The following is a 102,022-nucleotide window of genomic DNA, read 5'->3' on the forward strand; positions in this document are numbered from 1 at the left end:
AAATGCTGCTTTTTCTGAGGTCAAGTTAACGAGTTTGTTTGACGTCCATGTTGTTTCACGCTAACACCGTTCTCAATATCACAATGAAGAATTCCCGAGGGTGACAAATTATAAAATGTTCACGTATGTGAAAGAGAGACAGCAATGAGTATGCGTAGGCATGTTTAGATGTCAATAAATCTCCTTTTGTGTATGCAACTGACAATTCAGAAAACAATTAACAAAACTAACCATGGAAGGCACTGAATACCGGTAAATTGTCAAGTAGCCATGTAGGGAATATGTTCGGACATATCCAGACTGACACGTCCAGGTCAGTTTGACAGTTTGAACATTGATCTACTTTGTGCGAGCATGAACCTTTTCAACCAACATTTCTGACTTGAACAAGTCTTAACGACAATGTAAATAGTGTTCGTGGTTCAATAGCGATGTACATCATCTTGCATCAATAACGCGCAACCCGTACCTAAATATTGACAGTAGCGGATGACCTCGCTTAGGTGAACACTACCAAGCTGACTGTCGTTCATTTCCCGATGAACGGCAGTATGTCACGTGATTACGTTGTCAATCGAGCGGAGGCATACAGAACTGCTTAAGGGTGATTCATCAATATCTAAAAATAACATTACAAATCATTTGGGAAAACTGAGAGTCACATCGAGTCAGGCTATGAATGATGCAGGCTTTGAGGCCAGACAGATCATATATATGAAATGAAGCGTCCATTCTAATCTATAACAGAGAATGTTCGATTTACCCAAAGAAATCATTGAGCTCCACACCCTGTCGTGTATTGCTTCGGGACATCCAGCCACTCCGCCTCTGGCGGCAATTGGGTATGACTCAAACACACTCCAAAAGTTCACAGAACGTTAATAGCAATCCATTTTCAGCATCAGCTGGGTCTGGATTTCTTTCCAAAGCTAACTTTACTGGGTGCAACTTTTATTCCCAGCTAATGGCATTGCGGTAGTCGCCATTTTCTGCCGTTTATAAAAGCAAGGGATGTCACTCCAACTTGAATGTTTGGAACGGATGACGTCACGACGTCACGACTCGCCCCGTTGATATAGTTCGCTTTAAATAATTAAATTTTGATGTTTAATGGGTTATTTGGTTATGATTTATGTATCTATCAATATAAGGATTGAAGCTGTATTTGTTGACGTGTCTCACCTGAGCAAATTCCATGATGCGCGAAGCATGATGCGTGAGGCACTGTCTTCATCAGCAAATGAACGTCAACGAACACAACCTCAATCCTTAAATACACAATGTGCTGTTTTAAGCCTGCATGGATCTCGGCATTTGTGGAGTCAAACATGAGGTCCAACATCAGGGCTACAGGGCAACTTGACTTGATTGCAGTGATGTTGCCAGCAACGATTGGATATTGAGAAGTGCTGAGCTAGAAATCAGCTCACTCTATCTGTTCCTGTCTTCGAGACTGATTCGTCCATCACATATTTATGTTTATTTGTTCATGTTTTTTTAAATTGCCGTAATTTGTTGAAGCTGATCTTGCCGCTTCTTCCCGACAACTCCAAAGAGACAAAAATGTCAACTATTATTTCACATCATTTACATCTTGACCCTGGAGTGAAAAAATCACAGGATCACATAGTCTCTTTTTAACTCAGAGTCCCGGGGACAATCTAATGCTTTGAGATATGCCTAATTCCCTTCGGTTATTAATAACTCTATCTGTTCTCAACAATTAGCAATGAACGAGTAATTGCTAATTGAGTTGTGTTTACTGTTTTTACTAATGTCCAAGAAATATCACAGTGGGGGACAACAGAAATGAGATGTGAGCCTTTTCACATATATTCGTTCCTTGGTGCAAAACGCTAAAATCAACTAATAGTCGGGTAGCCCATAGTGCTTGAAGCGCATTTGAGGGAAATCAACCCGGACCTTCGGCCTGGCGTACGTGCGCTTCAAGCACCATGGTCTACCCGACTATTAGTTGATTTTAGCGTTTTGCACAAAGGATTGATACAATGTATATGTGAATAGGCTCACACCTAATTAATGAAGTAACATTTAAAAATAGTCATGTCCACTGCTTACTTTCTTCATGTAAACGTGACGATGAATGCTCAATGCGCAGTCATGCAAATATCAATATCGTTTTCAGAAATGCATTTACATTATTGCCTTTCAGAACTATTAAGAGTCTTATTCAACCAGAAAAATATTTATCTACATTAACATCAAGAACCCTTCGACGTCCTTTTATTCAGTTGTATTTTTACATCTCGTAGGAATGTAATTCTAACTTGAATATCTTTCAGCTGGCGTTTTGGATGAAACAAGTTGTTTCTCTGTCCGTGTCAGTTGGGATCTCATGTTTGGTCTGAATGGTCTTGAAAGACATGAAGGGCAATGGGATTCTACCAGTGCTGAGGTGTTCTTAGTCTACATCTCAAAGAAAGGATATCAACTGTATGACCTGGAGCTTGGCAACGGTATGCAGTAAAATAGTAACTTTAACCATCTGAAATGAATTTCAGCAGTGTATGGCAATGAAAGGGTTGTTATCACCACTGTCAACTGAGTTTTGTTAATTTGTATGTTTATTTGTTTTTAATGCTGCACTCAGCAATATCCCAACTGTATGACGGCGTCTGTAAATAATCGTCAGTCCAGTGACCTATATCAAGAGCATCGATCTACGCAACTGGGATCCGATGACAAGTATCAACAAAGTCAGCGACCCTGATCTCACAGGTTCAACATAACAGTCACCGGCCAGGAGCTGAGTTTAGACTTTGAGTGACTGCAGAAGCTGCTTAGAGACCGTTCACACGTCAACAACACTCTCATTGTTGGGCCTGATATCAACAGCATCACAGCCAACGACACACTCGCCTGTTTGGAACAGGTACGTAATTATGATTGTTCCTCACTGCCCATGTATGTAATATCTCGTGTTAGAGTCACAAAGTATTTTCAACCTTTGTAGTTGCAAAGAAGTGAATTTGGCTTAACACCCCTTTTAGCAGCATTCCAGTTATATCACGGCGTGTCAGCTTAATGTGGGAGGAAAGCCCGAAGTGATGCAGGTCTCAGACGTTTACCACTTCGGTGAAACCCACGAGCACGGGTATGGTGCTGACAGACCTAGAAACATAATCGGGGCGAACCGGGATTCGAACCATAGGTTTCTGGCGTGCCCAAGGGACGTGCCCCCATCTGAAACAGTCAAACTTAAACTAACCGGATCAGGGAGAAGGCGACTGTGTAAAATGACAACGTCAGTAACCGCCAGAGCAACTGGGCCCTGTACTATAAGCAAGCAATGGTTATAAGGAGTTGTTAACATCATTCTTACATATTACACGTGTATGCAAGACGGTAACCAGATCCTCATAATTATCATAGTTAATTGACACTTCTCTTTCATAATAAATATTACATGGCCTTATATTCCTATGGATAATATAACTATAATTAATAATTACATTATTGTATAACACACGCTTGACATTGCTGCACAAAAGCAAGGTAGCAACCTGTTTTGTGACACTATCTCATGTTCTTATTAAGAACAGGAATAGGCGGTCGGGTAGCCTAGTGGTTAAAGCGTTCGCTCGTCACGCCAAAGACCTTGGTTCGATTCCCGATATGGGTACAATGTGTGAAGCCCATTTCTGATGACCCCCGCCATGATATTGCTGGAATATTGCTTAACGCGGCGTAAAACCATACTCACTCACTCACTCACTAGAACAGGAATAATCTTTCCAGTGGTACATTGTGTATAAAAGCAATTTGGATCCGTGCATGAACTGATAATAGTTGATATATGTAACTGTAGTTGTAGCTCGTTTCCAGGTGGCTTGATAAACTTGGAATCTCGGCCAGATATAGAATTAAAGGGGTGATGCGACAGGTGCTCCTCGAGGGCCCGAATAGGCTTATAATTATAAGCTCCTCATGGTCCACGATATATATACATGTATATTAAATGTCAACAAAGCGTTTTCGCAATCAAAATACATGTAGCGCGGGAAGTCCCTACGGTGACTGGTCAAATTGTTCCATACGTACAACTATCCGGCAATAGCAGTCACCTGTACCAAAGTGCTACGCTTATTGTTCTTATAATTTTGAATATATACAGTGAAAGCTGTAACTAAAATGACACGATATTGGAATTTCTTCCGGCCATTGCATCAAATTCTCTTTTTATACGTACATGTACGTTGTTTCATCTTCTAAATAATAATATTCTTTGACTTAACTGATCTGAACTAGAACGTATATCTAGTACACCACGTTTGGGAAGATTTCCACGGCGATCGATGACTAAGTGAGATCGTTTATCGCCTGACTAACGCCGTTAGAATTTGGCACAGTTGTCTAATTTTGGTATGTTAACATGTGCTTTTCATGTCTGTTTGAAGGTGTGCTATTAAGAAACAATACGTTTTTTAATTTTTTAATTTTTAAAATCTTTATTCACATTTCAAATAAAATACAATGTGCAACATTTCAACAATTATACATAATTCAAAATCCACTCCCTTTATTTCAAACTTTCAAAGCAAATTGCAAATATAGACAATCATAAAATATGTTATCATGTTATATTCCTAGGATTAAACAAGTTTGTGCAAGGAAGACCAGAACTAAAAGAAAGCTGTATAATTGCAATTTAAGAATGCAATTAATTTGGTCATATTGTACTATCTAATAATTTTACCTTAAATTTATTTCAACTTTAGCTGAAAACCCTTTTCGTGATTTTTAAAACACAATACATTTGATAAGTAATATAACTACATTGAGAGAGTTGTCTCCCTTCCACTGATGTCGTTAACCAGTTGAGAACAAGCTCCCACGTCTGAGCAACATATTTACAATCATAAAATCAAAAACGCTAATGTACATACAGTTGAGTACGGGAATGGAATCTTTTACAGTGAGAAAGCTGTCAAATTGGATCCAAGATTGCACAGCCTTTTTTAAATATTTTAGCCACACATATCGTTCTCGAATGGTTCAATAAATAACATAAATAGTAACTGCACACAATATATAGATAACAGATTTCTGAATGACAAAAGGTTTTCATTGTAAATGTAAAAAAGGTGTTGATAATTTAAATAGTTTTCAATATACTTTTATTTACCCTGCTTGATCTAAATTATCAATTATTTCGATCAATACATTGTGATCTACATTCGTATTAAGTAATATTTGATTTTTTTGTTTCCTTACTAAAAAATATAATATGTATAAAATATATCTTGTCTGAGAGAGCGAGTCAGTGAGTATGGTGTTACGCCACTTTTAGCAATATTCCAGCAATATCATGGCTGGTGACACTAGTCTGAGAGCAAGATGAATCGATTCTTGAGTTTATTTAAAGGGGTTTCTTAACAATTCTGAATTATATTTGTTCCCTCCATATGATGTAGTTAAGCTTGGCCAAAAGTGAAAAAAGGGAAAGATATTATTACTGAAAACCACTTGTGAACGATTTTGCTAGTTCTATTTTCATAGTTCACTACTAAAAACCTATTACATGTATATATTCTGCTTTTCCTTTTATGACAAATAACTCCATTAGTTCATTGATCTATGATCATTATCTATTTCAAATACAATTCTCATTTATAAAAAGATATATGAACAAAAAAGTGTTATTTCATGGATTGGCCATACAAGTATCTATTGCGCAAAGTAGGCAGCCAAGTGGTAAATATAAGATGAGGCGAGAATGTGTTTCCTGGTGGTCTTTGTGAAACACATTTTTTTAGCACATGAAGAGTATATACATTGAACAATACAATACAAAACAACACAATGTAATGCAGTACAATACAATACAAATCGAGGTAATTCCTATTTTCGTTATTTTGTCTTTCACGTATCCTAGATATTGATAATAATTGTACTGTAAGAACAACAACAATTATTTCTTTCTGTGTAAGTTTCTGGAGAAATTCATGTTTTCTTAAATAAGATATAAATATCAACAGCACATCATAACACACGAAGTATGAATAAGCGGCTTGCATGGTGCGTGTGTGCGCCCGAGTTAGGGCCAGTCACCGATTTTGCCTACGTTTGCGTTTGCGAATACGGTCTGCGACTGCGATTTAGAGTATCAAGTGATATTATGTCATGTTAAACTCACTGACAGCGCCAATGTGATTGTGTTTTGGGGACTGGTTTACATTTTCTTCTACGTTGTGATTTATTTATTTATTTAATCAATCCTGTTTGATCGTACGGTAGAATAAGCTTGTTCATTGCTAGTAAAGAATAAATTATGTCGGATATTTGGTTATCAATTTGAGTATTGTTCGGGTTATATAGCCCTATTTACTTTTTGTCCTTTGAAAATGTTGGATGTCAATTTCCCCGAGTTATCACAAATGAAAGAGCACCGACACTGAAACTGATTAAAGGTAATCTTTGAAACACTCAGCGTATGAAACAATCACGACCACTTCCGTCAATTTCTTTTACGTTAAAACACTTAACTTTCATCGGGACTTCTTATCGGTAAATTAACAACGTGGACAAGTTCCAATGAATGTGTACTTTGACATAAAAATCCAATGCCTATTATAGATAGGATATGTACTTTAAATGATATGATTATTTTGCCAATTGATGTCAGACAAGGGCGCTTGGCCAGTTGACGGCCAAGCTCAATGAGGGTGAAAGTGATGTGTCACAATAAGGCACTGAGCGGTATACAAAGCCAGCGGACGGCCGTGCTAAATGAGGGTGAAAGTGATGTGTCACAATACGGCACCGAGCGGTATACAAAGCCAGCGGACGGCCCAGCTAAATGAGGGTGAAAGTGATGTGTCACAATAGGGCACCGAGCGGTATACAAAGCCAGCGGACGGCCCAGCTAAATGAGGGTTAAAGTGATGTGTCACAATACGGCACTGAGCGGTATACAAAGCCAGCGGACGGCCCAGCTCAATGAGGGTGAAAGTGATATGTCACAATACGGCACCGAGCGGTATACAAAGCCAGCGGACGGCCCAGCTAAATGAGGATTAAAGTGATGTGTCACAATACGGCACTGAGCGGTATACAAAGCCAGCGGACGGCCCAGCTCAATGAGGGTGAAAGTGATATGTCACAATACGGCACCGAGCGGTATACAAAGCCAGCGGACGGCCCAGCTAAATGAGGATTAAAGTGATGTGTCACAATACGGCACCAAGCGGTATACAAAGCCAGCGGACGGCCCAGCTAAATGAGGGTTAAAGTGATGTGTCACCTGCCGTATTTTGTACATTTCCATCGGCTCCTGCCATAACTGACACATGAAGCCATTCTCTCGATCCACTCACTGATGCTCTATCGACTCGTGTGACGTCTGTGGGTTTTTCATATTTACATGAACCCCGGTAACATATCAAAACATCATTTCCATTCGCTCCTCGATGCTCATGAAGAGGTACGTAAGCAGTGCACGACCTTTTGTCACCCACACATAATGTTCCAAGAAGCAGTGTGGCCCCATTGTTATTCTGTACATTCACAATAGCTCCAGCCCTCAGTAACATATCAACCCACTTTTGAGAACCACTCTTTAATCCAGAGTGGTGTGTCGCTTGTGTTTGTTGCGTAAGTTAACAACAGCTCCGATATTCAATAACATAATAAATCTCTATCGATCTACGCATTGCTGCTCCATGGAGTCGTGTGGCTCCCTTGTTATTCTCTACATACACATCAGCTCAAACCGTCAGTAACAGGTCAACACACTCTTTCCATCGGGACATTGATGCGCCATGAAGTGGTGTGTTGCCTGTGTTATTCCGTACATTCACACCAGCTCCAGGCTCCAGTAATATATCAACAAACACTTACGATCCATGCATTGATACTCCATGTGGTGGCGTGTCGACCGTACTATTCTCTACGTTTACACCAGCTCCAGCCTTCAGTAACAGATCAACACACTCTTTCGTAGACGCATTGATCCTCCATAAAGTGGTGTGTTGCCTGGTGTATTATGTACATTCACTTCAGCTCCAACCTTAAGTAACACATCAATCCGTTCTTTCGATCCACGCATTGATCCTCCATAAAGCTATGTGTCGCCTGTGTTATTTTCTACATTCACAGCAGCTCCAGCCTTCAGTAACAGATCAACACACACTTTCGTTAATAGAATTGCTACGCCATGAAGTGGTGTGTTGCCAGTGTTGTTTTGTAATTGGACATCAGCTCTAGCCTTCAGTAAGAGATCAACACATTCTCTCGATCCAGATTTTGATGTTTTATGGAGTGGTGTGTCGCCAGTGCTATACTGTACTTTTACATCAGCTCCAGTCCTCAGTAACAGATCAACACACTCTTTCGATCAATGCATTGATGCTGCATGGAGTGGTGTGTCTCCTGTTTCGTTTTGTACTTTTACAAAAGCGCCGGCCTTCAGTAACATATCAACACACTTTTGAGATCCACACCTCATGCGTTATGAAGTGGTGTGTCGCCTGATCTATTCGGTACCTGTATATCAGCCCCAGCCTTCAGTAACAGGTCAACACACTCTTTCGATCCACACATTGATGCTCTATGGAGTGTCGCGAGTTCTATGTTATCCCCGACATTCACGCCAGCCTTCTGTAGCAGGTCAAAACGCTCTTCCCATCCACACCCTGATGCGTTATGGAGTGGACTGTAGCCTGAGTTGTTTTGTACTTTTACATCAGCCCCAGCCTTCAGTAACAGATCAACACACTTTCGAGATCCACACCCTGATGCTTCATGAAGTGGAGTGTCGCCTGTCTCGTTTTGTACTTTTACATCAGCCCCAGCCTTCAGTAACAGGTCAACACACTTTTGAAATCCATACCTGGATGCGTTATGAAGTGGTGTGTCGCCTGATCTATTCTGTACCTGTATATCAGCCCCAACCTTCAGTAACAGTTCAACACACTCTTTCGATCCATACATTGATGCTCTATGATGTGTCGTGAGTCCTATGTTATCCCCGACATTCACGCCAGCCTTCTCTAACAGGTCAAAACGCTCTTCCCATCCAGTACCTGATGCGTTATGGAGTGGAGTGTCGCCTGTCTCGTTTTGTACTTTAACATCAGCTCCAGCCTTCAGTAACATATCAACACACTTTTGAGATCCAAACATTGATGCGTTATGAAGTGGTGTGTCGCCTGATCTATTCTGTACCTGTGCATCAGCTCCAGTCTTCAGTAAGAGTTCAACACACTCTTTCGATCCATACATTGATGCTAAATGGAGTGAAGTGTAGCCTGAGTTGTTTTGTACTTTTACATCAGCCCCAGCCTTCAGTAACAGTTCAACACACTTTTGAGATCCACACCTGGATGCTTCAAGAAGTGGAGTGTTGCCTGTCTCGTTTTGTACTTTTACATCAGCCCCAGCCTTCAGTAACAGGTCAACACACTTTTGAAATCCATACCTGGATGCGTTATGAAGTGGTGTGTCGCCTGATCTATTCTGTACCTGTATATCAGCCCCAACCTTCAGTAACAGTTCAACACACTCTTTCGATCCATACATTGATGCTCTATGATATGTCGCGAGTCCTATGTTATCCCCGACAATCACGCCAGCTTTCTGTAGCAGGTGAAAACGCTCTTCCCATCCACTACCTGATGCGTTATGGAGTGGAGTGTCGCCTGTCTCGTTTTGTACTTTCACATCAGCTCCAGCCTTCAGTAACATATCAACACACTTTTGAGATCCAAACATTGATGCGTTATGAAGTGGTGTGTCGCCTGATCTATTCTGTACCTGTGCATCAGCTCCAGTCTTCAGTAAGAGTTCAACACACTCTTTCGATCCATACATTGATGCTAAATGGAGTGAAGTGTAGCCTGAGTTGTTTTGTACTTTTACATCAGCCCCAGCCTTCAGTAACAGTTCAACACACTTTTGAGATCCACACCTGGATGCTTCAAGAAGTGGAGTGTCGCCTCTCTCGTTTTGTACTTTTACATCAGCTCCAGCCGTCAGTAATATATCAACACACTTTTGAGATCCACACATTAATGCGTTTTGAAGTGGTGTGTCGCCTGATCTATTCTGTACCTGAATATCAGCCCCAGCCTTCAGTAACAGTTCAACACACTTTTTCGATCCATACATTGATGCTAAATGGAGTGCTGTGCAGCCTGAGTTGTTTTGTACTTTTACATCCGTTCCAGCCTTCAGTAACATATCAACACACTTTTGATATCCATACATGGATGCTAAATGGAGTGGTGTGTCGCCTGATCTATTCTGTACCTGTATATCAGCCCCAGCCTTCAGTAACAGTTCAACACACTCTTTCGGTCCATACATTGATGCTCTATGGAGTGTCGCGCGTCCTATGTCATCCCCGACATTCACGCCAGCCTTCTGTAACAGGTCAAAACGCTCTTCCCATCCACTACCTGATGCGTTATGAAGTGGAGTGTCGCCTGTCTCGTTTTGTACTTTCACATCAGCTCCAGCCTTCAGTAATATATCAACACACTTTTGAGATCCAAACATTGATGCGTTATGAAGTGGTGTGTCGCCTGATCTATTCTGTACCTGTACATCAGCCCCAGCCTTCAGTAACAGTTCAACACACTCTTTCGATCCATACATTGATACTCTATGATGTGTCGCGCGTCCTATCTTATCCCCAACATTCACGCCATCCTTCTGTAACAGGTACAAACACTCTTTCATTCCACGCCCTGATGCGTTATGAAGTGGAGTGTCGCCTGTCTCGTTTTGTACTTTCACATCAGCTCCAGCCTTCAGTAATATATCAACACACTTTTGAGATCCAAACATTGATGCGTTATGAAGTGGTGTGTCGCCTGATCTATTCTGTACCTGTACATCAGCCCCAGCCTTCAGTAACAGTTCAACACACTCTTTCGATCCATGGATTGATGCTCCATGAAGTGAAGTGTAGCCTGAGTTGTTTTGTACTTTTACATCAGCCCCAGCCTTCAGTAACAGTTCAACACACTCTTTCGATCCATACATTGATGCTAAATGGAGTGCTGTGTTGCCTGAGTTATTTTGTACTTTTACATCAGTTCCAGCCTTCAGTAACATATCAACACACTTTTGAGATCCATACCTGGATGCGTTATGAAGTGGTGTGTCGCCTGACCTATTCTGTACCTGTATATAAGCCCCAGCCTTCAGTAACAGTTCAACACACTCTTTCGATCCATACATTGATGCTCTATTGAGTGTCGCCTGTTCTATGTTACCCCCTACATTCACGCCAGCCTTCTGTAGCAGGTCAAAACGCTCTTCCCATCCACTATCTGATGCGTTATGAAGTGGAGTGTCGCCTGTCTTGTTTTGTACTTTCACATCAGCTCCAGCCTTCAGTAATATATCAACACACTTTTGAGATCCAAACATTGATGCGTTATGAAGTGGTGTGTCGCCTGATCTATTCTGTACCTGTATATCAGCCCCAGCCTTCAGTAACAGTTCAACACACTCTTTCGATCCATACATTGATGCTAAATGGAGTGCTGTGCAGCCTGAGTTGTTCTGTACTTTTACATCAGCCCCAGCCTTCAGTAACAGTTCAACACACTTTTGAGATCCACACCTGGATGCTTCATGAAGGAGAGTGTCGCCTGTCTCGTTTTGTACTTTTACATCAGTTCCAGCCTTCAGTAACATATCAACACACTTTTGAGATCCATACCTGGATGCTAAATGGAGTGGTGTGTCGCCTGATTTATTCTGTACCTGTATATCAGCCCCAGCCTTCAGTAACAGTTCAACACACTCTTTCGATCCATACATTGATGCTCTATTGAGTGTCGCGAGTCCTATCTTATCCCCAACATTCACGCCAGCCCTCTGTAGCAGGTGAAAACGCTCTTCCCATCCACACCCTGATGCGTTATGAAGTGGAGTGTCGCCTCTCTCGTTTTGTACTTTCACATCAGCTCCAGCCTTCAGTAATATATCAACACACTTTTGAGATCCAAACATTGATGCGTTATGAAGTGGTGTGTCGCCTGATCTATTCTGTACCTGTATATCAGCCCCAGCCTTCAGTAACAGTTCAACACACTCTTTCGATCCATACATTGATGCTAAATGGAGTGCTGTGCAGCCTGAGTTGTTTTGTACTTTTACATCAGCCCCAGCCTTCAGTAACAGTTCAACACACTTTTGAGATCCACACCTGGATGCTTCATGAAGTGGGGTGTTGCCTGTCTCGTTTTGTACTTTTACATCAGCTCCAGCATTCAGTAACACGTCAACACACTTTTGAGATTCAACCGTTGATGCGTTATGAAGTGGTGTGTCGCCTGTTCTATTCTGTACCTGTATATCAGCCCCAGCCTTCAGTAACAGTTCAACACACTCTTTCGATCCATACATTGATACTCTATGGAGTGTCGCGCGTCCTATCTTATCCCCAACATTCACGCCAGCCTTCTCTAACAGGCCAAAACGCTCTATCATTCCACGCCCTGAAGCGTTATGAAGTGGAGTGTCGCCTGTCTCGTTTTGTACTTTCACATCAGCTCCGGCCTCCAGTAATAGATCAACACACTTTTGAGATCCAAACATTGATGCGTTATGAAGTGGTGTGTCGCCTGATCTATTCTGTACCTGTATATCAGCCCCAGCCTTCAGTAACAGTTCAACACACTCTTTCGATCCATGGATTGATGCTCCATGAAGTGAAGTGTAGCCTGAGTTGTTTTGTACTTTTACATCAGCCCCAGCCTTCAGTAACAGTTCAACACACTCTTTCGATCCATACATTGATGCTAAATGGAGTGCTGTGTTGCCTGAGTTGTTTTGTACTTTTACATCAGTTCCATACTTCAGTAATATATCAACACACTTTTGAGATCCAAACTTTGATGCGTTATGAAGTGGTATGTCGCCTGATCTATTCTGTACCTGTACATCAGCCCCAGCCTTCAGTAACAGTTCAACACACTCTTTCGATCCATACATTGATGCTCTATATAGTGTCGCGCGTCCTATGTTATCCCCGACATTCACGCCAGCCTTCTGTAGCAGGTCAGAACGCTCTTCCCATCCACACCCTGATGCGTTATGAAGTGGAGTGTCGCCTGTCTCGTTTTGTACTTTCACATCAGCTCCAGCTTTCAGTAACATATCAACACATTTTTTAGATGCAAACATTGATGCGTTATGAAGTGGTGTGTCGCCTGTTCTATTCTGTACCTGTACATCAGCCCCAGCCTTCAGTAACAGTTTAACACACTCTTCCGATCCACACATTGATGCGTTATGAAGTGGTGTGTTTCCTGAGTTGTTTTGTACTTTTACATCAGCCCCAGCCTTCAGTAACATATCAACACACTTTTGAGATCCACACATTGATGCGTTATGAAGTGGTGTGTCGCCTGTTCTATTCTGTACCTGTATATCAGCCCCAGCCTTCAGAAACAGTTCAACACACTCTTTCGATCCATACATTGATCCTCTATGGAGTGTCGCGCGTCCTATGTTACCCCCAGCATTCACGCAAGCCGTGTGTAGCAGGTCAAAACGCTCTTCCCATCCACACCATGATGCGTTATGAAGTGGAGTGTCGCCTCTCTCGTTTTGTACTTTCACATCAGCTCCAGCCTTCAGTAATATATCAACAAACTTTTGAGATCCAAACATTGATGCGTTATGAAGTGGTGTGTCGCCTGATCTATTCTGTACCTGTATATCAGCCCCAGCCTTCAGTAACAGTTCAACACACTCTTTCGATCCATACAATGATACTCTATGGAGTGTCGCGCGTCCTATCTTATCCCCAACATTCACGCCAGCCTTCTGTAACAGGTCAAAACGTTCTTTCATTCCACGCCCTGATGCGTTATGAAGTGGAGTGTCGCCTGTCTGGTTTTGTACTTTAACATCAGCTCCAGTCTTCAGTAACATATCAACACATTTTTGAGATCCAAACATTGATGCGTTATGAAGTGGTGTGTCGCCTGTTCTATTCTGTACCTGTACATCAGCCCCAGCCTTCAGTAACAGTTTAACACACTCTTTCGATCCATAGATTGATGCTTCATGAAGTGGAGTGTAACCTGAGTTGTTTTGTGCTTTAACATCAGCCCCAGCCTTCAGTAACATATCAACACACTTTTGAGATCCACACATTGATGCGTTATGAAGTGGTGTGTCGACTGATCTATTCTGTACCTGTATATCAGCCTCAGCCTTCAGTAACAGTTCAACACACTCTTCCGATCCACACATTGATGCGTTATGAAGTGGTGTGTTTCCTGTGTTATCCTCTACATTTACTCTCGCTGCAGCTGTCGGGGTGTCTCTTGACTTGATATCTGAATTATTGTCAGCTTTCTGCTTTCTGAAACCTTCAGCCGATTGACCAACTTCTTTTTGGTCTTCTTCGTGAGACGTATAAAGCTGTTCAAGTAAATATAGAAGAACCTCTTGGCTTCCTCCCTTGCACGCTGAGTGCAGTGTAGTATTTCCATTTGGAGCCACCATGCTGACATTTGCTCCTTTCCCCGTCAAAATTCTCACGACATCCAACTTTCCACTTTCACATGCTGCATGAAGAGGGAGTTGTCCACCCGTCGATATCATATTGACTGTGGCTCCTTTATCAAACAGCATCTCAACAACATCCAGATTCCCACTTGTACATGAAGCACACACTTCATCGCCACTAAGTTCTGCTCCTGCCACAAGTAAAGTCTTAACAATGTTCGCATGTCCATGTTTACATGCTTCATACAGAGGCCTGAAATCGATATCATGACCAGCAACATTTGCTCCTCCGTCCAGCAAAACTTTTACTATTCCCTCAATGCCGCAAGCACATGTCAAACCCAGAGACAAATCCTTAAATTTACTATCAACATCAGCTCTATCCAGCACCAGTTTTACAATTTCTTCCTCGCCATTGAGACAAGCCGCAAGTAGAGGAGACGTATAACAGTTATCCACATAACCTAGTGCTCCTCTATCCAGTAACAGTTTCACTACGCCCTTGTGACCAGACCGACACGCTAGAAAAAGTGAAGTTTCTTCCATCTGATCTGTTACATCAATATCAACACCCTTGTCAATCACATACTCCACAGCTGACACAAGACCATGTTCACACAGGTAATGCAGCACAGTTGTGTCATTTCTGTCAGATGCATTCAGATCAGGAAGAAGGCGAAGTATCTGGTGTACAAAGTTACAATCTCCAGTCTCAGCTGCTATCATCAGCGGGGTCTGTTCACATTCGCCGTAGGTCGCATTGATGTCCAGTTTTACATGTTGTGTCAGATATGTCAGCACATTACCTGCAGCATGTTTGCACGCACCGTATAATATCTCATCTATCTCTGTCTGATGCAGTGTAATGTTTCCCTTCTCCAGTATGTATTTCACCATGGTTGAAGATTTGTTGCTTGGAAGCAACTCCAAACAGGATTCTTGTGTTTCTTTATCAGTGTTCCTCAGAAATGTATATATAGATATCTGATATTGTTCTTTCAGTATGTTCATCATTTTATCAATGAAATCTGGATCACAACAGATTTGGTGTGAGATTACATATGCCAAGTTGCCCTGCTGAATCTCCAAGGCAAATCTCTGCACCAAGTTGTCAATGCAGAAAAGTGGGATTTCTGCAACCAAACCTTGGTTTTCAACAGTCCCATGTCTAAGTCGCTGGTTGATGAATGAGAGACTACAATTCTCAATGACAAATACTGGATCTTTTTCAGTCAGAAGAAATGCAACACTGTCATAGATTGATGGATGGTCAAACATGTATGTACCATCTTCCAGCTTCAGATATGACCCAACAAGCTCATTGGCAGATGATACACAGTCATGCATCTTGTATTTGTCTTTATACAATTCAGACTGGGACACTTTACCATTTCCTTGGATCATTGCCTTCAGGAGTTGATACTTTGATTTATTGTTTATTAATTTCTGCAAAGTTTGGTTTAGAAATTCAAGAGGACTCGTGAAAAACTCCTCTGCTGATACCTTGGCATTCTGTTTAAAGGCTGTGGCAAAAAGTTTACAGACATGTGGAAACCCATGTGGACACGCGATGTGGCTTAATTTAAAAATGACTTTTTTCTCAATGTCAACACCTTCCATTCGAAAAACTGATATCAAAATATTAAGTTTTTCTTCATGATGTCTGGTTGGTGAGAGTTCGACTAGATGTTTACTGCTTGTAACATATTCCCTCACTCTTCCAAGGTCTTGTAAAGAGGATTTTAGTACATAATCACGTCCTACAAGAATAAATAAAGATTGTTTCTTTCGATTTTGCTCTGGATTGATGTCAGTTAACTTATTTAAAGTTTCATTTAGCTCCAAGTCAGGCTTATCAAGAATGGGACGAAGAGAGGGTCTCCATTTGGTCCACTCTGCAACGTCAAATTCCAGATCACCAAATATATCATCCAACATAATCACTGGGTTGGTACAGGTCCTGGTGACCTCATTGAATTCCTCTGGGGACACAACTTGGAATACTTGTCTCCCTTGGCTGTGCAGATCTCCGAGGGCCATGTAGGCCACTGTAGACTTCCCCTCTCCTGGTCTGCCCTTTATTGTCACCCATCTTGCTCCTCTGTCAATCTTCTCCATCACCTTCTGTAGTGCCTGTGTTTTAACCATACCTTGGGTCCACCTCTGTATCCTTAATTCTGTTCGTTCTGAAAAACCGCAAAACATATTCGAACTTACAAATCTGATAATCTTTTCAACCCTGCTATCCACTAAAATACTTTCCAAACTTGCTGTACTATGTGATAAGTTATTATCTGATCAAACAACTGATCAACGTATCATGTATAAGTGAATGAGCTACGAATCAGTGGTTAAATCGCAAATGTGAATCTGAGATTCATTCTCATCTATTATTGAAATGTAAATATGTAAAACAATTTTGGAAATAACAAAAGCTTTTCTTTGAGACAAAACGTGTTGACTTGATGTTACTTTTCATATCTACAATAATTGTTTTTAAATTATCTATTTTCCTGACATGTTATGTATATTTTTAAGATTGAAAGAGTAATGACTCAGAATCATGGAAATATTACATGTTTGATAAATGGAAACTTTTCAAATGAATTTGCTGTATATTGTGCAGCCGTTATATTGCAGCGTCTATTGGTCTGTTATCCCTAACTATTGCTTCACTATACTTTCACCATGTTAATGCTTCACGCTTGACGACTAGATTGTATCCATCATTATTTTCAAGGCTAATGTCTGATGGCTATGCTATTTCTCTCATCATGTAATTCGTGCTCATGCTTGATGACTATAATTGGGAGGAGTTGTTATCCTCTGGAACTCACTCCTGATCTTCTGTACTGTAGTCAGCAGTTTCTCCTCGTCCTCCTGGGGACAGGGCTGAGATTTGCCGATGTTCTGCGTTCCACCGAAGGTCACATTTCTGGCCCCCTTCATCGTCACATCTCCAAACTGCTGTTTGACTTGAAGAACGTTAACCTGAATGGCTGTAATGTACAAAATTCTTTGTTAACTCGACCCTCATGAAGAGCCAACACCATTTACACATCGTAAATTACAGAATCCTTTACTCGCTTGTTGTTCAGATATAAGGAGACGAACAACAAATGAAGATGGAAATTTGCTCAATTTTATGATATTAATTAAACCGATTCATTGATCAACACAAACAGACACGCAAAAATACAAAGATACGAGCCTAAATAAGAGCAATAATCTTCAACGCAATGTTAACCCCCAATTCATGACACCTCACGTAATCATATAAGGCACCAACCATCTAATATTCGAGATGTGTTTTTCATAACATCCCACTGCACAGTGAATGATATCAGTTTTTGTGAAAAACCTGGGCACATACTATTTGTTCAGCATCCACGGGAAGAGATTATTTTCTTAACTCGATTGTCAAATACCCCAAAAGATATAATGGGCATTGAAAGCAAGTGAAAATTATGTCTTCTTCATTTCATGTCAAACTGAATCACACCAGTTCAAGACAGATATTCTTACTTGAAGGAGCACCAGATGATGTTGGTACCCAGGATGTGTCCATTTCTTGTGTTTGAGATTGTGAAGTCATCAATGACATGACGGGTTCTTGGCAGACAGATGTGCCTTGTTCGGCAATACGACGTGTCAGAGTAGTCACTGCTGTTGGAAACAAAGCATAAAACAACCATTTTAGAGGCTATTACTCTTGTGTTACTATCGGTATATTAGACATAGTTGAAATTCGATATGTATTCACTGACGCATGAAGGTAATGGTGACACTGGCGTCATGAAGATAATACTGGAAAATCACATGGCCTTTTGTACCATGATATTGGCCTTTAGACATACTGGCTAAGTATGTATTACAAGAACAAAACATATAAAATGTCTTTTAAAATGTCCAAAACTAGTTGTTCTCATTCCTTACCATCATTGATATTACGAGAGTGCTTGTGCTGGCTAGACTGAAACATACCTGTAGAAACAGCTGCTGCTCCCAATGTTAGACTCCTATCTTCCTCGTTTTCCTCATCATTTTCACTCTCTTCTTCCTCCACAGTGTCTGCTGTTTGAGCGTCCTCTGTTGCAACATCACCTAATGCTGACAAGGTGTTTCGGGTGGCTGTTGAGCATGGAACACTGTGGTGCCATTTACCCATTCTTTCTTTCGTCTTTTTATTGGATATTTGTTTTCCTTTCAACTTCTTTTCTCCCCTGGCATCGTGTTTCATTCTCTTGATCCCTTGATGCAAAGTCCTCATTCTCTTTGAAGTGTCAGGTCTACCCTCTTTCCTCAATACAGCCACTCTATTTATTGCCTTTTTTTCCTTTCTTGCTGACATTTCATCAGACTTAGTATGTTGTTTTAAACTCATTATTTCGGCTATTTCATGTTGCAGTTCCAGTTTTCTCTCAGTGATGCGTAAGCTCCTTCTTTTCCCACTTCTCACCTGATATACATTCCTTGTTTTCTTTGGGTGGGTAGACCCTTTACTTCGAGTCTGCACTTTCTCATTTCCACGTTCTATCTTATATCTTCCTTTCCTCAATGTGGCCAAGGCCTTGTCTCTGGTTCCAATATCCCTTTTGCATTCACTTACTGGTGCATCTGTCCTTACCTTGAGTTGGGTTTTGGTTTCAACCTGGGCTCTTTTTAAACCTTTCTTTGGCCACTTTCTTGTCATGTTTGAACCTTTATCTTTTTTCTCCACCTGCATTTGCCTGCTACCAGCACCTATTTCTACTTGTGACCTTTGTCGCTTTCCCTGTGATAATTCCATACTTCCAATTTCCACCTTCACTCTCTCCTTGGTTTCGCACTCTGTCTCACCCACCCTTCTTTTCTTCGCCCTGGTCAACCCTTTACTTCTAGTTTCCACATCCACTCTCTCCTTGGTTTCACCCTCTGTCTCACCCATCCTTCTTTTATTTGCCCCGGTCAACCCTTTACTTCTAGTTTCCACCTCTACTCTCTCCTTGGTTTCACCCTCTATCTCACCCATCCTTCTTTTCTTTGCCCTGGTCAACCCTTTACTTCTAGTTTCCACCTCTACTCTCTCCTTGGTTTCACCCTCTGTCTCACCCATCCTTCTTTTCTTTGCCCCGGTAAACCCTTTACTTCTAGTTTCCACATCCACTCTCTCCTTGGTTTCACCCTCTGTCTCACCCTTCCTTCTTTTCTTTGCCCCGGTCAACCCTTTACTTCTAGTTTCCACCTGCACGCTCCCTTTGGCTTCATTCTGCATGATATCCGCCCTTCCCTTCACCTGCCTCAACCCTCTACATCGGTTGTCCACCTTCTCTCTGTGCTTTGCTTCATATTCTGTCTCATCCGTCCTTCTACTCTCAACCTGGGTCAACCTTTTACTTCTTGTCTGCATGTGCCCCGTGTCCTCATTATCACATACTGTGACATCCATCCTTCCGTGTTCTACGACCGCTGCTCACCATTATCAATCATTGTTCAGATACTGTTATTTCTAGTGCGTGTCTTTTTGGTTATCATCAGCAATAACACAAGTGCCCTGCTGCTGATATTGTGTCTTTGCTCATCATTCAAAGTTGAATAACGATACCTGCCCAAATGACAGAAAACAATATAGTTATGCATCTAATCACACCACTGCATTGTGCATCAAATCAAGCGTCTTCATATGTACATACAATGGTAGTGAATGAACGATTATGCCTCAGCATGTTTATGAATTTTGATTGTAGTGACGTGACTATCGATGTAGGGGAGTGTAAATGATGTACGCGCTATATAGCTTCTCCAAGATGAAAGGGAAATTTTCATGGAAGGGTCAGTGTAATGTAAGCATACACCCATGTTTGATGGGGATGTATTTGATACCGATGTCATAGGCGAAAGTACTTACATTAGTGAGTGAGTCAGTTAGGTTTAACGCCGCTTTTAACATTATGTGTATGTGTGTGGGGGTGGGTGTATGTGTATAGTGTAAAGGGGAGGTGTTTCATTGGTGCACGGTGAGAATAGTATAGGGTGGAATGTTTCATGTAGTGTATTGTGTACAGAGGAAGGTGGGCTCTGTGGTGTGCCGGGACAAGAGGCGTTCAGGGCGAAATAGGTCTCGGTGTGTAAAGGGTGTAGAGGGTATATAGTCTGTGAGGTTTGTAGGGGAAAGAAAGAACAAGGGGAAGATGGATCATGGGATCTATTATAGTTGGAATCATACAATTGACACTGTGTGGTGTGTAAGAGAGAGAGTATAAGGATGGAGGTGGTTCATAGTTTGTATTGGCATTGTTTGTAGATGGCCTGTAGGCTGTGTGGTGTGTAAGAGAGAGAGTGTATAAGGATGGAGGTGGTTCATAGTTTGTATTGGCATTGTGTGTAGATGGCCTGTAGGCTGTGTGGTGTGTAAGGGATATAGTGTACAAGGGAGGTGATGGCTCATGGTGTGTATTGTTTGTAGATGGTCTGTAGGCTGTGTGATGTTTATGGAAGAGAGTGTATCAGGAAGGTGATGGTTCATAATTTGTATTGTGTGTAGACGGTATGTAGGCTGTGTGATGTTTATGGAAGAGAGTGTATGAGGATCGAGGTGGATCATAGTTTGTATTGTCTGCAGATGGTCCGTAGGCTGTGTGATGTGTAAGGGAGAGAGTGTACAAGGGAGGTGATGGTTCATGGTGTGTATTCTGTTTAGAGGGTATATGTAGGCTGTGTGGTGTGTAAGAGAGAGATTTATAAGGGTGGTGGTGGTTCATGGTGTGTATTGTTTGTAGAGGATATGTAGCTGTGTGATGTGTAAGAGGGAGAGTGGTGGTTCATAGTTTGTATTGGTATTGTGTGTAGATGGTCTGTAGGATGTGTGGTGTGTAAGAGAGAGAGAATGTATAAGGATGGTGGTTGTTAATTGTGTGTATTCAGTGCAGATAGTCAGTAGGCTGTGTGGTGTGTAAGGGAGGGGGGGTATAAGGATGGTTGTGGTTGATGGTTTGCATTGTGTGTAGATGGTCTGTAGACTGTGTGGGTGGTGTGTAACGAGGACAGTGGATAAGGGCCCTGGTCATTCAAGCTGTTTTATGAGCAGATGGCCTATAGGCTGTGAGGTGTATACGGATGGTAGTGGTTCATATTATATATTGTGTGTGGATGGTTCGTAGACTGTGTGGTGTGTAAGGGAAAGTTTCCATGAGTGTGATTGTGCTGCTTCGCGGTGTCTATTGTGTGTAGAGTTTTGTGTACGCTGTGTGATGTTTATGTAAGAGAGTGTATCAGGAAGGTGATGGTTCATGGTGTGTATTGTGTGTAGATGGTCTGTAGGCTGTCTGATGTTAAAGGGAGAGAGTGTATACGGATGGAGGTTGTTCATGATGTGTATTGTGTGCAGAGGATATGTAGGTAGTGTGGTGTGTAAATGAGAGAGGGTATAAGGGAGATGGTGGCTCATGGTGTCTATTGTGTGTAGATGGTCTGTACGCTGCCTGGTGTGTAAAGGGTAGGGTTTATAGGGATGGAGGTTGTTCACAGTATCCCCTTGTGTGTAGGGGATATATAGGCTGTGTGGTATGTAAGAGAGAGAGAGTGTTTACGGGAGGTGGTGGTTCATGGTGTGTATTGTGTGTAGATGCTCTGTAGGCTATGTGGTGTGTAAGGGGTAGACTGTATAAAGATGGAGGTTGTTCACAGTTTGTATTTTGTGTATAGGATACATAGGCTGTGTGGTGTATAAGACTGTGTATACGTAAGGTGGTGGTTCATTATGTGTATTCTGTGTAGGTGTCTGTAGGTTGTATGGTGTGTAACAGAGAGAGTGTAGAAGGATTGAGAAGATTCATGGTGTGTATTGTGTGTAGGTGTCTGTAGGTTGTATGGTGTGTAAGAGAGAGAGTGTAGAAGGATGGAGATGTTTCATGGTGTGTATTGTGTGTTGGTGTCTGTAGGTTGTATGGTGTGTAAGAGAGAGAGTGTAGAAGGATGGAGGTGGTTCATGGTGTGTATTGTGTGTTGGTGTCTGTAGGTTGTATGGTGTGTAAGAGAGAGAGTGTAGAAGGATGGAGGTGGTTCATGGTGTGTATTGTGTGTAGGTGTCTGTAGGTTGTATGGTGTGTAACAGATAGAGTGTAGAAGGATGGAGAAGATTCATGGTGTGTATTGTGTGTAGGTGTCTGTAGGTTGTATGGTGTGTAAGAGAGAGACATGGTGGTACATGGTGTGTATTGTGTAGAGACCATATATAGGAAGTAGGGTGTGTGGTGAGTGAGGGAGAGAATGTATAAGGATGATGGTTGTTTATTGTGTGTATTGTGTGTGGATGGTCTGTAGGCTGCGTGGTATGTAAGGGAGAGAGTTTACAAGGATGGCTATGGTTCAGTGTTTTCATTATGTGTAGATGGTCTGTAGGCTGTGAGGTATGTAAGGTGGAGAGTGTATCAAAATTGTGGTGCTTCATAGTTTGTATTGTGTGTGGATCGTTTGTAGGCTGTGTGGTGTGTGCGGTAGATAGTGTATAAGGATGATTGTGGTTCATGTAGTGTATTGTATACAGAGGATATGTTTGCTGTGTGGTGTGTAAGGAGAAGTATGTATAAGGGTGGTGGTTGTTCAAGGTGTTTTGTATGTAGAGCTTTTGTAGGTTGTGTGGTTTGCAAGGGAGAGAGAGTGTAAGGATCGTGGTCGCTCATGGGTGCATTGTAGAGCATATATGTTGTGTGTAATGGAGAGAGAATATAAGGGTGGTCGTGGTGGTGTTTCATGGGGTGTTTTGGGTGTAGATGGTCTGAAGGCTGTGTGGTGTGTAAGTGGGAGAGTCCATGAGGACGGGGTGGTTCATGGTGTATATGGTATGTAGATGGTGTGTAGGGTGTATGTTGTGGTGGTGGTGGTCTTTCATTGGGTGTTTTGGGTGTAGATGGTCTGAAAGCTGTGTGGTGTGTAAGTGGGAGAGTACATAAGGACGGGGTGGTTCATGGTGTATATGGTATGTAGATGGTGTGAAGGGTGTATGTTGTGGTGGTATTTCATTGGGTGTTTTGGGTGTAGATGGTCTGTAGGCTGTGTGGTGTGTAAGTGGGAGAGTGCATGATGATGTGGTAGTTCATGGTATATGTAGTATGTGGATTGTGTGTAGGGTGTATATTGTGGTGGTGGTTCATTGGGTGTTTTGGGTGTAGATGATACGAAGGTTGTGTGGTGTGTAAGTCGGAGAGTGCATGAGGATGGTGTGGTTCATGGTGTATATGGTATGTAGATGGTGTGTAGGGTGTATGTTGTTGTGGTGGTGGTTCATTGAGGTGTTTTGGGTGGAGATGATCTGAAAGCTGTGTGGTGTGTAAGTGGGAGAGTGCATAAGGACTGGGTGGTTGATGGTGTATATGGTATGTAGATGGTATGTAGGGTGTATGTTGTGGTGGCGGTGGTTCATTGGGTGTTTTCGGTGTACATGGTCTGAAGGCTGTGTGGTGTGTAAGTGGGAGAGTACAAAACGACGGGGTGGTCATGGTGTATATTGTATTTAGATGGTGTGTAGGATGTATATTGTGGTGGTGGTTAATTGGGTGTTTTGGGTGTAGATGGTCCGAAGGCTGTGTGGGGTGTAAGTGGGAGAGTGCATAAGGACGGGGTGGTTCATGGTATATATGGTATGTAGATGGTGTGTAGGGTGTATATTGTAGTGGTGGTTCATTGGGTGTTTTGGGTGTAGATGATCTGAAGGTTGAGTGGTGTGTAAGTGGGAGAGTGCATAAGGACTTGGTGGTTTATTGTGTATATGGCATGTAGATGGTGTGTAGGGTGTATGTTGTGGTGGCGGTGGTTCAATGGTTGTTTTCGGTGTAGATGGTATGAAGGCTGTGTGGTATGTAAGTGGGAGAGTACATAGGGACGGGGTGGTCATGGTGTATATAGTATGTAGATGGTGTGTGGGGCGTATGTTGTGGTGGTGGTGGTTCATTTGGGTGTTTTGGGTGTAGATGGTCTGAAGGCTGTGTGGTGTGTAAGTGGGAGAGCGCATAAGGACGGGGTGGTTTATGGTGTACATGGCATGTAGATGGTGTGTAGGGTGTATATTGTGGTGGTGTTTCATTGGGTGTTTTGGGTGTAGATGATCTGAAGGTTAAGTGGTGTGTAAGTGGGAGAGTGGATGATGATGGGGTGGTTCATGGTGTATATGGTATGTATATGGTGTGTAGGGTGTATGTTGTGGTGGTGGTTCATTGAGGTGTTTTGGGTGTAGATGATCTGAAAGCTGTGTGGTGTGTAAGTGGGAGAGTGCATAAGGACGGGGTGGTTCAAGGTATATATGGTATGTAGATGGTGTGTGAGGTGTATGTTGTGGTGGTGGTTTATTGGGTAATTTGGGTGTTGATGGTCTGAAGGCTGTGTGCTGTGTAAGTGGGAGAGTGCATAAGGACGGGGTTGTTCATGGTATATATGTTATGTAGATGGTGTGTAGGGTGTATATTGTGGTGGTGGTTCATTGGGTGTTTTGGGTATAGATGATCTGAAGGTTGTGTGGTGTGTAAGTGGGAGAGTGCATAAGGACTGGGTGGTTCATGGTGTATATGGTATGTAGATGGTGTGTAGGGTGTATGTTGTGGTGGTGCTTCATTGGGCGTTTTGGGTGTAGATGATCTGAAGGTTGAGTGGTGTGTAAGTAGGAGAGTGCATAAGGACTGGGTGGATTATGGTGTATATGGTATGTAGATGGTGTGTAGGGTGTATGTTGTGGTGGTGTTTCATGGGGTGTTTTGGGTGTAGATGGTCTGAAAGCTGTGTGGTGTGTAAGTGGGAGAGTGCATAAGGACTGGGTGGGTCATGATGTATATGTGGTATGTAGATGGTGTGTAGGGTGTATGTTGTGGTGGTGATGGTTTATTGACGTGTTTTGGGTGTAGATGATCTGAAAGCTATGTGGTGTGTAAGTGGGAGAGTGGATGATGATGTGGTGGTTCATGGTATATATGGTATGTGGATGGTGTGTAGGGTGTATATTGTTGTGGTGGTTCATTGGGTGTTTTGAGTGTAGATGATCTGAAGTTTGTGTGGTGTGTAAGTGGGAGAGTGTATGAGGATGGGGTGGTTCATGGGGTGTTTTGCTTGTAAATGGTCTGAAAGCTGTGTGGTGTGTAAGTGGGAGAGTGCCTAAGGACTGGGTGGTTCATGGTGTATATGGTATGTAGATGGTGTGTAGGGTGTATTTTGTGGTGGTGATGGTTCATTGAGGTGTTTAGGGTGTAGATGATCTGAAAGGGTATGTGGTGTGTAAGTGGGAGAGTACATAAGGACGAGGTGGTCATGGTGTATATAGTATGTAGATGGTATGGGGTGTATGTTGTGGTGGTGGTTTCTTGTGTGTTTTGGGTGTAGATGATCTGAAGGTTGTGTGCTGTGTAAGTGGGAGAGTGCATAAGGACGGGGTGGTTCATGATGTATATGGTATGTAGATGGTGAGTAGGGTTTTTGTTGTGGTGGTGGTTCATTGGGTGTTTTGGGTGTAGCTGATCAGACGGCTGTGTGGTGTGTTAGTGGGAGAGTGCATAAGGACTAGGTGGTTCATGGTGTATATGGTATGTACATGGCGTGTACGGTGTATGTTGTGGTGGTGGTTCATTGGTTCTTTTTTGGGTGTAGATGGTCTGAAGACTGTGTGGTGTATAAGTGGGAGAGTGGATAAGGATGGGGTGGTTCATGGTGTATACGGTATGTAGATGGTGTGTAGGGTGTATGTTGTGGTGGTGTTTCATGGGGTGTTTTGGGTGTGGATGGTCTGAAGGCTGTTTTGTGTAAGTGGGAGAGTGCATAAGGATGGGGTGGTTCATGGTGTATATGGTATGTAAATGGTGTGTAGGGTGTATGTTGTGGTGGTGGTGGTTCATTGAGGTGTTTTGGGTGTAGATGATCTGACAGCTGCGTGGTGTGTAAGTGGGAGATTGCATAAGGACTGGGTGGTTCAAGGTGTATATGGTATGTAGATGGTGTGTAGAGTGTATGTTGTGGTGGTGGTGGTTCATTGTGTGTTTTGGGTGTAGATGGTCTGAAGGCTGTGTGCTATGTAAGTGGGAGAGTGCAAAAGGACGGGGTGGTCATGGTGTATATAGCATGTAGATGGTGTGTGGGGTGTATGTTGTGGTGGTGCTTTATTGGGTGATTTGGGTGTAGATGGTCTGAAGGCTGTGTGGTGTGTAAGTTGGAGAGTGCATGCATAAGGATGGAGTGGTTCATGATGTATATGGTTTGTAGATGGTGTGTAGGTTGTATGTTGTGGTGGTGGTTCATTGGGGTGTTTTGGGTGTAGATGGTCTGAAGGCTGTGTGGTGTGTAAGTGGGAGAGTGCACAAGAATGGGGTGGTTCATGGTGGATATGGTATGTAGATGGGGTGTAGGGTGTATGTTGTGGTGGTGGTTCATTGGGTTTTTTGGGTGTAGATGATCTGAAGGTTAAGTGGTGTGTAAGTGGGAGAGTGCATGATGATGTCGTGGTTCATGGTATATATGGTATGTAGATGGTGTGTAGGGTGTATATTGTGGTGGTGTTTCACTGGGTGTTTTGGGTGTAGATGATGTGAAAGTTGTGTGGTGTGTAAGTGGCAGAATGCATGAGGATGGGGTGGTTCATGGTGTATATGGTATGTAGATGTTGTGTAGGGTGTATGTTGTGGTGGTGTTTCATAGGATGTTTTGTGTGTAGGTGATCTGAAAGCTGTGTAGTGTGTAAGTGGGAGAGTGCATAAGGACTGGGTGGTTCATGGTGTATATGGTATGTAGATGGTGTGTAGGGTGTATGGTGTGCTTGTGGTGGTTCATTGGGTCTTTTTGGTGTAGATGGTCTGAAGGCTGTGTGGTGTGTAAGTGGGAGAGTACATAAGGACGGGGTGGTCATGGTGTATATGGTATGTAGATGGTGTGTAGGGTGTATGTTGTGGTGGTGGTTCATTGGGTGTTTAGGGTGTAGATGATCTGAAGGTTAAGTGGTGTGTAAGTGGGAGAGTGCATGATGATGGGGTGGTTCATGGTGTATATGGTATGTAGATGGTGTGTAGTGTGTATGTTGTGGTGGTGTTTCATGGGGTGTTTTGGGTGTAGATGATCTGATAGCTGTGTGGTGTGTAAGTGGGAGAGTGTATAAGGACTGGGTGGTTCATGGTGTATATGGTATGTAGATGGTGTGTAGGGTGTATGTTGTGGTGGTGGTTCATTGAGGTGTTTTGGGTGTAGATGATCTGAAAGCTGTGTGGTGTGTAAGTGGGAGAGTGCATGAGGATGTGGTGGTTCATGGTATATATGGTATGTGGATGGTGTGTAGGGTGTACATTCTTGTGGTGGTTCATTGGGTGTTTTGAGTGTAGATGATCTGAAGTTTGTGTGGTGTGTAAGTGGGAGAGTGCATAAGGACTGGCTGGTTCATGGTGTATATGGTATGTAGATGGTGTGTAGGGTGTATGTTGTGGTGGTGGTTCATTGGGTGTTTTGGGTGTAAATCGTCTGAAAGCTGTGTGGTGTGTAAGTGGGAGAGTGCATAAGGACTGGGTGGTTCATGGTGTATATGGTATGTAGATGGTGTGTAGGGTGTATGTTGTGGTGGTGATGGTTCATTGAGGTGTTTAGGGTGTAGATGATCTGAAAGCTATGTGGTGTGTAAGTTCGAGATCACATAAGGACGGGGTGGTCATGGTGTATATAGTATGTAGATGGTATGGGGTGTATGTTGTGGTGGTGGTTTGTTGTGTGTTTTGGGTGTAGATGGTCTGAAGGCTGTGTGCTGTGTAAGTGGGAGAGTGCATAAGGACTGGGTGGTTCATGATGTATATGATATGTAGATGGTGTGTAGGGTTTATATTGTGGTGGTGGTTCATTGGGTGTTTTGGGTGTAGATGATCTGAAGGATGTGTGGTGTGTAAGTGGGAGAGTGCATGAGGATGGGGTGGTTCATGGTGTATATGGTATGTAGATGGTGTGTAGGGTGTATGTTGTGGTGGTTGTTCATTGGGTGTTTTGGGTGTAGCTGGTCAGACGGCTGTGTGGTGTGTTAGTGGGAGAGTGCATAAGGACTAGGTGGTTCATGGTGTATATGGTATGTACATGGTGTGTACGGTGTATGTTGTGGTGGTGGTTCATTGGTTGTTTTTTTGGGTGTAGATGGTCTGAAGGCTGTGTGGTGTATAAGTGGGAGAGTTCATAAGGATGGGGTGGTTCATGGTGTATACGGTATGTAGATTGTGTGTAGGGTGAATCTTGTGGTGGTGTTTCAAGGGGTAGTTTTGAGTGTAGATGATCTGAAGACTGTGTGGTATGTAAGTGGGAGAGTGCATAAGGATGGGGTGGTTCATGGTACATATGGTATGTAGATGGTGTGTAGGGTGTATGTTGTGGTGGTGGTTCATTGGGTGTTTTGGGTGCAGATGATCTGAAGGTTGTGTGGTGTGTAAGTGGGAGAGTGGATGATGATGTGGTGGTTCATGGTATATATATGGTGTGTAGGGTGTATATATATTGTGGTGGTGGTTCATTAGGTGTTTTGGGTATAGATGATCTGAAGGTTGTGTGGTTTGTTAGTGGGAGAGTGCATAAGGACTCGGTGGTTCATGGTGGATATGGTATGTAGATGGTGTGTAGCGTGTATGTTGTGGTGGTGGTGGTTCATTGAGGTGTTTTGGGTGTAGATGATCTGAAAGCTGCGTGGTGTGTAAGTGGGAGAGTACATATGGACAGGGTGGTCCTGGTGTATATAGCATGTACATGGTGTGTAGGGTGTATGTTGTGGTGGTGGTTTATTGGGTGATTTGGGTGTAGATGGTCTGAAGGCTGTGTGCTGTGTAAGTGGGAGAGTGCATAAGGATGGGGTGGTTCATGGTGTATATGGTATGTAAATGGTGTGTAGGGTGTATGTTGTGGTGGTGGTGGTTCATTGAGGTGTTTTGGGTGTAGATGATCTGAAAGCTGTGTGGTATGTAAGTGGGAGAGTATATAAGGACGGGGTGGTCATGGTGCATATAGCATGTAGATGGTGTGTGGGGTGTATGTTGAGGTGGTGGTTTATTGGGTGATTTGGGTGTAGATGGTCTGAAGGCTGTGTGCTGTGTAAGTGGGAGAGTGCAAAAGGACGGGGTGGTTCATGGTGTATATGGTATGTAGATGGTGTGTAGGGTGTGTGTTGTGGTGGTGTTTCATGGGTTTTTTTAGGTGTAGATGGTCTGAAGGCTGTGTGGTGTGTAAGTGGGAGAGTGCATGCATAAGGATGGAGTGGTTCATGATGTATATGGTTTGTAGATGGTGTGTAGGGTGTATGTTGTGGTGGTGGTTCATTGGGGTGTTTTGGGTGTAGATGATCTGAAAGCTGTGTGGTGTGTAAGTGGGAGAGTGGATAAGAATGGGATGGTTCATGGTGGATATGGTATGTAGATGGGGTGTAGGGTGTATGTTGTGGTGATGGTTCATTGGGTTTTTTGGGTGTAGATGATCTGAAGGTTGTGTGGTGTGTAAGTGGGAGAGTGCATGATGATGTGGTGGTTCATGGTATATATGGTATGTAGATGGTGTGTAGGGTGTATGTTGTGGTGGTGTTTCATGGGGTGTTTTGGGTGTAGATGATCTGAAAGCTGCGTGGTGTGTAAGTGGGAGAGTGCAAAAGGACGGAGTGGTTCATGGTGTATATGGTTTGTAGATGGTGTGTAGGGTGTATGTTGTGGTGGTGGTTCATTGGGGTGTTTTGGGTGTAGATGGTCTGAAGGCTGTGTGGTGTGTAAGTGGGAGAGTGCATAGGAATGGGGTGGTTCATGGTGGATATGGTATGTAGATCGGGTGTAGGGTGTATGTTGTGGTGGTGGTTCATTGGGTTTTTTGGGTGTAGATGATCTGAAGGTTGTGTGGTGTGTAAGTGGGAGAGTACATAAGGACTGGGTGGTTCATGGTGTATATGGTATGTAGATGGTGTGTAGGGTGTATGTTGTGGTGGTGGTTCATTGGGGTGTTTTGGGTGTAGATGGTCTGAATGCTGTGTGGTGTGTAAGTGGGAGAGTGCATAAGAATGGGGTGGTTCATGGTGGATATGATATGTAGATCGGGTGTAGGGTGGATGTTGTGGTGGTGTTTCACTGGGTGTTTTGGGTGTAGATGATCTGAAGGTTGTGTGGTGTGTAAGTGGGAGAGTGCATGAGGATGGGGTGGTTCATGGTGTATATGGTATGTAGATGGTGTGTAGGGGGTATGTTGTGGTGGTGTTTCATGGGGTGTTTTTGGTGTAGATGATCTATAAGCTGTGTGGTGTCTAAGTGGGAGAGTGCATAAGGACTGGGTGGTTCATGATGTATATGGTATGTAGATGGTGTGTAGGGTGTATGTTGTGGTGGTGGTTCATTGGGTGTTTTGGGTGTAGATGGTCTGAAAGCTGTGTGGTGTGTAAGTGGGAGAGTGCATAAGGATGGGGTGGTTCATGGTGTATATGGTATGTAGATGTTGTGTAGGGTGTATGTTGTAGTGGTGGTTCATTGGGTATTTTCGGTGTAGATGATCTGAAGGCTGTGTGGTGTCTAAGTAGGAGAGTGCATACGGATGGGGTGGTTCATGGTGTATATGGTTTGTAGAAGGTGTGAAGGGTGTATATTGTGGCTGTGGTTCATTGGGTGTTTTGGGTGTAGATGGTCTGAAAACTGTGTGGTGTGTAAGTGGGAAAGTGCAAAAGGATGGGGTGGTTCATGGTGTATATGGTATGTAGATGGTGTGTAGGGTGTATGTTGTGGTGGTGGTTCATTGTGTGTTTTGGGTGTAGATGATCTGAAGGTTGTGTGGTGTGTAAGTGGGAGAGTTCATAAGGATGGGGTGGTTCATGGTGTATATGGTTTGTAGATGGTGTGTAGGGTGTATGTTGTGGTGGTGATTCATTGGGTGTTTTGGGTGTAGATGGTCTGAAAGCTGTGTGGAGTGTAAGTGGGAGAGTGCATAAGGATGGGGTGGTTCATGGTGTATATGGTATGTAGATGTTGTGTAGGGTGTATGTTGTGGTGGTGGTTCATTGGGTGTTTTGGGTGTAGATGATCTGAAGGCTGTGTGGTGTCTAAGTAGGAGAGTGCATACGGATGGGGTGGTTCATGGTGTATATGAAATGTAGATGGTGTGTAGGGTGTATGTTGTGGTGGTATGTCATTGGGTGATTTGGGTGTAGATGGTCTGAAGGCTGTGTGGTGTGTAAGTGGGAGAGTGCAAAAGGACGGGGTGGTTCATTGTGTATATGGTATGTAGATGGTGTGTAGGGTGTATATTGTGGTGGTGGTTCATTGGGTGTTTTGGGTGTAGATGATCTGAAGGTTGTGTGGTGTGTAAGTGGGAGAGTTCCTAAGGATGGGGTGGTTCATGGTGTATATGGTATGTAGATGGTGTGTAGGGTGTATGTTGTGGTGGTGGATCATTGGGTGTTTTGGGTGTAGATGATCTGAAGGTTCTGTGGTGTGTAAGTGGGAGAGTTCCTAAGGTCTGGGTAGTTCATGGTGTATATGGCATGTAGATGGTGTGTAGGGTGTATGTTGTTGTGGTGTTTCAAGGTTTTTTTGGGGGTTGAGATGGTCTGAAGGCTGTGTGGTGTGTAAATGGGAGAATGCATGCATAATGATGGAGTGGTTCATGATGTATATGATTTATAGATGGTGTATAGGGTGTATGTTGTGGTGGTGGTTCATTGGGGTGTTTTGGGTGTAGATGGTCCGAAGGTTGTGTGGTGTGTAAGTGGGAGAGTGCATAAGAATTTGGTGGTTCATGGTGTATATGGTATGTAGATGGGGTGTAGGGTGTATGTTGTGGTGATGGTTCATTGGGTTTTTTGGGTGTAGATGATCTGATGTTTGTGTGGTGTGTAAGTGGGAGAGTGCATGATGATGTGGTGGTTCATGGTATATATGGTATGTAGATGGCGTGTAGGATGTATATTGTGGTGGTGTTTCATGGGGTGTTTTGGGTGTAGATGATCTAAAGGTTGTGTGGTGCGTAAGTGGGAGAGTGCATGAGGATGGGGTGGTTCATGGTGTATATGGTATGTAGATGGTGTGTAGGGTGTATGGTGTGGTGGTGGTGGTTCATTGGGTGTTTTGGGTGTAGATGGTCTGAAGGTTGTGTGGTGTGTAAGTGGGAGAGTACATAAGGACGGGGTGGTCATGGTGTATATGGTATGTAGATGGTGTGTAGGGTGTATGTTGTGGTGGTGGTTTATTGGGTTTTTTGGGTGTAGATGGTCTGAAGGCTTTGTGCCGTGCTAGTGGGAGAGTGCATAAGGATGGGGTGGTTCATGGTGTATATAGTGTGTAGATGGTGTGTAGGGTGTATGTTGTGGTGATGGTTCATTGGGTGTTTTGGGTTTATATGGTCTGAAAGCTGTGTGGTGTGTAAGTGGGAGAGTGCATAAGGATGGAGTGGTTCATGGTGTATATGGAATGTAGATGGTGTGTAGGGTGTATGTTGTGGTGATATTTCATTGGGTGATTTGGGTGTAGATGGTCTGAAGGCTGTGTGGTGTGTAAGTGGGAGAGTGCAAAAGGACGGGGTGGCTCATGGTGTATATGGTATGTAGATGGTGTGTAGGGTGTATGTTGTGGTGGTGGTTCATTGGGTGTTTTGGGTGTAGATGAACTGAAGGTTGTGTGGTGTGTAAGTGGGAGAGTTCCTAAGGACTGGGTGGTTCATGGTGTATATGGCATGTAGATGGTGTGTAGGGTGTATGTTGTTTTGGTGTTTCATGGGTTTTTTTAGGTTTAGATGGTCTGAAGGCTCTGTGGTGTGTAAGTGGGAGAGTGCATGCATATGGATGGAGTGGTTCATGATGTATATGGTTTGTAGATGGTGTGTAGGGTGTATGTTGTGGTGGTGGTTCATTGGGGTGTTTTGGGTGTAGATGGTCTGAAGGCTGTGTGGTGTGTAAGTGGGAGAGTGCATAAGAATGGGGTGGTTCATGGTGGATATGGTACGTAGATGGGGTGTAGGGTGTATGTTGTGGTGGTGGTTCATTGGGTTTTTTGGGTGTGGATGATCTGAAGTTTGTGTGGTGTGTAAGTGGGAGAGTGCATGATGATGTGTTGGTTCATGGTATATATGGTATGTAGATGGTGTGTAGGGTGTATATTGTGGTGGTGTTTCACTGGGTGTTTTGGGTGTAGATGGTCTGAAGGCTGTGTGCTGTGTAAGTGGGAGAGTGCATAAGGACGGGGTGGTTGATGATGTATATGGTATGTAGATGGTGTGTACGGTTTATATTGTGGTGGTGGTTCATTGGGTGTTTTGGGTGAAGATGATCTGAAGGTTGTGTTGTGTGTAAGTGGGAGAGTGCATGAGGATGGGGTGGTTCATGGTGTATATGGTATGTAGATGGTGTGTACGGTGTATGTTGTGGTGGTTGTTCATTGCGTGTTTTGGGTGTAGCTGGTCAGACGGCTGTGTGGTGTGTTAGTGGGAGAGTGCAAAAGGACTGGGTGGTTCATGGTGTATATGGTATGTACATGGCGTGTAGGGTGTATGTTGTGGTGGTGGTTCATTGGGTGTTTTTTTGGGTGTAGATGGTCTGAAGACTGTGTGGTGTAAAAGTAGGAGAGTGCATAAGGATGGGGTGGTTCATGGTGTATATGGTATGTAGATGGTGTGTAGGGTGTATGTAGTGGTGGTGTTTCATGGGGTGTTTTGAGTGAAGATGACCTGAAGACTGTGGGCTGTGTAAGTGGGAGAGTGCATAAGGACAGGGTGGTTCATGGTGTATATGGTATGTAGATGGTGTGTACGGTTTATATTGTGGTGGTGATTCATTGGGTGTTTTGGGTGAAGATGATCTGAAGCTTGTGTGGTGTGTAAGTGGGAGAGTGTATGAGGATGGGGTGGTTCATGGTGTATATGGTATGTAGATGGTGTGCAGGGTGTATGTTGTGGTGATGTTTCATGGGGTGTTTTGAGTGTAGATGATCTGAAGACTGTGTGGTGTGTAAGTTGGAGAGTGCATAAGGACTGGGTGGTTCATAGTATATATTGTATGTAGATGGTGTGTAGGGTGTATGTTGTGGTGGTGGTTCATTGGGTGTTTTGGGTGTAGATGATCTGAAGGTTGTGTGGTGTGTAAGTGGGAGAGTGCATAAGGATGGGGTGGTTCATGGTATATATGGTATTTAGATGGTGTGTAGGGTGTATGTTGTGGTGGTGGTTCATTGGGTTTTTTGGGTGTAGATGATCTGAAGGTTGTGTGGTGTGTATGTGGGAGAGTGCATAAGGACTGGGTGGTTCATGGTGTATATGGTATGTAGATGGTGTGTAGGGTGTATGTTGTGGTGGTGGTGGTGGTGGTTAATTGAGGTGTTTTGGGTGTAGATGATCTGAAAGCTGCGTGGTGGGGTGTAAGTGTGAGAGTACATAAAGAAGGGGTGGTCCTGGTGTATATAGTATGTACATGGTGTGTAGGGTGTATGTTGTGGTGGTGTTTTATTGGGTGATTTGGGTGTAGATGGTCTGAAGGCTGTGTGCTGTGTAAGTGGGAGAGTGCATAAGGATGGGGTGGTTCATGGTGTATATGGTATGTAGATGGTGTGTAGGGTGTATGTTGTGGTGGTGGTTTATTGGGTGTTTTGGGTGTAGATGGTCTGAAGGCTGTGTTTTGTGTAAGTGGGAGAGTGCATAAGGATGGGGTGGTTCATGGTGTATATGGTATGTAGATGGTGTGTAGGGTGTCTGTTGTGGTGGTGGTTCATTGGGGTGTTTTGGGTGTCGATGGTCTGAAAGCTGCGTGGTGCTTAAGTAGAAGATTGCATAAGGACTGGGTGGTTCATGGTGTATATGGTATGTAGATGGTGTGTAGTGTGTATGTTGTGGTGGTGGTGGTTCATTGGGTGTTTTGGGTGTAGATGGTCAGAAGGCTGTGTGGTATGTAAGTGGGAGAGTACATAAGGACGGGGTGGTCATGGTGTATATAGCATGTAGATGGTGTGTGGGGTGTATATTGTGGTGGTGGTTTATTGGGTGATTTGGGTGTAGATGGTCTGAAGGCTGTGTGCTGTGTAAGTGGGAGAGTGCAAAAGGACGGGGTGGTTCATGGTGTATATGGTATGTAGATGGTGTGTGGGGTGTATATTGTGGTGGTGTTTCATGGGGTTTTTTAGGTGTAGATGGTCTGAAGGTTGTGTGGTGTGTAAGTGGGAGAGTGCATGAGGATGGGGTGGTTCATGGTGTATATGGTATGTAGATGGTGTCTAGGGTGTATGTTGTTGTGTTGTTTCATGGGGTGTTTTGGGTGAAGATGATCTGAAAGCTGTGTGGTGTGTAAGTGGGAGAGTGCATAAGGATGGGGTGGTTCATGGTGTATATGGTATGTAGATGGTGTGCAGGGTGTATGGTGTGGTGGTGGTGGTTCATTGGGTGTTTTGGGTGTAGATGGTCTGAAGGCTGTGTGGTGTGTAAGTGGGAGAGTACATAAGGACAGGGTGGTCATGGTGTATATGGTATGTAGATGGTGTGTAGGATGTATGTTGTGGTGGTGGTTTATTGGGTGATTTGGGTGTAGATGGTCTGAAGGCTGTGTGCTGTGGTAGTGTGAGAGTGCATAAGGACGGGGTGGTTCATGGTGTATATGGTATGTAGATGGTGTGTAGGGTGTATGTTGTGGTGGTGGTTCATTGGGTGTTTTGGGTGTAGATGGTCTGAAATCTGTGTGGTGTGTAAGTGGGAGAGTGCATAAGGATGGGGTGGTTCATGGTGTATATGGTATATAGATGTTGTGTAGGGTGTATGTTGTGGTGGTGGTTCATTGGGTGTTTTGGGTGTAGATGATCTGAAGGCTGTGTGGTGTCTAAGTAGGAGAGTGCATGAGGATGGGATGGTTCATGGTGTATATGGAATGTAGATGGTGTGTAGGGTGTATGTTGTGGTGGTTTTTCATTTGGTGATTTGGGTGTAGATGGTCTGAAGGCTGTGTGGTGTGTAAGGGGGAGAGTACATAAGGACAGGGTGGTCATGTTGTATATGGTATGTAGATGGTGAGGTAGGTTGTATGTTGTGGTGGTGGTTTATTGGGTGATTTGGGTGTAGATGGTCTGAAGGCTGTGTGCTGTGTTAGTGGGAGAGTGCATAAGGACGGGGTGGTTCATGGTGTATATGGTATGTAGATGGTGTGTAGGGTGTATGTTGTGGTGGTGGTTCATTGGGGTGTTTTGGGTGTCGATGGTCTGAAAGCTGCGTGGTGCTTAAGTAGGAGATTGCATAAGGACTGGGTGGTTCATGGTGTATATGGTATGTAGATGGTGTGTAGTGTGTATGTTGTGGTGGTGGTGGTTCATTGGGTGTTTTGGGTGTAGATGGTCAGAAGGCTGTGTGGTATGTAAGTGGGAGAGTACATAAGGACGGGGTGGTCATGGTGTATATAGCATGTAGATGGTGTGTGGGGTGTATATTGTGGTGGTGGTTTATTGGGTGATTTGGGTGTAGATGGTCTGAAGGCTGTGTGCTGTGTAAGTGGGAGAGTGCAAAAGGACGGGGTGGTTCATGGTGTATATGGTATGTAGATGGTGTGTAGGGTGTATATTGTGGTGGTGTTTCATGGGGTTTTTTAGGTATAGATGGTCTGAAGGTTGTGTGGTGTGTAAGTGGGAGAGTGCATGAGGATGGGGTGGTTCATGGTGTATATGGTATGTAGATGGTGTCTAGGGTGTATGTTGTTGTGTTGTTTCATGGGGTGTTTTGGGTGAAGATGATCTGAAAGCTGTGTGGTGTGTAAGTGGGAGAGTGCATAAGGATGGGGTGGTTCATGGTGTATATGGTATGTAGATGGTGTGCAGGGTGTATGGTGTGGTGGTGGTGGTTCATTGGGTGTTTTGGGTGTAGATGGTCTGAAGGCTGTGTGGTGTGTAAGTGGGAGAGTACATAAGGACAGGGTGGTCATGGTGTATATGGTATGTAGATGGTGTGTAGGATGTATGTTGTGGTGGTGGTTTATTGGGTGATTGGGTGTAGATGGTCTGAAGGCTGTGTGCTGTGGTAGTGTGAGAGTGCATAAGGATGGGGTGGTTCATGGTGTATATGGTATGTAGATGGTGTGTAGGGTGTATGTTGTGGTGGTGGTTCATTGGGTGTTTTGGGTGTAGATGGTCTGAAATCTGTGTGGTGTGTAAGTGGGAGAGTGCATAAGGATGGGGTGGTTCATGGTGTATATGGTATGTAGATGTTGTGTAGGGTGTATGTTGTGGTGGTGGTTCATTGGGTGTTTTGGGTGTAGATGATCTGAAGGCTGTGTGGTGTGTAAGTGGGAGAGTGCATACGGATGGGATGGTTCATGGTGTATATGGAATGTAGATGGTGTGTAGGGTGTATGTTGTGGTGGTTTTTCATTGGGTGATTTGGGTGTAGATGGTCTGAAGGCTGTGTGGTGTGTAAGTGGGAGAGTACATAAGGACAGGGTGGTCATGGTGTATATGGTATGTAGATGGTGTGTAGGGTGTTATGTTGTGGTGGTGGTTTATTGGGTGATTTGTGTGTAGATGGTCTGAAATCTGTGTGGTGTGTAAGTGGGAGAGTGCATAAGGATGGGGTGGTTCATGGTGTATATGGTATGTAGATGTTGTGTAGGGTGTATGTTGTGGTGGTGGTTCATTGGGTGTTTTGGGTGTAGATGATCTGAAGGTTGTGTGGTGTCTAAGTAGGAGAGTGCATACTGATGGGATGGTTCATGGTGTATATGGAATGTAGATGGTGTGTAGGGTGTATGTTGTGGTAGTTTTTCATTGGGTGATTTGGGTGTAGATGGTCTGAAGGCTGTGTGGTGTGTAAGTGGGAGAGTACATAAGGACAGGGTGGTCATGGTGTATATGGTATGTAGATGGTGTGAAGGGTGTATGTTGTGGTGGTGGTTTATTGGGTGATTTGGGTGTAGATGGTCTGAAGGCTTTGTGCTGTGTTAGTGGGAGAGTGCATAAGGATGGGGTTGTTCATGGTGTATATGGTATGTAGATGGTGTGTAGGGTGTATGTTGTGGTGGTGGTTCATTGGGTGTTTTGGGTGTAGATGGTCTGAAATCTGTGTGGTGTGTAAGTGGGAGAGTGCATAAGGATGGTGTGGTTCATGGTGTATATGGTATGTAGATGTTGTGTAGGGTGTATGTTGTGGTGGTGGTTCATTGGGTCTTTTGGGTGTAGATGATCTGAAGGCTGTGTGGTGTCTAAGTAGGAGAGTGCATACGGATGGGATGGTTCATGGTGTATATGGAATGTAGATGGTGTGTAGGGTGTATGTTGTGGTGGTTTTTCATTGGGTGATTTGGGTGTAGATGGTCTGAAGGCTGTGTGGTGCGTAAGTGGGAGAGTGCAAAAGGACGGAGTGGTTCATGGTGTATATGGTTTGTAGATGGTGTGTAGGGTGTATGTTGTGGTGGTGGTTCATTTGGGTGTTTTGGGTGTAGATGGTCCGAAGGCTGTGTGGTGTGTAAGTGGGAGAGTGCATAAGAATTGGGTGGTCTATGGTGTAAATGGTACGTAGATTGGGTGTAGGGTGTATGTTGTGGTGATGGTTCATTGGATTTTTTGGGTGTAGATGATCTGAAGGTTGTGTGGTGTGTAAGTGGGGGAGTGCATGATGATGTGGTGGTTCATCGTATATATGGTATGTAGATGGTGTGTAGGATGTATATTGTGGTGGTGTTTCATGGGGTGTTTTGGGTGTAGATGGTCTGAAGGCTGTGTGGTGTGTAAGTGGGAGAGTGCATAAGAATGGGGTGGTTCATGGTGGATATGGTATGTAGATGGTGTGTAGGGTGTATGTTGTGGTGGTGGTTCATTGAGTTTTTTGGGTGTAGATGATCTGAAGGTTGTGTCGTGTGTAAGTGGGAGAGTGCATGATGATGTGGTGGTTTATGGTATATACGGTTTGTAGATGGTGTGTAGGGTGTATATTGTGGTGGTGTTTCATGGGGTGTTTTGGGTGTAGATGATCTGAAGGTTGTGTGGTGTGTAAGTGGGAGAGTGCATGAGGATGGGGTGGTTCATGGTGTATATGGTATGTAGATGGTGTGTAGGGTGTATGTTGTGGTGGTTTTTCATTGGGTGTTTTGGGTGTAGATGGTCTGAAATCTGTGTGGTGTGTAAGTGGGAGAGTGCATAAGGATGGGGTGGTTCATGGTGTATATGGTATGTAGATGTTGTGTAGGGTGTATGTTGTGGTGGTGGTTCATTGGGTGTTTTGGGTGTAGATGATCTGAAGGCTGTGTGGTGTGTAAGTGGGAGAGTGCATACGGATGGGATGGTTCATGGTGTATATGGAATGTAGATGGTGTGTAGGGTGTATGTTGTGGTGGTTTTTCATTGGGTGATTTGGGTGTAGATGGTCTGAAGGCTGTGTGGTGTGTAAGTGGGAGAGTACATAAGGACAGGGTGGTCATGGTGTATATGGTATGTAGATGGTGTGTAGGGTGTTATGTTGTGGTGGTGGTTTATTGGGTGATTTGTGTGTAGATGGTCTGAAATCTGTGTGGTGTGTAAGTGGGAGAGTGCATAAGGATGGGGTGGTTCATGGTGTATATGGTATGTAGATGTTGTGTAGGGTGTATGTTGTGGTGGTGGTTCATTGGGTGTTTTGGGTGTAGATGATCTGAAGGTTGTGTGGTGTCTAAGTAGGAGAGTGCATACTGATGGGATGGTTCATGGTGTATATGGAATGTAGATGGTGTGTAGGGTGTATGTTGTGGTAGTTTTTCATTGGGTGATTTGGGTGTAGATGGTCTGAAGGCTGTGTGGTGTGTAAGTGGGAGAGTACATAAGGACAGGGTGGTCATGGTGTATATGGTATGTAGATGGTGTGAAGGGTGTATGTTGTGGTGGTGGTTTATTGGGTGATTTGGGTGTAGATTGTCTGAAGGCTTTGTGCTGTGTTAGTGGGAGAGTGCATAAGGATGGGGTTGTTCATGGTGTATATGGTATGTAGATGGTGTGTAGGGTGTATGTTGTGGTGGTGGTTCATTGGGTGTTTTGGGTGTAGATGGTCTGAAATCTGTGTGGTGTGTAAGTGGGAGAGTGCATAAGGATGGTGTGGTTCATGGTGTATATGGTATGTAGATGTTGTGTAGGGTGTATGTTGTGGTGGTGGTTCATTGGGTCTTTTGGGTGTAGATGATCTGAAGGCTGTGTGGTGTCTAAGTAGGAGAGTGCATACGGATGGGATGGTTCATGGTGTATATGGAATGTAGATGGTGTGTAGGGTGTATGTTGTGGTGGTTTTTCATTGGGTGATTTGGGTGTAGATGGTCTGAAGGCTGTGTGGTGCGTAAGTGGGAGAGTGCAAAAGGACGGAGTGGTTCATGGTGTATATGGTTTGTAGATGGTGTGTAGGGTGTATGTTGTGGTGGTGGTTCATTTGGGTGTTTTGGGTGTAGATGGTCCGAAGGCTGTGTGGTGTGTAAGTGGGAGAGTGCATAAGAATTGGGTGGTCTATGGTGTAAATGGTACGTAGATTGGGTGTAGGGTGTATGTTGTGGTGATGGTTCATTGGATTTTTTGGGTGTAGATGATCTGAAGGTTGTGTGGTGTGTAAGTGGGGGAGTGCATGATGATGTGGTGGTTCATCGTATATATGGTATGTAGATGGTGTGTAGGATGTATATTGTGGTGGTGTTTCATGGGGTGTTTTGGGTGTAGATGGTCTGAAGGCTGTGTGGTGTGTAAGTGGGAGAGTGCATAAGAATGGGGTGGTTCATGGTGGATATGGTATGTAGATGGTGTGTAGGGTGTATGTTGTGGTGGTGGTTCATTGAGTTTTTTGGGTGTAGATGATCTGAAGGTTGTGTCGTGTGTAAGTGGGAGAGTGCATGATGATGTGGTGGTTTATGGTATATACGGTTTGTAGATGGTGTGTAGGGTGTATATTGTGGTGGTGTTTCATGGGGTGTTTTGGGTGTAGATGATCTGAAGGTTGTGTGGTGTGTAAGTGGGAGAGTGCATGAGGATGGGGTGGTTCATGGTGTATATGGTATGTAGATGGTGTGTAGGGTGTATGTTGTTGTGGTGTTTCATTGGGTGTTTTGGGTGTAGATGATCTGAAAACTGTGTGGTGTGTAAGTGGGAGAGTGCATAAGGACGGGGTGGTTCATTGTGTATATGGTATGAAGATGGTGTGTAGGGTGTATGGTGTGGTGGTGGTGGTTCATTGGGTGTTTTGGGTGTAGATGGTCTGAAGGCTGTGTGGTGTGTAAGTGGGAGAGTACATAAGGACAGGGTGGTTTATGGTGTATATGGTATGTAGATGGTGTGTAGGGTGTATGTTGTGGTGGTTGTTTATTGGATGATTTGGGTGTAGATGGTCTGAAGGCTGTGTGCTGTGTTAATGTGAGAGTGCATAAGGATGGGGTGGTTCATGGTGTATATGGTATGTAGATGGTGTGTAGGGTGTATGTTGTGGTGGTTTTTCATTGGGTGATTTGGGTGTAGATGGTCTGAAGGCTGTGTGGTGTGTAAGTGGGAGAGTACATAAGGACAGGGTGGTCATGGTGTATATGGTATGTAGATGGTGTGTAGGGTGTTATGTTGTGGTGGTGGTTTATTGGGTGATTTGTGTGTAGATGGTCTGAAATCTGTGTGGTGTGTAAGTGGGAGAGTGCATAAGGATGGGGTGGTTCATGGTGTATATGGTATGTAGATGTTGTGTAGGGTGTATGTTGTGGTGGTGGTTCATTGGGTGTTTTGGGTGTAGATGATCTGAAGGTTGTGTGGTGTCTAAGTAGGAGAGTGCATACTGATGGGATGGTTCATGGTGTATATGGAATGTAGATGGTGTGTAGGGTGTATGTTGTGGTAGTTTTTCATTGGGTGATTTGGGTGTAGATGGTCTGAAGGCTGTGTGGTGTGTAAGTGGGAGAGTACATAAGGACAGGGTGGTCATGGTGTATATGGTATGTAGATGGTGTGAAGGGTGTATGTTGTGGTGGTGGTTTATTGGGTGATTTGGGTGTAGATGGTCTGAAGGCTTTGTGCTGTGTTAGTGGGAGAGTGCATAAGGATGGGGTTGTTCATGGTGTATATGGTATGTAGATGGTGTGTAGGGTGTATGTTGTGGTGGTGGTTCATTGGGTGTTTTGGGTGTAGATGGTCTGAAATCTGTGTGGTGTGTAAGTGGGAGAGTGCATAAGGATGGTGTGGTTCATGGTGTATATGGTATGTAGATGTTGTGTAGGGTGTATGTTGTGGTGGTGGTTCATTGGGTCTTTTGGGTGTAGATGATCTGAAGGCTGTGTGGTGTCTAAGTAGGAGAGTGCATACGGATGGGATGGTTCATGGTGTATATGGAATGTAGATGGTGTGTAGGGTGTATGTTGTGGTGGTTTTTCATTGGGTGATTTGGGTGTAGATGGTCTGAAGGCTGTGTGGTGCGTAAGTGGGAGAGTGCAAAAGGACGGAGTGGTTCATGGTGTATATGGTTTGTAGATGGTGTGTAGGGTGTATGTTGTGGTGGTGGTTCATTTGGGTGTTTTGGGTGTAGATGGTCCGAAGGCTGTGTGGTGTGTAAGTGGGAGAGTGCATAAGAATTGGGTGGTCTATGGTGTAAATGGTACGTAGATTGGGTGTAGGGTGTATGTTGTGGTGATGGTTCATTGGATTTTTTGGGTGTAGATGATCTGAAGGTTGTGTGGTGTGTAAGTGGGGGAGTGCATGATGATGTGGTGGTTCATCGTATATATGGTATGTAGATGGTGTGTAGGATGTATATTGTGGTGGTGTTTCATGGGGTGTTTTGGGTGTAGATGGTCTGAAGGCTGTGTGGTGTGTAAGTGGGAGAGTGCATAAGAATGGGGTGGTTCATGGTGGATATGGTATGTAGATGGTGTGTAGGGTGTATGTTGTGGTGGTGGTTCATTGAGTTTTTTGGGTGTAGATGATCTGAAGGTTGTGTCGTGTGTAAGTGGGAGAGTGCATGATGATGTGGTGGTTTATGGTATATACGGTTTGTAGATGGTGTGTAGGGTGTATATTGTGGTGGTGTTTCATGGGGTGTTTTGGGTGTAGATGATCTGAAGGTTGTGTGGTGTGTAAGTGGGAGAGTGCATGAGGATGGGGTGGTTCATGGTGTATATGGTATGTAGATGGTGTGTAGGGTGTATGTTGTTGTGGTGTTTCATTGGGTGTTTTGGGTGTAGATGATCTGAAAACTGTGTGGTGTGTAAGTGGGAGAGTGCATAAGGACGGGGTGGTTCATTGTGTATATGGTATGAAGATGGTGTGTAGGGTGTATGGTGTGGTGGTGGTGGTTCATTGGGTGTTTTGGGTGTAGATGGTCTGAAGGCTGTGTGGTGTGTAAGTGGGAGAGTACATAAGGACAGGGTGGTTTATGGTGTATATGGTATGTAGATGGTGTGTAGGGTGTATGTTGTGGTGGTTGTTTATTGGATGATTTGGGTGTAGATGGTCTGAAGGCTGTGTGCTGTGTTAATGTGAGAGTGCATAAGGATGGGGTGGTTCATGGTGTATATGGTATGTAGATGGTGTGTAGGGTGTATGTTGTGGTGGTGGTTCATTGGGTGTTTTGGGTGTAGATGGTCTGAAACTGTGTGGTGTGTCATTGGGAGAGTGCATAAGGATGGGGTGGTTCATGGTGTATATGGTATGTAGATGTTGTGTAGGGTGTATGTTGTGGTGGTGGTTCATTGGGTGTTTTGGGTGTAGATGATCTGAAGGCTGTGTGGTGTCTAAGTAGGAGAGTGCATACGGATGGGATGGTTCATGGTGTATATGGAATGTAGATGGTGTGTAGGGTGTATGTTGTGGTGGTTTTTCATTGGGTGATTTGGGTGTAGATGATCTGAAGGCTGTGTGGTGTGAAAGTGGGATAGTACAAAAGGACAGGGAGGTCATGGTGTATATGGTATGTAGATGGTGTGTAGGGTGTATGTTGTGGTGGTGATTTATTGGATGATTTGGGTGTAGATGGTCTGATATCTGTGTGGTGTGTAAGTGGGAGAGTGCTTAAGGATGGGGTGGTTCATGGTGTATATGATATGTAGATGGTGTGCAGGGTGTATGTTGTGGTGGTGGTTTATTGGGTGATTTGGGTGTAGATGGTCTGAAGGCTTTGTGCTGTGTTAGTGGGAGAGTGCATAAGGATGGGGTGGTTCATCGTATATATGGTATGTAGATGGTGTGTAGGATGTATATTGTGGTGGTGTTTCATGGGGTGTTTTGGGTGTAGATGATCTGAAGGTTGTGTAGTGTGTAAGTGGGAGAGTGCATGAGGATGGGGTGGTTCATGGTGTATATGGTATGTAGATGGTGTGTAGGGTGTATGTTGTTGTGGTGTTTCATGGGGTGTTTTGGGTGTAGATGATCTGAAAGCTGTGTGGTGTGTAAGTGGGAGAGTGCATAAGGACGGGGTGGTTCATGGTGTATATGGTATGTAGATGGTGTGTAGGGTGTATGGTGTGGTGGTGGTGGTTCATTGGGTGTTTTGGGTGTAGAAGGTCTGAAGGCTGTGTGGTGTGTAAGTGGGAGTGTACATAAGGACAGGGTGGTCATGGTGTATATGGTATGTAGATGGTGTGTAGGGTGTATGTTGTGGTGGTGGTTTATTGGGTGATTTGGGTGTAGATGGTCTGAAGGCTGTGTGGTGTCTAAGAAGGAGAGTGCATACGGATGGGATGGTTCATGGAGTATATGGAATGTAGATGGTGTGTAGGGTGTATGTTGTGGTGGTTTTTTTCATTGGGTGATTTGGGTGTAGATGGTCTGAAGGCTGTGTGGTGTGTAAGTGGGAGAGTACATAAGGACAGGGTGGTCATGGTGTATATGGTATGTAGATGGTGTGTAGGGTGTATGTTGTGGTGGTGGTTTATTGGGTGATTTGGGTGTAGATGGTCTGAAAGCTGTGTGCTGTGTTAGTGGGAGAGTGCATAAGGATGGGGTGGTTCATGGTGTATATGGTATGTAGATGGTGTGTAGGGTGTATGTTGTGGTGGTGGTTCATTGGGTGTTTTGGGTGTAGATGGTCTGAAATCTGTGTGGTGTATAAGTGGGAGAGTGCATAAGGATGGGGTGGTTCATGGTGTATATGGTATGTAGATGTTGTGTAGGGTGTATGTTGTGGTGGTGGTTCATTGGGTGTTTTGGGTGTAGATGGTCTGAAGGCTGTGTGGTGTGTAAGTGGGAGAGTACATAAGGACAGGGTGGTCATGGTGTATATGGTATGTAGATGGTGTGTAGGGTGTATGTTGTGGTGGTGGTTTATTGGGTGATTTGGGTGTAGATGGTCTGAAGGCTTTGTGCTGTGTTAGTGGGAGAGTGCATGAGGATGGGGTGGTTCATCGTATATATGGTATGTAAATGGTGTGTAGGATGTATATTGTGGTGGTGTTTCATGGGGTGTTTTGGGTGTAGATGATCTGAAGGTTGTGTGGTGTGTAAGTGGGAGAGTGCATGAGGATGGGGTGGTTCATGGTGTATATGGTATGTAGATGGTATGTAGGGTGTATGTTGTTGTGGCGTTTCATGGGGTGTTTTGGGTGTAGATGATCTGAAAGCTGTGTGGTGTGTAAGTGGGAGAGTGCATAAGGACGGGGTGGTTCATGGTGTATATGGTATGTAGATGGTGTGTAGGGTGTATGGTGTGGTGGTGGTGGTTCATTGGGTGTTTTGGGTGTAGATGGTCTGAAGGCTGTGTGGTGTGTAAGTGGGAGTGTACATAAGGACAGGGTGGTCATGGTGTATATGGTATGTAGATGGTGTGTAGGGTGTATGTTGTGGTGGTGGTTTATTGGGTGATTTGGGTGTAGATGGTCTGAAGGCTGTGTGGTGTCTAAGAAGGAGAGTGCATACGGATGGGATGGTTCATGGTGTATATGGAATGTAGATGGTGTGTAGGGTGTATGTTGTGGTGGTTTTTTTCATTGGGTGATTTGGGTGTAGATGGTCTGAAGGCTGTGTGGTGTGTAAGTGGGAGAGTACATAAGGACAGGGTGGTCATGGTGTATATGGTATGTAGATGGTGTGTAGGGTGTATGTTGTGGTGGTGGTTTATTGGGTGATTTGGGTGTAGATGGTCTGAAAGCTGTGTGCTGTGTTAGTGGGAGAGTGCATAAGGATGGGGTGGTTCATGGTGTATATGGTATGTAGATGGTGTGTAGGGTGTATGTTGTGGTGGTGGTTCATTGGGTGTTTTGGGTGTAGATGGTCTGAAATCTGTGTGGTGTGTAAGTGGGAGAGTGCATAAGGATGGGGTGGTTCATGGTGTATGTGGTATGTAGATGTTGTGTAGGGTGTATGTTGTGGTGGTGGTTCATTTGGTGTTTTGGGTGTAGATGATCTGAAGGCTGTGTGGTGTCTAAGTAGGAGAGTGCATACGGATGGGATGGTTCATGGTGTATATGGAATGTAGATGGTGTGTAGGGTGTATGTTCTGGTGGTTTTTCATTGGGTGATTTGGGTGTAGATGGTCTGAAGGCTGTGTGGTGTGAAAGTGGGAGAGTACATAAGGACAGGGTGGTCATGGTGTATATGGTATGTAGATGGTGTGTAGGGTGTATGTTGTGGTGGTGGTTTATTGGGTGATTTGGGTGTAGATGGTCTGAAGGCTGTGTGCTGTGTTAGTGGGAGAGTGCATAAGGATGGGGTGGTTCATGGTGTATATGGTATGTAGATGGTGTGTAGGGTGTATGTTGTGGTGGTGGTTCATTGGGTGTTTTGGGTGTAGATGGTCTGAAATCTGTGTGGTGTGTAAGTGGGAGAGTGCATAAGGATGGGGTGGTTCATGGTGTATATGGTATGTAGATGTTGTGTAGGGTGTATGTTGTGGTGGTGGTTCATTTTTGTGTTTTGGGTGTAGATGATCTGAAGGCTGTGTGGTGTCAAAGTAGGAGAGTGCATACGGATGGGATGGTTAAATGGTGTATATGGAATGTAGATGGTGTGTAGGGTGTATGTTGTGGTGGTTTTTCATTGGGTGTTTTGGGTGTAGATGGTCTGAAGGCTGTGTGGTGTGTAAGTGGGAGAGTACATAAGGACAGGGTGGTCATGGTGTATATGGTATGTAGATGGTGTGTAGGGTGTATGTTGTGGTGGTGGTTTATTGGGTGATTTGGGTGTAGATGGTCTGAAGGCTTTGTGCTGTGTTAGTGGGAGAGTGCATAAGGATGGGGTGGTTCATGGTGTATATGGTATGTAGATGTTGTGTAGGGTGTATATTGTGGTAGAGGTTCATTGGGTGTTTTGGGTGTAGATGGTCTGAAGGCTGTGTGGTGTGTAAGTGGGAATGTACATAAGGACAGGGTGGTCATGGTGTATATGGTATGTAGATGGTGTGTAGGGTGTATGTTGTGGTGGTGGTTTATTGGGTGATTTGGGTGTAGATGGTCTGAAGGCTGTGTGGTGTCTAAGAAGGAGAGTGCATACGGATGGGATGGTTCATGGTGTATATGGAATGTAGATGGTGTGTAGGGTGTATGTTGTGGTGGTTTTTTTCATTGGGTGATTTGGGTGTAGATGGTCTGAAGCCTGTGTGGTGTGTAAGTGGGAGAGTACATAAGGACAGGGTGGTCATGGTGTATATGGTATGTAGATGGTGTGTAGGGTGTATGTTGTGGTGGTGGTTTATTGGGTGATTTGGGTGTAGATGGTCTGAAAGCTGTGTGCTGTGTTAGTGGGAGAGTGCATAAGGATGGGGTGGTTCATGGTGTATATGGTATGTAGATGGTGTGTAGGGTGTATGTTGTGGTGGTGGTTCATTGGGTGTTTTGGGTGTAGATGGTCTGAAATCTGTGTGGTGTGTAAGTGGGAGAGTGCATAAGGATGGGGTGGTTCATGGTGTATATGGTATGTAGATGTTGTGTAGGGTGTATGTTGTGGTGGTGGTTCATTGGGTGTTTTGGGTGTAGATGATCTGAAGGCTGTGTGGTGTCTAAGTAGGAGAGTGCATACGGATGGGATGGTTCATGGTGTATATGGAATGTAGATGGTGTGTAGGGTGTATGTTGTGGTGGTTTTTCATTGGGTGATTTGGGTGTAGATGGTCTGAAGGCTGTGTGGTTTGAAAGTGGGAGAGTACATAAGGACAGGGTGGTCATGGTGTATATGGTATGTAGATGGTGTGTAGGGTGTATGTTGTGGTGGTGGTTTATTGGGTGATTTGGGTGTAGATGGTCTGAAGGCTGTGTGCTGTGTAAGTGGGAGAGTGCATAAGGATGGGGTGGTTCATGGTGTATATGGTATGTAGATGGTGTGTAGGGTGTATGTTGTGGTGGTGGTTTATTGGGTGATTTGGGTGTAGATGGTCTGAAGGCTGTGTGCTGTGTTAGTGGGAGAGTGCATAAGGATGGGGTGGTTCATGGTGTATATGGTATGTAGATGGTGTGTAGGGTGTATGTTGTGGTGGTGGTGGTTCATTGGGTGTTTTGGGCATAGATGGTCTGAAATCTGTGTGGTGTGTAAGTGGGAGAGTGCATAAGGATGGGGTGGTTCATGGTGTATATGGTATGTAGATGTTGTGTAGGGTGTATGTTGTGGTGGTGGTTCATTTTTGTGTTTTGGGTGTAGATGATCTGAAGGCTGTGTGGTGTGTAAGTAGGAGAGTGCATACGGATGGGATGGTTCATGGTGTATATGGAATGTAGATGGTGTGTAGGGTGTATATTGTGGTGGTTTTTCATTGGGTGATTTGGGTGTAGATGGTCTGAAGGCTGTGTGGTGTGTAAGTGGGAGAGTACATAAGGACAGGGTGGTCATGGTGTATATGGTATGTAGATGGTGTGTAGGGTGTATGTTGTGGTGGTGGTTTATTGGGTGATTTGGGTGTAGATGGTCTGAAGGCTGTGTGCTGTGTTAGTGGGAGAGTGCATAAGGATGGGGTGGTTCATGGTGTATATGGTATGTAGATGGTGTGTAGGGTGTATGTTGTGGTGGTGGTGGTTCATTGGGTGTTTTGGGCGTAGATGGTCTGAAATCTGTGTGGTGTGTAAGTGGGAGAGTGCATAAGGATGGGGTGGTTCATGGTGTATATGGTATGTAGATGTTGTGTAGGGTGTATGTTGTGGTGGTGGTTCATTGGGTGTTTTGGGTGTAGATGATCTGAAATCTGTGTGGTGTCTAAGTAGGAGAGTGCATACGGATGGGATGGTTCATGGTGTATATGGAATGTAGATGGTGTGTAGGGTGTATGTTGTGGTGGTTTTTCATTGGGTGATTTGGGTGTAGATGGTCTGAAGGCTGTGTGGTGTGGAAGTGGGAGAGTACATAAGGACACGGAGGTCATGGTGTATATGGTATGTAGATGGTGTGTAGGGTGTATGTTGTGGTGGTGGTTTATTGGGTGATTTGGGTGTAGATGGTCTGAAGGCTGTGTGCTGTGTTAGTGAGAGAGTGCATAAGGATGGGGTGGTTCATGGTGTATATGGTATGTAGATGGTGTGTAGGGTGTATGTTGTGGTGGTGGTTCATTGGGTGTTTTGGGTGTAGATGATCTGAAATCTGTGTGGTGTGTAAGTGGGAGAGTGCATAAGGATGGGGTGGTTCATGGTGTATATGGTATGTAGATATTGTGTAGGGTGTATGTTGTGGTGGTGGTTCATTGGGTGTTTTGGGTGTAGATGATCTGAAGGCTGTGTGGTGTCTAAGTAGGAGAGTGCATACGGATGGGATGGTTCATGGTGTATATGGAATGTAGATGGTGTGTAGGGTGTATGTTGTGGTGGTTTTTCATTGGGTGATTTGGGTGTAGATGGTCTGAAGGCTGTGTGGTGTGTAAGTGGGAGAGTACATAAGGACAGGGTGGTCATGGTGTCTATGGTATGTAGATGGTGTGTAGGGTGTATGTTGTGGTGGTGGTTTATTGGGTGATTTGGGTGTAGATGGTCTGAAGGCTGTGTGCTGTGTTAGTGAGAGAGTGCATAAGTATGGGGTGGTTCATGGTGTATATGGTATGTAGATGGTGTGTAGGGTGTATGTTGTGGTGGTGGTTCATTGGGTGTTTTGGGTGTAGATGGTCTGAAATCTGTGTGGTGTGTAAGTGGGAGAGTGCATAAGGATGGGGTGGTTCATGGTGTATATGGTATGTAGATGTTGTGTAGGGTGTATGTTGTGGTGGTGGTTCATTGGGTGTTTTGGGTGTAGATGATCTGAAGGCTGTGTGGTGTCTAAGTAGGAGAGTGCATACGGATGGGATGGTTCATGGTGTATATGGAATGTAGATGGTGTGTAGGGTGTATGTTGTGGTGGTTTTTCATTGGGTGATTTGGGTGTAGATGGTCTGAAGGCTGTGTGGTGTGTAAGTGGGAGAGTACATAAGGACAGGGTGGTCATGGTGTATATGGTATGTAGATGGTGTGTAGGGTGTGTGTTGTGGTGGTGGTTTATTGGGTGATTTGGGTGTAGATGGTCTGAAGGCTGTGTGCTGTGTTAGTGGGAGAGTGCATAAGGATGGGGTGGTTCATGGTGTATATGGTATGTAGATGTTGTGTAGGGTGTATATTGTGGTGGTGGTTCATTGGGTGTTTTGGGTGTAGATGATCTGAAATCTGTGTGGTGTGTAAGTGGGAGAGTGCATAAGGATGGGGTGGTTCATGGTGTATATGGTATGTAGATGTTGTGTAGGGTGTATGTTGTGGTGGTGGTTCATTTGGTGTTTTGGGTGTAGATGATCTGAAGGCTGTGTGGTGTCTAAGTAGGAGAGTGCATACGGATGGGATGGTTCATGGTGTATATGGAATGTAGATGGTGTGTAGGGTGTATGTTGTGGTGGTTTTTCATTGGGTGATTTGGGTGTAGATGGTCTGAAGGCTGTGTGGTGTGTAAGTGGGAGACTCCATAAGGATGGGGTGGTTCATGGTGTATATGGTATGTAGATGGTGTGTAGGGTGTATGGTGTGGTGGTGGTGGTTCATTGGGTGTTTTGGGTGTAGATGGTCTGAAGGCTGTGTGGTGTGTAAGTGGGAGAGTACATAAGGACAGGGTGGTCATGGTGTATATGGTATGTAGATGGTGTGTAGGGTGTATGTTGTGGTGGTGGTTTATTCGGTGATTTGGGTGTAGATGGTCTGAAGGCTGTGTGCTGTGTTAGTGGGAGAGTGCATAAGGATGGGGTGGTTCATGGTGTATATGGTATGTAGATGGTGTGTAGGGTGTATGTTGTGGTGGTGGTTCATTGGGTGTTTTGGGTGTAGATGATCTGAAATCTGTGTGGTGTGTAAGTGGGAGAGTGCATAAGGATGGGGTGGTTCATGGTGTATATGGCATGTAGATGTTGTGTAGGGTGTATGTTGTGGTGGTGGTTCATTGGGTGTTTTGGGTGTAGATGATCTGAAGGCTGTGTGGTGTCTAAGTAGGAGAGTGCATACGGATGGGATGGTTCATGGTGTATATGGAATGTAGATGGTGTGTAGGGTGTATGTTGTGGTGGTTTTTCATTGGGTGATGTGGGTGTAGATGGTCTGAAGGCTGTGTGGTGTGTAAGTGGGAGAGTACATAAGGACAGGGTGGTCATGGTGTCTATGGTATGTAGATGGTGTGTAGGGTGTATGTTGTGGTGGTGGTTTATTGGGTGATTTGGGTGTAGATGGTCTGAAGGCTGTGTGCTGTGTTAGTGGGAGAGTGCATAAGGATGGGGTGGTTCATGGTGTATATGGTATGTAGATGGTGTGTAGGGTGTATGTTGTGGTGGTGGTTCATTGGGTGTTTTGGGTGTAGATGGTCTGAAATCTGTGTGGTGTGTAAGTGGGAGAGTGCATAAGGATGGGGTGGTTCATGGTGTATATGGTATGTAGATGTTGTGTAGGGTGTATGTTGTGGTGGTGGTTCATTGGGTGTTTTGGGTGTAGATGATCTGAAGGCTGTGTGGTGTCTAAGTAGGAGAGTGCATAAGGATGGGATGGTTCATGGTGTATATGGAATGTAGATGGTGTGTAGGGTGTATGTTGTGGTGGTTTTTCATTGGGTGATTTGGGTGTAGATGGTCTGAAGGCTGTGTGGTGTGTAAGTGGGAGACTGCATAAGGATGGGGTGGTTCATGGTGTATATGGTATGTAGATGGTGTGTAGGGTGTATGTTGTGGTGGTGGTGGTTCATTGGGTGTTTTGGGTGTAGATGGTCTGAAGGCTGTGTGGTGTGTAAGTGGGAGAGTACATAAGGACAGGGTGGTCATGGTGTATATGGTATGTAGATGGTGTGTAGGGTGTATGTTGTGGTGGTGGTTTATTGGGTGATTTGGGTGTAGATGGTCTGAAGGCTGTGTGCTGTGTTAGTGGGAGAGTGCATAAGGATGGGGTGGTTCATGGTGTATATGGTATGTAGATGGTGTGTAGGGTGTATGTTGTGGTGGTGGTTCATTGGGTGTTTTGGGTGTAGATGGTCTGAAATCTGTGTGGTGTGTAAGTGGGAGAGTGCATAAGGATGGGGTGGTTCATGGTGTATATGGTATGTAGATGTTGTGTAGGGTGTATGTTGTGGTGGTGGTTCATTGGGTGTTTTGGGTGTAGATGATCTGAAGGCTGTGTGGTGTGTAAGTAGGAGAGTGCATACGGATGGGATGGTTCATGGTGTATATGGAATGTAGATGGTGTGTAGGGTGTATGTTGTGGTGGTTTTTCATTGGGTGATTTGGGTGTAGATGGTCTGAAGGCTGTGTGGTGTGTAAGTGGGAGAGTACATAAGGGCAGGGTGGTCATGGTGTATATGGTATGTAGATGGTGTGTAGGGTGTATGTTGTGGTGGTGGTTTATTGGGTGATTTGGGTGTAGATGGTCTGAAGGCTGTGTGCTGTGTTAGTGGGAGAGTGCATAAGGATGGGGTGGTTCATGGTGTATATGGTATGTAGATGGTGTGTAGGGTGTATGTTGTGGTGGTGGTTCATTGGGTGTTTTGGGTGTAGATGGTCTGAAATCTGTGTGGTGTGTAAGTGGGAGAGTGCATAAGGATGGGGTGGTTCATGGTGTATATGGTATGTAGATGTTGTGTAGGGTGTATGTTGTGGTGGTGGTTCATTTGGTGTTTTGGGTGTAGATGATCTGAAGGCTGTGTGGTGTCTAAGTAGGAGAGTGCATACGGATGGGATGGTTCATAGTGTATATGGAATGTAGATGGTGTGTAGGGTGTATGTTGTGGTGGTTTTTCATTGGGTGATTTGGGTGTAGATGGTCTGAAGGCTGTGTGGTGTGTAAGTGGGAGAGTACATAAGGGCAGGGTGGTCATGGTGTATATGGTATGTAGATGGTGTGTAGGGTGTATGTTGTGGTGGTGGTTTATTGGGTGATTTGGGTGTAGATGGTCTGAAGGCTGTGTGGTGTGTTAGTGGGAGAGTGCATAAGGATGGGGTGGTTCATGGTGTATATGGTATGTAGATGGTGTGTAGGGTGTATGTTGTGGTGGTGGTTCATTGGGTGTTTTGGGTGTAGATGGTCTGAAATCTGTGTGGTGTGTAAGTGGGAGAGTGCATAAGGATGGGGTGGTTCATGGTGTATATGGTATGTAGATGTTGTGTAGGGTGTATGTTGTGGTGGTGGTTCATTTGGTGTTTTGGGTGTAGATGATCTGAAGGCTGTGTGGTGTCTAAGTAGGAGAGTGCATACGGATGGGATGGTTCATAGTGTATATGGAATGTAGATGGTGTGTAGGGTGTATGTTGTGGTGGTTTTTCATTGGGTGATTTGGGTGTAGATGGTCTGAAGGCTGTGTGGTGTGTAAGTGGGAGAGTACATAAGGACAGGGTGGTCATGGTGTATATGGTATGTAGATGGTGTGTAGGGTGTATGTTGTGGTGGTGGTTCATTGGGTGATTTGGGTGTAGATTGTCTGAAGGCTGTGTGCTGTGTTAGTGGGAGAGTGCATAAGGATGGGGTGGTTCATGGTGTACATGGTATGTAGATGGTGTGTAGGGTGTATGTTGTGGTGGTGGTTCATTGGGTGTTTTGGGTGTAGATGGTCTGAAATCTGTGTGGTGTGTAAGTGGGAGAGTGCATAAGGATGGGGTGGTTCATGGTGTATATGGTATGTAGATGTTGTGTAGGGTGTATGTTGTGGTGGTGGTTCATTGGGTGTTTTGGGTGTAGATGATCTGAAGGCTGTGTGGTGTCTAAGTAGGAGAGTGCATACGGATGGGATGGTTCATGGTGTATATGGAATGTAGATGGTGTGTAGGGTGTATGTTGTGGTGGTTTTTCATTGGGTGATTTGGGTGTAGATGGTCTGAAGGCTGTGTGGTGTGTAAGTGGGAGAGTACATAAGGACAGGGTGGTCATGGTGTATATGGTATGTAGATGGTGTGTAGGGTGTATGTTGTGGTGGTGGTTCATTGGGTGATTTGGGTGTAGATGGTCTGAAGGCTGCGTGCTGTGTTATTAGGAGAGTGCATAAAGATGGGGTGGTTCATGGTGTATATGGTATGTAGATGGTGTGTAGGGTGTATGTTGTGGTGGTGGTTCATTGGGTGTTTTGGGTGTAGATGGTCTGAAATCTGTGTGGTGTGTAAGTGGGAGAGTGCATAAGGATGGGGTGGTTCATGGTGTATATGGTATGTAGATGGTGTGTAGGGTGTATGTTGTGGTGGTTTTTCATTGGGTGATTTGGGTGTAGATGGTCTGAAGGCTGTGTGGTGTGTAAGTGGGAGAGTGCAAAAGGACGGAGTGGTTCATGGTGTATATGGTTTGTAGATGGTGTGTAGGGTGTATGTTGTGGTGGTGGTTCATTGGGGTGTTTTGGGTGTAGATGGTCCGAAGGCTGTGTGGTGTGTAAGTGGGAGAGTGCATAAGAATTGGGTGGTCTATGGTGTATATGGTATGTAGATTGGGTGTAGGGTGTATGTTGTGGTGATGGTTTATTGGGTGATTTGGGTGTAGATGGTCTGAAGGCTGTGTGCTGTGGTAGTGTGAGAGTGCATAAGGATGGGGTGGTTCATGGTGTATATGGTATGTAGATGGTGTGTAGGGTGTATGTTGTGGTGGTGGTTCATTGGGTGTTTTGGGTGTAGATGGTCTGAAATCTGTGTGGTGTGTAAGTGGGAGAGTGCATAAGGATGGGGTGGTTCATGGTGTATATGGTATGTAGATGTTGTGTAGGGTGTATGTTGTGGTGGTGGTTCATTGGGTGTTTTGGGTGTAGATGATCTGAAGGCTGTGTGGTGTCTAAGTAGGAGAGTGCATACGGATGGGATGGTTCATGGTGTATATGGAATGTAGATGGTGTGTAGGGTGTATGTTGTGGTGGTTTTTCATTGGGTGATTTGGGTGTAGATGGTCTGAAGGCTGTGTGGTGTGTAAGTGGGAGAGTACATAAGGACAGGGTGGTCATGGTGTATATGGTATGTAGATGGTGTGTAGGGTGTATGTTGTGGTGGTGGTTTATTGGGTGATTTGGGTGTAGATGGTCTGAAGGCTGCGTGCTGTGTTATTAGGAGAGTGCATAAAGATGGGGTGGTTCATGGTGTATATGGTATGTAGATGGTGTGTAGGGTGTATGTTGTGGTGGTGGTTCATTGGGTGTTTTGGGTGTAGATGGTCTGAAATCTGTGTGGTGTGTAAGTGGGAGAGTGCATAAGGATGGGGTGGTTCATGGTGTATATGGTATGTAGATGGTGTGTAGGGTGTATGTTGTGGTGGTTTTTCATTGGGTGATTTGGGTGTAGATGGTCTGAAGGCTGTGTGGTGTGTAAGTGGGAGAGTGCAAAAGGACGGAGTGGTTCATGGTGTATATGGTTTGTAGATGGTGTGTAGGGTGTATGTTGTGGTGGTGGTTCATTGGGATGTTTTGGGTGTAGATGGTCCGAAGGCTGTGTGGTGTGTAAGTGGGAGAGTGCATAAGAATTGGGTGGTCTATGGTGTATATGGTATGTAGATTGGGTGTAGGGTGTATGTTGTGGTGATGGTTTATTGGGTGATTTGGGTGTAGATGGTCTGAAGGCTGCGTGCTGTGTTAGTGGGAGAGTGCATAAGGATGGGGTGGTTCATGGTGTATATGGTATGTAGATGTTGTGTAGGGTGTATGTTGTGGTGGTGGTTCATTGGGTGTTTTGGGTGTAGATGGTCTGAAGGCTGTGTGGTGTGTAAGTGGGAGAGTGCATAAGAATGGGGTGGTTCATGGTGGATATGGTATGTAGATGGGGTGTAGGGTGTATGTTGTGGTGGTTTTTCATTGGGTGATTTGGGTGTAGATGGTCTGAAGGCTGTGTGGTGCGTAAGTGGGAGAGTGCAAAAGGACGGAGTGGTTCATGGTGTATATGGTTTGTAGATGGTATGTAGGGTGTATGTTGTGGTGGTGGTTCATTGGGGTGTTTTGGGTGTAGATGGTCCGAAGGCTGTGTGGTGTGTAAGTGGGAGAGTGCATAAGAATTGGGTGGTCTATGGTGTATATGGTATGTAGATTGGGTGTAGGGTGTATGTTGTGGTGATGGTTCATTGGATTTTTTGGGTGTAGATGATCTGAAGGTTGTGTGGTGTGTAAGTGGGGGAGTGCATGATGATGTGGTGGTTCATCGTATATATGGTATGTAGATGGTGTGTAGGATGTATATTGTGGTGGTGTTTCATGGGGTGTTTTGGGTGTAGATGGTCTGAAGGCTGTGTGGTGTGTAAGTGGGAGAGTGCATAAGAATGGGGTGGTTCATGGTGGATATGGTATGTAGATGGGGTGTAGGGTGTATGTTGTGGTGGTGGTTCATTGTGTGTTTTGGGTGTAGATGGTCTGAAATCTGTGTGGTGTGTAAGTGGGAGAGTGCATAAGGATGGGGTGGTTCAAGGTGTATATGGTATGTAGATGTTGTGTAGGGTGTATGTTGTGGTGGTGGTTCATTGGGTGTTTTGGGTGTAGATGATCTGAAGGCTGTGTGGTGTCTAAGTAGGAGAGTGCATACGGATGGGATGGTTCATGGTGTATATGGAATGTAGATGGTGTGTAGGGTGTATGTTATGGTGGTTTTTCATTGGGTGATTTGGGTGTAGATGGTCTGAAGGCTGTGTGGTGTGTAAGCGGGAGAGTACATAAGGACAGGGTGGTCATGGTGTATATGGTATGTAGATGGTGTGTAGGGTGTATGGTGTGGTGGTGGTGGTTCATTGGGTGTCTGGGTGTAGATGGTCTGAAGGCTGTGTGGTGTGTAAGTGGGAGAGTACATAAGGACAGGGTGGTCATGGTGTATATGGTATGTAGATGGTGTGTAGGGTGTATGTTGTGGTGGTTTTTCATTGGGTGATTTGGGTGTAGATGGTCTGAAGGCTGTGTGGTGTGTAAGTGGGAGGGTACATAAGGACAGGGTGGTCATGGTGTATATGGTATGTAGATGGTGTGTAGGGTGTATGTTGTGGTGGTGGTTTATTCGGTGATTTGGGTGTAGATGGTCTGAAGGCTGTGTGCTGTGTTAGTGGGAGAGTGCATAAGGATGGGGTGGTTCATGGTGTATATGGTATGTAGATGGTGTGTAGGGTGTATGTTGTGGTGGTGGTTCATTGGGTGTTTTGGGTGTAGATGGTCTGAAATCTGTGTGGTGTGTAAGTGGGAGGGTACATAAGGACAGGGTGGTCATGGTGTATATGGTATGTAGATGGTGTGTAGGGTGTATGTTGTGGTGGTGGTTTATTGGGTGATTTGGGTGTAGATGGTCTGAAGGCTGTGTGCTGTGTTAGTGGGAGAGTGCATAAGGATGGGGTGGTTCATGGTGTATATGGTATGTAGATGGTGTGTAGGGTGTATGTTGTGGTGGTGGTTCATTGGGTGTTTTGGGTGTAGATGGTCTGAAATCTGTGTGGTGTGTAAGTGGGAGAGTGCATAAGGATGGGGTGGTTCATGGTGTATATGGTATGTAGATGTTGTGTAGGGTGTATGTTGTGGTGGTGGTTCATTGGGTGATTTGGGTGTAGATGATCTGAAGGCTGTGTGGTGTGTAAGTAGGAGAGTGTATACGGATGGGATGGTTCAAGGTGTATATGGAATGTAGATGGTGTGTAGGGTGTATGTTGTGGTGGTTTTTCATTGGGGTGTTTTGGGTGTAGATGGTCCGAAGGCTGTATGTTGTGTAAGTGGGAGAGTGCATAAGAATTGGGTGGTCTATGGTGTATATGGTACGTAGATTGGGGGTAGGGTGTATGTTGTGGTGATGGTTCATTGGATTTTTGGGGTGTAGATGATCTGAAGGTTGTGTGGTGTGTAAGTGGGGGAGTGCATGATGATGTGGTGGTTCATCGTATATATGGTATGTAGATGGTGTGTAGGATGTATATTGTGGTGGTGTTTCATGGGGTGTTTTGGGTGTAAATGATCTGTAGGTTGTGTGGTGTGTAAGTGGGAGAGTGCATGAGGATGGGGTGGTTCATGGTGTATATGGTATGTAGATGGGGTGTAGGGTGTATGTTGTGGTGGTGTTTCATGGGGTGTTTTGGGTGTAGATGATCTGAAAGCTGTGTGGTGTGTAAGTGGAAGAGTGCATAAGGACTGGGTGGTTCATGGTGTATATGGTATGTAGATGGTGTGTAGGGTGTATGTTGTGGTGGTGGTTTATTGGGTGATTTGGGTGTAGATGGTCTGAAGGCTTTGTGCTGTGTTAGTGGGAGAGTGCATAAGGATGGGGTGGTTCATGGTGTATATGGTATGTAGATGTTGTGTAGGGTGTATGTTTTGGTGGTGGTTCATTGGGTGTTTTGGGTGTAGATGATCTGAAGGCTGTGTGGTGTGTAAGTGGGAGGGTGCAAAAGGATGGGATGGTTCATGGTGTACATGGAATGTAGATGGTATGTAGGGTGTATGTTGTGGTGGTATTTCATTGGGTGTTTTTGGTGTAGATGGTCTCAAGGCTTTGTGCTGTGTAAGTGGGAGAGTGCATAAGGATGGGGTGGTTCATGGTGTATATGGTATGTAGATGTTGTGTAGGGTGTATGTTGTGGTGGTGGTTCATTGGGTGTTTTGGGTGTAGATGATCTGAGGGCTGGGTGGTGTGTAAGTGGGAGAGTGCATAAGGACTGGGTGGTTCATGGTGTATATGGTATGTATATGGTGTGTAGGGTGTATGTTGTGGTGGTGGTTCATTTGGGTGTTTTGGGTGTAGATGGTCTGAAGGCTGTGTGGTATATAAGTGGGAGAGTACATAAGGACTGGGTGGTCATGGTGTATATAGTATGTAGATGGTGTGTGGGGTGTATGTTTTGGTGGTGGTTCATTGGGTGTTTTGGGTGTAGATGATCTGAAGGCTGTGTGGTGTGTAAGTGGGAGGGTGCAAAAGGATGGGATGGTTCATGGTGTACATGGAATGTAGATGGTATGTAGGGTGTATGTTGTGGTGGTATTTCATTGGGTGTTTTTGGTGTAGATGGTCTCAAGGCTTTGTGCTGTGTTAGTGGGAGAGTGCATAAGGATGGGGTGGTTCATGGTGTATATGGTATGTAGATGTTGTGTAGGGTGTATGTTGTGGTGGTGGTTTATTGGGTGATTTGGGTGTAGATGGTCTGAAAGCTGTGTGCTGTGTAAGTGGGAGAGTGCATTACGATGGGGTGGTACATGGTGTATATGGAATGTAGGTGGTGTGTAGGGTGTATGTTGTGGTGGTATTTCATTGGGTGTTTTTGGTGTAGATGGTCTGAAGGCTGTGTGGTGTGTAAGTGGAAGAGTGCATAAGGACTGGGTGGTTCATGGTGTATATGGTATGTAGATGGTGTGTAGGGTGTATGTTGTGGTGGTGGTTTATTGGGTGATTTGGGTGTAGATGGTCTGAAGGCTTTGTGCTGTGTTAGTGGGAGAGTGCATAAGGATGGGGTGGTTCATGGTGTATATGGTATGTAGATGTTGTGTAGGGTGTATGTTTTGGTGGTGGTTCATTGGGTGTTTTGGGTGTAGATGATCTGAAGGCTGTGTGGTGTGTAAGTGGGAGGGTGCAAAAGGATGGGATGGTTCATGGTGTACATGGAATGTAGATGGTATGTAGGGTGTATGTTGTGGTGGTATTTCATTGGGTGTTTTTGGTGTAGATGGTCTCAAGGCTTTGTGCTGTGTTAGTGGGAGAGTGCATAAGGATGGGGTGGTTCATGGTGTATATGGTATGTAGATGTTGTGTAGGGTGTATGTTGTGGTGGTGGTTCATTGGGTGTTTTGGGTGTAGATGATCTGAGGGCTGGGTGGTGTGTAAGTGGGAGAGTGCATAAGGACTGGGTGGTTCATGGTGTATATGGTATGTATATGGTGTGTAGGGTGTATGTTGTGGTGGTGGTTCATTTGGGTGTTTTGGGTGTAGATGGTCTGAAGGCTGTGTGGTATATAAGTGGGAGAGTACATAAGGACTGGGTGGTCATGGTGTATATAGTATGTAGATGGTGTGTGGGGTGTATGTTGTGGTGGTGGTTTATTGGGTGATTTGGGTGTAGATGGTCTGAAAGCTGTGTACTGTGTAAGTGGGAGAGTGCATTACGATGGGGTGGTACATGGTGTATATGGTATGTAGGTTGTGTGTAGGGTGTATGTTGTGGTGGTGGTTCATTGAGGTGTTTTGGGTGTAGATGGTCTGAAGGCTGTGTGCTGTGTAAGTGAGAGAGTGCATAAGAATTGGATGGTTCATGGTGGATATGGTATGTATATTGGGTGTAGGGTGTATGTTGTGGTGGTGGTTTATTGGGTGATTTGGGTGTAGATGATCTGAAGGCTGTGTGGTGTGTAAGTAGGAGAGTGCATGCATAAGAATGGGGTGGTTCATGATGTATATGGTATGTAGATGGTGTGTAGGGTGTATGTTGTGGTGGTGGTTCATTGGTGTGTTTTGGGTGTAGATGATCTGAAGGTTGTGTGGTGTGTAAGTGGGAGAGTGCATAAGAAGGGGGTGGTTCATGGTGGATATGGTATGTAGATGGGGTGTAGGGTGTATGTTGTGGTGGTGGTTCATTGGGTTTTTTGGGTGTAGATGATCTGAAGGTTGTGTGGTGTGTAAATGGGAGAGTGCATGATGATGGGGTGGTTCATGGTATATATGGTATGTAGATGGTGTGTAGGGTGCATATTGTGGTTGTGGTTCATTGGGTGTATTGGGTGTAGATGATCTGAAGGTTGTGTGGTGTGTAAGTGGGAGAGTGCATGAGGATGGGGTGGTTCATGGTGTATATGGTATGTAGATGATGTGTAGGGTGTATGTTGTGGTGGTGGTGGTTCATTGGGTGTTTTTGGTATAGATGATCTGAAGGATGTGTGGTATATATGTGGGAGAGTACATAAAGACGGGGTGGTCATGGTGTATATAGTATGTAGATGGTGTGTGGGGTGTATGTTGTGGTGGTGGTTTATTGGGTGATTTGGGTGTAGATGGTCTGAAGGCTGTGTGGTGTGTAAGTGGGAGAGTGCATAAGGATGGGGTGGTTCATGGTATGTAGATGGTGTGTAGGGTGTACGTTGTGGTGGTGGTTCATTGGGTGTTTTGGGTGTAGATGATCTGAAGGCTGAGTGGTGTGTAAGTGGGAGAGTGCATAAGGATGGGGTGGTTCATGGTGTAAATGGTATGTAGATGGTGTTTAGGGTGTATGTTGTGGTGGTGTTTCATTGGGTGTTTTGGGTGTAGGTGGTCTCAAGGCTGTTGTGTGTAAGTGGGAGAGTGCATAAGATCTGGGTGGTTCATGGTGTATATGGTATGTATATGGTGTGTAGGGTGTATGTTGTGGTGGTGGTTCATTTGGGTGTTTTGGGTGTAGATGGTCTGAAGGCTGTGTGGTATATAAGTGGGAGAGTACATAAGGACTGGGTGGTCATGGTGTATATAGTATGTGGATGGTGTGTGGGGTGTATGTTGTGGTGGTGGTTTATTGGGTGATTTGGGTGTAGATGGTCTGAAAGCTGTGTGCTGTGTAAGTGGGAGAGTGCATTACGATGGGGTGGTACATGGTGTATATGGAATGTAGGTGGTGTGTAGGGTGTATGTTGTGGTGGTATTTCATTGGGTGTTTTTGGTGTAGATGGTCTGAAGGCTGTGTGGTGTGTAAGTGGGAAAGTGCATAAGGTCTGGGTGGTTCATGGTGTATATGGTATGTAGGTGGTGTGTAGGGTGTATGTTGTGGTGGTGGTTCATTGAGGTGTTTTGGGTGTAGATGGTCTGAAGTCTGTGTGGTGTTTAAGTGGGAGAGTGCATAAGAATGGGGTGGTTCATGGTGGATATGGTATGTAGATGGGGTGTAGGGTGTATGTTGTGGTGGTGGTTCATTGGTTTTTTTAGGTGTAGATCATCTTAAATCTGTGTGGTGTGTAAGTAGGAGAGTGCATGCAAAAGGATGGGGTGGTTCATGATGTATATGGTATGTAGATGGTGTGTAGGGTGTATGTTGTGGTGGTTGTTCATTGGTGTGTTTTGGGTGTAGATGGTCTGAAGGTTGTGTGGTGTGTAAGTGGGAGAGTGCATAAGAATGGGGTGGTTCATGGTGGATATGGTATGTATATTGGGTGTAGGGTGTATGTTGTGGTGGTGGTTCATTGAGTTTTTTGGGTGTAGATGATCTGAAGGTTGTGTGGTGTGTAAATGGGAGAGTGCATGAGGATGGGGTGGTTCATGGTGTATATGGTATGTAGATGGTGTGTAGGGTGTATGTTGTTGTGGTGGTGGTTCATTGGGTGTTTTTGGTGTAGATGATATGAAGGCTGTGTGGTATATATGTGGGAGAGTACATAAGTACGGGGTGGTCATGGTGTATATAGTATGTAGATTGTGTGTGGGGTGTATGTCGTGGTGGTGGTTTATTGGGTGATTTGGGTGTAGATGGTCTGAAGGCTGTGTGCTGTGTAAGTTGGAGAGTGCATAAGGACTGGGTGGTTCATGGTGTATATGGCATGTAGATGGTGTGTAGGGTGTATGTTGTGGTGGTGTTTCATGGGGTGTTTTGGGTGTAGATGATCTGAAGGTTGTGTGCTGTGTAAGTTGGAGAGTGCATAAGGACTGGGTGGTTCATGATATATATGGTATGTAGATGGTGTGTAGGGTGTATGTTGTGGTGGTGGTTTATTGGGTGATTTGGGTGTAGATAGATAGATAGATAGATAGATATTCTTTATTTCCTCCAGATATTGAAGATACATATCATATATGATATTATGTATAGTTACAGAGCTGTACAGTAGTACAATTGAACAATATTAGTAGAAATGATAACTACAAAATGCATGACAATCAAACATTCTTGTAACTGTTTTGTAACAGATAAAGCCATTTCCTACAGTATCTTGACACAATAACCATAAGGTCACCCCATAGACTTTGAGATAAAGAGCTAACACACTCAGGCATACCGCAAAGTAGTACAGACAGGGTTATATCATCGTCCTCACTACATAGTCTTGCAAATGTAGAGACATCTATCACATCACAAATGATTTCAAATATTTCATTTCTGTCATTCATATTCAATGTACAATACAAAAAGACATGCTTAATAATATCATGAGCTACAATTCCACATCGACATTCCCTAGATTCCATATTTATGCATCCCAGCCGTACAAGATGAGACAGGTTTGGGAACTGTTCAGGACGTTCAAATGCAAGTAGCCAGAGTCTGTGTTCTTTATCATTACGTAGCGAAACATATCTATGTAAGTTAAGTCTAGATAACAGCTTAGAGCATACAGCTTCCTGGTCTGCAGAAATAATCCTTTCCTTAACAATATCAGACCATGCCTTTTTACTTGGGAAGCTACATTTAATTAGATAATCTTCTATTTCTGCATTAAGATTGTATTTTTTGACAAGTCTGAGCATGTTATATACAGGTGACAAAGCACATCGTTTTTTGAAGTTATCCAACGCTATTTCGTATCTAAACTGCCCAAGGCGAGTAATGAATACCTTTTTAAAGACATAGCTGTAACTGGATCGGCATAGTTTTCCAAGTAGTAACAGTGACTGTTTGTCAATAAAGGATTGGAGAGATATCAAGCCCACGTTGTCCACAGCAACAGTACCTGATGTACATTTTGGAAGGCCCTGTATTTTTCTACTGAAATAACGTTGAATAACTTCCAGCATATCGTATTCTTTGGGGGTTAATAGCCCCCAGACATTACATCCATAGAGTCTGCATGGGAGTATCACTCGTTCCCAGATCCTTTTTGCTGGGATTGGATTCATGCCTCCAAACTTTAGTCCAGTATCGTTATTACTATTTATTAACATTTTTAACTTTTCACAAGCTAATTGTGTTCGTTCTAAGGAAGACTTATCAGAGCTAATCCTGACACCTGCATATATTATAGATTGCTGAAGTGGGACACACATACTGCCCAAGTACAGTGATTGAAAGCAGATAAATTTACGCTTCACATCAAATATTAGAACAGCGCTTTTCGTGACATTGTACTTAAGCTGCCATTTATATGCATACTGATTTACAACATTGAGAAGATCTTGAAGGCCTGTTGGTGAGCTACTAAACAGTGTTGTATCATCTGCCAAGAGCTGGTCTGGAGTATGTGCCCACGGCAGATTTAGTCCTTGCTTAGAGCGTTCCAGCTCGCATAACAGATCATTTATATATAATGTAAAGAGCCAAGCAGATATAACTCTGCCTTGACCAACTCCTTGGCGTACATGAAACAAGTCTGATCTAAAGCCTGCAAAGCTGACATAGGAGTACATAGACATATAAGACCTACGTAGTATTCGCCATGTTTTACCCGTGATACCAAGGTCATAAAGTTTTAGAAAAAGGCCATCTAGCAATACCCTGTCGAAGGCTTTTTCATTATCTAGAAATGCACAGTAGACTGGAGAACTTCTTTCATTGTAATATGCTATTGCTTCTAATAGTGTGAGGGCCGCAGTGTCTGCACCTGCATTCTTGCGAAAGCCAAATTGGAGAAGATGTGGGAAATTACAGTTTTTAGTTACCCAGGATTCGATTCTGTTGAGTATGAGCCTTTCCAAAAGTTTACCAAAGGCAGATGTCATAGTTATTCCCCTGTAATTAGCAGGATCCGACTTGCTTTTACCATGACCTTTATGGATTGGGAGGATTTGACCTATGTTGTACTCACATGGTATATATTCATAGTGCACAATTGCATTGAATAAAACCATGAGATGGTGATGAATAGATCTACCTGTTTTTTAATATGCTCGTTTGAGATTCCGTCATGCCCTGGTGATTTACCTGTTTTAAGAGATTTGATAGTATCCATCAATTCTTCAGCAGTGAAGGGTTTTGAAAGGGGAGATGCTATAGCCACACCATTATTGTCATAAAAATCAGTGCTATCTAATACCTCATTTTCAAGGTCATTAACACGTTGTTTGACGTAAGAGGAAAATAGAACATCATGTTTTAGATCAATATCCGGGGCAGCTAGATTTCTGTAATATTCACCAAACATATCACATATATCCTTCGGGTCATTAGATGATTTATCTGAATAGACAAGTTTTTGAGTATGACCTTTGTTTTTACGATAACGTTTAGCTACCCTGAAGTATTCATGAACATCAACCTCAGCAGCTTCATAAGCTTCTTTGTATCTATCATCTATCAGCTTTTGTTTTGAGATCCGATGCTGTTTTCTAAATAACCGTTTGGCTTCTTTGTATCTAGCAAAAAGGATGTTGCTTTTATCGCGAGTTTTACCATTTTCCTTCCATTCTTTACGGCACTTGCGCATACTATTGTGTAATGATTTAAGATTATCCTTTTTCCAGTACGGTTTCAGCCTAGGTTGGAATTTTGATGAAGGAATGTACATTATTGCTGCATTTTGAAGGGCTGAGGTGATGTATTCATTGTAATATTGAATAAAGTCTACTGGTGTCTGGTAGTCTGAAATTGCAAAAACAGTATCACGAAGCCAGTTTTCAGTTTCAAAACGATAAAGCATTAGGTCCGTCTCAGTTGCTTTGCGACAGTTAAGTTTATCACCTCCATATTGGCTAATAGGTGTTGTTATAGTTAGACAGACAAGAATAGGCAAATGATCTGATACAGAGTAAGATACATTTGTATCAATGACAAATCCGACAACATTAGGTGTAAAATCAACATTTACAAAAATGTAATCTAGCATAGTCTTAATATTTCCACTTTTGGTTAATATGTATATCTAGTGACGTCATTGATGGGGATCACAGAGTACAGAGATCTCTCATTCAATACTCTGCTTAAGTACTTGGAACGCAGTTTATCAGGAGTGCGCAGGTCTGTGTTAAAGTCACCGAGTATGATAGTCTGTCCATCTTGTGAATACACATCATATAATTGTATGACATAGTCAAGCGCTTCACAATAAACACTGTCCAGCACATTACTAGATGGAAGATATGTTCCTATAATAAAAACAGGAACATTGTTCATAGTCAATTTGATACTGATCGTTCGATCATCATCTGGAGTGTTTATCACAGACGAGACACAACAGTCCCATTTACGAACAAATATTGCTACGCCTCCTCAGCCTCTAGGTCTTGGTAGTTCTGATTTGTCACATTTGGAATACACATCAAATTCATCATGGATCCCATTGAAGTAGGATTCGTTTTGTCTGTTTAGCCAGTGTTCAGAAATGAACATTATATCACAACTTTCAAGTTTATCAGCAAGTTCAGTAGCAGCATGCATAACGCCACGCACATTCCATGTAGCAAGTCTGATCATAAGAAACAAGAGATAGGTCGCAAATAGTCGGGATCTTGATTTACTTGTCATGTTTAAGATCTTGACTGTTCATCATCATTGTGTACATACTATCTTTTGCTGGGAACCCACTCTCTACAGTTGACATTCTCTGGCGTATGTTGTGGTGGTGTTTCATTGGGTGTTTTGGGTGTAGATGATCTGAAGGTTGTGTGGTGTGTAAGTGGGAGAGTGCATGAGGATGGGGTGGTTTATGGTGTATATGATATGTAGATCGTGTGTAGGGTGTATGCTTTGTGGTGGTGTTTCATGGGGTGTTTGGGGTGTAGATGGTCTGAAGGCTGTGTGGTGTGTAAGTTGGAGAGTGCATAAGGACTGGGTGGTTCATGGTGTATATGGCATGTAGATGGTGTTTTGGGTGTATCTTGTGGTGGTGGTTCATTGAGGTGTTTTGGGTGTAGATGGTCTGAAGTCTGTGTGGTGTGTAAGTGGGAGAGTGCATAAGGATGGGGTGGTACATGGTGTATATGGTATGTAGATGGTGTGTAGGGTGTATGTTGTGGTGGTGGTGTTTCAATTTGTGTTTTCGGTGTAGATGGTCTGAAGACTGTGTGGTGTGTAAGTGGGAGAGTGCATAATGATGGGGTGGTTCATGGTGTATATGGTATGTAGATGGTGTGTAAGGTGTATGTTGTGGTGGTGGTTCATTGGGTGTTTTGGGTGTAGATTTACTAAAGGCTGTGTGCTGTGTAAGTGGGAGAGTGCATAAGGATGGTGTGGTTCATGGTGTATATGGCATGTGGATGGTGTTTTGGGTGTATGTTGTGGTGGTGGTTCATTGGGTGTTTTGGGTGTAGATGGTCTGAAGGCTGTGTGATGTGTAAGTGGGAGAGTGCATAAGGACTGGGTGGTTCATGGTGTATAAGGCATATAGATGGTGTTTTGGGTGTATGTTGTGGTGGTGTTTCATGGGGTGTTTTGGGTGTAGATGATCTGAAGGTTGTGTGGTGTGTAAGTGGGAGAGTGCATGATGATGTGGTGGTTCATGGTATATATGGTATGTAGATGGTGTGTGAGGTGTATGTTGTGGTGGTGGTTCATTGGGTGTTTTGGATGTAGATTTACTAAAGGCTGTGTGCTGTGTAAGTGGGAGAGTGCATAAGGATGGGGTGGTTCATGGTGTATATGGTATGTAGATGGTGTGTAGGGTGTATGTTGTGGTGTTGTTTCATGGGGTGTTTTGGGTGTAGATGATCTGAAGGTTGTGTGGTGTGTAAGTGGGAGAGTGCATGATGATGTGGTGGTTCATGGTATATATGGTATGTAGATGGTGTGTTGGGTGTAAGTTGTGGTGGTGGTTCATTGGGTGTTTTGGGTGTAGATGGTCTGAAGGCTGTGTGGTGTGTAAGTGGGAGAGTGCATAAGGACTGGGTGGTTCATGGTGTATAAGGCATATAGATGGTGTGCAGGGTGTATGTTGTGGTGGTGGTTCATTGGGTGTTTTGGGTGTAGATTTACTAAAGGCTGTGTGCTGTGTAAGTGGGAAAGTGCATAAGGATGGGGTGGTTCATGGTGTATATGGTATGTAGATGGTGTGTAGGGTGTATTATCATGGAACTGTTCTAGGTGAACAATACCTTCCAAATGACGTGCTGGTTTTCTTGGGGAATTAGTCAGCAAAGAGCCAGAGTCACAGGAGACTTATCACAATTTTATTTACAAGAACAATTAACAATTTACAATATCTTAGAAAATAACTGAGGGTGCCACAGAGAGTCGGTACACACTCTGGGCTGTGGGAGAGAGGTCTGCTTGGTAAGAGAGTCAAACCCCTTCTCTGCCTAAAACCTGCCTACAGTATGTATTTAACTAAAATTTAAACAATAAAATGGAATGTGATTGGTTGATACACGATTGGTTGTGTCCTAAGCTAAATGGATGGCTAGACAGAGGGGAATACTAAATCCTGTTTATCCTGTTGGACTGGCACTAATCTTGTTGACATATTTACTGGATGCTTTGAAAGAGATTAGGGTGTCACTATAGATGAGCTTGTGTGGGGGCTAATCCTTAATGCCCTATAGATGAGCTGGTATGGGGGCTAATCCTTAATGCACTATAGACGAGCTTGTATGGGGGCTAATCCTTAATGAGTCTTAATTGAAGTAATGTTATTCTAATATACCCCGGTAGGTGATGACAGATATACTTAAATAAATATCCTTTGTCTGGGAGATAGGATCTTGATACCTTAGGCTAGCATTTATCTAAAAGCTTCAAATCAATTAAACTATGTAGACGTAACTCTTGTCTTATTGAATAGCATGTCTAGAATACGCGCTCCCATTACCTTAGGCTAGCAACCATCTAAAAAAGCTTTAACTGAAACTACTGATATTTTATATATGCATTTTACCTAATGATAATTATTACTTGCTAAAACTACAATTATATGAAATGATGTATAAATATTACATCATGATAACTCATAAAAGCACTTGATGTAGATCTAATTATTATAAGATAACTTAGTATAAATGTTATCCCATGATAACTTCCCCTCCGTCTGAAAAAGTTTGGACCCCAAACGTGTAAGAATAAAAATAATTAAGGCTTAGATGGACAATGTATAAAGTTAAACTGGTAGTAGTGAATAATAATTATTATAGAGTCTCTTTGATATAAGGAAACATAATATAAAAATGCTGTCATCAGGGAATCTGGATGTGGAGCTGGCTTGTCTTGGCACTCTGTACTGGTGGTTTATGGGTGATGTAAGAGGACTGAGTTCCACATCCTGGCTTGAGGTTGAAGATACTTGGCTGTGTCCATGGAGGTTTTACATGGAACAAAGAAAAGAGAGTTAGCATGTTCAAATACTATGTCATATATAAATACTTTCTCAGTTTGTCTGTAATAACTAGAAAATAAAACAAATATGATAATTATGATGTAAAAGATCGGTACATAAATATTACTAAACGGTGTCATGACCAGGAAGATGTATTGGCGGCAAATTACAAAAGTATATCATGAAAAATAGTAATATCCCTCTATTTTTGGATACAATCATTAGATGCATTATATATGCATCTATGTGCATGTGCATATAACAAGTGCATTGGTTTATTACACTAATACGGTATACAAAAGGTGTATATCCTTTTTAGAATTCTTTGTTAGTTTTCGTAACTATTTGGTTTGCCTTTTTTTTTTTTTTGGTTCATGTCAGTTGTTAGGTTTGGTTTATTTCAATTTGGTTTGTTTCGCTTTGTTTTGTTTCGATTTTCGTTCAGTTCAATTCGGTTCAATGCAATGCAGTTCGGTTTCATTCGGTTTGCTATATAGTTTGATTTGCTTCGGTACGATTCGCAGTATCGGTTGCCTTGGTTTGGTTCATTTCATTTCAATTCACGATAAGGTTCGGTTTCGTTTCGATTCACGGTATGGTTTGGTTTGGTTCACTTCATTTTGATTCGTGATACAGTTCGTTTCAATTCGGTTTGATTTGCCGTACGGTTTGATTCGTTTTGTTACGGTTTCGGTTTCGGTTCGTTTCGCTTGGTTTTTGAGAATGGTCGATCAGGTCAATGCTCAAAATTTGTTGTGATACAAATAACTCAGATGATCAGGCTGATGCCATTTGTTCTCAACTGGCGACCCATAGTGAAAAGACTGGACACAGAAAACATAACAAGATACAGCTAATAGCTGTTTCGTGATTTGCACCGTTTATTTAGGAGATTTTGTATTTTGCACAAGAATATTTTCAATTGGCATTCACAGGCATATATTGGGAGTTGATCATAAAATGGTGAACTGGGTCTATAGTGTAGGTTTGTAGCACGGTAGTAAAACCTGTCAATGTTTCCCAAGTCCCCATGTGGAAAAAAAATATAGATTGGTAGTTGAGTCGGATCATATGGACGACTGTCTACTTTAACGGGCCACTCAGAAAGATCCTTCCAGCTATCATCAAGGTAGCGCTGTATGAGGTGGGGAGGAACACTTTCAAAATAGCGTGTTTGGTAATCATGATGATCATCTCCATATGAGACCTTGACATAGCAGTCTCAATGCAATTTCAATGCCCATAACTCTTTCTATTTCATGATCTACTTTTCGTAGGTGTTTTGGAAAAATTGGATATGGTTTGACGTCTAATTCTATGCATGGTTTGGTGTTCTCTTGCTGGACATTCCCTGACATTGAATTACCTGACAGAACATTGACTGATTTATTGTCTTGTGCTGATTCCTTTTGGTCGAAAAACTTATGATTCTTCAGTGGACGTTTTCGTCGTTTTCCTGACATACTTCTTTTGAGGTGAAATTCTCTCCGAATGGAGTCTGGAATGCTGCTGCCATACTCCCATGTGTTTCCCCTTTCTGGATCCTTCCATTTCACTCTGTAGTAGATTTTGCCATTTGCTCTCTTGGAACTAACAATTGAGTGGATGTCTTCTGAATTGAAAACCTGAGGGATATCCTTGGTTTGATTACCTGATGTTGGACTTGGAAGTTGTACCTGGCTGTCGTCGGGTTGTTTTCTGGATTTGGGCTGGTGATGCTTACTATTCACTCCTCTTTTCCCTTTGTTTACCTTTTCATTTTCCTTGGTTGGAGCACTAGGACCTGGTGTGGCATGATTTTCCTTCATTGTTGCCGTGGGACTGGTAGGTTTTTCTGTTGTACTTGAAACAGGGTTTTTCTTCTTTGTTGGGGTCATTTGCTTCGGACTCTTGTTGCTGGAAGTACCTGCCTTTGTTTTGGAATTGACCTTCTTACCTTTCTGTTGTGGAGTAGCCTGGTAAGTTGAACTTGTTGATGGGGAATTGTTGCTGTCAAGCTGAGTATCATTGACTGGTTCCTCGTTGTCATCCATGACTCCTGAATCTATGTCATTGGGGTCATTGAGGATACTGTGGACGATCAGCAGGATCAAAATATGGCTTCAGACGGTTGGCATGGACCAGTGGTTTGTGTATTTTGTCGTCAGAACTTCGGCGTAGTTTGTAGGTATAGTTTGGACCTGTATGGATGATATAATAGCTACCATACCACTTTTTGGTTAATTTGTTGGAAAGGCCTTTTTCAACTTTTTGACAGTAAAGCCAAACTCTTTGACCTGAAGCGAATTCTGGTTCTTTAGCCTTTCTATTATATTGTTCTGAATACACCTCCTTAGCCCGAGCAGTGTTTTCAGCTGCGATTGTTCTAGTGATTTCAAGCTCCGCAAGCAAATTGGACAGATAACTTTTGTTATTGTGGCCTAAATTTTCTTTTGGAATTAATGCTACATCTTGTGGAGCTCTCATTTCTCGGCCGAAAAGCATAACATATGGGGATTTTTGAGTTGATGAATTTGGAGCCATCCGATAGGCCATCATGATGCCAGGAATAAAACGGGGCTAATCATTTTGAGACTTGTTACAATAGGCTCTTAGTGATTGATTGATGTAAGAGTTGAGCCTTTCTACACAGCTGTTTGTTTGAGGATGGTATGGGCTGGTATGGGTAAATTTAATTGCCAAAAGTTCACAAATTGCTTTGATAAGTTTGGACATGAAATTCTGACCTCTGTCTGAAATTAAGGTCCTTGGAGCGCCATACCGACAAATTATTTCTCTGACGAAAACATCTGCTACCTCTTTGGCTTCTTGGGTCTGAAGTGGAAAGGCTTCACACCATCTAGATGATGCATCTGTGATGACCAAAATGTACTTGTACTTATCTGGTGTTGTTGGCAGGGGACCGAGAATGTCAATGTGCCATCGGGTGAAGACCTCTTCTACAGGTAGTGGACGAAGTGGTGCCTTCTTGCCATGGTAGTGCCTCTTGGTCTGTTGACATACCTCACATGTCTGGACATAAGTAGCAATATCGCTGTACATTTTGGGCCAGTAGTACTTAGGTCTCATGGTGTTGTGCATCCTTTCTTTCCCATGGTGGCAACCGCCAAACTCTGAGTCATGATAGGATTGCAGGACTTGATTTCTGAGGGTTCTTGGGACTGCCAGCTGTTTAATGAACTTGTCTGCGTGGCCTTTCTGTCTTTGTGGAACAAATCGGTATAGGATGCCTTCATCAATTTCAAAAGTATTGGCTTCAATAAGAATCTTTTGACGATCCTTTTCATTTTGTGGAAGGACTTCATCCTCTTTGTAGTCAAAGATTTGGATGAAATCTGGACAAATCCTTTGTAGGTGACGTAAATTTGGATGTTCTTTTATACTTACTTCAACCAATGTGTCTTGGGTAACATCAGCATTTGTAGCATGTAAGGCTGCAACAACATTAACTGGTACTGACTGATAATCCTCTTCATATTCAAAGGTGACTGACCAATGTGTTGTTTGTGTGTCTGATTCTAAGTGATTGACAATAGGTGTGCAAATATCCTAAGTCTGAGTTGTCTGTGTGACCTGTGTGGATGAATGGGTGTTTGGCAAGATTGTATTGCTAGTTGATTTGCTTTGCTGAGTTGAAGTTACTGAGAAGACTGTTTTCTCAGCATCTTCTTCTGTCTGATCATTACAGTTAATATTTTCCTCATATTCCCTACGTGAGAGAGCATCGGCATTCCCATTGGCTTTGCCGCTGCGGTGAACAATGTCAAAAATGTAGGTAGAAAGTTCCAAAGACCATCGTCCTAACCTACCTGTGGCATCCTTGATGGATTTCAGCCACTTCAATTCTATATGATCAGTGTAGACTGTGAATTTGGAATTTGCAAGGTATGGACGAAAGGATCTAATGGCTTCAACTAGAGCTAAGCCTTCCTTTTCTGTAATGCTCCAGTTCTTTTCGCTGCCATGAAGAGCTCTACCACCAAAAGCTATTGGATGTTCATTATTTTTCTCATCTTTTTGACTCAAAACAAAACCTATGCTCATATCACTGGCATCAGTTGCAAGAAGAAATTCTTTGTCAAAATTTGGATACGCCAGAACAGGTGTATTACTCATAGCATGTTTGAGTGTGTTGAATGCCTGATCACACTCAAGTGACCATTGGAACTTTGGTTTCTTTCCTAGTTCTGCCTCCGAATGCTTCTTTAGCAAGGCATTCAGTGGAAGCGCTATGTGAGCGTAATTTTTCACATACTTCCTGTAGAAGTTCGTGAGACCTAAGAAGGAGCGAATCTGCTTTTGTGACTTGGGCACTGGAAAGGTTCTAATTGCTTCAATCTTTTTGTCATCAACTTGAACACCTCCACATGATAAAACATGACCCAGAAAAGAAACTTTGTCCGTTGCAAAATTGCATTTGGATGGCTTTAGTGTTAATTTTGCCTGTTTCAGATAGTAAAATACTTGCTCCAAATGTTGGAGATGCTCTTCAAAGTTTTTGCTGTAAATTATCAAATCATCAATGTAGATCAGCGCAACCTTAAAAAGCAATTTTCGTAGCACTTTGCTCATGAGCTGTTGAAAACAAAGTGGAGAATTTGTCAAACCTTGGGGCAATCGTTTGAATTGATAAAGGCCTTGATGCGTGACGAAAGCAGTTTTATGCTTTGAATCTTCATGTAATGGCACTTGGAAGAAGCCATTAGCAAGGTCTAAAGTTGAGAAGATCTTAGCATGTGCATTGGCGATGTTATCAACAACATCATCAAAAACTGGAAGAGGCCAAGACATTGGTAAAGTGACAGAATTCAACTTTCTGTAGTCACAAACAAATCTATATGAGCCATCGCGTTTCTTGACTAGGATAATTGGAGCTGAATACATAGAAGTAGATTCCTCGATCAAATCATACTTCAGAAAATCATCTATAAGTTCTTCAGTGACTTTTTGGAGATGAGGAGATTGACGATATGGTCTACTCTTAACGGGTTGGTGGATGCCAGTGTCAATGATATGTTGGTGCATGTCAGTCTTACCTAAATCTGCAAGACTCGTTGAAAACATGTTTCTATTTTGTCCCAAAAATCTAAGTAGTCTGTGTCGTTGGTCTGGAGTCAGTTGTGTATTGGTCAAATCAAACCCTAATTCTTGTGCAATTTGAACATAATCCCTGCTGTCATTATCTCTCTTCTCAGTGGTGTGAACGGTACTGATGAATGGTTGGTCAGAGTCGATTTCATAAACAGAGTCTTGTTCAATGTAACTAAATTTGCCTACAACTGTACCCTTGTGAAGAACCTTTTCTTCTTGGGAGGGATTCATAAGCCTAAATGTAGCAGTTTTGCTTTTCACTTTGGAAAGAGTTCTACCACCTGCTACTTCAGAATGAGCAGTGAGGGAAGCAATGGGTTCAATGAGGATGAGGGAGTCCTCTTTGGTCTCTGATAGTCTAACCTTGAAATGAATTTCACTCTGAGGGGGGATGTAAATCTGATCTATTGTTTTTGCTAATCCACTAATCTCTTGTACTGAATTGGCTATGAAATTGATATATTGCCTGTCTGAGGTGCTGTTGTTAAGTATCAAGGAATGACAGCTATAATCTAAGACTGCATCATTGTCATCAAGGAAGTTTTCACCTAGTATCACTGCCTCTGGAAGTGTAGGCAGAATGTGGAATCTTTGAGAAAATTCCTGATCCTCAATGACAAAATCTAACACAACTGAACATAACACTTTATGCAATTCGCCGCCAACACCTTTAACCTGTGGAAAGGGTGAGTTTCCAAGAGTAAGGTGCTAAGAAAAGCAGACGAAATACAAGAAATGGATGCCCCTGTATCTACTAAACAATTTGTTGTTTTTGTGCCAAATTTTGCCTGAATTACACTGTTGGCAAGGGGCGTAACTAAAGACACTGTTGGAATTTCACTTTCAAAGTTACGTTCCATTCCAGACTCCATATTTGCCATGACACCTATTAGTATGTACCGTACTAAATTAAAGGATGACAAGAAATCAACAATGTATTACTTACAATATTTGAAGACTTTTTCTTCCTTTGTTGGTGTCTTTGGAGGAGTTGGCTGTCTTTAATCCAGTGTTTAGGTCAGAGGTAGATGCAGCTTGCTTGTTATTCCATCAGATGATCACGGTTGGACATGTCCTCCAATGGGTTCTTGTAGCTGGTTGTAGTAAGTCCCTGGACTCCGTGGTTCCGAAAACGATGATTCTCCGCCAAATTATCATGGAACTGTTCTAGGTGAACAATACCTTCCAAATGACGTGCTGGTTTTCTTGGGGAATTAGTCAGCAAAGAGCCAGAGTCACAGGAGACTTATCACAATTTTATTTACAAGAACAATTAACAATTTACAATATCTTAGAAAATAACTTAGGGTGCCACAGAGAGTCGGTACACACTCTGGGCTGTGGGAGAGAGGTCTGCTTGATAAGAGAGTCAAACCCCTTCTCTGCCTAAAACCTGCCTACAGTATGTATTTAACTAAAATTTAAACAATAAAATGGAATGTGATTGGTTGATACACGATTGGTTGTGTCCTAAGCTAAATGGATGGCTAGACAGAGGGGAATACTAAATCCTGTTTATCCTGTTGGACTGGCACTAATCTTGTTGACATATTTACTGGTTGCTTTGAAAGAGATTAGGGTGTCACTATAGATGAGCTTGTGTGGGGGCTAATCCTTAATGCCCTATAGATGAGCTGGTATGGGGGCTAATCCTTAATGCACTATAGACGAGCTTGTATGGGGGCTAATCCTTAATGAGTCTTAATTGAAGTAATGTTATTCTAATATACCCCGGTAGGTGATGACAGATATACTTAAATAAATATCCTTTGTCTGGGAGATAGGATCTTGATACCTTAGGCTAGCATTTATCTAAAAGCTTCAAATCAATTAAACTATGTAGACGTAACTCTTGTCTTATTGAATAGCATGTCTAGAATACGCGCTCCCATTACCTTAGGCTAGCAACCATCTAAAAAAGCTTTAACTGAAACTACTGATATTTTATATATGCATTTTACCTAATGATAATTATTACTTGCTAAAACTACAATTATATGAAATGATGTATAAATATTACATCATGATAACTCATAAAAGCACTTGATGTAGATCTAATTATTATAAGATAACTTAGTATTAATGTTATCCCATGATAGTATGTTGTGGTGGTGGTGTTTCAATTTGTGTTTTCGGTGTAGATGGTCTGAAGGCTGTGTGGTGTGTAAGTGGGAGAGTGCCTGATGATGGGGTGGTTCATGGTGCATATGGTATGTAGATGGTGTGTAAGGTGTATCTTTTGGGTGTTTTGGGTGTAGATGGTCTGAAGGCTGTGTGGTGTGTAAGTGGGAGAGTGCATAAGGACTAGGTGGTTCATGGTGTATATGGCATGTAGATTGTGTGTGGGGTGTATCTTGTGGTGGTGGTTCATTGGGTGTTTTGGGTGTAGATGGTCTGAAGGCTGTGAAGTGTGTAAGTGGGAGAGTGCATAAGGATGGGGTGGTTCATGGTGTATATGGTATGTAGATGGTGTGTAAGGTGTATGTTGTGGTGGTAGTTCATTGGGTGTTTTGGATGTAGATTTACTAAAGGCTGTGTGCTGTGTAAGTGGGAGAGTGCATAAGGATGGGGTGGTTCATGGTGTATATGGTATGTAGATGGTGTGTAGGGTGTATGTTGTGGTGGTGTCTCATGGGGTGTTTTGGGTGTAGATGATCTGAAGGTTGTGTGGTGTGTAAGTGGGAGAGTGTATGATGATGTGGTGGTTCATGGTATATATGGTATGTAGATGGTGTGTGGGGTGTAAGTTGTGGTGGTGGTTCATTGGGTGTTTTGGGTGTAGATGGTCTGAAGCCTGTGTGGTGTGTAAGTGGGAAAGTGCATAAGGATGGGGTGGTTCATGGTGTATATGGTATGTAGATGGTGTGTAGGGTGTATGTTGTGGTGGTGGTGTTTCAATTTGTGTTTTCGGTGTAGATGGTCTGAAGGCTGTGTGGTGTGTAAGTGGGAGAGTGCCTGATGATGGGGTGGTTCATGGTGCATATGGTATGTAGATGGTGTGTAAGGTGTATCTTTTGGTGGTGGTTCATTGGTGTGTTTTGGGTGTAGATGGTCTGAAGGTTGTGTGGTGTGTAAGTGGGAGAGTGCATAAGAATGGGGTGGTTCATGGTGGATATGGTATGTAGATGGGGTGTAGGGTGTATGTTGTGGTGGTGGTTCATTGGGTGTTAGGTGTAGATGATCTGAAGGTTGTGTGGTGTGTAAGTGGGAGAGTTCATAAGGACTGGGTGGTTCATGATGTATATGACATGTAGATGGTGTGTAGGGTGTATGTTGTGGTGGTGTTTCATGGGGTGTTTTGGGTGTAGATGATCTGAAGGTTGTGTGGTGTGTAAGTGGGAGAGTGCATGATGATGTGGTGGTTCATGGTATATATGGTATGTTGATGGTGTGTGGGGTGTATGTTGTGGTGGTGGTTCATTGGGTGTTTTGGGTGTAGATGGTCTGAAGGCTGTGTGGTGTGTAAGTGGGAGAGTGCATAAGGACGGGGTGGTTCATGGTGTATAAGGCATATAGATGGTGTTTTGGGTGTATGTTGTGGTGGTGTTTCATGGGGTGTTTTGGGTGTAGATGATCTGAAGGTTGTGTGGTGTGAAAGTGGGAGAGTGCATGATGATGTGGTGGTTCATGGTATATATGGTATGTAGATGGTGTGTGGGGTGTATGTTGTGGTGGTGGTTCATTGGGTGTTTTGGGTGTAGATGGTCTGAAGGCTGTGTGGTGTGTAAGTGGGAGAGTGCATAAGGACGGGGTGGTTTATGGTGTATATGGTATGTAGATTGTGTGTGGGGTGTGTCTTGTGGTGGTGGTTCATTGGGTGTTTTGGGTGTAGATTTACTAAAGGCTGCGTGCTGTGTAAGTGGGAGAGTGCATAAGGATGGGGTGGTTCATGGTGTATATAGTATGTAGATGGTGTGTGGGGTGTATGTTGTGGTAGTGGTTTATTGGGTGATTTGGGTGTAGATGATCTGAAGGTTGGGTGGTGTGTAAGTGGGAGAGTGCATAAGGACTGGGTGGTTCATGGTGTATATGGTATGTAGATGGTGTGTAGGGTGTATGTTGTGGTGGTGGTGTTTCAATTTGTGTTTTGGGTGTAGATGATCTGAAGGCTGTGTGGTGTGTAAGTGGGAGAGTGCCTAATGATGGGGTGGTTCATGGTGCATATGGTATGTAGATGGTGTATAAGGTGTATGTTGTGGTGGTGGTTCATTGGTGTGTTTTGGGTGTAGATGGTCTGAAGGTTGTGTGGTGTGTAAGTGGGAGAGTGCATAAGAATGGGGTGGTTCAAGGTGGATATGGTATGTAGATGGGGTGTAGGGTGTATGTTGTGGTGGTGGTTCATTAGGTTTTTTTGGGTGTAGATGATCTGAAGGTTGTGTGGTGTGTAAGTGGGAGAGTGCATGATGATGTGGTGGTTCATGGTGTATATGGTATGTAGATGGTGTGTAGGGTGTATGTTGTGGTGGTGGTGGTTCTTTGGGTGTTTTGGGTGTAGATGGTCTGAAGGCTGTGTGGTATATAAGTGGGAGAGTACATAAGGACGGGGTTGTCATGGTGTATATAGTATGTAGATGGTGTGTGGGGTGTATGTTGTGGTAGTGGTTTATTGGGTGATTTGGGTGTAGATGATCTGAAGGTTGGGTGGTGTGTAAGTGGGAGAGTGCATAAGGACTGGGTGGTTCATGGTGTATAAGGCATATAGATGGTGTGTAGGGTGTATGTTGTGGTGGTGTTTCATGGGGTGTTTTGGGTGTAGATGATCTGAAGGTTGTGTGGTGTGTAAGTGCTAGATTGCATAACAATGGGGTGGTTCGTGGTGGATATGGTATGTAGATGGGGTGTAGGGTGTATGTTTTGGTGGTAGTTCATTGAGGTGTTTTGGGTGTAGATGGTCTGAAGGCTGTGTTGTGTGTAAGTGGGAGAGTGCATAAGGACTGGGTGCTTCATGGTGTATATGGTATGTAGATGGTGTGTAGGGTGTATGTCGTGGTGGTGGTGGTTCATTGGGTGTTTTGGGTGTAGATGGTCTGAAGGTTGTGTGATATATAAGTGGGAGAGTACATAAGGACAGGGTGGTCATGGTGTATATAGTATGTAGATGGTGTGTTGGGTGTATGTTGTGGTGGTGGTTTATTGGGTGATTTGGGTGTAGATGGTCTGAAGGCTGTGTGCTGTGTAAGTGGGAGAGTGCATAAAAACGGGGTGGTTCATGGTGTATATGGTATGTAGATGGTGTGTGGGGTTTATGTTGTGGTGGTGGTTCATTGGGTGTTTTGTGTGTAGATGATCTGAAGGTTATGTGGTGTGTAAGTGGGAGAGTTCATAAGGACTGGGTGGTTCATGGTGTATATGGCATGTAGATGGTGTGTAGGGTGTATGTTGTGGTGGTGTTTCATTGGGTGTTTTGGGTGTAGATGATCTGAAGGTTGTGTGGTGTGTAAGTGGGAGAGTGCATGATGATGTGGTGGTTCATGGTATATATGGTATGTAGATGGTGTGTAGGGAGTTATACAGTTGGGGTCCAATGACCTTGTCGATAGAAGTGGTAAACAGTTATGCTCTGTTATATAGGCGGATATTCAAGCTATCACTAAGCTTATGCCCCAAACCAAGTTAATTTGGTCAGAGATGCCTCCTAGACTACACTGGCGTGGGGCCAAGAATAATACTGCTATTGAGCATATGTGCAAAAGAGTCAATCGGTTTGCTGCTGCTGCTGTTTGTAGCCAAGGGGGTACTTTGGTAAAACATGACATCACAAGTCATATATCTGGCATGAACCATGACCCAGTGTATGATAGGACACACCTCTCTGATTTGGGTATTGACAATTATTTAACAATTTTGCTAGACAGCCTTTAAAATGCTTTGAATACCATTCATATGTTGGCTTTCTAGCTTATTAGTACCAACAATCTGGTGGCTTGCTAGCAGTGGTGCATTTGGTGGGACATTCTTGTATAGACAAGAAGTGGTGGTGGGGAGTCTGGGGGCCAAATGCTTTTTGCTGGTTGTTATTGCATTGCGTTTGCTTCGCTAGAGTAATAGCAGGCTATGTGATACCCTACCTGTTAACTACCCTCAGTATCGCCAGTCAGTGTGACACTCCTACTGGTAATACTTTGATTTGTATGTGCGTACACTGCTTGTGTACTAGGTTTTTGATGCTGTGTTTAAGGAGGCGCTATCGATGTGGATGTTGATATCCTCGAAGGTGTGTGCTTCCTTTGCTTTGCTTGGGTTGCCCGGGTACCTTCGGGTAGGCACCCACTATAGGTTTTGGGTCCCTAGGCTCCCAGCTATTTCCAGTTTGAAATAAACTGCGCCCATTTATTTCCACCAATCTGTTGTTTTTGTTTAACTTTCTGATGGTTAGCATAATAAATATATACACACATATACACACACATAGACACGCACACACACGCACGCACGCGCGCGCACACACACATACAGTGCTTCACTCATCACAGAAATCGTTTGTCTCTTCCTCATTTGCTTGTAAATATTGTGTTGGAATAAGGATGAATATTTTCCACTGTCTGGGAAATGTCGCCTGAAGATACTTGGATACTAAAATAGCATATATTGAGTGCATGAGGGAACTGCTACGTCATGCATTTCAAGAACTAACATCCTGAGAGCTAAATCTAACAATATAGCTTATCTCATTCACAAACAATATTTGCACACTGTAGCTATTGAAGCTGGGGTCCTAGGCAGCGTATTGTGTAGTACTTCAAGACTGAGTTCAGATTGTTTCATAACCTGAGCCGCATCACCATCTCATTAGTAATCTAATATGATCTCTGTTTTTTAAGTAGTAATTAGCACCTCCTCTCCCCAAAAATCACATACAAACATCGATCAAATGGATAGCGCGTATTTTTGGCTTAAGTCACTTGGACATTGTTTAGCTTCATAAACTTTTCAAAAGAAACATGTCAGACAGCTTTGACATCATTGATGACTTAGTCTTATGAGATGATGTAAACATTAGGGGAAATGAGCTCAAGTAAATACAGAAACAGAGGGTCTAAAGTTGCCACAGTGTTAAGGCCGAAAGTCTATTCAGGATTTAAATTATGATTAAGGAAGTAGAGGGTAGAGAGAGAACAAGATAACAAATCTTAACAAAACCTACCTGCCAAACAAGTGCTAGTTCGTTTGTATCCGTAGGCCTAACAACTGCATGATTCCAAATTGCATTAGAAAGTCATAAACTGTGATGAACGCAGCGTGTGTTCGATGAAGGAAATACAGCCCCTCAGATCTTTGTTTACTGAATATACCTTGACCAATGTTCAGTGATATAACATTAAGATATTGAAGCTACATGGCCGCCCATAGTTTCGAGGAAATGTCCGGTCTACACTTCATGTTTTCGTGCTCAACAAATATATATGAATGTATACGATGCCTTGCTTTAATAATGCAAATCGCGGAGAAGATGTACAGATGACTCGACAACATCTTTCACACACGAATGAGTTCAACCTTGGCAGTTAACTGGTACAGGTAAACATGGCTATTAATGCTCAGGTGTGTCAGGTTGCCCTAACCTCGCCGTCACATCTGTACACAAAACAAGTGCATTGTCTAAACTAGGTCACATATGCATTTCGTCAGCCATTTTAGTAATGCAGTGCGTTGTCACAGCCTGCTGTGTAGGACTGTACAGCACAATGTATTTTATTAGTAAGTCGCAGTTTCAGGCTTCTAGTGGTCCCAGACAAATATTGAAGACGGAGCTTATTTTAAAATGTATTAATTTGCCTGTGAAACTGTTGAGCCAATCCTACCAGGCTGACAGGTGACAATTGACTTTATACTATTATATATGATGTATGCAGTAATGATAGGAGTAACATAGGCAATATATATATATATATATATATATATATATATATATATATATATATATATATATATATATATATATATATAAGCACTATGGCTATGCATAGAGTGCTTTTAAAATGAGATAATATGCTGACGTCACACCTATGGCGCGAAGTCAGTAATCCATAAAATTGTGTTTTTGGTATAATATGTTATTAAAATATGAAGTATATATACATATAGTGTCATTCCTTTCACACACTGTACCTGCGTACTATGCTAGTGCAGTGATTAAGTTAGTAATAGCGAATAGCGCGATGTTTACAATATACGCGATCGATTCTTTACTAACTTGAAGTTACACTACTTGATATTCCATTTAATTGATACACTAGCAATAAGATATAGATGTAGAAGGCATATATAAGGGAGGTGCTTACCTGTAACATGAAACGTCAACATGAGAAAAGTGTTGAGTGCTGTCGCCCAATCCTACCAGGCTGACAGGTAACAATTGACTGTGCGTTCAAATTACCGTGACGTCACAGGTAGAAGCCCGTGAATTAGGCTTTTAAGCCAGGTACGGGTAGCTCGTACAACTCATTACATGCAGAGAGTAGAGGAGCGGCCTTACGATGGATAAAAGTAGCAATAATATAAGGCTGCCGAGACAAGTAATTGGTCGATCCTTCATAAATCATATTTTTGCCAATCATTTCACATATGCCTCGGTAGAATCGAGGTAAGGGGAAGGACTTCTGGTCAGTTAACAAGGTATTCAGATATCCAGAAACTCGTTTATCCGGACATTTTAGAAAAAAAACAAATGTCCGGATAAGCGAGGTTGGACTGTGCAGCGCGTGATACATGACAAAACAAATGTGTTAGGACCTGATTCGCACTTGCTGAAGGGATACCAATGGACCCTGATCATAATACATTGGTTACTAAAATATGTATCCACGTCAAACACACCAAGAACAAGTACACTTATTTGGATATTACTAATATTACATGAATGTTACTGAGCAGTCTGTGAGAGTTTATATCTTTGAGCTTAATCAGCAACATAAAGCCTTTCACGTACATTACAACTTTGTAAGTTAACTTTCCTTTCCAGAAATACCATAGAATGGTGACAGAGATAAACTTCTACCTCAAGAGATGTGTCTTTGACTTAAATTTGCCTTGTTATTTTGATTTACAGTGATAGCCTTCACCTGGAAGGAATTTATATTCGTATTATTTCAATTTTTCTTTTCATAAATATCACTCTTAATTTTTGGTTTTGAAATAGCATGTCGCAGAAATAACTCCTGTTGGACCCTTAGAGTGTGTGAGTGAGTATGGTTTTACGCCGCTTTTAGCATTATTCCAGCAATATCACGGCGGAGGACACCAGAAATGGGCTTCACATATTGTACCCATGTCAGGAATCGAACCCGGGTCTTCGGCGTGACGAGCGAACGCTTTAACCACTAGGCTACCCGACCGCCCCTGGACCCTTAGACTTGCAAGAATACTCGAATCATTGGCCGAAACATGCCCCATTTGTGCTTCTTGCTTTGTCAGACCATACTCATACTTTTGAATTTCTCCAAAGCTTTAAAAGGGTTGAAGCTATTTTTGGAAGTATAAATTGGTTGATCGGTGACTACCACAGAAGTAGCAAATGGAGTTATGTCCGATGAAATTCTCTGTTATGACTTGTGCAATACGTTTCCGTGTTTTTCTGGTTTAACAACTAACTTGCCTTTGCATGTGTTTGTTCAACCGGTGAGACAGGATATGCTCACCTTTTTGCAAACACCTGTTATCCTCACTGTTTGATAGTAGTTTATACACGTAAGTATGTATAAGTTGTATGTCATTATAATATATCACTTGTGTAATCCCTCTTTTGGGGGTGTACTACAAACATAATTCAAAGTTTCTTTTGAGCTAGCATGAATATCAACTTTATGACGAGGGGATGGGGTCATATGAGCCTTGATGGCAAAGGTATCAACATATGTGAAAAGAAAGAAACGTGAACCCAATATTTCAAATGTTGGAAAAAAGGAGAAAAACAGTACAGTCACGGTCTAGTGTATGGCTTCCGTCACCATCCGGCAAAGTCAGGTGGTTGTCGTTGTCCAGTGTCTTTACATTCAATGTTAGAAAATTGGTGACCCGTAAATTTGGTGTCCTCCTATCTGTCAGACATCCCACTTGTTAGATGGTTGATTCATTACTAATCCCATGCCTGTTACCTACGGTTTAAGTGGACTCCGTCCTTTCTTCACCCATCGGTCAGCCAGTAAGGAGTAAGGAAAGAACATCACAAACTGTTACTCACATGTTTATTTACAGCACTAACGCTTGCGGAAGCGTATTAATTAGGGCCACGGTCTAAGAAAATGTATCATCTACATAGATGAGAGTAACATCGACGTCGCGATCGATGAAGCTATACTCTACGTAGATGATGCTTGGCTGACTTTTATATGCCAATTAGATTAGGTTGGTGGCAATGTATCCTACATAATAAAATAATATGCACTTTATGTGGTTTAAAAGACATCGGTGACGAATACCAATATTTGTGTTTTCGTGTTCTACATCTAATAAAACAAGACGTAGATTGTTGCTTCATGTCTTCATTAACCAAAGTTCTGTTCTGTTAGAGCGCCTCACTACTAATTCACGTATTTATCATATATAATGGTTGCATCATTTAGTAAATATAATATTTAAACTCGTGTTTGATTTGTTGTGAATGAGAATGTCTGGCAAATGATCCTCATGTAACAGTTCTATTAGTTGAACAAAAAAACAATGGGATTATCCTCTTCTCCATCTACTGGGATAGAATATGCTCAGTTCCGTTTGTAACGCAAAGGTAGTAAAGATATCATCTGCTTCAAGTAATCGTTTTGTCTGTTTGAAAATACGGAAGATGTACATGTACAGCTATATGCATTTACCAAGGGTACAAATCTACGTTTGTACATAACTTCATAAAACATTGATGCATGAACATTTTCCGTTGGAATTAATTTAACTGAACAGAATAAGCTGTGGGTAGAATGATGTTTATGAAATCACCTTCATATAATTACTTAACATTTGTTGTGTGTTCATGTAGTCTATAACACAGTATCATAAGCGATCATATAGTTCATATAATTTAAGTATCTTAACAGACAACTTGCACTTGTGAAATAAGGTACGGCTATACTAAGGCAAATCTTCCCCGATCCGTCTTGTCGATGTGGAGGCCAATTTGAAGATACTAAACTTTTTATGCTCGAATGTATATTATTTCACTTTTTTATAATTGATGCTAACTTTAATAATGATTTTAATTTATATATGACACATTTAGCATTTGCTATGTTAGTTATCTTATATTTATAAACACCAAGAGATTTGTGATTAAATAAGTCTTCTTTACATTTATTACATTTTAATACTAATATCTAAAAAAAATGTATACTAATATAGCAACAAAATCATTCTGGTTTCGATATGCCATAGATGCATATCTGACTCCAAGACGAGTACTATTTATATATCATGTTCTTTTATTACAGGCTTCGAATTTCCCCAAAGCCACTGCTTTGAGGTGATAAAAACTAACAACTACAATTTTTGAAAAATACCGGTTAAGGTTTGTTTCACCCGAGGCTGTAATCTATCCCAGTAAGCAGATGGGCCTTGTGATAACATTGTCTTAATTTAAGTAATGATAAATTAGACAATTTAATTATTGGACAGAGACAAGAGAACTATTTTAAAAATATTTACGTCATGGAGGCTACTCAATTTTGAAAGGATAAAGGATGAAACATTTCATTTTGTTCTGAGGTAGTTTATAAATTAATTGTAACTGTGATTGTACTTTCCACGGATAAAATACATGTTTGTCTGATACGAATATGCATCAATATAAAAGGAATTATATCAAACTTTAGCAAACTAACACTTCTCTGCAATGTAATTGTAGTCGTCTATGGGAATTTCGGGTGAACGACCTGTGCTCACTTAATATACTCTCTCAAAAAAGAAGCGCATAACGAAAATGGTAATGGGTGGGTACAGGGTGGGTTTTTCAAAAATATTTGTTTTGTTTATGATTTATCTGGTGTTTTTGTCTTAAAACGTCATATCAAAACGCATTCCGCATGAAAACCCGTATGTAAAAGCATAATTTAAAGGACACGTATTGCACGTGCAATACGCGGGAAACTCGGGGATCACACCGTGTCGTGGTTGGGTATTAAAGATCGATCTGCGTACTTTTTTCATTCACTTTATTTGTGAAGACTGCAAAATGCCAAGACGGAGCCGCGCCAATCGTCACATCGCCACAGGTCTCCTGGAAGCAGGACAATCTCAACTTACAGTTGCCCGTCGAATGAATGTTTATCAAAGCACGATTTCTCGTCTCTGGGAGAGATATCGGCAGCAGAACTAGGTGGAAGATGGACCTAGAAATGGACATCCTCGAGTCACCACTGCGGCGCAAGATAAGTACATCCGGGTACATTACCTGCATCAGCGAACAGCTACAGCGAACAGCTACAGCGACCACTACCGCTAGGCAAATACTGTCTTCTTGTGAAGACGACACGACACGGTGTGATCCCCGAGTTTCCCGCGTATTGCACGTGCAATACGTGTCCTTTAAATTATGCTTTTACATACGGGTTTTCATGCGGAATGCGTTTTGATATGACGTTTTAAGACAAAAACACCAGATAAATCATAAACAAAACAAATATTTTTGAAAAACCCACCCTGTACCCACCCATTACCATTTTCGTTATGCGCTTCTTTTTTGAGAGAGTATATTAAGTGAGCACAGGTCGTTCACCCGAAATTCCCATAGACGACTACAATTACATTGCAGAGAAGTGTTAGTTTGCTAAAGTTTGATATAATTCCTTTTATATTGATGCATATTCGTATCAGACAAACATGTATTTTATCCGTGGAAAGTACAATCACAGTTACAATTAATTTATAAACTACCTCAGAACAAAATGAAATGTTTCATCCTTTATCCTTTCAAAATTGAGTAGCCTCCATGACGTAAATATTTTTAAAATAGTTCTCTTGTCTCTGTCCAATAATTAAATTGTCTAATTTATCATTACTTAAATTAAGACAATGTTATCACAAGGCCCATCTGCTTACTGGGATAGATTACAGCCTCGGGTGAAACAAACCTTAACCGGTATTTTTCAAAAATTGTAGTTGTTAGTTTTTATCACCTCAAAGCAGTGGCTTTGGGGAAATTCGAAGCCTGTAATAAAAGAACATGATATATAAATAGTACTCGTCTTGGAGTCAGATATGCATCTATGGCATATCGAAACCAGAATGATTTTGTTGCTATATTAGTATACATTTTTTTTAGATATTAGTATTAAAATGTAATAAATGTAAAGAAGACTTATTTAATCACAAATCTCTTGGTGTTTATAAATATAAGATAACTAACATAGCAAATGCTAAATGTGTCATATATAAATTAAAATCATTATTAAAGTTAGCATCAATTATAAAAAAGTGAAATAATATACATTCGAGCATAAAAAGTTTAGTATCTTCAAATTGGCCTCCACATCGACAAGACGGATCGGGGAAGATTTGCCTTAGTATAGCCGTACCTTATTTCACAAGTGCAAGTTGTCTGTTAAGATACTTAAATTATATGAACTATATGATCGCTTATGATACTGTGTTATAGACTACATGAACACACAACAAATGTTAAGTAATTATATGAAGGTGATTTCATAAACATCATTCTACCCACAGCTTATTCTGTTCAGTTAAATTAATTCCAACGGAAAATGTTCATGCATCAATGTTTTATGAAGTTATGTACAAACGTAGATTTGTACCCTTGGTAAATGCATATAGCTGTACATGTACATCTTCCGTATTTTCAAACAGACAAAACGATTACTTGAAGCAGATGATATCTTTACTACCTTTGCGTTACAAACGGAACTGAGCATATTCTATCCCAGTAGATGGAGAAGAGGATAATCCCATTGTTTTTTTGTTCAACTAATAGAACTGTTACATGAGGATCATTTGCCAGACATTCTCATTCACAACAAATCAAACACGAGTTTAAATATTATATTTACTAAATGATGCAACCATTATATATGATAAATACGTGAATTAGTAGTGAGGCGCTCTAACAGAACAGAACTTTGGTTAATGAAGACATGAAGCAACAATCTACGTCTTCAAGTCTTGATCTTTATTGTTAACACATGAGATCTACCTATTGTGGTCCGATTACCCTAAGCTTGTATATTATAGTGACGTAGTCGTCCTACTTCATCGGACAAACATATTTAAACAGAATGTTAACAGCAAAATGAGATAAAATAGCGCTCCAATTATTCTGGTCAGACTGATCATGAGGTCAGTAAGTCCACAGCAAGGCTATTCCTTCCACCACATGTCTCTCATTGCCTTTACGGTTACATAACTTCTTGACCTCCATGCGTTGATGTTTGTCTCTGAGCGGGACAGAGGCTATTGTTACCATTTGGCAACAATCAATGAAACATAATCATTAGTACAACAACAAACAAAGGATCAGCAAGCTTTCACTATGTCAGCCATATGTTTCATCAGTTTCCCCCATAACTTTCCCCATAACACAACCCCGATATACCAAGTTATTTTACAATAACCGTCTAGTGGAACCAGAATGTGTCTACAGACTTGGGAGACAGATGTGAACGTTAGCGTTTGGGGCCGTGATAATGTTACTTCAATTTGAATTGACAATGTGAAAACAAAAACTGTTTGAGCATATACACGATTATTGATACCAAGAATGTGCCTGCCTATATTGACATAAATGACGACATGAACATGACATAAAACACATAACGAGTATCCATGGCCATTGGGACTTTTGAACACCTGTCTGTAATAACCTCTTCAGTTTGTCCTATTTATTGATAATGACGAATTTCACATTATTATATTATACTGATACTGTCAGAACCAAATTGTTACAAAACTGAGATTGTGTATTGAACTCCTGTAAACACTAATTACTTGAACGGGAAATATGATATAAATATCTTCAGAGTAAATGCGTGAATGGATATTGGTTTTCTCATACCTAAACAGACTATACCGAAATCTCAGGCACAGAGATGATCTGATCGCAATATCCCTACAATAACTAATGTGTGGATCAGACCATATAGAACCGACAATTTCATATATTCTGTGTGTGTGTGTGTGTGTGTGTGTGTGTGTGTGTGCGTGCGCGTGCGTGCGTGCGTGCGTGCGTGCGTGTGCGCGTGCGTGCGTGCGTGCGTGCGTGCGTGCGTGCGTGCGTGCGTGCGTGCGTGCGTGTGTGTGTGTGTGTGTGTGTGTGTGTGTGTGTGTGTGTGTGTGTGTGTGTGTGTGTGTGTGTTTCGTTTTTCATATATACTATCAGATTAGACGTATCCTTGCAGGTATAAGTCCACCATTACCACAGGATGGAATCCATCACATAACCGGGCATATGAACATGTATGGTGAATTTGCTATTTCAACACATATAGATTGGCGTCTGCAAGGAGTTAATCATGGTCTAGGCATCCCATACAGTGGCACACGCTCTGTTCAAGAAGTCAGCAATAGTTTATTGAAAAGAGGTTGGCTATGATAGGACATTGCTCTCTCGAGTAACGAGTGGAGAGATGATCATAAGAACTTTGAGGATGGAGTTGTATTCGCTGTTCAACAGGTTGAGCAATCACAAGATGCTGCAAATGCTTAGAATTCGTTTTAAATCAATCAGAAGTTATTCCTCACCCCGGTATTGAAAGACTTAATGACTCAGTCAGAACTTATGTATGGGCTGTTGTTGGGGCTCAGACGCAAACACGTACAAACGTATAAACATCATTGGTGAACAAAAGCAGTTTGCTGAAACGTAGAGGATGCTATTTCGTCACCTGTTGATCCACCTTCGGCCAAAAACCAATATCAAGATGCTCTACAGTATACTTGTGATAAAGTAGACTATGTTTTGGGACAGGTCTGTATATGACACCGAGTAACATGGAACTTCAGATTGTTCAAGTGGTAGGTTATGATTGTAATAAACAATTATTAACTAACCCCATGCACGGGTGAGACAGGAATAGTCAAACCACAGCCATCTGCCAAACACAGAAGTAACATCTCAACCACGTTCAGTAATTGAACAAACACCACATATTGTTACTCAAAATCAACAACATATCGATCAGAAAACAACACTTAGAGTAGGTGGAATTGCGGCAGGTTTATTCATGATTTGGATAAATAGTTTTGACTAAGCTAAGTCGCAGTCTCAACGAATAAATTCCAGAACCAGGATACAATACGTCTTAATAAACCATGAAGTAGAGATGCAGCTTTCCCTGCAAGATTTCCTAGAGCTTCTCCTAATGACTTTAAATTCTATTTATCCACTCTTTAACACCAACCTTATAATAATTAAAAAGAAGCAACAACAAATGAATAATAATTATATGTCCAGAGGAAAGGGAAAAGTGTAAAATCGAGAAATATAGATATAAATTTTCTCATGACATGAAAGAATAGTGTAAATATGCGGTCAAGACACAATTCTTCTTTAAATAATAAAGTAATAGTGAACGGTTTAGTAGAACTGTTTGTACTCGTCATAACTAATGTCTGTTTAATAATGCTAGCCCAGTGAGGTACCATGCCGACAACAAGTACCATCTTTTAAAGTCTTTTAGTAAGAAGTGTTCCGGTTCTGCTCTCCAGACTGACACTCTTTCCACGAGACCACGGTCCGATCCGATGTTATCGCATATTATTATGACAATAGTCAATTATCTTTGTCTTCCTCCTCGTAAATAAAAATGATTTTATTACATATATTACCGTTCCAAGTGTTTGTCTATGGTAAGTTAATGATAGCAGTGAAAGGTACATGTTCCTTGAATCAATACTCTCAGTTATTGCGTTCCACATGTACACGCTCGAAAATAATCACGGAAACAACTTGAACATAATACCCTTCAGATTCAAACTAACTGTTTAAGTATCACTTTCAAATCTATTATATTATATATCAACTGCATCGTATTTTGCTCTGCTGTCTGCTGCATAAATGAAATGTTAAGGGTCGTGTCCAAACGATATTACCACATTAATACACTGTAAAAATATGTTGAGGTATAAAACTGGTGCTTAAGCTTTATGTTTAAGTCCCAAAAGGAACAGAGAATTTGATTATTTTAACTAAACACGTTATGTCATGTATGCCTTATGCCAACATATCAACATCCTTAATATAAAGTCTCCACATGTTTTGAACATAAACATGTTTATGAAAACTGTGTAATATAGTTAATGGTGTCATTCCTTAGTTAACCGGTCTCTTTCGCGCGTCCATCTTCTGCTGTTACAATCGTTATATCAAACTTATGTTTGGGGTCTTGGTGAAATTTAATCACAATGCAATTTAATCAAGCTTATCAGAAGAGAAATGTCGATCTCTTAGTGACACCATATAATAAAGTAAGTGATCAATCACATGTACTTACTTGATAATATCGTCCGACTCAAACACATTCGATATTAAGTGTACTTGATTAACTGATTCTTGTATCATTTTGCTTGGCTAATTAAATCTGAAACGTTTTCATTCTAAACAATTCCGAAACAAGCATTGGATACAAACATATTTAGGCATTAATACCCGTTTACCTTACTGGGCAAGGATTAAACACTATTTAGAACGTTGTTACCAATTAGACGTTTTCTTGGGAAAGGAAGTGCCCACTACTAATATAAAGACAGAGATAATTAGATTACTTTTTGCTATTTGAGTATAAAATATCTTCAAAAGTCATTTCACAGACATTGAAAAATAATCGTCGTTATTCCAATACAATATATACATGCAATGAAGGATACGAGAAAAACGTTTCCTGTTGTGAGCGAAGACTCAACAAGAATGCCAAATTATATGGAACTTTAACTTGAATGATAGAGGAAAACATTACGCATAAAACACTTCCATGTATAATAAATAATTATAAATACATTCGCCGACATTCTGTGAAAGAGTATTCCCTAATGTACAAGTAGATATCTTCAAAAAGCACTATGTACTTTGGGGAACAGCGTAAAATAAATTCTCAAAAGTGAGCGGGCTGTTTTGCTTTTAAACTCTTTCTCTTTCATGTTTTATTTCCTGAATATTTGAATACTTCCCCTGACTTTAGATTTCTTAGAAGCTAGATCAACAGTTACACATGTTGTATGCAGTCTAGCATTGTCGTGTTGGGTCGGTCAGTTGCCTGGCACTAGGTATATTCTACCAGTGTGAGAGAAATTTGCCTACATTATTTTGCTGCCAAGGCAAATCTGTCGATCTGCCGATGTCGGTGCACCCTAGCTTACCCATATTCGCAGTGTGGCATAAATCGCTCACCCAAATGTCGCTGAACAATGTTCCATCGCTGTTTGGGGCACATACTGCTTGCGGCTCAGTTGACGTCAAAACAACACTTTTGTCTGACAGGCTGTCGAGCGACCTGCGTAACCTGCGTTACGAAGGCGTTTCGACGTAGTCTGGTCAGATATCTTTCGCAATTTGAGAATTGCAAATAACGTAGCCGTATGAAGCGCACCTTGGAAGGCATTGTAACACGGGGACGGCTCGACCTGGCCATGGGTCAGTCAATTGACGTGAATGCTTTTCGTATCGATACCAGAGGAATTGATGGTATGCATACTTCGAGCAACAACGGTGCACAAACGGATATGTAAGGGGAAATGTCATCACATTTCATGCATGATAACGCATTGGTTCAGCAAATGGATTGTACAGATGCACGTGTGGATGCGCATGTGCACCATCATTTATGGACTGCATTTATGTATCTAATCTGTCAATAATTATCTCATTTAAAGGTCAAGAATAATATCTAATTTTTAAACATAACACACACTATATATTAGTGATGGCTTATGTAAACTGTGTCCCACTTTAGACAGCTTGTGGGTAAACGCGTGTTGATGCCTTTAGTTATCGGTCTTGAATATTGCTGCTGAGGACGGCGTTAAAGAACAAACAACAGCAACAATATTACATCAGTGTTTTTTAAAGTGAGCAATACGCAAGATGAGTATTCAGCTTAGAAATGGTCACATACTGCAGTACGTAGCTATCATTTTAACTGCCGTCCTGTGACAACGTTTTCGTACTATACATAGCATTGCCATTACGCCTCATATAATGTACAAGTCGCAGCCTGACTGGTTTTAGTCGTTTTACAAAATGTGAAGCTTGAACATACTGCATGTTACCGACTACAGGTGAGGTGAGGTGAAATTGGGTTTAACGTCGCGTCCAAGATTATCGCACTTATATAGCGACGTGCATGCACGTGTATGTGTGTGTGTGGCTGCTTGTACTAGTCCGGACTGATGCCGATTTATAGTGCTAGCTCACTGAGATACCATGCCGCAGTTTAACATGAATACCCCACTCAGACACAGTATACTGACTCCGAGCCGACCAGTCCTTGTTTTAGCCCCTTAATGCCGAGCGCCAGACACGGTAACAACAAGTACAATCTTTTAACGTCTTTTTGTATGACGCGGCCCGGGATCGAACCCTGGACCTTCCGCTCTCCGGGCGGACGCTCTACCACAAGACCACGGAGGCGGTCACCGACTACAGGAGTGGCATGCTACACTTGCATTCCACGGTGAGTTCTGACGTCACCGTCCAACATGAACGGTCACATCCTTGCGATGGAACACCATTCTTGAATCCTGTGGTTCAATGTGTGACCTGACCGATTGTGTGACAACAAAACAGTCTGGACCATGCTCATGAGCCATTAAATTTTACGATCCAGACTCGCCATAGATCATAATTATTTTGCACAATCCTTTTTGTGGCATTACATACTTTATCACCTAGCCTAATCTGCCGATGAATTTTGTCACCGTCTACGACAATCATAGATTGCTAGGCACGACTGTTCACGCGGATCCCCCACATGATAGGCGTGAATATCGCCCTCCTGAAATATAATTCTTTATTATGAGTATGTGTTGAAATTAACATGTTTTATTATCTCTATTTCCGGAAGGTTCTTCTCAAACGAAAGCTTATGGCGTACGTCAACAGCCAGACACCACACCTGTCACCGAAAACTGTCACCGCAGGATCAGTGACAGGCCCCTGAAAGTCCTTTGGATTCATGGTAATATCTAACGCTAATGTTGCAGACTGTAAATCACAAACTCACGTCGACATTAGTGGCTAGTGCAACATTCCTTGTCATTCAGATTGCAATGATAATTTTCTTTCTTAGTGGCAGTTGATTAAAAAAGCCTTACAGTTAAATTCCGTTTTTTTCCGTTATGATATAATTTCACATTACAAATATTTGAACTAATCACAAAACTATTCATTAACATGTAGATACATTAAATTGTCATCTTAAAAATGATAATACCCAGTATTCTCTATGACTAAACTGATCCGAGGTAGAACGTAGCACTAGTACATCACGATTAGCAAGATTTCCACGGCGACTGACGACTAAATGACATCGTTTATCGCATGACTAACATCGTTAGAATTTGGCACAGTTGTCTTATTATTGAATGTAAAATTGTGCTTTTCATGTTTGTTTGAAGGTATGCTCTTCAAAAACAATAAGTTTTTTAATTTAATTTTTAAAAAATCTTTATTCAAATTTCAAATAAAATACAATGTGCAACATTTCAACAATAAATTCATAATTCAAAATCCACTCCCTTTATATCAAACTTTCAAAGCATATTGCAAATATAGACAATCATAAAATATGATATCATATTAATATTCCTAGGATTGAAAAGTTTGTGGAAAGACCAGAACTTAAAGAAAGCTGTATGATTGCAAATTCGAGAATGCAATTAATTTGGTCATATTGTACTATCTAATAATTGTACGTTAAACATATTTCAACTTTAGCTGAAAACCCTTTCGTGATTGTTTAAACACAAAACATTTGATAAGTAATATAACTACATTGAGAGAGTTGTCTCCCTTCCACTGATGTCGTTAACCAGTTGAGAACGAGCTCCCACGTCTGAGCAACAAATTCACAATCATAAAATCAAAAACACTAATGTACATACAGTTGAGTACGGGAATGGAATCTTTTACAGTGAGAAAGCTGTCAAATTGGATCAAAGATTGCACAGCCTTTTTAAATAATTTAGCCACACATATTATTCTCGAATGGTTCAATAGATAACATAAATAGTAACTGAACACAATATATAGATAACAGATTTCTGAATAACAAAAGGTTTTCATTGTAAATGTAATAAGGTGTTGATGTTTTAAATAGTTTTCATTATACTTTTATTTACCCTGCATGATCTAAATTATCAATTACTTCGATCAATACAGTGTGATCTACATTCGTATTTAGTAATATTTGATTTATTTTGTATCCTTACTCAAAAATATAATATGTAAAAAATATATCTTGTCTGAGAGAGTGAGTCAGTGAGTATGGTGTTACGCCGCTTTTAGCAATATTCCAGCAATATCACGGCTGGGGACTCTAGTCTGAGAGCAAGATGAATCGATTCTTGCGTTTTTTTAAAGGGGTTTCTTAACAATTCTGAATTATATTTGTTCCCCCCATGTGATGTAGTTAAGCTTGGCCAGAAGGGAAAAAAAGGAAAGATATTATTACTGAACCGACATGGGCACAATGTGTGTAGCCCAGTTCTGGTGTCCCCCGCTGTGATATTGCTGGAATATTGCTAAAAGCGGCCTAAAACCATACTCACTCACTATTATTACTGAAAACCACTTGTTAACGATTTTGCTAGTTTTATTTTCATAGTTCACTACTAAAAACCTATTACATGTGTATATTCTGCTTTTCCTTTTATGACAAATAACTCCATTAGTTCATTGATCTACGATCATTATCTATTTCAAATGCAATTCTCATTTATAAAAAGACATATGAACAAAATAGTGTTATTTCATGTATTGGCCATACAAGTATATTTTGCGCAAATGTCTAAGTAGGCAGTCAAGTGAGAAATATAAGATGAGGCGAGAATGTGTTTCCTGATGGTCTTTGTGAAACACATTTTGTTGTGTTTTTTAGCACACGAAGAGTATATACATTGAACAATACAATACAATACAACACAATGTAATGCACTACAATACAATACAAATCGAGGTAATTCCTATTTTCGTTATTTTGTCTTTCACGTTTCCTAGATATTGATAATAATTGTACTGTAAGAACAACAACAATTATTTCTTTTACCTGTGTAAGTTCCTGGTGAAATTCATGTTTTCATAAATTAGATATAAAAATCATAAACACATCATAACACACGAAGTATGAATAAGCGGTTTGCATGGTGCGTGAGTGCGCCCGAGTTAGGGCCAGTCACCGATTTTGTCTACGTTTGCGAATACGGTCTGCGTCTGCGATTTTAAGTATCACGTGATATTATGTCATGTTAAACTCACTGACACCGCCAATGTGATTGTGTTTTGGGGGCTGGTTTGCGATTTCTTCTACGCTGCGATATATCAATCAGGGGGCTTTTAAATCGCATCGCATCATATATCGTAGCGATGAAATTTAAATCTAAATCTTGATTCTTAAGACCCATGATTACGGTCATGTGACCTTGATATTCCTTGCAGTTCTAAAACCACATGTAAGAGGCCATACTTTAAAATGGCCTTAAAATGAAAAGTTGTCAGGGTGATGCCGCAGCTGTCCACATGGAAGCTTTCCTGCACTTGGTTGAAAGTAGCCCTGCTCTCTACGACCACAAACATCATGATGACAGAGATTTGGATGTTGTTGCCTTTGTCCAACTGTTAGCAACAATGACAGTGGAGCTATGTCATTTTCTTCTACCTATTCTTTCAGCACGGTCAGGATATTGAGGAACCCCATTTCAAATTCAGCCATAATCGCTGACGTAAACATCAGTTTTCTACTATCGCAGACACACACGCAAACGGAGACAGTGATCGAAAATAGGTTTGTTGAAAAGATTTGCTGCGTATGAAAACCTTTCGATCAATGATAGAATCTATGTTTACTTACTTCTGTGTGATCGTACGATAGAATACACATTTTCATTGTTAGTAAAGAATAAATAATGTTCGATATTTGGTAATCAGTTTGAGTATTGTTTGGGTTATATAGCCCAGTTTACTTTTTGTCCTTTGAAAATGTTCGATGTCAATTTCCTCGAGTTGTGGTTATCACAAATGAAAGAACACCGACACTGAAACTGATTGAAGGTTATCTTTGAAATACTCAGCGTATGAAATAATCACGGCCACCGTCAATTTCTTTTACGACAAAACACTGAAATTTCATCGGGACTTTTTATCGGTAAATTAACCTCGTGGACAAATCCCAATGAATGTATACTTTGACATAAAAAATCAAATGCCTATTATAGATAGGATATGTACTTTCAATGATATGAATTCTTTGCCAATTAGATGTCAGTCAAGGGCGCTTGGGTGACTTCAGTTGTCACATTAGGGCATTTCCATATTACGACTAATGTAGAAAAGTAGCAAGCCTAGAATACCATTACTTTCACCGTTGGCTAGTTCCGTGCATATATCATTTGAAATTGACTTTAGATACTGTTGGAGAGAGAATCAACTAGAGTTATACAATGTGTGAAATAAGAACGGCGTAACGCTTTTGATACAATGTGTACGTTTTTGAAACCAAGACGTCATCACAATACGGTGCAGATCGGTATACACAGCCAGTTGACGGCCCAGCTCAATGAGTGAGTGAGTGTGTGAGTTCAGATTTAACGTCACATCGGCAGTATTTCAGCCATATCGTGACGAGAAGTACATTAATAATACATAGATTTAGACTAAGTAAAAAGCTGTCAACGAAGGACAGTACAATAACTAGAATATCACAGATTCGATTTAAAACTAGTTGAGAATATAGAAGAGCCATAAGTATCAGTGAACAACACAATATAAAAATGGGCTAGGGATCGTCAGTAACTAAAGGGAGATCCCAGCTCAATGAGGGTTAAAGTGATGTGTCACAATAAGGCGCTGAGCGGTATACAAAGCCAGATGACGGCCCAGCTCAATGAGGGGGTTAAAGTGATGTGTCACAATAAGGCGCTGAGCGGTATCCAACGCCAGTTGACGGCCCAGCTCAATGAGGGTTAAAGTGATGTGTCAAAATAAGGCGCTGAGCGGTATACAAAGCCAGTTGACGGCCCAGCTCAATGAGGGTTAAAGTGATGTGTCACAATAAGGGGCTGAGCGGTATACAAAGCCAGATGAAGGCCCAGCTCAATGAGGGTGAACGTGACGTGTTACAATAAGGCGCTGAGCGGTATACAAAGCCAGTTGACGGCCCAGTTCAATGAGGGTTTAAAGTGACGTGTCACAATAAGGCGCTGAGCGGTATACACAACCAGATGACGGCCCAGCTCAATGAGGGTTAAAGTGACGTGTCACAATAAGGCGCTGAGCGGTATACGCCAGTTGAGGGCCCAGCTCAATGAGGGTTAAAGTGATGTGTCAAAATAAGGCGCTGAGCGGTATACAAAGCCAGTTGACGGCCCAGCTCAATGAGGGTTAAAGTGATGTGTCACAATAAGGCGCTGAGCGGTATACAAAGCCAGTTGACGGCCCAGCTCAATGAGGGTTAAAGTGATGTGTCAAAATAAGGCGCTGAGCGGTATACAAAGCCAGTTGACGGCCCAGCTCAATGAGGGTTAAAGTGATGTGTCAAAATAAGGGGCTGGGCGGTATACAAAGCCAGATGAAGGCCCAGCTCAATGATGGTGAACGTGACGTGTTACAATAAGGCGCTGAGCGGTATACAAAGCCAGATGACGGCCCAGCTCAATGAGGGTTAAAGTGACGTGTCACAATAAGGCGCTGAGCGGTATACAACGCCAGTTGAGGGCCCAGCTCAATGAAGGGTTAAAGTGATGTGTCAAAATAAGGCGCTGAGCGGTATACAAAGCCAGTTGACTGCCCAGCTCAATGAGGGTTAAAGTGATGTGTCACAATAAGGCGCTGAGCGGTATACAAAGCCAGTTGACGGCCCAGCTCAATGAGGGTTAAAGTGACGTGTCACAATAAGGCGCTGAGCGGTATACAACGCCAGTTGAGGGCCCAGCTCAATGAGGGTTAAAGTGATGTGTCAAAATAAGGCGCTGAGCGGTATACAAAGCCAGTTGACGGCCCAGCTCAATGAGGGTTAAAGTGATGTGTCACAATAAGGCGTTGAGCGGTATACAAAGCCAGATGAAGGCCCAGCTCAATGAGGGTGAACGTGACGTGTTACAATAAGGCGCTGAGCGGTATACAAAGCCAGTTGACGGCCCAGTTAAATGAGGTTTAAAGTGACGTGTCACAATAAGGCACTGAGCGGTATACAAAGCCAGTTGAGGGCCCAGCTCAATGAGGGTTAAAGTGATGTGTCACAATAAGGGGCTGAGCGGTATACAAAGCCAGATGACGGCCCAGCTCAATGAGGGGGTTAAAGTGATGTGTCACAATAAGGCGCTGAGCGGTATACAACGCCAGTTGACGGCCCAGCTCAATGAGGGTTAAAGTGATGTGTCAAAATAAGGCGCTGAGCGGTATACAAAGCCAGTTGTCGGCCCAGTTAAATGAGGTTTAAAGTGACGTGTCACAATAAGGCGCTGAGTGGTATAGAAAGCCAGTTGACGGCCCAGCTCAATGAGGGTTAAAGTGATGTGTCACAATAAGGGGCTGGGCGGTATACAAAGCCAGATGAAGGCCCAGCTTAATGATGGTGAACGTGACGTGTTACAATAAGGCGATGAGCGGTATACAAAGCCAGATGACGGCCAAGCTAAATGAGGGTTAAAGTGACGTGTCACAATCGGGCACCGAGCGGTATACAAAGCCAGCGGACGGCACGGCTAAATGAGGGTTAAAGTGATGTGTCACAATAAGGCGCTGAGCGGTATACAAAGCCAGCGGACGGCCCAGCTCAAGGAGGGTGAAAGTGATATGTCACAATACGGCACGGAGCGGTATACAAAGCCAGCGGACAGCCCAGCTAAATGAGGATTAAAGTGATGTGTCACCTGTCGTATTTTGTACATTTCCATCGGCTCCTGCCATAACTAACACGTGAAGCCATTCTTTCGATTCACTCGCTGATGCTCTATCGACTCGTGTGACGTCTGTGGTTTTTTTTGATATTTACATGAACCCCGGTAACATATCAAAACATCATTTCCATTCGCTCTTCCATGCTCATGAAGAGGTACGTAACCAGTGCACAACCTTTTGTCACCCACACATAATGTTCCAAGAAGCAGTGTGGCCCCATTGTTATTCTGTACATTCACAATAGCTCCAGCCCACAGTAACATATCAACACACTTTTAAGAACCACTCTTTAATGCAGAGTGGTGTGTCGCTGTGTTTGTTGCGTAAGTTAACAACAGCTCTGATATTCAGTAACATAATTAATCTCTTTCGATCCACGCATTGCTGCTCCATGGAGAACTGTGGCTCCCTTGTTATTCTGTACATACGCATCAGCTCCAACCGTCAGTAACAGGTCAACACACTCTTTCCATCGTGACATTGGTGCGCCATGAAGTGGTGTGTTGCCTGTGTTATTCCGTACATTCACACCAGCTCCAGGATCCAGTAATATATGAACACACTCTTTCGATCCATGCATTGATTCACCATGTACTGGTGTGTCGTCCGCACTGTCTCTTCGTTAACATCAGCTCAAAGCTTCAATAACACATCAACAAACAATTACGACCCATGCATTGATACTCCATGTAGTGATGTGTCTTCCGTACTATTCTCTACATTTACATCAATTCCAGCCATCAGTAACACATCAACATACTATTTCGACCCATGCATTATTACTCCATGTAGTGGTGTGTCGTCCGTACTGTCTTTATGTTTACATCAGCTCCAACCTTCAATTATAACAGATTAACACACTCTTTCGTAGACACATTGATCCTCTATAAGTGGTGTGTCGCCTGTGTTATTCTCTACATTCACTGCAGCACCAGCCTTCAGTAACAGTTCAACACACTCTTTCGATCCATGGATTGATGCTCCATGAAGTGGTGTGTCGCCTGAGTTGTTTTGTACTTTTATATCAGCGCCAGCCTTCAGTAACATATCAACACACTTTTGA

The 102,022-nt window shown here is 42.6% G+C and overlaps 1 protein-coding gene across 1 annotated transcript; it reads right to left on the reverse strand.

The window, feature by feature from the left end:
* Positions 1 to 8,303: 8,303 nt before the first annotated feature.
* On the reverse strand, positions 8,304 to 83,338 carry LOC125378658. Its single transcript, XM_048394560.1, has 5 exons — positions 83,201 to 83,338; positions 18,481 to 20,080; positions 18,022 to 18,162; positions 17,334 to 17,495; positions 8,304 to 16,682 (listed from the first exon to the last, which is right to left on the reverse strand). Exons 2-5 carry the CDS (start codon positions 19,922 to 19,924, stop codon positions 8,464 to 8,466), a joined length of 9,966 nt encoding a protein of 3,321 aa, XP_048250517.1. The 5' UTR covers positions 19,925 to 20,080; positions 83,201 to 83,338; the 3' UTR covers positions 8,304 to 8,463.
* Positions 83,339 to 102,022: the final 18,684 nt, after the last annotated feature.

This window comes from Haliotis rufescens, unplaced genomic scaffold (genome assembly GCF_023055435.1).
Source record: "Haliotis rufescens isolate VD_foot unplaced genomic scaffold, xgHalRufe1.0.p SCAF_13, whole genome shotgun sequence".
NCBI classification, from domain to species: Eukaryota; Metazoa; Mollusca; class Gastropoda; order Lepetellida; family Haliotidae; genus Haliotis; species Haliotis rufescens.

Excerpts from the sequence above, each read along its gene's own strand:
- LOC125378658 (XM_048394560.1), bottom strand. The coding sequence starts at position 19,924 with ATGGATGTCACAGTATGTGATAATGAGGACACGGGGCACATGCAGACA. Across the intron at positions 18,163-18,480 it reads AGCAGCAGCTGTTTCTACAG|CAGTGACTACTCTGACACGT; the intron begins GTATGTTTCAGT and ends TGTTTCCAACAG. Across the intron at positions 16,683-17,333 it reads TACAGTACAGAAGATCAGGA|AACGAACAGAATTAAGGATA; the intron begins GTGAGTTCCAGA and ends GCGGTTTTTCAG.